We start from the raw sequence: 144,179 nt of genomic DNA on the forward strand, positions 1-144,179 counted from the left end.
AAAATTGCTTAGCACAGAGCCTAGGATATAGTAAGGACCCCCAACTGTTAGCTATTCTTATTTTATTATTCAAAGCTACAAGAAATTTTAGTTTCTCATGAATTGTCTCAGATATTCAATTCCAGCTGTTAAAAACATTCCAGGTGTGTGTCTGAAGATGTGCTGATATGGCCAGTCATGCTAACTTTCTGAAACTTTCATTCAGTTTTGCCAAGGGCTGGCAACCTAATCTGTAAGTCAAACTGCTCGTAAGAGTCCGTTAAATCCCCTTTCATCACACGCACATATAAACAAAAATTTTTAGATGTTTTATTTATTTCTGAGAGATAGAGAGAGAAACAGCATGGCAGGGGAGGGTCAGAGAGAGAGGGAGATACACAATCCGAAACAGGCTCCAGGCTCTGAGCTAGCTGTCAGCACAGACCCCGATGCCAGACCTGAGCCAAAGTTGGACGCTTAACCGACTGAGCCACCCCAGGCACCTGCCCATCACATGCACATTTCTGAGAGCCCCTGACTTCTCACTAGGTCAAGAAGTGCCTGACATAGGTTGTATGTCAGAATTCTACTAAAATGTATTGGTCATCTTAAATGATTGAATAATATCTAATTTTTCTATTTGGCCACAGCTAGATTCTTCTAATGTCTCCTGTCAATTCTGCTGCCTCTCAAATTCTAGACTGTTTTCGTAAAGCAACCCAATTCCTAACAGGATATGTATGTTTGTATTTGGAGGATGGGAGGTGGGGAAGAGAGAGGAAAATGATTTTTTTAAAAAATTTTTTTAATGTTTTTTATTTATTTCTAGGAGAGAGAGAGAGACAGCGTGAACAGGGGAGGGTCAGAGAGAGAGGGAGTCACAGACTGAAACAAGCTCCAGGCTCTGAGCTGGCAGTCAGCACAGAGCCTGACACGGGGCTCGAATCCACGAACCATGAGATCATGACCTAAGCGAAAGTCAGATGCTTAACCGACTAAGCCACCCAGGCGCCCCGGAAAATGATTTTTAATCTGATGTCAAGTTAAAAGCAAGAGTAGGAAGATGGGTTGGCAAGAGGGGATCCCTAATATTTACTGAATACTCACCATTTGCCAGATAAAATATTCTTCTTTTTTATGGACTTTCTTTTTTCTTTTTTTTTTTCATTTAAATTTTAATTCAAAGTACTACATGTATATAGTCAAAATGTAACTGTGTTTAAAGTACACAAGTTTGGGGGAGCCTGGGCAGCTCAGTTGGTTGAGCGGCCAACTTTGGCTCAGGTCATGATCTCACAGTTGGTGAGTTTGAGCCCCGCATCCAGCTCTGTGCTGACAGCTCAGAGCCCACTCGGATCCTTGATCCCCCTCTCTCCCTGTCCCTCCCCACCACCCTCTCAAAAATAAATAAAACATTAAAAAACATAAAAGAAATAAAGTGTACAAATTTTGAATGTAATTTCTTCCAAAACTGTGAATGGCAGCAAATGTTAAAAAAATTATTTTTCATATTTTAAAAAATGCTATCTTCTAAAATATTCTAAAAACTGAAAGGCAAAATGAAGTTATAATTACTGTCAAATTTCTAGTCAAAGGTATTAAAATAAGCTACAGGTTTTACTGGCTTTTTAGAAAGCTCAATCAAGTCTTAAATAATTTTATAACGCTGTTCACAGTGTATGCATTGAATGTTCATCTATTTGCCAATGAAAAAAAAATTGTCACTCTTCCCATATGGGATGTTGAGATCACATCCATTTGAGGGTAAAAACTTGTCTAATATTACAAAATGTTCCTCAGACAGTCAGCGTTAGTGAATACTGTGCTAATTGATGAGGAATTTCAGAAGCATGAATTGGAGCACAAAGAGAAGCAAGAAAGGGGCCGCTTGGCACTCTGGGAAACAATACTTTGTATGCAAGAGCCTTTTGCATTCACGCTAAGAAGGAGGATTTGACAAGTTAATTTGTCTTTCCTCTTACCTAAGCATTTCTGCCACTCAGATCCTTCTTGCACTTTCAGACTGTGTCTCTCTCACATGCAAAACTTCTCAGTATTCTGATGCAGGTGTCTTCTGTTTGAGGATCTAGGACAAGAAAGGCGAGGAAGCAGGTCTCCTTAGGGTTTGATAAGGTTAGGTTAGGTAAAAGGATGAATGTCTAGGTTTACAGGGTTGCCCTGCCCAAGAGCTCATAGCAAGTGACAAAAGGAAGAGATTCCCCTCCCCCACTCTGCTTTTGCGTGTTTATGACCCCACAGACTCTATATACTATGGGTCCCAGAGCAGAGACTCCTTTTGCCTGAGGCTAAGAGTGACGCTGCTTTAAAAACTAATTAGAGAGCACGCAGTCTTTAATGGGATACCAAACTCTTCTTCCAAACACTATAGTGAACTTTCAGTAAGGATGGGCCTACAAGGTCATGCTGTAAGGCACTCCTGCTCCAACCATTGAACAATGATAGTTTTAAAATTTTTCATAAGATGCTGGCCACTACCTCACATTATACTCAGCAATTGTTCAAGATGCAACAGGACTTAAACGTGAAAGGTAACAACAGTAAAACTCAAAGAACACGTAGGAGAATATCTTCACGAACTGGGTTAGGCAAAGGGTTTTTAAATGGAAGACAAAAGCACTAAACACAGAAGAAAATATTAATAAATCAGACCAATAAAAGTAAGAGTATCTATTCAACGAAGGATACTATGAAGAGAGTGGAAGGGCAAGCAAGCCTCAGACTAAGAGAGGATATTTGCAACATATAGATCCATTGAAGGAGTCAAATCCAAACCATACATTAAAACTCTACCAAGCCAATAAAAAAAGGCAAACTAATTTTAAAGTGGGTAAAAGACTTGAAAGGGTAGTTATTTCACAACAGAAGAAATCCAAAATGCCAATAAGCAAGTGAAAATACGGTCCACATTACTATGCATGTTGGAAATGCTAATTAAAACCACAAAGAGATACAACCACCAAAATGGTGGAAACAAGAGACTGATGATACCAAAATGTGATGGGCATGAAAAGTCTTTTTCATATAATGCATATAGGAGTTTAAATTGGTATAGCCACTGTGGAAAGTTGGCAGGATCAGTTAAAAACTCAATGTATGCTTTCCCTACGATCCAGCAACCATACTCCTAGGTATGAGAGAAAGGAGTGTATATGATACAAAAAAGTATTATAAGAATATTCATACTGGGGTGCCTGCGTGGCTTAGTCTGTTAAGTGCCCAACTCTTGATTTCAGCTCAGGCCATGATCTTACAGTTGGGAGACCAAGCCCCGCGTTGGGCTCTGCACTGAGCACAAAGCCTGCTTGAAATGCTCTCTCTTCCTCTCTCTCTCTGCCCTTCTCTCTCTCTTTTTCTCAAAAATAAATAAATAAAAGTAAATAAAATAAATGAAAAGAGAATATTCATAGCAACTTTATTCATAGTAGTAAAGAACTGGAAATGTTCATCAGTAGTAGAATGGATAAGCTGTGGTATAATCATCTGACGGAACACTACACAACAGTAAAAAGGAGTGACATATGGCTATGTGGAACAACATGACCGATGTCATAAATATAACTGTATTCAAAAAGGAGACTTACGACAAGAGTGCATGCTGTATGATTATAGTTCTATGAAGTTCAAGAATAGGCAAGACTAATCTAGGATGCTAAAGCCGGAATAATGATTGTCTTGGGGTACTGACTAGAAAGGGGCAAAAGGGAGACTTCTTGGGTGTTGGGAATGTTCTATAACTTAATCTGGATCATGAGTGGCCACGTATATGCATATATAAAAATTCATTGAGTGGGACCATTACAATTGGTACACTTAACCTAAAAGATATTATATCTTTAAAAAAAAAAAGTCTACTAAAAAAACAGAATAAATATCCCAGAACAATATCCCAGCATCTGTTTTCACCAACTGAAAGGAGTCTGAAGAGGATTTTGCTTTTACGAAAGAAGCTTATTACCATACGAATGTAGGGCTTTCATAAAAGTGAAGTGGCAGAACGTGAACTTTCCAAAAGTGGGGGAAACCTGTCTTCAGAATGTTACAGAAAATCTAGATTCTTTGAAAGTTTGATTTAAAAAAATGTGTATTCCCTGCTTACACTCTGTCTCTCTCAAAAATAAATACACATTAAAAATTAAAAAAAAAAAAAAAAAAAAAGGGCGCCTGGCTGGCTCAGTTGGTTAAGTGCCCGACTTCCACTCACGTCACAATCTCCCATTTTGTGAGTTCGAGTCCCGCATCGTGTTCTGTGCTGACACCTCAGAGCCTGGAGCCTGCTTCGGATTCTGTGTCTCCCTCTCTCTCTGCCCTTCCCCTGCTTGCACTCTGTCTGTCTGTCTGCCTGTCTATTTATTTTTGAGAGAGAGAGAGACAGAACATGAGAGAGAGGCCAAGAGAGGTGGAGAGAGAGAATCCCAAGCAGGTTCCCAGTTGCCAGTGCAGACCCTGACGTAGGCTTGATCCCATCAACCAGAGATTATGACCTGAGCTGAAACCAAGAGTCAGATGCTCAACCAACTGGGCCACCCAAGTTTGCCCAAGTGCCTCAAGTTTTATTTTGTTTTTAAGTAGGTCTAAGCACAACATGGGGCTTGAACTCACAATGCTGAGATCAAGAGTTGCATGCTCTAATGACTGAGCCAGTCATGTACCCTGAAAATTTGATTTTTGAATATAATATTCAAACTATTCAAAGAGATAGATACTCACATATGCAGCCATTTAGCCTGAATATAGGTCTTTCAGAAGAAAGAAGTCTTCATTTCTTTTGCTTACTTTGTAACTTTATTGTAAATGGTAGGTAGGCTGGTAAGCAAACATATGTGTTAGTATTTAAAACAGAAAATGATGGGGGGAAAAAACCTCTTTTTACAAGGGCAATGCTCAGCCAAATACATTTAGGAGTATTTATATTAAATATGGAAAATTGTTATTAAGAACAACTAAAAATATAAATGAATAAAATGGCACTAATAACGGATTATGGAGTTGAGATGTATTTGGGGCATGGCTAAGACTTCTTGTAGAAATGATGATTTAATTGCATAAATGAAAACTAGGGAAAAATAATTTATGTCTCTATACCTTAGGATTCATTTTATAATTGTTTCATAGTAATGCTTCGTTAGAAGGAAAAATTTTATCTTAGAGGTTATTAAAATAAATGTCCAGTAATCACAGTCACTTTCTCTAGTGGAAATTTGCTCCAAAGAGCTCCACGCTAAGGCTTTATTTTACAGTCATGTCAAGCTGCTATCTCTAAAAACAGGTGACCAGGCTGAAAAGGATGCCAGCCATTGACTACACACTGGGCTAAACTTCCTTCTCATACTTCCTAATCCAGACTCTGCCCTTGGAGTCTGGGCCCTCAGTGAGGACAGTTTCAATCTACCTGTGGCTTCAGGCTTGCTGGTGCTTTGCAGAAGCTGTATTGGCTTGGTAGGAAGGAATATGGCAAAAAGGTGCTGGGTACTGCAGTCACAATAGATGGTCACAAAACTTGCCTTTCTTAGATGAGAAGGCATGTTTGAGCAAGGGAGACTCCATGAATAGAGGCCCCAGCCATGCTGTTTGGGGGAGGGTGTCAGGCAATATAGCAAATGTGAAGGCCCCATGGCAGGAAAGGGCTTTCTGAGTCTGGCTGGAGTATACCATACACTGGGGAGAAAGGCTAGGAAAGACTGCACTTGCCGAACGGATTATGGCGTTGAGATTGTATTTTAAATGTTATGAGAAGCCATTAAAGGGTTTCAAGCAGGGAATTATGGGAACAGATTTGCACTTACAGTTTTAAAACTCTGTACTTTGCAGAGGGAACTGGTAGAGGAAGGGTAAAAGCAGAGACAAGTTAGGAAGTAGTTATTAGTAGTCTGGGCGAGAGATGATAGTTGTGGCGATACATACTAGAAGATGGAATATAGAGTTTAAAGGTAGAAATGACGGGGCACCTGGGGGGCTCAGTCAATTAAGAGTCCAACTTCAGCTCAGGTCATGATCTTGCAGTTCATGAGTTCCTGGGTTCATGGGTTTGAGCCCTGTGTGGGGCCCTAAGATGATAGCTCAGAGTCTGGAGTCTGCTTCAGATTCTCAGAGTCTCTGCTTCAGATTCTGTCTTCCTCTCTCTTTCTGCCCCCTCCCCTGCTTCTGCACATGCTCACACTCTCTTTCAAAAATAAATAAACATTAAGAAAAATAAAGGTAGAAATGACTACTAGTACTTACTAAGAAATTTGAGTGAGGAACTGGGGATATGTATGAGAAGATGAGAAAAATTAATTTTATTCTTTTTTTATAATTTTTTATAGTTTATTTTTGAGACATAGAGAGACAGAGCACGAGTGGGGGAGGGTCAGAGAGAGAGGGAGACACAGAATCTGAAACAGGCTCCAGGCTCTGAGCTGTCAGCACAGAGCCCGATGCAGGGCTCGAACCCACGAACTGTGACATCATGACCTGAGCCGAAGTCAGACACTTAACTGACTGAGCCACCCAGGCACCCCAAATTAGTTTTATTCTTAAGGATGCCCAGTGAAAGACAAGTATTTATCTGTTGCTTTTTCATTTTTACATGCACTCGGACCTATGCAGAATTGTGCTTATATGTCAGTGTGCCTGTTTTTAATATAAGTGGTATTATACTGTACAGGGTTCATTCAACAGTACTTGTTGGAGTTCTATCTTGCTATTACATTTGTATAAAAGTCATTGTAACAGCCACATGACGTTCTATAGTATTAATATGCCAGAAGTAAACTCTAGTGGTCAAACTGCCCCCTACAATTCCTATTCCCCAAGCCCTTTGTTTTCTAATTGTGGCTTCCTTACCTCAGTAAATTGTGTTAATCTAAATAAAGAGGTAAGCTGAGGTAAGCTCACATGACTACAAATTGAACTTATTTGGGATTTGCAGAGGAACTGCCATTCAGGAAACCTATGCTGTAGCAAGCTACAAGTGTGTCTTTTGAGGGCCTGGGTTGGGCAGAGTTTATGCGCAAGGAGGCTATCCAGCCAGAGTCCAAGCAGTTAAGTTTGTTGGCTTTGAAGATGGGTGAGAAGAGATTCTTTCTTTCTTTTTTGGGTTTATTTTTCTATTTTGAGAGAGAGCAGGAGAGAGAGAGCATTAGCAGCGGACGGGCAGAGTGAGAGGGAGAGAGAATCCGAAGCAGGGTCTGAGCTGTTAGCACAGAGCCCCATGTGGGGCTTGATGTGGGCTTGAACTTATGAACCGTGAGATCATGGCCTGAGCTGAAATTAGGAGTCAGACGTTTCACCCACTGAGACACCCAGGTGCCCCTGAGAACAGATTCTTATTGCATGTTCATTGGTCAGGAGATAAGTCTTGGTCTTCTATAAATCATGCATTTACAGAAAATCATTCTCAATTCTTAAGTTCTATTCTTCTGAGGATGCATGCATGAGATTCTCCATTTCATATCCTCTGGTTCCATTTAATTTAATTTTTTTTTTTTTGTATTAAGTAAACGCTGTCCCCAACGTGGGATTCAAACTCACAATCCCGAGATCAGGAGTGGCATGCTCTACCAACTGAGCCAGCCAGGCGCCCCACTCCAGTTTCATTTTAAAGTAAAATCCTTTCACAGTCGCAAACACTTCATAAACCAAAACTTTGCCTTTTGTTTTCTTGGTACTCCCTTTGTAAAAGGGCTCTGCACATAGGAACTTACTGAATGCTCACAACATGTTATGAAGAGGCAACAAGACTCCTGAATCCTTTGCCCTTGAAACGTCCCTGCCTGGTGTTCATAACACACTTTGAATAGGCCTTGAAACTGTGGGCCTTCAGCCTAAGGCAGTATGTCATCTGGGTGCTCTGAGCAGGGAAATAATGAAAAATAATGTTCAGTTGATGTCAGAAGCCATTCACCATTCAGACAGTGATGGTTTTCAGGCTGGATTGAAATGAATTTGTTTTCTTGTGCTTCAAAACATCCCAGAAATAGCCTGCCTCCTGAATTCTGGAGCTGGCTGGGGAGGGGGAGGGTGGCGGGGGGGTGGGGAGGGACAGGTGATGAGTGAGTTATAGTAAAGTTATATTAAAGCTAGGGTACTCCTCCAACCTCTCAAACATACAGAAAAGTTGAAAGAACTGCACTGTGATCGTTCCTATCTTCACTGACTAGATTCACTCATTAACATTTCACTGACTTGTTTCATTACCTAATCTGTTCATCTGCCTATTCATCCCTTCACAGATACATCAATTCATCTTAATTTTAATATTCTTATTAGAGAGAGATGGCATGAGCAGGGGAGAGGGGCAGAGGGAAAGAGAATCTTTTTTAAAAATGTTTTTACTTTTAAATTTATTATTTATTATTTTTTAAATGTTTGTTTATTTTTGAGACGGGGGTAGGGGTAGAGAGAGAGGGAGGGAGAAAGAGAATCCCAAGCAGGCTCTGCAGTGTCAGCGCAGAGCCCAACGCGGGGCTCCAACTTTGGAACTGTGAAATCATCACCTGAGCCAAAATCAAGTCAGACACTTAACCGATGAAGCCACCCAGGCACCCCTCATCTTACTTTTTGATGCATCTCAACTCAAGCTGCAGATATCATGACACTGCACCCCTAAACTTTCAGCATGAGCATCATTAACTAGAGTTTAATATTTATAACTTTAAAAAAATATTTGAGGGAAATCTTTGTCCGGGAAAATGCAAGTGGAGCATCCCAGAAGTTTGACAGGCGCTTACAAGCGGAACCCAAAGCTCCATCCATATCTGCCAACATCGTGATATTAAACTTCCATCAGAGGTTCGCAGCCTTTAAGATTCCTGTCCTGCTGTGGTGAGAACGGCAACTAATCGGTGAAACTTCAGTAGAGCAAGGAGGGAGAAGAGAGGTAAAAAGAAGCACACCGAGCATGCAAGGGACTGTCCTGATGGAACCTGGCTGGAGTCTGCCATATTCCCCCTAAGGCTGCACTCAAGTTGGAAGAGGCTATTTCCTTTTGTGTTGTCGAATGCCGCTGTTTAGATATACAAACTTTTTATTTTCCACTTTAACACGTCCCTTTAAAAGTCAAAAGAACACAGATAATCAGGGAAAAGAATAGAGAAAATTAACTGGGAAAAAACGGGATGGCAAGGGGAATGTTTCCAGAGAAAAGCACATTCCTTAAGGCATCTCTGGCTGTGAGCTACATGGTATGCAAAGAATTTAATAATACGCACATTATGACCCATATTACATAAAAATTATGACTCATATTACGAAAGCACCGCACTTGTGAAGGGTCCTGAGAAAACAGCGTTGGGTTTTCAAAACTGTTTCAGAAAGGCCGATTGAGGGTGCACAACTTTCAAATGAAAAACCGGAATGTGCACACCACCCTCATTGTCATCGGCAATGAAAACGAGAGTTTTCAACAATAGTTGAAAACGCTGAGTCGAGTTTTTTTTAATTATTGCTTTTAAGTGTAAGGCCAAAATCAACAGTCATTCTTTGGGATGCCACTTAAATTTTTTTCATGGCTAGTATGAATGCTAGTGACACCAATTTTGAAAACTATGAAACATTATACAAAGAAAATAAGGAGGTTATAATCCCATCGATGCAGAGTTGAGCCCTATTAACAAACTTTTTGTACTCAAACTTTTCCCACTGCGAATAGTTTTCATTTTGATAGTGCTTTTAGACAACCGTTCTTTTTAACAACCAGCGCTTTTTAAACAAAAATTGCAGAAAATACTGATTTTTTTTTTCCTCTGACAGATGGGATCCAGGGATTGCGGTAGGAAGAAAGCGTTCTTAATGTAAAAAAAAGTTGACAGAAAACTATTTAAGAAGAGAAAAAGAAAACATTACGCCTTTATTTTGGCGAATTAGTAACAAAGAAAAGGATTAGCTTGGACGGGTTCTTTTCAAAAATATTTTTTTTTCCCCTCTGGCTCCCGCTAGGGTGGAGGAAGTTGCCTCCGTTCCGAGAGTGTGGAAGAGATTGGAAAAACAAATGACCCTGAGGCTCTGCCTCGATGGGGAGAGAGGGGGTCGGCCGGGGCGGGGGGTCGAGGGGTGCTGCCGAGACGGAGGCGGCCAGCAGGTGCCTGGGCTCCAGCCCCCTACCCCCACCCTCTCCCTCATCCTCACCCCGAGCTTGGCCTCGCCCCCTGGCGGGCGAGCGCTGGGTGCCGAGGAGCCGGGGGCGGGGGGCGCAAACCCCGCGGGCAGCGGGGAAGAGGCCGCGGGGGGCGGCCGGGGCCCGACAGGCACCGAGAGGTTGGCACCCGTCGGCACGCACCCTCAGTCCGCAGCCCCAGGAACATGTCCGCGGCCGGCGCGCGGAGCGGAGCCCCGGGGAGGAGAACCGGGGGAGGGCGTGTGCGGCGGCGGCGGCGGCGGCGGCGGCGGAGCCGCTAGTCCCCTCCCTCCTGGGGGAGCAGCTGCCGCCGCCGCCGCCGCCGCCACCATCAGCGCGCGGGCCGCGGCCGGAGCAAGCCCGGCGAGCGGCGCGCGCGGGGGAGGGCGGGGGCGGGGAGGGGGGTGGGCGGAGGGGCGGGAGGGCGTGGGGGGAGGGTCTCGCTCTCCCGGCGACCAGAGCCCGAGAGGGAGACCCTGGCGGCGGCGGCGGCGGCGGCGCCTGACACTCGGCGCCTCCTGCCGTGCTCCGGGGCGGCATGTCCGAGGCTGGCGGGGCCGGGCCGGGCGGCGGCGGGGCAGGAGCCGGGGCAGGGGCCGGGCTCGGGGCGCTGCCCCTGCAGCCCCCCGCGCCGCCGCCCGCGCCGCCGCAGGGCTCCCCGTGCGCCGCCGCCGCCGGGGGCTCGGGCGCCTGCGGACCGGCGACGGCAGTGGCGGCGGCGGGCACGGCCGAAGGACCGGGAGGCGGCGGCTCGGCCCGTATCGCCGTGAAGAAGGCGCAACTGCGCTCGGCTCCGCGGGCCAAGAAACTGGAGAAACTCGGAGTGTACTCCGCCTGCAAGGTAAACTCTCTCGCCGCTCCCGGGCCGCCGAATGGGGGCTGGGGCCCAGCCCGCGGGACCCTCGCCCCCTCCCCCTCTCGCCCCCGTCTCCCGCCTCCCGCCTGGGGCCGCTGCACCGCGGAAGTGCTGCTGTCGCCCGCGCCCAATTAGCTTCTTCTCGGACAAGAGTCCTGTTGGCTTGGACGGAGGGGATCGCCGAGACCCGTAGCCTTTCATTCTTCCCCCTTGGAAGGAGTTGCCTCTGCGTCTGCGCTCCTGGGCTGCCCTGGGGCTTTGTTGCTCTGTAGGAGCCCGCCGGAGGCACCTTCCAGAGAGCGGAGCAGCGCTTACTAAGTGGCGAGCGCCCCAGGGCCAGGGAAACATCGACTGGAGGGCATGAGAGCCCCCTCTTTTCCCGTCCTCTCGCCGTGCCCCATTGGGAGGAGCTGGGTGGAAGGAGTGAGAGTGAATTAGGCTCCAGGACTCCGGCGCTTTGGGAGATGGAAGGGGCGGAACGCGCCGGATGGTAATGTGGGCACAGCCCGAGGCGAGGGTCCGGGAGCTCCCAGCGCCCTAGGCGGAGGGCGGAGGCGCTGCTGCGCGCCGTGACAGCCCCGTCATTATTGTATTATTACTTGTTTAGTTAGAACGCTGTCCCAGCTGCTCGAGGTGTAAACAGGATTTGGCAAGGTGACAGCCCAGAGCAGCGGGCACGACTGCTCAGTTTGAGGACTGCGTTTCTTGCCATCCCCTCTCCATCCCAGCTCTCGGCACCCCGTTGCCCCTCAGCGGCAGATCCAGATGTGGGCGCCGTGCTCCCGGGGTGGGAGGATTGCCCGAGGCCGCGGGGCAGGCTGGCCCTGCGCTGTCAGCAGCGGCTTTGTTTTGACAGGGTGACAGCTGAGGGGGGCGGGGACTTGGCCTTGTCAGCTCCTGCGGCCTGTGGCCGAGACGGGGAAGAGACACACACACCTCCCGTGTATATCTCCCGCCTACTGCAAACAGGGTCAAGTTCCCAGATTCCAGATTCCCACAACCAGGCTGCAGGGGCCACTTCTGAATTTCGGTGTAAAGATTATTAATCCTGCTGGAACCTCTCTGCGCTGCGGTGCTGTTCTTAGTATTTACTGGAGCTTCTCAACCGCAGTGGAATGTCTCTGCTTGCCCCTTTTGCCACACCATCTCACATCCTCATGTGTATGTTGAATGCCTACTGTGTACCCCGGGTTGGTTTAATAAATATTCGTTGAATGAATGTAGGATGTAGCCTAGTGCTTCTCAAACTTCGAGGTGCATAGGAATCACCTGGGGAGCGGTTATAATGCGAATTCTGAATCAGTAGATCTGGGGTAGGGTTGCGATTCTGCGATTCTAACAGACTTTCAGATGATGTGATGCTGGTCCAGTGACCACACTCCAAGTAGCAAGGCCCTAATTCAAACCTGGGCGATTTATTATGAATCACTTTTGGATTCAGTCAAGAAAGCAAACTGTTGTCCTCTGAGGTCAATACACGGTTGGTATTTTAGAAAGGACTGTAGAAAAGATAGAGGGGAGTGTGCTTCTAAGAAAGGTAGAGGGGCCAGGAGGTGGTTACAAAGGGCCTTGGACGAAGGGAGAACTGTGCCCGGAATGGAAAACAAGGTCAGTTACTTGGTGGACTTGACGTTCTGCAGCCAGTGTGGGTTCATGTGGTAATTGTCAGTTCAATGATTCTGTCCTGGCTTTTTACTGTGTTCCCTTCATGAACACCTTCTCTCCCTGCTGCCTGCTTTCCCCTTCATACCTGAGAACTTCCTAGAAGTTTTGGTCCCCAAAGCATGAGCATAGGTTATGTTCCCTGCATTGATCTTTTTGATCCTTTCAGACTTCTGAGAGTGAGATGTAGCACCTTTTCTAAAGTTTGTGATTTGAGTGTTTCATGTTCTCATTCACAACCAAACTTTTAGGAAGGGAAAGCTTCTCATCAGAGGCCTCTCTCTGCTCCTGCAAGACTCTGGAAGTGTCTGTTTTTATCTGCCCATTCATTCGATGAATATTTAGAGGGGTCCCAGCTAGGTGTCAGGCTTTGTGCTAGATGCTACGGTGCCCAGAATGTGTCCTTCTGGAGCTGCAGAGAGAGTGTGTGTGCGTGCACTTGCACGTGCATGCATGCGTTGGAGGCCTGGGGAGGTGTGCAGCGAACCATTCACAATGAAGTTAAAAAAAACCCGCTTTCTTAGTTTTTTTTGTTGGAACTCCGAGGAGGACAGTTCATGGGCTGGAGCACGGGTGGGGTAGGAATGGCTTCCTGGAGGAAGTGTCAGTGGGTGCTAAGGACTCTTGGCAGCGCAGGGTGGGGTGAAACTTCTTGAAGAGGAGAAACTGAAAGCGCTTGTGAAAGCTTGGAGCTGGGCCAACGGGAGCTAGCACTGCATTGGCTGAGGCCACCAGGTTGGGGGGCATTGTGTGTGGCCCCAGGAATCAGCAGTCCAGGAATCTTAACCTGGGGAGTGACATTCTTTCAGATTTACCTTTTTTTTTTTTTTCCTAAACTGTGTTTGGTTGGGTGTGAGGGGAGCGTGAGAGAGCAGATCTGTGGTTCTTTGTCAGCTTGTCTGTATCCTCATGTAAGAAAGCCCCAAAAGGATTCCTCTCTACCTTTTGTCACTGACAGGCCCCTTGGCAAGTGGGAGGGAGTAGAGAGGTGAGAGAAGGAGGAGGGACCTGGAAGGGCACGAGTAGTTTACTGGGGGCTGTTAAAAGCAAACCAGGTCCCAGACCTGATAAAAGATCTGGCCTTTAAACTTCACCAACGGAACAGGAGGAGGGAGCTAGTTCACAGCCCGGGTGGTATGCCACACCCTGGAGAGAAGAAAAAAGAAGAAACAAACAAACTTGTTTTGCAGGATCCAGGGTAGAGTTCTTTGAACCGGGTTCTGGCAAAGGTTGCTTCAGAGAATCTCTTTGCTCCTGTGTGATACAGGAGTGTGATCATTAAAAACGTAGATCTGACCACATTATTTATATCTCTTCTTGGGACCTTTAATGTCTGTTTGCTGGGATCCACAAAGCCCCCACAGGGCCTGACCACTGGCCTTGCGCCCATGGTTCCCTTCTACCCCGGGGCCTTTGTACACACTGTTTACTGGGACTGAAAGCCCTTCTGGACTCACTTTCAAATTAACTCCCAACTTTTCTTGCAAATCTCCCATTCCTTCCATTTCTTTTACCCCTTGGCCAGCCTTCCCATTATAAGTTGTTTGGAACCCCCTTGTGTGTACTTTTCCTTCCTAGTGCTTTTATCACAATATTTAATTGTGTGATTATTTGATATGTGTTTGTCTCTAAATAGATTCTAAGTGATGTGGTTCCTGATTGGATGAATGAATTAGGGAAGAGAAAACAGAGGAAACGATTAGCTCTTATGGATGGCAGTAGTGAAATTTTAGCCTTACTGCTTCTTGACAGTGGGTAGAGAGGATTCTTTTACATAGGACATTTCTAGGTATCTCACAGGTGTTCACAGGACTGAGTTTTTAGTGTTATAAAAGAAACTTAAGTAAATGTATGAGTAGCCCAAATGTAAATCTTAAGTTTAAGTATGATTTATCTACTAAAAAAAACAAAAACAAAAACAAAAAAACCCCACTGACTCTTCCTAATGAAATAGGCCACTTATACAGGAGAGGACGCAGTATAGTGGCCAAGAGCCTGTGCTTGTGAGCTCAGACAAATTGGAGTTCAGATTTCAGGGTATCCAGCTGTGTGACCTTGGACAAGCCTCTACTTCCTTGTCTGTAAAGTAGGAATAATAATACCACCTCCTCGCATCCTTTAGGATTTAAAGTGGGCTAATATGTCTGAGGCATTCAGATGGGTGTCTGGTCCTGGTAAGCCCCTCCTACAGCTCAGACTGGGGACACACTTAACGCAGACGTCAGTTAAGAACGTGGGACTTAGACAATTTCCAATCTCAGCACTACCTCATGTGTGATCCTGGCCATAAGCCATTTAGTTTTTCTCTGAGCCTTGATTACTTCAGAGTTCTAGAACCTGAAAGTGTCGGATTAATGCTGGCTAATAGGGAATGGCTGCGTTGTCTGTCAGAGCTAGTGGCCACAAAGCGTTTATGGAGAACCCAGTTACTGCTTTAATTTCTGGGCTGACTGTCATCCTTGGAGGGTGACACGGGCTATAAAATTAGGCTTCATTTTAAGAAATAATGGTTTTAATCTAAAAGAAACGCTGACTGTGGATTGTGCAGAGGGCAGAGGCAGAGAAAAATTGTCCTGTGTTGGCCAGGAGCTGGTGGATGGGGCTCTAGAACGAGCCCTGAAGTTGGAGGAGAGCCCCCGACGCTTTTGTGTCTGTCAGTCACTCCACCAGAGAGCAAATTTCTTTTTCAACTGCAACTTCTAGAGCAGTGGCTCTTAACCTAGGAGCTATTTTGCCCTCCCAGGGGATATTTGGCGATGCCTAGAGATGTTTTTGGTCACTGTTACTTTGAGGGAGGAAGTGCTACTGGTAACTAACTAGTGAGCAGAGGCCCGGGATGTTACTAAGCATCCCGCTCTGCACAGGACAGACCCGCGCTACAAGTATCTGGCCCCAAATGACAGTAGTGCCAAAGCTGAGAAGCTTCCGTTTTAGAGGAAAATTATGTTGACCCGTAACAAACAGCGTGAATACATTTGCAGCATAGGAGACAGTAATGCTTTTAAGGTTAATTTGGAAACCTGAAAAACCTCACTCTGTGAATCATGGGGCGTATTTCTAAGTGGCTTTATTGAACTATAATTTATAGATCACCAAACTCACGAGATGTAAGTGGGCAGCCAGATGCTTTGGAGTAAAGTTATATAGCTGTGTATCCATCACTATAGTTCAGTGTTACAAGTCTTCCATCTCCCTGAAAAGTTTCTTTCCCTGGGCACCTTTTTAAGGTGATATTTTGTGTTAATTCACAGTTGGCAAACAAGAACCAAATTAGAAATATCCTTTTGGAGATTCATCGGATAAGTAGAGTTATGATAGCATAATTGTAGATAAAAATGTCTTTAAAAGATCAGTCTTTGGCCACATTATAGCACACGATTATTTAATATGCGGTATCGTGGAGCTAGGCACACACATAGGAAAATATTTCAATTGGCAGACGTGATATAAAAGCTCTAGAGAAAGATGACCAAATTTAATTGTTTCCTCGTAAACTTTCAGGGAAGATGGAAATTCAAGCCTGCAAAGCCTTCAGATTGCAATTTGCAGTTTTATGTAACTCAGAAAGTGGTTGATGGGGCAAAAGAGAACGTTTTGTTTCAGGAAGCATGTGCTTACAAATAGCATTTTGTGATGCAGCGCTGGTGTATTGCTTTTCGTTTGTTTGTTTGCTTTTAAACTGCTGAGCAGATTTAAACTTGGCCACATTGCGGGGGGGATTTAATTCTGTTTCGGTCAGGTACATCCACAGGTCTAACCCATTGTCGGGAAAGTCCAGGGTGAAACACAACTTCATGTGCGGTACCACCTCGGGACACTCAGAACATCTGCTTCTCAGATGAAAGATTTGGATCCTCTGTGCAGGGCCAATAAAACTTGGATTTCCAAGGCTCAGTGACCTCTGATTTAGTTCGTTTGTCTCTCCGGGAGAGGAAGGTAGTTATTTAGGAACAGTTGTCAGTGGTTTCTTACTCCTAATGGGTTCCTGCTGCTAATCGGATTCAAACACAAAGGCACCTGTGGCAACGTGGTAGTAGGCCCGCTTGCTACTTTACGTGGCTGCGTGGATGTCTGCGAGGAGAAAACTCCGGAGAATCCTCTTCCCTCACCCTCCATGCTGGGCACGATTGGGCAGCCACTGAAGTGCCTTGTGGTGGTGTTGTTGTTTTTAATTTTTTTTTCATGTCTTTATTTTATTTTGAGAGACAGCGACAGAGAGCGAGCAGGGGAGGGGCAGAGGGAGACACAGAATCTGAAGCGGGCTCCAGGCTCTGAGCTGTCAGCACAGAGCCCGATGTGGGGCTCGAACCCATGGACTGCGAGATCATGACCTGAGCCAAAGTCGGACGCCCAAACCGACTGAGCCACCCAGGCGCCCCTGAAGTGCCTTGTGTTTTAGTTTCCTTATTGGCGAAGTGGGAGTCGAGATGGCACCTTATCAATGCACTATGAAATTGACATGGTTTAGCATATGTGAAAGTTATTGGAAGATAGGCATCCCACCTACGTCTATTTTATTTCATTTCTGGAAACTTGCCATTGGCATCAGCAGTTGTGTTGATAGTGTTTTGCCCAAGTGTTATGCCTCGTGTCATTTGATTCTTCTACCTGGGGCAAGAGGAAGGTAAGGAAGGTCATTTTACTAGTGGAGCACTGAGACCCAAAGAGGTTAAGCAACTTCCTAAAGCAGCAGCGGTTGCTCAGGGCAGAGCAGGCCCAGGTCGATTTTCTTTCCAGCGCGGGATTTTGCATCCTCTTTCCTGCCTTGACTTTCCCGTGGGGTGCAGGGGATGGTGTTCTGAATCTCAATGGTCTACAGAGAGGATTTTGTTTCAGGCGTTTGATTGCTCGATTGCTCTCGTTTGACATTTATTGTTACTCCTATTGAGAGGTGTGTTCAAAGGCTTTTCTAGTTCAATGAAACTGTGCAGGGCGTAAAACAAACAAAATAAGTGTTCTTTATTACTGGCCTAGGGCATGCCCTTGATTGTTTTAAAGCTGACAATCAAGAATGGTCACTGTGCTGGCCTATTACAATTCCTTGTTGAAGGAAGATGAAAGTGATACCTACTCAGGCTGTGGAAGGTGCCAGATGTGTCAGAGAGGTAAGGAATTGACTGTCCTGGACGTCTAGAAGTCCCCAAATAGCTCTACAGAAGACTGCACGCGCAGCAGTGTTTCAGTACAATTCAGAGCAAAGCCTTTTTTTGTTAACTTTTATTATGAGACAGTAAAGTGCTCATATCATGAGCATATAGCTTGATGAATTTGTAAGTAGGCACACAGCCATGCAGCTGCAGCCCAGATAAAGCCAGAGAGTGTTGCCAACACCTCTGAGGGCCCCCTGGTACCTCCTCCCCGCCTCTGGTAACCCTTATTCTGACTTCTGTTACTAGAGATTACTTTTGCTTTTCTTAAACTTGACATAAATGGAATCATGTGGTATGAATTCTTTTGCATCTGGCTTTTGTCACTCACATGATGTCTGGGGGCTGCATCCATGTTGTTGCATATGGGAGTAGTTTGTAAAGATGTTTTTATTATTATTATTATTTATGTTTACTTATTTATCTTGAGAGAGGGGAGGAGGGGCAGAGAGAGAATCCCAAGCAGGCTCTGCACCATCAGCTCAGAGCCTGATGTGAGGCTCAAACCCCCAAACCATGATATCATGACCTGAGCCAAAATCAGGAGTCGGACACTTACCTGAGCCATCCAGGTGCCCCAAGACACATGTTTTTAAGCTAAAAATAATTTTAAAAATTGTCAGCCATTTTCAGGATGGAAGTCGTTGGATATGCACAACTTCATAAAATGAATTTAAATTAAATCTCTGAAAGAAAAGATGGGAATTTGATATTCCAGAATTTAGCCTATGTGAAAGTTCTTGGAATATAGGGAAGAACACCTGTGGGCAGAAACGGAGACAAGAAACCAAGGAGGGGGCGCCTGGGTGGCTCAGGCAGTTAAGCATTGACTCTTGACTTCAGCTCAGGTCAGTCTCACGGCTTATGGGATCCAGGCCTGCATTAAGCTCTGTATTGACAGTGCCATCAGAGCCTGCTTGGGATTCTCTCTCTCTTCTCTCTTTGCCCCCCTCCCTCATGCACGCATGCTCTTTCTCTCTCTCTCTCAAAATGAATAAATAAAACTTAAAAAAAAAAAAACCTAGGAAGGCTGTAGATAAGCATTGGGGTGGAGGAGGAGCAGAATGCAGGGGGCCTGTGATGTCACAGCTGGTGGAATGGCCAGCCTGCATCGTTCCTTCTCCTCTGGAATCTGTAGTGGTGAGTCCTTACTGGTAAATATCCAGGGGCAGTCTTGCTGTCATCCATCCCTGGATCTGGAAGATGTCTAGAGTTATACATTGTATCCTGCAAGCCATGCAGAAGCATGTCCGGAGCTGTGGCAGGGCTTCTAGAAGGCTGGCCAGAACCCAGCACGTAAAGCTCCAGTAGGCAGTGACACCTCTGTTGTGTTATTGGCCAAGGGGATGGAACTGCAGGAAAGAGATCATTTTCCTTCATATGGGAAGTGTGTGCTAAGACCACTAAAGGCCGCCTTCTCTCCAGGAGTGTAGTAAGGAACACCGATTACTTGATATAGCACCTCATCCTTGAAAACTCGTATGAAACATGTAAGCTTCTTATTTCATGGAATCATATGGACTGTCCACTTATGAAGTAATGTTTTCTGTAACTGATGTATTTAACACAACAGGGTTTTTTAATATTTTGCTTGTGTGCACATGCACATGGGGGGTTTGTTTATTTTACATTTATTTCCAAGGGCTGCCTTAGATTTGTGCTTAGGTAGCTCCTATCTAAATTCCTTATGACAATTCATCACTTTTCATCACGATTGAAATAGAATTGAATATTTCTAATATTGAATTGCTTTCCTATCTGGCATTTAATTATGCATGCTGATTCCCCCTGCATTGCACACCTTTCTTCTCCAGGTATTGGTATGGCTTGTTGTCAAACCTCATTCTGGTCTGTTTTCAAATGCCAGCTTCTCAGAGAAGCCTTCCTGACTGACCCTCCCCCCCCCCCCCCCCCCCCCCCCCCCCCCGCCAAATATAGCAGCGCCCCATCACTCTATAAGGTTACCTGTTTTGCTTTCCTTTTCTGCAGTTTTCAACACTTGGATATATAATAGTATTGTTTCCTTTGTGACAATAGACGTTTCATGAAGCTGGGACTTTGGTTCACTTTGTATTCCCGGTCCACTGACTATGGCTTGCACATAGCAGGTACTTAATACATATTTGTCAGATACCTTGGTAATTTCTTATTCCCAGTGAATTTCATATTCACAGGCTTTGTGAGATTGGAGGAGGGGAGATTGTGTGTAGGGACAAGGCACTTGAGCTCAGATGTTTAGTGACTGGCCCAAAGCTGTATGGTTGCTGAGCTGTGGCTGGAACAGCATCTTCTGACTCTGTAGCTAAGTGTGGGTCCCGGTGAGCTCACAGCAGACCTGATGACTTGCAGTACTTGTCAGATGGTCTGATTTCGGAGACAAGCAAGGAGAGCATGAGCTCCTTCACAGTGGGTGTGAGTTAATCCTTCTCTGTTAATCCTTCTCTGCGAGAATGATGTGAACTTCTTTGACCACCGCTTCCTCTTCTGCAAATTGGAAGTAAATTCTCACAAGCATGTTATATTGTGAGACCAGCGAATTAAAACCTATGAAGTGAGGGGCGCCTCGGTGGCTCAGTTGGTTAAGCCTCTGACTTTGGCTCAGGTCACAATCTCACGGTTTGTGAGTTTGAGCCCTGCATCTGGCTCTGTGCTGACAGCTCAGAGCCTGGAGGCTGCTTCAGATTCTGTGTCTCCCTCTCTCTCTGCCCCTCCCCTGCTCATGCCCTGTCTTTCTCTATATCAAAAAAACAAAAAACAAACAAAAAAACCCTATGAAGTGAAGTGTTTTTAATTCTATCATATATTCAAAAAGTCTACATTGTGTTAGTGGACTAGAAAACAAAAATCACCTACAAAGGCATGTTTTCTTTCTTTCTTTTTAATGTTTATTTATTTTTGAGAAGGGGGAGGGGCAGAGAGAGAGGGAGACACAGAATCTAAAGCAAGCTCCAAGTGCTCAGCACAGAGCCCAACGCGGGACTTGATCCCCCAAACTGAGATCATGACCTGAACCGATGTTAGATGGTTAACTGACTGAGCCACTCAGGTGCCCCCAAAGGCGTTTTTTCTAACTACTGTTTATATTTTTTGTTGCTTTGCTGCCTACTTAAACTAAAGGCAACAGTAGGCTTTCTTTAATTTGTTCTTATGTTTGTAGCCAGAAACACAGACACAAGGTTTATTATTTTTTAAATCAGGAGGCACATACATTTATTTTGCATAAAGTGTGAATAACATCTCTCGTGATCCGTTTGGAGTGATACATCACCTAACCTTAGGAGGAGGCTTTGAGTAACCCCTTCAGTGACATCAGGGTAGGGCATACGGGGATGCCTCCATTAGTTCTACACCCTCCTAAAAAGTCCCCATCCGTTGCATGCTCTTGGTCTGTGCAGCCCTCCGTGAGGCCTATGTGGTATGCAGGAGATTCCAGAAGTACAGGGATGAGACCTAGTATCACAGTGACTGATGGTGGCAGCTCTAATTTGCATCAGCTCTAGCAAGCCAGTGTTGAAACTGGGTGGCAGAATGCCAAGGAAGTCAAGGTCAGCATACTTTGAAATAGCAAAGTGAGTCATGTAACCCAGGATTTGCACATACCCACAGGATAACCTGACTCACCCCACCTCCAAGGGGACCCGTCCATGGGTATTGTTAGGTGCCTGGGCCCAGGCTCTGTCCTGGTGGGTGGCAAGTGAGAAAAGGAAGTGAAAGCCACAAGGAGCCCCACATCTTGCTGGGGAGACAGATAGGGAGGGAGAGAAAAATTCAAGTGAATAATCAAGCATGAAGTCAGCGCAGAGAAAAACCATCAGCCGCTGGGGGCAGTTGGAAGTGTGAGGAGAGAGGCTCAGCCTCGGTGGAGGAATGGTATAAAACAGCAGAGACGCAAAAGTGAAGGGAGCAGGACATCAGAGTGTTTTGGAACGTGGACCTAGGCAAGACTGCCTGGGTTTGAATGCTGAAATGCTGCTGCTTTCTCGCCGCGTGAGCATGGGGAGCTTACTTACCCTTTACACGCCTCAGATTGCATAGCCGAATATGGAGAGTGTGATATTGTCAACTCTATCCATTCATTCAACAAACTGTTATATACTGTGCCAGGCATTGATTTAGATGCTGGGGATACAGTGACAGATGGGTTTTTATTCTTGCAGAGCTTGCTTTCTGGTAGCAGAAGCAGACAGTAAACAAGAAAATAACAGAAAGTGGTAAGTGCCACACAGAGAATGAAAACAGAGAAGTAAATGAGAGTGCCTGGGGAGTCCTTCGGATATGTGCCCATAAAGGTCTCTCTGTGGATGGGACAAGGACGGGGGCCTGAATGATAACAAGAAGCCAGCCATTGGGGGTGGGGAGTGTCTCTGTGTGTGTGTGTGTGTGTGTGTGTGTGTGTGTGTTGGGGGGTGAGGATGCCAGGTGGGCAGTGCATAGACTCTGTGGGGAGAAATGGTTTGGTATGCTCAAGGTTGGCCAGGTGACCTTCATGGGTAGATGGGGGCAAGGGGACAAGTGTAGGAGATGAAGTGGGAGAGGTGGATGGGGTCAATGGCCAAGTGCTTATAATTTTTCACAGTGAAATGATCTGATTGCCATTTCTTTTTAAAAAAAAAAATGATATAGCTCCACCCTCCCTCTCTCCCTCCCTTCTTCCTTCCTTCCTTCCTTCCTTCGTTCAGTCCTTCCTTCCTTCCTTCCTTCCTTCCTTCCTTCCTTCCTTCCTTCCTTCCTTCCTTCCTTCCTTCCTTCCTTCCTTCCGGCACAAGTGAGCAAGGGGCAGAGAGAGAGAAGTAGGCTCACCTGAAACAGGGCTCGAGCTCACCTGAAGCAGGACTGGAACTCACAAACCACGAGATCTTGACCTGAGCCCAAGTCAGATGCTTAACTGACTGAGCCACCCAGGTGCTTCTGATTTCCATTTCTGATAGTTTCAACAAATGCGTATCAAGACCAGAACATTTTAATCATCCTAGAACATCCCCTTCTGCTCCTCGCCATTCAAGTACCTCGCCCTCAGAAGCAACCACTGATCTACTTTGTACCATGATATACTAGTTTTGATGCTCTAGAATTTCATATGCCACATAGGACATAGTGTTCTTCTTTCCCTCAGTGTAGTATTTTTGAGATTCATCCATGTTGCATGCATCAGTGGTTAACATCTTTTTATTGCAGAGAGGCATTAATTGCCGTATGGATGAACCAATTTGTTTATTCATTTACCTGTTAATGGGCATCCGGGCTGTTTCAGATAGATTCAGATAAGATTTCCATTTGAAAGCATCTCCCTTGGCTGCTTTGAGAAAAAGAAAGTGTGCAAGAGGAAGAAAAGAGGGCCATTTGAAGTTGGTGCAGGGTAGGTGATAAGTGGGATGGTGTCTTGCACGTGGAGGGGGTAGGAGTAGATAGTTTGGGGGCAATATTATGAATGTATAGGCAGCAGAACATGGTTTGTTGGAGGATGGCGGTGAGGAAAAGACAGAAATGAACTTGACGCCTAGGTTTTTAGCCTGAGCACTGGAAAGGATGGTGGTTCCATTTACCAGGTGGGGCAAGACTATCAGAGGCAGGTTTGGCGTGGAGGAAAAGAGTCCTTTTTCTGGATGTGTCCAGTCAGGTATGTCTTTTCGTAGTCAAGTATTGTCTTGATAATAAAATGAGGCAATTCCCTTAGCAGTTTGGTTTAGTATCTGGAATATTTTAATTGCTCAAAAAACTAGTAGCTGCTATTACAGTTAAAAGCAGAGCTAATAATAACTACTGATCTTAAAAAGACCAGCCCAACTGGAGGAAAAGGAAAAACAGGTACACAGAAATAGTGGGAAATCGGATCCTCTCTTTGGGTGAAGAAGAAATCAGTTGATAGAAAGTCTTGAATTTCAGGTAGAAAATTTTGGACTGAATTCATTAAATATAAGTGAGTCTTTGCACTTTAAGAAGGAGGAGACCCGAGATATTTTAGAGTGCCAGCGAAAAGCTCTAGGTTTTGGTTTTGGCTCCCTGCTCCTTTGCCAGCCACACCCCCTCTGTAAGCATTGAATTACTTGTCCTGTGGGGTTATTGGGAGGGGAAAATAAGATGATGTAGGCACAAATTGCCTTGGAAAGTATCAGGCAGAAATGCTTGATGTTGTTAGATGGCGTTTTATGTTATGCCATGTTATGTTATTTTAAGAGAGCATGAGCAGGGAAGGGCAGAGGGAGAGGGAGAGAGAATCTTAAGCAGGCTACACACTCAGCATGGAGCCCAATGCCTGACTCCATCCCACGATTTTGAGATCATGACCTGAGTCTAAATCAAGTCTTGGACACTCAACCGACTGAACTACTCAGGTGCCCCAGTTAGATGGCATTTTATTTATTTTTGTAAGTTTTTATTTTGAGAGAGAGAATATGCGTGCTCAGTTGGGGGAGCGGCAGAGAGAGAATCCCAGGCAGGCTTCGAGTTGTCGTCATAGAGCCCGGCTTAGCGTTCTCTCTCACGAACCATGAGATCATGACCTGGGATGAAGCTGGATGCTTAACTGGCTGAGCCACCCAGGTGCCCCGAAAGCAGTTTCTTCCAATTGGCTATTAAAACCCTGACCCAGGGCCCTGCCCATGAGAATGGAGAAGGTGCAAATCTGGGAGCGACTTGGAAAGAAGAATCGGAAGGCCTTGGGTGAAGGCACTGAATACAGAGACCCTAAGGAAAGGCATCACCACTGGAGGGAATAGGCTAGTTGAAGAGGGGTGTTGGGGTTGAGGGGAAGCCTAATGGAAAGCTTACTGGGCAGAGATGCCAGGTGTGGGCAGTCGGGAAGGAGGCTGGATGTTCTGCTTTGCAGGTTCGGCTGGTTATGTGGATTTGGGAGTCCTCAGTCCAGATAATGACGGATACCATGGGAATGTGAGCTGTCCGAGGAAGCAGTGTTTATATATGGCACTGTTTATTTTGCTCACCCCAGCTGACTTGATGCCAGAACAGCAGGCTGAAGAATGAAAAATTCTGTCTGTCAGCTGGTTGTCTGGCCTGCTCCATGTCACCCAGGCAGTTTGATAAGTCTCTCCACTGTATTGAAGACTGAGTTGTCTGCTTTGGCACGTTCAGCGATGAAGTCTGAGATCGGTTCTGTGTGTAGTAAAAGAGGTTCCAGGGGTGCCTGGGTAGCTCAGTCGGTTAAGTGTCTGACTTTTAATCATGGCTCATGTCATGGTCTCATGGTGGTGAGATCAGGTTCCGCGCCGACAGCATAGAGCCTGCTTGGGATTCTTTTCCTCTCTTTCTCTCTCTGTCCCTCTCCTGCTTACACACACACTCTCTCTCTCTCTCTCTCTCTCTCTCTCTCAATAAACAAACCAACCAACAAAAAAAGATTCCAGTGATTGTCTGGGTTTTAGGGTTCTGGGGCACCAGATTCTTGGCCTTGGTGTCATTCAGGACCTCTTGAGGCCCTTCCATGGGTAATGTGTGTTTGGGTTGGACCTGGAGACATGACTCAGATGTGATGAAGAGTCTGGCTCCTCCCTAGGCGATTTGGTAGCACTAGAGTCATTTACTACCATTTGAGGTCATGGCTGAGGGTGAGCCTTTGATTCAGGCAGACCTGATGATGTAGCATAAAGAGGGCATGAAGTTCCTGACTGAGCTCCAGACCAGGCAGAGGACTTCTTCCAGATGGTGAGGTCATGGAGGTTTTCTGTTGATGTTGGAGTAATCTTGAGAACTTGGAAGAGAGCTTGGAAGAGGAGAGTTTGAATACGGTGTTTCTACCTGGGTCATTTCCTCATGGCATGATTTCCATTCTCCTTGTGTGTCCTTGACCACTCTTCAGTATTTGCTTTGAGTCCTTGTGACTTTCCAGACCAAAATGGCACTCTTCGTTAAGGTCTTTTGAGATATTTCTGCCTGGACCACCACACTGGGGAGCCTTCCACTCCTGTTTTTTACTTTGAATTGTAGGTCTCTCAGCCCCCACTCCCACTGTCTTCTTTTCACTTGTGCCAAAAGTACCCAGATTTGGGGGGCACCTGGCTGACCCCGTTGATGGAGCATGGGACTCTGGATCTCGGGGTTGTGAGTTCGAGCACCACATTGGGTGTAGAGATTACTTAAAAATAAAATTTTAAAGGAAGCACCCCGATTTTTAAAATCCCAGTTTTAAGTCCTAGCTTTATGGTGTGTGCTGGCCTTCCATGTACAACTGTGTGAGCCGGAAGGACTTTCACAGTGCAGAGAGAGCCTCTGTCCCCGAAAGGATTACCTAGCCATTTACAGTTTCCCTGGGGTTAAGCTGAAGTTAGCCCCAGGGAAAGAGGAAGGTATTAATACATCCATCAGACCACTTTCTCCTTTCAAGTCTTTTCTACTATTAAGGGTGGTCCTCACCTGGGACCTTTTTAGATATGCAGGGACCTTTTTGGAAATGCAACATCTTAGGGCCCACCCTAGGTTTACTGACTCTAAATCTGCATTTTAACAAGATTTCCTGGGTGATTCATGAGCAGATTAAAGTTTGAGAAGCACTGCTCAAATCACAAGAGCATTATGCAGATTGCCTCCAAAGCAGTTCACCTCTGGATTTATTGGTATCTCTACTGCTTACAGGAGACTCCAGGTGTTGTTTTCAAACGGGATTCAGAAGGGTTTTTTTTTTTTTCATAGTCACACATGCACACCGTTAAGAGGACAGTTCAGGCAGCTCGTGATGGAGGCACATGAAAATGTTAGCCCTCTCACCTGTCCTCCATCCCTGCGTTCAGTCTCTTTCCTTGTCTCCAGATCCAGAAGTGTCAGTCTCCCTTCCTCTACCAGCTGGAGGCTGCACCACATAGTTTATAGCACAGTTCCAGGAGGGGAACTCGACTCACTGTACAGAATCCATTTAGAATCCTGTTAGGCTCGAATGAAGCTGTGAATGCGCCGGAAAGTTGGATGTCAGCAAGTCAGAGTGTTGAATGAGGGTAACCCAAAAGAAGCACCAGCAATATGGCTTTATTATTAGCAAGTTTTAATTGTTTCAAAGTCTCTATGCATTTTAAAAACAGGACAACCTACTTAAAGACTTATGCCCATCATTTGCTGTTTCCTTTCTGCTGACAAATTCTGACAGCAGAGGTGTGGCACCAGAGACAATGAACTTCTTTTGCCTTTTTAGATCAGAGAAGGACAGAGATGGAGGCTCCCATTTGCTGTGTGTGTGTGTGTGTGTGTGTGTGTGTATTCCAAATGTAGCTTATTAAGCTTCTTTAATTTGTGAGTAGAAAATGTGCTTCAATTTTGGGATACATTTTGTTGAAACACGGCAGAAGACCTGTATTTGAAGTGATAATTGGCTATTAGTAGTTCTTGCCTTTTTAAAAAGTGTCAGTGAGATATAATCAGATGCCCCAAAGTCTCTGGTTTTAAGTGTATAATTCAATGATTTTTAGGAAATTGAGTTTTAGATTTCCATATCCCCAAAAAGATGTGTGTCTATTTGTAGACAATCCCATTTGCACTCCAGCCTCAGACTATATTTTCCTTCCTTCCTTCCTTCCTTCCTTCCTTCCTTCCTTCCTTCCTTCCTTCCTTCCTTCCTGTGCAGGAACAAGGGTGGGGCAGAGGGAAGGAGAGAATCTTAAACAGGCTTCCTGCTCAGCGCAGAGCCCAACATGGGGCTCAGTCTCATGACCTGAGCCGAAGTCAAGAGTCAGACTCTTAACCTACTGAGCCACGCAGGTGCCCCAAACTAATCAACTTTCTAGATCTGTAAAGTTACCTTTTATGGACATTCATATAAATAGAATTATATGGTATGTGGCTGGCTTCATATACTTAGCATAATGTTTTTGAGTTTCATTCATGTGGGGGGTGTGTGTGTGTGTGTGTGTGTATTGGCATCTCATTCTGTTTTTAATGCCAAATAATATTCCACTGTATGGATATCCCATATTTTGTTTGTGTACTCACCAGTTGATGGACATTTGGATTCTTTCTGCTTTGTGGCTAATTAATATGAATAATGTTGTTGTGGACATCTGTGTGCAAATCTTTGTGTGGATACATGTTTTCATTTCTCTTCAGCAGATACTTTGGAATAGGTTTGCTGGGCCATGTGGGAAATTTATGTTTAACTTAAAAATATCTTTTTTAAAAGTTGTGGTAAAATGTACATCACATAAAATTTACCATCTATAAAGAATGTTTTCGTGAACATGGGTGTACAAATATTTCTTATAAGTTCCTGCTTTCAATTCTTTAAAATTGCTAGGTCATATGGTAATTCTATTTTTAATATTTTGGGGAATTGTCGTACTGTTTTTCATAGTGGCTGCACCAATTTCCCTTTCTACCGACAACACACAAGGGCTCCCGTTTCTTTGCATTCTTACCGACACGTTCTGGTCAGCTTTTGATAATAGCCATCCTAGTGAGTATGAGGGGCTATCTTATTCCAGTTTTGATTTGGATTTCCCTGGTGACTAGTGATGTTGAGTATCTTTTCATGGGCTTATTGGCCATTTGTCTTTGGGGAAATGTCTGTTCAGGTCTTTTGCCCTTTTGGGCTGTTTCTTCTTTTGTTGTTGAGTTGTAGGAGTTCTTTATATATGCTGGATATTACCCCTTATCAAGTATTTGGGCGAATATTTTGTTTCATTCTGTGGGTTGCCTTTTCACTCTATTAACTGTGTTCTTTGATGCACAGAAGTTTTTACTTTTTTTTTTTTTTTTTAAATGTTTTATTTATTTCTAGGAGAGAGAGAGACAGCATGAGCAGGGGGAGGGTCAGAGAGAGAGGGAGTCACAGACTCCGAAACAGGCTCCAGGCTCTGAGCTGGCAGTCAGCACAGAGCCCGACGCGGGGCTAGAACCCACGAACCGCGAGATCACGACCCAAGCGAAAGTCGGACGCTTAACCGACTAAGCCACCCAGGCGCCCCCAGAAGTTTTTACTTTTGATTAAGTCCAATTTTTCTGTTTTTTAAAAATATTTATTTTGAGTGAGGGAACTGGTGAGCAAGTGGGATAGGGGAAGCGAGAGGGAGAGAGAGAATCCCAAGCAGGCTTTTCACTGCCAGCACAGAGCCCAACTTGGGGCTTGATCTCATGAATGATGAGATCATGACCTGAGCCAAAATCGAGTCAGACGCTTACTGACTGAGCCACCCAGATTTAAGGTAAGAGTCCAACATCTTCATTCGTTTCCAAGGTAGTCTCCAGTTTTCCCAGCATCACTTGTTGAAAAAACTACCCTTTCTCCATTGAATGGTCTTCGCAGAAATCATTTGATCATTTATGTGAGCATTTATTTTTGGCCTCTCTATTCTATTCCATTGGTTTATGTTTAACTTTTTAAGAAACTGCCAAACTCTTTCTATAGTGGCTACCATTTTGCACCCCCTCCAACAAGGAAGATTCCCATTTCTCTACATCCTTGTCGACATTTTGTATTATCTGCTCTTTTGTTTTTTAATTTTTAGAGAGACAGTGTGAGCAGGGAGAGGGACAGAGGAAGAGGGGCAGAGGGAGAGAAAGAGAGGTAGAATCTTAAACAGGCTCCATGCCCAGTGTGGAGTCTGATCTGGGGCTTGGATCATGACCTGAGTCAGAATCAAGAGTCGGATGCTCACTGACTGAGCCACTCAGGTGCCCCATTATTATTATCTGTTCTTTTTTTTTTTTTATTAAAAAAGATGTTTTTAATGTTTTATTTATTTCTGAGAGAGAGACAGAGAGAGAGAGACAGCGAGAGCAGGGGAGGGTCAGAGAGAGAGGGAGATACAGAATCTGAAACAGGCTCCAGGCTCTGAGCTAGCTGTCAGCACAGAGCCCGGCGCGGGGCTCAAACCCATGAACCGTGAGGTCATGACCTGAGCTGAAGCCGGATGCTTAACCAACTGAGCCACCCGGGTGCCCCAGTCTGCTCTTTTGACTATAGCCATCCTTGAGGGTACGAAATTGTGTCTCATATGGTTTTGGTGTTGACTTTTAAACATTCTACTTTTACCTGGAGTAAAGTGGAGCCAGGGCCACACACAACCACCGGACCAGTTACCAGCCTGAACGTACTCAGCGAGGGCTTCTGCAGGGTAGACTGAAAAAGTTCTGACAAATCTCTTAACATCTTAGAGCCTCAGCTTTTTCTTCTGACTAATGGGGATAATTAATACCTTCCTCATACAGGATAAGATAAGAACAAGTATACAGGTGCTTTTTCTCATTTTAGGTGCTTACTAAATGTTGGATTCACAGTTTTACTCCATAAATTTCCCTTCAGTGTGTTCTTGACATCCCTGCACTGATGTCAGTTTTCCAGCAAATAGGACTTCCCAGTATTGTAAGCATGACTGAATCCTCCTAGTCAGCTTGGCCCTCTTTCTCGTGTGCCCCTGGATGGCACCCAAACGTCTGCACGCCCATCTCACTCATTGACACCGAATGAGCTGTGAGCACCCCTGCTCCCTTATCTATCGGTCATCTGAGTCACGATTGCTTGTTTATCCAGCTTAGCTTCCTTCTTCTCCATCCCGGCCTCTGCATATTACAGTGAAGGCTGTGGCCCTCCCTTGCCGTCTAACCCGGGATTCCACTGGGGCAAAACCATCTACATCCTGGGCCCGTGGAAGCAATCCAGTGGCTTTTTCTTCTCTTGCGCTTCTGCCACGTCTGCAGAGATGTGCTCTGGGGGGAGATGAAGTCCCCTGGGGAGATCTGCCCTCCCTGTGCCTGGGTTGCTAGCTGCTGCAGTAATTGGCTTGGCAGCGTGCTCCCTGAAAGGTTGTCCTTCAGATGGTACTTTGTTAAAGCTGCGAGGCCAGTCCCCTCGGGACCTCCTGTAGCTAGCAGCTGTCTTGCTTAATTAAGGAGACATGTGGGAAAGGTATTTTGAAGGAAAACGTCTTATCTGGAAGAACGGTGGCTAGGCCTGCACATCTGGAAAAGAGATATGAAGGCCAAGCAGAGGGCATGGTAGCAGCAGCTTGGAACATGTGGTGGAGAGTGCGTTGCTGGCAGTCAAGGATAATGGCAGTGAGTGTTTTCTCTAGTATGTCCTCTTGAGCAACCTGGGCAAGAAGTCCCACGTGGTCTACACTGTTGTGCACTTAGGTCTCCAAACGTCCCATGGTGCACGTACATGTGTAGGAAGTACTTTGCATATCCTACCAAAAGAGAAAACAGAAAAAGTCCTGAAACAAGCGAGCCAAGTTCAAGGGATTTCCGGATACCTCAGGGGGGTAGAACTTCAACCCCTTAGAACCACGTAGGAAATGCTACGACTGTTCTGGGCGGAAGCTCTTAGGGTCTGTAGCAAAGACTTGGGTTTTGGGGGTTAGATCCCTTTGAAACTCGAGTGCAGCAGGCAGTGTCCTGTAGAAATGTAGTATGGGCCACACATGTCACTTGGCACATGTAATCTTCCAGTAGCCACATGTACTGGTTTCCTAGGACTGCCATAACAAATTGTCACCAACAAGGGGGGTTAAGTAACAGAAACTTTCCTTATTTACGGTTTTGGAGGCCAGAGGTCTGAAATCCAGGGGCCAGCAGGGCCATGCTCCCTCCAAAGGCTCTGGAAAGAATCCCTTCTTGCCTCCTGGCCATCCTTGGCGGTCCTTGGTGTGTAGGTGCGTCACTCTAGCCTCTGCCCCTGTCTTCCCCTGGCCCGTGTGTCTCCGTGTCTGTGACGCAGTGTCCAGATCTCCCTCTCCTTTCTTTTATAAATGCACCAGTTATTGATTTTAGGGCCCGGTCTACATCCAGGATAATTTCATCTCAACATCCTTAAGTAACCATATCTACAAAAAATCATACCTGTTTTCAGATACGGTCCCGTATGGGATTCTAAGTGGACTTGCACCCACTATGCCAAATTAAAAAAAAAAAAAAAAGAGCGAGAGAGAAACCAACTATTAAATTTTATTAATTTTAGTATATTATTTAACTTAATATTCTCCAATATCATTATAACATGTAATACCATAAAATAATTCTTCATGAGATATTTTAGTATTCTTCTTTTGAGTTTGACACTAAGTCTTTGAAATCTAGTATTTATTGAACTCTTAGAATGGATCTCATTATAACATGTAATCAATATAAAATAATTCTTCATGAGATATTTTAACATTCTCTGTGTTTAGCACGAAGTCTTTGAAACCTAGTGTTTATTTTACACTTAGGACACATCTCAACTTGGACCTACTACCTTTTGGAGACCAGATGCCCACCTGCGGCTGTGTGCACACACTGCCCAGCTCAGCTGCAGTGCCGTGGGGCTGAGAGAACTAAAATACTTCTCAGCGTTTTGCTGATGTTTTCTCCCTCCTTTGCTCTCTCTGTCCTTTGATCTTCCGATTCATTTTCAGGGAGTTTTCCATTTACTTGGAAAAAGTCTCAGTTGTTCTGAGCAAAAGAAATAAAAGTCTACTTTGTGAAAGCTGCTGGGATCCCAAGACTCAGTGGGGGAAGCACAGTGAGCCAGTTTTGAAAGAAAAGTCATTTATTCAGTTACATGTTGAAGTGTTTATTATTGCTACAGTTCATTGAGTACTTCTATCACAGGTAGCTTAAGGAAGTGCGGTTAATACTTGGGATGTAACATTTTTTTTTTTTTATTAGCAGGGAGAATATGAGACTTTATTATTCCAAATCTCTCTGCCCTGAAATCTTTGACCCATTTTCAGACCCCCATGAACACGGCCATTCCCTGTCATGTTAAGACAGGGAGTGGAACAAACTTTTTTTTCTGGGTTGATTCCTCTTAATCTGTTGCAGTAATGAAGTTAGAATTTCTATCTCTAAAAATCTGTATTGCCTTCTCCAAGAATTGCAGGCTTGTTATATTTTGGCTTCAACCTTAGGAAAAAGAAGGAGATTATGTAAGCAACCCCACAGGGAGAAAAGTTTTGGATCCTTGAATTCATAAATGTGGTTTGTGATAAGGATGTGGTTGCTACATTTCATCCCCCATGACCGATTTATACTGAGCCTTTGTTACGGTCCTTGGAATTTTTCTAGAATTATGTTTTCCCTTCAGATGAATTCATATTAAAGAAAATTAGCTAGCAACCCATGAATATGAATACCATAGAGGGAAATCTAAAGTACAGCGTGGGGGCTCCTGGGTGACTCAGTTGGTTAAGCATCTGACTCTTGATCTCACCTCAGGTCATGATCTCAGGGTTTGTGAGATTGAGCCTGACATTAGGCTCTGCACTGACAGCTGTAAGCCAGTTTGGGATTCTCTCTCTCTCTGCCCCTCCCCTGCTTGCTTGCTTTCTCTGTCTCTCTCTCTCAAAACAAATAAACTTTAACATAGAAAAAGAATGTTAAAGTACAATATGAATGTCCCTCTCCCTCTCCCACTTCTGTGCCCCCATAAGTATGTATCTGTCTAGTTTGTTTGTATATCTAAATACATATTACATGCTTAAATTGCATATCACTTATATTCTTAAAAGATATATTGGATTATGCCTAGTATTGTTCTGTAGTTTGCTTTTTCTCCCTTTTACTAGGACCTAGAGAGGTCCCAAGTCCACACAGTTTGTCATATTGATAAACATGGTATAATGGTCTGTGGTACCAATCTACATAATTTAACAAATTCTTTTCTTTTTGGTCAGGTTTTACCTGACATATATTTTTTCTTTTGCTCTAATAAATGGTGTGCAAATATCATTGAGCACATGTGTATGTTTCCATAGGAAAGCTTCTAAGTAGTGCACTTGGGCCAAAGGGCACCAACAGTCCGGTTTCGCTTCTGAAAAGCTGTACAAGTGTCTCTTCCCACACGTGGTATATGAAGGTGTGTGTTTCTTCACATCTTGGTCAACCTTATATATCAATGTCAACTTTTTCTTTCTTTCTTTTTGCTAATTTAATTAATATGAGGAAATCTCTCACTGGACTGTTAATTTTTCATTTCTATATTACTAATTATTTGGCCATTTTGTATAGGTTTATTTAACATTAGCATTCATTTTTCTTGGAATCATCTGACTTTACAAATTTTTCCCTGTCAGATGTGCTTTTTACTTATTGTTTTGTAGATGATCTTTATATATTCTGAATATTAATACTTTGTTATATATGTTATAATTGTTTAGTCTCTCAACTGATCTGGTTTATGGAACTTAAAAATTTGAGGAGGGGGAGCCTGGGTGCCTCAGTCGGTTAAGTGTCCGACTTTGGCTCAGGTCATGATCTCACGGTTCATGGGTTCGAGCCCCGCATCAGGCTCTGTGCTGACAGCTAGTTGAGAGCCTGGAGTCTGTTTCAGATTCTGTGTCTCCCTCTCTCTCTGACCCTCCCCTGCTCATGCTGTGTCTCTCTCTCTCTCTCAGAAATAAATAAAAACATTAAAAAAATTTTTTGAGGAGAATTGATATCTTCACAATATGGATTTACTGTATTATAAATTATAAAATTAATATCTTTACAATCCTCTCATGAGCAATGCATATTTCTTCATTTCAATGCAGAAATTTATCCAATCTTTAGTGGAAAGTTATAGTTTTCTGTATATAGACCTTACTCATCTCCTTGAAGATTTGTTTCTAGGTATTTGATGATTTTTGCTATTAGGATCTTTTTATTTTTTTCTATTACATTTTCTTAGTGGTTATTGCTGATATAGAGAAAAGATTCTGATTTTTATATAGTGATCTTATTCAGTCAATTTACTGATTTCTTTGTAAGTTTTGATAATTTCTAAGAATTACCTACCAATCTTTATAGCTTTTGTTTACTTCACGGCCAGTGTTGAACAGTGGATGTATTGAGGGCTTCCTTGTTATGATTACTTTAATAGGAATAATGTATCTCTTAATTTAGTATACTGTTTGTTTTTGAGTTAAGATAATTTTCTTCTGTGGCAAATTTGCTATTTTTTTAAAATCAGAAATTGAGATAGAATTTTATGAAAAGCTTCTGTGGCTTCAGTTGTAATTATTTTTCTTAGTTTGCTCATGTAATTAATTTGTTTGCAATGTTTATCTTTGCATTTTTGTAATAAACTTTGCTTAGTTCTTATTTGCCAGTCAAAATGCATGATTTTAATTGTGAACTGTTGGATTTAATTTACAAATATCTTATTTCCATTTCCTTTGTAAAATGCTTTTTGTGAGATTGGGCTAGTGACTTTATTAGTGTGTTTTGCTGTCTGTATTCTGTTTTTGTGTCAGGGTTATTTGGGCTCATAGAATGACATTGAGTGTACATCTTTTTCTAATGCTCTGAAACCCTTTATAATACAAAGGACTAATCTTCTCTTCTGAGCCCAGTATGGTAGCCACTAGCCACAAATGACTGTTGAACACCTGAAATGTGGCTAGTCTGAATTGAAATGCGCTGTCATATATCCCTTGCATTTTGAAGACTTAGCATAAAAAACTATGTAAAATGTCCTTTTAATAGTGTTTTCGTACTGATTACCTGTTAAAATGGTAATATTTTAGACATTATTTAAATTTATTTAAATCAAAAAAAAATTTTTTTTACTTTTTAAAATGTGACTACTAGAAAATTAAAACTTTCATGTGTGGTTTACATTATATTTACTTTGCATAGTTCTTGAGAATTAACTGGAACTTACCTATAAAACCATCTGATCCTGGGGCCTTTTTTAGATCTTTGACTACCTTTTTGTTTTCTTCTAGGGTTGTTAGAAAACTTCACTACTTATTAAATCAGGTTTGATAATTTATATTTTCCTAGGAAGGCATTTGTGGTATAAACTTCTACAGAGTACTTATTTATAAATGTGAAATAAATCGGGTAGTTTTATTTCCTTTCGCATTGTCCTTTTTTTCTGCCTTCATTAGAATTGTCAAGAGTTTGTTTATTTTAGGGGCGCCTGGGTGGCTTAGTCGGTTAAGCGTCCAACTTTCGCTTAGGTCGTGATCTCACGGTTAGTGGGTTCAAGCCCCGCGTCGGGCTCTGTGCTGACTGCCGGCTCAGAGCCTGGAGCCTGTTTCAGAGTCTGTGACTCCCTCTCTCTCTGACCCTCTCCTGCTCACGCTGTCTCTCTCTCTCTCCTAGAAATAAATAAAACATTAAAAAAAAAATTTTTTTTTAAAAAAAGAGTTTGTTTATTTTAATGCCTTTTTAAAAAAAATCAACCATTTTGGAGCATCTGGGTGGCTCAGTTGGTTAAGTGCCCGACTCAGGTCACGGTCTTACGGTTCATCAGTTTGAGCCCTGCATTGAACTCTGTGCTGACAGCTCAGAGCCTGGAGACTGCTTCAGATTCTTTTTCCCTCTCTCTCTCTGCTCCTCCCCCCACTCACGCTCTGTCTCTCTGTGTCTCTCAAAAATAAATAAACGTTAAAAAAAAATTAAAAAATCAACCATTTGTTAAACTGGTTAGGAATATGATTTTCTTTGTTATTGATTTCCTGAAAAAACTTTCATATAATATCCTTTTGTCAGTTTTTCTTGAGATTATTTTGTTACTCTTTTTCTAGATTATTGGGTTGAATGAATAGTTTTAATCTTTGTGTTTTTCCCATAAATGCATTTAAGGGTATATATTTTCTTTTAAATGTCGCCTTTACCATACCCCATAGATTTTGATATATTATGTACTTACTGGGTGATTGTGTATATATAATCTAGCCATCGTTTTCTCTTTATTTCTGCTTTTTATAAAAACATCCATCAAGATCACCCAGTGAGCCATTGAGTGACTTCCCACTGCTCTCCCCTATGGTGAAAATGGAGTTGATTTATTCTTTGAGGAGCATAATTTTTTACATAACTTGTAAGCTGTCCAGTCTTTTAATCAGTAAGAGCTGTAGCCTTTTTCATAGTGTTTGGGGCCAGTATCCTCAAACTAATTCCATTGTTGCATCCTCTTCAAGTCCCCTTGTTTTAAAGTATTAACTGTCATAGTTCATCAAGATTTATAGAGCCCTTGTTCCCTGCTCACCTTTCACCTAACAGAATACTCCTAGCTTATTATCATTTTCAGTGCCACCATAATCTTTGTTACTATTTCCATTTATTCAGCATCTACCCACATTAATTGTGAGCCTCCAACATTCTTGTGAGATAGGTACTTTATTTATTTATTTATTTAATGTTTTATTTATTTCTAGGAGAGAGAGAGAGACAGCGTGAGCAGGGGAGGGTCAGAGAGAGAGGGAGTCACAGACTGAAACAGGCTCCAGGCTCTGAGCTGGCAGTCAGCACAGAGCCCGACGCGGGGCTCGAACCCACAAACCGCGAGATCATGACCTAAGCGAAAGTCGGACGCTTAACCGACTAAGCCCCCCAGGCGCCCCGTGAGATAGGTACTTTAAACCCCACTTTATAGATTAGGAAGTTTGGAGAGATTAAGTGATTCACCCTAGGCTCACATAGTAAGTGTTGGAGTTAAATTTGAAATTGCATTTCTATAATTGTAAGTCCTTTCCTCTAGACCATGGCATTGATGCTGTATTCTGTCACTTGTGGTCTTTCTACCAACTTCAACCTAAGCTGAAACATTTTGCTGACCTTGACTTTGCCTCCATTCCTTCTCCTGTTGCTGCTGTGATTTGATTGAGGGTAAGGTGTTGAGGGGTAGTGAAGAAAGGGAGAAAGAGCCCGTGCAGGAGAGTTCAGAAAAGAACTCTTTTTTCCTACCAGTCTTTTTCATGATGGCAGATAGCCTCAAACTTCATGTCTTTCCCGTAACCTGGCCCGTTTTTTTTCTACCCGTGGCCTCTTTGCTTCTTCAGAGTCTGAGGAAGGCTACTGTTATATGCTGAAAGAATATTCTAGTTTTCTTAGGTTTGGCTGCAGGAAGATCTCGTCTCTTTCCACACAGCTATCTGGGAAAATTTTTCCAGGAATGTATGTCCTGAGCAGAACTTCAGGAGGAATAGGTATGCATCACCTATTTGATTTAGTCCCAAAGTCTTATCTATTCTAGGCTAATGATTCTCATCCTTTGGCTTTTAATTTACACTTAATTTTTATTTATTTATATTAAAAACTATTTTTAATGTTCATTTCTTTATTTATTTAGTTTATTTTTGAGAGAGAGAAGGGGACACAGAACCTGAAGCAGGCTTCAGGCTCTGAGCTGTCACACAGAGCCTAAACGTGGGGCTCAAACCCACAGACCACGAGATCATGACCTGAGCCGAAGCTGGACACCTAACTGAGCCACCCAGGTGCCCCTAGTCTGAATTTTTAAGATAAATATCATGACTAAAAAAAAAGCAAGGTTCAGGCAGAGGTCTATAAATGATAGACTCTAAAAAAACAAAAAGCAAAAAAACAAAAAAAAAGGAGTAATTTTGTGATATATTTGTTTATTGTGATAATTTATAGAATTTTAAACTATACATGTTCTTTTATCCCTTCATAAAATCCTAGAAAATTCTGACACAGAGATGTTAACCTCCAACCCCCCCCCCCCCCCCCCCCCCCCAGCTTCAGGAGAGTACCACTGGTCTCTAATTACATAAAAATGTTATGGAGGAAGCAGGTACCTACGTATTTAACTGTACATGAAGCAATGGGTAAGAAATATGTTCCGAAGCACACATATATTGTTTCCCCTTCTATTTTTTTAAAAAATGTTTTATTTTTCTGAGAGAGAGAGAGAACAAGCGTGAGCAGGGGAGGGTTGGAGAGAGAGGGAGATACAGAATCTGAAACAGGCTCCAGGCTCAGAGCTAGCTGTCAGCGCAGAGCCAGACTGTGGGGCTGGAACCCATGAACCGTGAGATCATGACCTTAGCTGAAGTCGGAGGCTTAACCGACTGAGCCACCCAGGCGCCCCTGCTGTTTCCACTTCTAAAATGAATTGTTGTTTCCTTCCTCTCTTCCCACTTGGAGGACTCCTTTTTTGTATGTTGTTTATTTTCGAGAGAGAGAGAGAGGCAGAGAGACAGAGAGAGAGACCGAACATGAGCAGGGGAGGGGCTGAGAGAGAGGGAGACACAGAATCTGAAGCAGGCTCCAGGCTCTGAGCTGTCAGCACAAAACCGGACATGGGGCTCGAACTCACTAAGCTATAAGATCATGACCTGAGCCGAAGCCAGATGCTTAACCAACTGAGCCATCCAGGCGCCCCTGCCTGTGTGTTATTAAATGTTTATTTTTGAGAGAGAGAACAAATGCCGGGGGGGAGGGGCAGAGAGAGAGGGGACAGAGGACTCAAAGCGGGCTCCACACTGACAGCAGAGAGCTCGATGTGGGGCTCCAACTCATGAACCGAATCATGAGATCATGACCTGAGCAGAAGTTGGACGCTTAACCGACAGCCATCCAGACATCCTAGTATGTGTGTTTTCTAACGGATCCATTACTAGTGACCCTTCCTTTTAGATCAGATGCTCAAGTTTGTCTACACATTGTAATCATTAGCTTAAAAGAATACTGATGTCTGGGATTTATCCCGAGATCCTGATTTCATCAATCTAGGGCTAGGTGTGGTATCAGGCTTACCAGAGCTCTCCCGGTAATCCCAGTGTGCCTCTAAGATTGAGGACTACTGGGTAGATTTTTATTTCTGCAGAAATTTCTTGTGTGTCTTTGGTATCCGGTCCTATGATTGACATGTAGTAGTGCTCAGTGTTTGAAGAATGAATGAATAGGCAGAGCCTGAGGCAGTAGGAAAGGTTCACATTCACTCTACTCTTTTCCCTCTGCATTTTTCCCACCCACCCTCCAAATACCAAGAAAACGTTCCCCAGTTAGCATTGTCTTCTGAGATAATCCATTCCTAACACTGTCTTCTGTGAAAAGCTATGGCATGGGGTGCCTGGGTGGCTCAGTTGGTTAACCGTCCAACTTCAGCTCAGGTCATGATCTCAAGGTTTGTGGGTTCAAGCCTTGCATCGGACTCTGTGCTGACAGCTAGTTCAGAGCCTGGAGCCTGCTTCAGATTCTGTGTCTCCCTCTCTCTCTGACCCTCCCCAGCTCATGCTGTCTCTCTCTCTCTCATTCAGGAATAAATAAAGCATTTTAAAAAAAAAAGAAAAAAGCTATGGCATGATCCCATGGATTTCAACCCCAAGCACAGAATGGAGTGATTTCTTACCTGTAGACTTAAACCTTTGAACCATAAAGTAGCGTTTTGTCAAGGCTGATGGCTCTTGTAGAGGTGAAGTAATACTAGCAATACTTTTAGATCAATTTGGAGCAAGTCGGCTTCTCAAGCTTCCTCATAATGAAGGCAGTTCATGTCTCGCTGGGTCACTGTGTCTCTGAGAATCTGGAGTTACAAATGCGGGCAGTGGTTAGTCTTATTCTGGCCATGTAGGGTTCCTCCTACTTTTCCTGCATGCCCGTACACAGCTTGCCAAAGAAGGAGATGTAGACTGTGGCTGCTCTTGTGCCCAGATGCAAAATCCATCATTCGTCAAAAGCTAAAGTGATTACCTAGGTGAATGAGGACAGACTCCCAGATTACATAATTCCTTGGGGTTTTGAACTTAAGTTATTAAGCCCTAGCCCTAACGTTAATCTTGGGCCTTAGTAAGTGATGAAACTCTTAGCTAGACAGTCTGGCATCTTTATGGTAGTTCCAGAAGAATCCTTTGTTGCTGAGCCTTGGTTAAGGTATTGGAGTTCCTTTCCATCTAGATATCAAAGAGATTTTTAAGTTCTGGAATGTATGAGTAGTTATAGTGTAATAGGATGCATACTTGATCCTGGGTTGGAAGTTACAAATGAAAGGAAATTGGATTATTTCCTCCTGTAAGCTAGTGACAGAAAAATGGATGCCTCTATGAGTATTGCTAAGGGAAAAGAGAAAGAGAGGAGGCTTTATACAAATGAGCAAAGGAAAAAATGAAAGAAAGAAATGAGTTTGGAGACATCTTGCCTCATGTCCTTGTGTTCTGTCCCTACCCCTGTTTTAAGGCCAGAGGACCCTGTTGGAGAGGGAGAGACGACAGGTCAAGTAAGTGAGCTGAAGTCCTTCCTACTGCCTGTGAGGCCTCGCAGGATTCCTCCTACTTGCAGCTCAGCTCTTTCCTTTGCTCACTGTGCTCTCGCCATGCTGGTCTTTGCTCATTGTCAAGCAAGCCAGCCACTCTTGACTTTGCTTTGACTGTTCCCTCCATCTCGGGTGTTCTTCTACCAGACACCTGCTCCTTCAAGCCTTTGCTATATTGTTGCTTTCTCAAAAAGGCCTACTTAAAATTGAGATTCTATCCTATCTTTCTCCCAACCCCCCTTTACCCATCTCTTTATTTTTCTTTCAATAGCACTGTTTGCACCATCCCTCATCATCATGAGGGCAGGATCTTTGTTTCTTCCCTTCCATACGTAGCAGAAGTACTTGACTCAGAATAGACCCTCAATACATACTGTCCAATGAATGACTCAATATGCATAGTAGTTCTTTGGCTTGGAATTTAGTTCTACAAATTGAAAGGGTTTGGGCCATTGCTACTTTTCCTTCTAGATTTGGCCTGCTGTATTTAGTCGATTTGGTGGGACTGCTATTGTCATCATTTGTCTTTCTCTAACAAAGAGCTTTTTTTTTGGAAAGGGCAGCTGCTCGGAAAAGCCAGAGGCTGTGGGAGTCCCTTGGGTAGCTCTTCCACTGCTAGGCGAGAAGCAGTCCACAATGGGGGTATTTACCTCCATCCCTACAAAGATTATAGTGATGCTTTCTTAGACGCAAGTTGAAATGAGAGTCCTCCTCAACAGCATGGCCCTTGAGACCTTTCTAGTCTCTGAAGAAGTAGATGGCTCATTGCAGGGAATTTCAAGGCCCAGTTCAGGTTAGTAACTGAGCAGTGGTGTTTAATAGATCCTGCCTGAAGCCTGGCCAAACAAAAGAGGGTCACTTGAGCTCCTACTCGTTGGGGGTTGTGCTGTTAAGTTGCTATTTTTGGTCTTGCCTTCTCCATCCTCATTATGATAAAATGTGAGAAGCAGTCAGGCTGGGCTTGCCAACATGCGCAGGGCCCACAGCGAAGGACTTATCTTCAAAAGCATAAGGTCTTATCTTTAGAAACATATTTTCCTTCTTTCATTCACCTTGGCCCTTCTTGCCTTGCCAATTATTTATTTTTTCTTTTCTTATTCTCCTATATGTGCACAGACTTCAGAAACTGTCCCTGTCTTGGAGAATTTTCTGTACGAGGTTAAGGTAGCAGCCATTCTTCAATTTCCTACAAATTAGACTTCTACTGACTTCAGTCATCTGCTATGGGGTTCGTGGGCTGGCGGGGTGGGAAGTGGTGGGAAGCAGGAAGAAAAAAACCCTCTGATCAAAGATGGAACACAAAGCCAAAGCACAAAATTTTATGTAATTTGTAGACCAGTGCTACCCAGTAGAAGTAGAATGTGAACCACATATGTAATTTTAAATATTCCAACAACCACATTAAAAAAGTAAAAAGAAACAGGTCAAATAAATTGTAATATCTTTAACTCCATGCCTCTAAAATATTACTGTTTCAACATGTAACCAGTGTGAACATTATTAATGTGATATCTTATTTTTGCATTAGTCTTTTAAATCTGGTATGTATTTTATATCTGCTGCACATTTCAGTTTGGACGAGCTACATTTCAAGTGCTCTACAGCCACATGTGGCTAGTGGTTACCATATTGGACAGTATACATAGAAGGCTCTCACTCGCAATTAGTCAGCTATGTTACATGCTATTTTTACAATCAAAAATAGTTGATATCTTTCTATCCCTATTTTTACAATTGAAAATAGTTGATATGTTTCTATCCCTCGTCCTACACTTTATAACCCAGGTCACTATAAAAAGGCTAAATTGTATTTACTGTTCTTAAGGAAGGTAGGGAAGTGTGGACAGTATGGAAGATATCTAGTAAGTATTGCTAAAACAATAAATAATAGTGTTCTCGTTGAGGAAACCTCAGAAATATCATAGCTAGAAATCCCAAACTACACGGTGAGACCCTCTCCATTTCTAAAGCTGAAGCCTACTGGGAAGGACCTGGAAGCCAGCAAATGGGCTTTAGCTAGGTGTGTCCCGCCTCAAGTCCTTAAGATTGCTAACTTCCTCAAGTTTCTCGGGTTTCCCTTCTGGTCTGTGGAGCGGAGTTGCAAAGGGAGCCTTCGAACCTGCAAGGCTCAGTGATGGCCGAGGCCCCGGCTGTGTTCCAGGCACCTCTGGAGTCTGGCAGGTTGCCTGGGAGAGCTTTCTGGATGGACTCCCTAGGAACTTGGGGCAGTGGTACCAGAGTGTATGGGTCCTCTCTCCGAGCCGCAGCACTCAGATGCCAGCCAGCACAAAAGAAACAAACAAACTATCAAAACACAGAATGCCTGGATCAAACACCCACTTTGCCTTTTTCTCTGTTTTTGTTTCTTGTGCATATGTAGAAAGTTATTACGTCAGGAGCCAGGAGGGTAGCTGTCCTATAACTAGTGTGTATTGATCTCACGTCAAATGTTGAGTCCATTGCTGCTTGTAACATAATTTTCTCTCTCTATTCCTTTTTTAGGCCGAGGAGTCTTGTAAATGTAATGGCTGGAAAAACCCCAACCCTTCTCCCACTCCCCCCAGAGCTGATCTGCAGCAAATAATTGTCAGTCTAACAGAATCCTGCCGGAGTTGTAGCCATGCTCTAGGTGAGTTCCTAAATCTTCAAGGGAACTTGAACGTAGATGTCATCCTTGCCTGAAAGTTCTGATTTACTGAATTCCATGGGTAAATGCTATTTACTTCTTATTGAGGCAATAACAAAAGAGTCTATTTAGACTGATGAATGTGCTTAATGTGAGACAAGCTTTGCACTGTTTGCACCGATTCCTTATCCATCTCTCCCCCATTCCGTAAGAGCTGGATTCCACTGGAGGATTGCTGGGTAAGATGGGCCATGACCACTGAGCGGCTTAGAATAAAGTGTAACATGTCCTCATTCGTTCTGGTGGGAGCCTAAAGGTCTTTGATCTCCAGGGTCTAAGCCTCAATCAACTGGTTCTTTGTCTAATTGCTGTTGTTGTTGTTGTTGTTGTTATTATTATTATTATTATTATTATTATATTTTCTGATTCCCTGAACTTGCTGCAAGTGGTTCATTTTATCTTTATATGGTTTATATTTTTGCACCTGGTAGCTCTTTCTTCATTGGGGTTGTGTTTGGTGAATGTTTACTTATGTTTTCCCTTTCAACTTTCTTATCTATCCCTGCAAGATAATCATTTCAGTTTGGAAAGATAGGTTCAGCCAGAGTTACTCAACTGGACTGTGCTAATATGTTCTTGTCCTGATACCGGTTTTAAGATAAAATTTTTAAAATTGTATTTGGTTCTGGTAGAGAAAAGTTAACAGGTAGTTTTCCCTACATATTAAAATCCTAGTTCATCAAGGATCATCTTGGAATCTTCTACTTACTTGTGCACCTTCCGTTATGCAGTCTCCCAAAGAATGTCTCCATGTCCTGTTTACTGTCCAGTGTTGTTCTGGGCAGGGCATTATCACTGAAGCGTTTTTTTCCCCTGACCATTTGTAAGTAGGTGGCTTCTTTCTGGCATCATCTTTCTTTCAAGCTTCCTGGTGATATGAAACGGTGCAGCAGGAGCCTTCAAGGTGGCAGTTGTCAGGCCGCATCTGAAGGTTTATTTTGTACTCAGCTGGAGAGTATTTCAATACTCACAGAGCAGAAAAGTGGATAATATGATCTTCCCAGGAAGTTAGTGCACTGAAGTAACCTTCTGAGAAAGGAAATAGAGAGCATTGATCTCACACAAGAAATAAACATACCATAAACACAACATTACATCATTGTATAACTGGTGTCTGGAATAATGGAAGTACTGAGTTTTGAAAAAGCCAGTGCAAAGGAAGGATTCCAAGAGTTACAGAAACACCTTTGCTTTATAATTTACCTTTTCCACAATTGATCCCTGAGCGAGTGCCCTTTAGAATTTGCCTCAGGAAATATGATGCAATAAAAAGCTGGCTCAGGAACTTCTTAAGCACTGGGCTTGCACTGTATTTGGTATTGATTGGGAAATCCAATTATCTTACATCAATTAACATTTAAAAACAGAGTCTTCTTTCTTAGCTGAGCAGATTGTCTCCATTCTGAGCATGTAAACACACATGAATGCCCAAAGGCAGAAATGGCCTTTTACAAAGAAAAGCTAACTTTTTTCCCTTTTATATTTCTCAACTAGCTTTGAAAACAAATACCCTTATTTGATACATAATCAAGAATAGGGAAAAAAGTACATAATCCTTTGACCTGGCAAATCCATGCCAGAAATTTAACCTACTTGTAGGTTAAGATGTGCCCTCAAATAAAACTAAAAGAACAGTCATTACAGCTTTAGTCATGATATTAAACGACTGGAAACAACCTAAGTATTCCAGTGTAGGAGATAATTGCTTGAATTATGACAATCTATATTATAAAATTCAATATGACTATTAAAAATGATGTATTTTCCAATATGGAAAGACATTCTTAACATATTATTAATGAAAAAAACAAGTCATAAAGTAGCTTAATTGGAGCTTTTATAATTTAGGACTAAATTAAGGCTCCATAAGCCCAAGATCAAATCTGGACTCTACAACCAGTAGTTGTGAGTTGGGGCATATTATTGAATCTACCTGGAGCTCCATTTTCTCAGCCCTGAAACTGAGTTAGTAATAGTATTTATATCATGGGACTGTTGTGAGGATTAAATAAGATAAAGCATAAAAATCTTAGAACAGTACCTGGCAAATTAATGCATTTCTCTTAGCTCTTCTTGTTGTTAGTAGTAGTATTACCATACTACCCATTCTTTAACTTCAGCCAGCAGGTATGAATTCTGCTGAGCTTAAATAAGAAAACAGTGTTTAGGGGCACCTGGGTGGCTCAGTCAGTTAAGCGTCCGACTTTGGCTCAGGTCATGAGCACATGGTTCGTGGGTTCGAGTCCCACGTTGGGCTCTGTGCTGACAGCTAGCTCAGAGCCTGCAGCCTGCTTCCGAATCTGTATCTACTTCTCTCTCTGACCCTCCCCTGATCACGCTGTCTCTGTCTCCCTGTCTGTCTCTCTCTCAGAAATAAATAAAACATGAAAAAAAAATTTTAAAGAAAACAATGTTTATAAGAAGGTGGCTTCCAGAAGCTGAAAACAAAGGGAAACCCAGTTTCAGTCTTGTTCAGGGATCTCAGCTGCAGAAATTTGTGGGCCTTCTGTCCAGGACACCCGCACTGGGTGACTGAGCTCCATCTGCCCTGTCCCTGTGAGTATTGGCTTAGGAGCATTTACATCCCAAGAGGATAGGATCTGATTGGCATAGCATGGGTCACGTGCCCAACCCTGAGTTGAACCCTTAGAGAACTGCATGGACGGTGGTCGTTCCCATGAAGGCATGCTGATTTAAGAAGAGCATGATGAGTATGATCTCATTTTGTCAGTTTAGAAAATATGACATTTTAAAAAATATATGCTAACAAGGAAAGGATCTGGAAGGATTGTGTTGAGTTGCAGATAGTGATTTTCTCGGGGTATTGAGGTTATTGGTGTTTGTCTCCATCCTTCCCCACCTTCCCCCCCACCCTACTTTACCTCTCTCTTCAGTCTACTTTCTTAAAATTGAAATGTCTGTACATTTTCAAGTGCTCTTGGAATTAGTGGCAGAATCTTAAAGTTTCTTTTTTGGTCTTAGTATCAGGGCTCCAGAAAACCTTTCTCTGAGGTTATGATTCCTCTCCCTTATTTATACTCCTCTACTTTTGAAACACTTTTTATTATGGAAAAGTTCGCAGTATGTAAAGGTAGAAAGAATAGTTTAGTAAGTGCCTCGTACTCATCACGGAGCTTTAATAATTATTAAAATTTGCCAATTTTCCTCCCCTCGCTTTTTTTTTTGCCAGAGTATTTAAATCAAGTTCCACACATATTTTCCTATTCGTGCAGATTAAATATTGCCAACAGTAGAGATTAGGGTATAAGGAATTCTGTTAGAAATCACGCAGGCCTGAATTCTCAAATATATTTAATTTGTATACACTGTTCTGATTCCACATTTAGTCCCCCGTGATCATACACATGTGGCAACGTGTAACATTCCGTGCTTATCAGCACATAACCTTCAGGCTTATCGATTGAGATGATGTCTGTTCTGTTGCTTTGCTGTCAGATACTGTTTGGTTCAGCCATACATTTTCTTCTGACAGTGAACTCTGGTTTTATGTGGTCTCCTGACAGTGACTTCCATCCCAGGTGTCCTTGGCCTGCCATCACTGGACACTCTTCTGTGTCTCCTGGGTACAAAACATAGGACTGACAGTCTGGTCAAGTGGAAAGAACATTCCGTTGTGAATTAGGAAACCAGAATTCTAGGCCTGGCACAGTACTTTTCCAAGCCATTTGTGATTCAGGGTCTTCGTCCACAGAATGAACTCATCTAGTCTAGACCCGTGCTGTCCAGTGTTATAGCACTGGCTACATGAACTAGTGAGCACTTGAAATATAGCTACTCCAAATTAAGATGAGCTGTAAGTATAAAATACATGCCAGATTTGAAAACTTGGTGTGAAAAAACATGAGCTGTCTCATTAATAGTGATTATATGTTGAAATGGTATTGTAGGTATATTGGATTAATAAAATATATTAAAATTAATTTCACCCATTTCTTTTTCCAGTGTTGCTCATGGAAGACTTAAAATTACACCTATGGTTATTTCCTTTGGGTAGCACTGGCCTAGACCATTCTAGTCCATTCTCTGAAATTGTTTGTTATTTGGGATTGGGACAGTCAAGTTCGGACTACAGAAATGTAACAAAGCACTTCATTGGCCCAAGCATTTCTCCTTATTTTAATATTAATAAAAATTCCTTATTTGGGGATTGCTTATTTGAATAGCAGTCTGCTTCTATGATCAGGAAAGAGGAAACGCACCATTGTGATCAAACACAATTGGGATTTTTGTTGTCATTTTCAAGTTCATTGTTCTGAGCTGTGCCAGGACATACTGAATATTAAATTTGACTAGTGATAGTTTTCTGCAGTTGTAAGTAGGAGGTTTTTGGTTACCTTTCCAATGCCATCACTTTTTCCTGTTAAACACAGACACACACATCACACAGACACACTCCTGTTTAAACATTATAGTGGTAGAAATTGATGATTCTTTTTCCCTATGGTTACCTCTGCTTACTCACTTATTTACAGTAGAAAATTTCTAAGGAAAGTAAACACTAGCATTAACCAAATACACTAGAGCTTTTTTTCTTGAATAGTATGAGGTACGAAGGTACTACCAGTGTTCTTCTCACGGACTAATTCAGACATTTAAATCATGGGTAAATCATTGACCCAATACATTTTCTTCGGCCTTACCACACTGCACAGACCTCCACCACTTAGTCACTTCTAGTTCCCATGTATGTGTGTCCTGTGCAGATGTCAAGGGATAGAAATATGGGGTCCAGCACACTGACATGGCCATCTGTGACACAGCATATTTCTTTGGCTATATGTCCTCCATTTTGTTTTGTTTTTAAAGATTTTCTTTTTAAGTAATATCCTCCACCCAACTTGGGGCTCAAACCTACAACCCCAAGATCAGGAGTTGTATACCCCAGTGACTGGCCATCCAGGCGCCCCTGTTTTTCTTCTAATGCCATCTTTTACACATAGACTTTAGAGTTGTCAGAAGCTGCGAGTTTGGTATACAGTAGAGTCAAGGGGATAAATCTGGTAGTTTTTTTTCCTGCTTACTTAATGTGAGTTACTTCTCCCTATCTTCCTTGGATCATGAAGTCCCGTTGATTTTCTCTCCTGTGCTTCCTTCCAGCTCTGCCTTGAATTCAGGTTTCTTCTCTGTGCTCTTTGTTTGTATCTGCGGCAGCAGCAGCATTGGAATCCCCGGCTCCATCCTTGTGCGGTTGGCTTCCCAAGAGAGTAGCCATCTAATTTGATCTAAGCGTTCTCCTGTTTAACCCCTCTGAGCCTCCTATCATTCTTAGAGTGAAGTTCAACTGTTGCTGAGCACGCGGGATTATCGGGCCTCTGAAGTCTAGCCTTCACCCTCCCATGCTGCCTGTGCTGCATTTTGGCTACAGGTCATGTTCTCTGGTGCATGTTCTCTGAAGGTTCTTTTTTTTTTTTTTTTTGTTTATTTTTGAGAGAGCATGTGAGCACACGTGCATGCATGAACTGGGTAGGGACAGGGCGAGGGGCAGGGGGTGAGGGGGCAACACAGAAGATCTGAAGCAGAGACAGCAGGGAGCCTGATGCAGGGCTCAAGCCCACAAACTGTGAGATCATGACCTGAGCCGAAGTTGGACTCTTAAGTGGCCGAGCCATCCAGGCACCCCTCTGAAGGTTCTTCATATTTTCTCCCACCTCTACAGTGGATGTGGAGGCCCACACTACCTGCAGTGTCCTTCCTTCATTCTCCTCCAGGGGAACCCTGCTCACCTCCAAGGTTTGACTTGTCTAGAACTTGGTGGAGAGAATCAAGGCCTCTTGGAGCTGTATTGCAAAGTTCCTTGCATAACTAGAACTACTTTTAATTATATATCTAAGATATATCATAAATGATTATATAATATATAATTATATAACTGCTTATTGTAGGCTTTCTGAAGTGGACTAAGGTTAAGGACTTTTTCTCTAGTTCCTAATATAGTCAGTTCCTTAGGAATAATTGGGCTTATTCTTCCATTGATAAACACTCACTGAGTTCAGTAATACTAAAAAATAGCTGGTAGCATTTAGGGGAGCTTTCATAGTTTAAAATCTGTCCAAAGCAGTAGCCACTAGTCACGCATGGCTAGCTTGGTTTGAAAAGCACAGCAGGTGTAAAATGCACACTGGTTTGAAGACTGAGTATTATAAAAGAATGCAAAATATTAGTAATTTTTTACATTGAGTACTTGTTGAAATGAATAATGTGGTATATATTCGGTTAAATAAAATGTATTATTAAATTAATTTCACCTTTTAAAAAGTGGCTGCTAGAATATATATATATGTACCTAGGTGGCTTATATTTTGCATCTATCTGACTGAACTCCTCTGGAGGGCTCTTAATCTTAAACGTCTCTTTTTCCCCATCCAGATCTGAGATTACAAAAGAGAAAAACACTTGTAAATTATCAACTTTTGCACGTTAGTCAATTCCGAAGGTTTCATTGAAGGAATTTGCTTTACCTCTTCTAGCTATGACCTCAGATTCCCATGAGCAAGGAAATCTATTTGAACGGCTGACAAATGCCACGGGTGCTGTGCCGTTTGCTCTCTTTCCGGTCCACAGGAGCGCAGACGCGCTAGCTGCCGCCCAGCTGCTGCCTGTTCACGCCGCAGAGCATGTGAGGACAGCCAGGCTGTCTTCAGAAGTGCAGGCCAGTGAGACATGGAGCCAGAGCTTAGAGAGGGTCACAGCTCATGGTGACAGTGTGCTTCCTGTTCCCGGCCAGGCAACAGCTGCACCGTGATCCTTGGCAGCAGGCCTCTGGCAGGTCTGTCTGTGGCACCCCGGGTGCTGCACTGAGAGGTGCCAAGGTACATCCTCCTGGAGAGAGATGAAGAGAGCAGAAAGCAGACCCCCTCCGCCCCAGTCTTCGGGCTCACACCTTCCCTCTGCGCCCCGCTGTCCTCTGCACATGATGGACACTGGGGGAAACGATGGCCTGCCAGAAAGAGCAAGCTTTTCCCACCACCAGTAAAGGGTTGGCCAATTTTGGGTAATTATATTGATGCTTTGTGCCATGTTCTTGGAAGACTATTTGACATGAAAACAGGGTCCTTTATATTTGATTATTAAATTCCAGGTGGATGAACCATGAGATCATGACCTGAGCTGAAATCAAGAGTTGAGCCTTCATCGATTGAGCCACCCAGGGGCCTCTGTGTGTATTTGTATATACTTATTTTTTTCTTCCTGGGTCATATGAAAATCAGTTGCATATACATCATGGCTTTTTCCTCCTAAATACTACAATGTGTATTTACTAAAAATAGGACAGTCTTTTACGTAACCTCAGTTCAGTTACTGTCCCTATATTTTGGCATTAATGTGATATTTTAATCTACTGTTTGTATTCTACTTTAATCAGTTGGCCCCGACTGATACTGTCCTTCACATTAAGCACCCCATCTAGAATCACATGTGCATTTAGTTGTCATGTGAAAGGAAAACAGTTTGTCTGCTCACAATCAACATTTTCCAGACACTTCTGGCACCGAATGAGTGCGGTATTACGCACAAGCAGTTCTCCGGCTCTCCAGTGGACAACTACAGGGTGTCTCGCAAGTTTTGACTCAGTTCTGACACTAATGGCCTGTAGTTAGTGCAGACCCCACAGGTTAAGGGCTTAGTTCCCCCTCCTTCCTCCCATTTCAGATGCCAGTGGCAAGTCCCAGTTTTACTAGTGTTTCCGACTGACGGGTTGTAAATTAGAGATTCCCACGCCCCCCTCCTGGGATTGGATACTTTTCTAGAGTAACTTAAAGAATTCAGGACAACAGTTTATCTGCTTGATGGTTTATCATAAAAGGACCTGTTTCCAGGGGCGGACAGGTGGCCCAGTTGGTTTAGCATCTGACTCTTGATTTCGGCACAGGTCATGATCTCACAGATCATGAGTTCGAGCTCTGTGTCAGGCTCTGCACTGAGTGTGGAGCCTGCTTGGGATTCTGTGTCCCTCTCTGACTACTCTTCTCCTCCTTGTGCAAGCACGCTCTCTCTCTCTCGCTCTTGCTCTCGCTCTTGTTCTCTCTCAAAATAAATAAAAACATAAAAAAAGGATGCAGTTCAGAGAGGCGAGAGGAAAGGAGCACGAAGCTCCAAGGACACTACTCTCCCTGCACCTTCCTGTGTTCGCCGGCCTGTAACCTCTCCAAACCCCTTCAGGCTGGGCTTTTGTGGGCACAATTGATTATATCTTTGTCTATGACTGGCCGATTCTGCCTCTAGACCGCTGACCGCTCCCCACTCCCACCATAGGTAGAGAAGGTGGGGCTGAAAATGCCAACCCTTAGTCACTAATTTGGTTCCCCTGGTAACCAGCCCGCATCCATAGGGACTTTCTAAAAGGTCAGTGACATAAATTCAGGTGTGGTTGCAGGGGACTTGTTATGAATAACAAAAGATACTCCTTTCACTTTAGTGCTCTCTTAGGAAATTCCAAGGGTTTTAGACGCACCAAGGGGGGGGGGGAGAAGCAGTGAGCCAGGACAGGGGACAAAGACTAGATATGAATTTCTTATTATAAGTTACAGTTTCACAGCAGGTCCCTTCAGTTTCCTTTAATCTGGAACAGCCCCTCAGCTCTTTTTTTCTGTACTTTTTTGCTTTTTATGACATTGGCATTTTGGTGGAAGAATGTTTTATACTTTAAAAACAAACTTGTTGGACCACTTGGTGGCTCAGTTGGTCAGTGTCCTAGTCTTGGTTTCTGGTCGTGATCCCAGAGTGGTGGGATCGGGCATGGGGCCTGCTTGAGTCAGTCTCTCCCTCTCTCTCTCTCTCTCTCTCTCTCCCCCCCCTTCCCTCTTACCTTCTCCTCTGCTTTTGCTTGCTCTCTCTTTCTAAAATAAAACATAAAATTAAAAAAAATTTTTGTAACCTGTTAAAGATCTAGGAGAAAATACATACATTTTTGTCATCTTCTGGTTATGTAGGGAAGAGCTTTGCAAGCAAGGCCTTAAAGAAAGGCCAAACAGAGATTTGACTTTATAAAAAAAATTTAAGATTCCTTTACAACCCACCCCAAACTACAACAAAATCCGGGAGCATTTATAATGAATAAGAAGGACATAAAGCTTTTTAAGGCTGGAAGAAAAAGACCAACATCCTAAAAAAAAAGCAGGCAGAGGACATGAATAGTACTCAAAAGAACAAATACAAATGACCGGTAACCTGAAAAACAAACACCTCCAAGGGCATTTCAGTGAATGCAAATCAAAGCAGTGGGGGACTCATTAATTTTCAAAAGACTAATTTAATTACTGAGAGTGATTCTTCACTGTAAGCAGGAGTGGGGGGAAGGCGCATTATGCTCTCACAGTTGATAGTCTACATTGATGCAAACTTTACTGGTGGAGAAAGGTAAAGTAGGGAGCATATATAACAGCTTTATTTATTTATTTGTTTATATTAAAGGTTTTATTTTTTTATTTTTTAATGTTTATTTTTGAGAGAAACAGCATTTAGTGGGGGAGGGGCAGAGAGAGAGAGGAGGACACAGAATCCGAAGCAGGCTCCAGGCTCTGAGCTGTCAGCACAGCACCTGGGGCTCGAACCCATAGACCGCGAGATCATGACCTGAGCTGAAGTCAGACACTTAACCACCTGAGCCACCCAGACGCCCCTAAAGATTTTATTTTTAAGTAATCTGTGCAATCAACATGGGGCTCAGACTGGCAACCCTGAGATGAAGAGTTGCATGTTCTACCAGCCGAGCCAGCCAGGGTTCTCTACAAATGCTTTAAATAGCAATGCTTCAGATTTCTGTGGCAGATTAACTGCTAGAGATTTGTGCAAGGTAGTTTACAGATTTTTATTTTTGTGTTTAATAATGTGCTTCCAAACTGAAACATAAACAACTTTCCAAATTGAAAGAAGGGTTTCTTTCAATTATGAGTGACCCTGTTTTAGTTAAATATGAGTTGATTATCGGTACAGTAAATAGTTTAGCTTTGCAGTGAGCATGACATGCACCTGGGTGTTTGCATGGGTTGGGGTTGATTGTGGGCTCCTAAGTCCTGTCGAGTTCTGGTCAGAAGCCCCAAAGAGTCCGTCTCTGGATTTGGTGGAGGTGGGGTTGTTTGTAGAAAGTGGTGTTTTAGGAAGAGTACCCTGGGATCAGAGGAAATAGTCTGGGGCTATTTTGTACTCTAGGCGTGAGATCCCAGTGACCAGCAGGGTAGGAACAGGGAAACGTGGTTACTCTGAGAGACAGTGAGGAAGCTCACCTGAATCTGGGGGCTGGTTTCAACCCAGACCCACCTTTCCTTTATTCCCAGAGGAGGAGATACCTACCTTCTGGTGCCGCAGACCTGAGCCCCAGTTGCCCAACACAGCCTTTCTCCTTTCCTTCCCTCCTTCTGGGAAATTGCTGTTCCATTTCACCCCCATGCCTCCCAGCCTCCACTCCTTAGTCCTTTGTGCTTTGGCTTACACACACAGCTTTGAGGAGAGATCATGGATTTCATTATGGCCAGAATCTGAAAGAAAGAAATTTCCTCAGCTCTTCCTCCTTATGCATTTTAATGTCTACTTTTCAGAATATGCTGGAAGATGGTTCTAAACAGTGGTTTTCAAACTGTAGAGCCCCAGCATGGGGAGGGGATGCCCCCCAACCTCGCCTTCTGAAAATAGATGCTTCCACCTCTGTTTCAATTGGAGCGACTTTTTCTAATTCTAATTAAGAATTCATTCGGGTTGGGGCTCCTGGGTGGTTCAGTCTGTTAAGTATCTGACTCTTGATCTCAGTTCAGGTCTTGATGTCAGGGCCATTAGTTCAAGAGTGGTATTGGGTTGGGCATGGAGTAAAAAAAAAATAAAATAAAAAACACTTCATTTAAGTTATGTGTTTTGTGGCTTAAAGAAAGTGAACCACGGGTTTTAAAAATAAATCATGACTTATATTTCCATGAGTTAAACCCACTTATGTTAGCACCTTAGGTTGTTTCATATTGTGGAGAATCTGGAGAAATTGATGTTATGTTATAAACTGATTGCTTTCATAGCTTTTCATTGGAAAGCAATTAAACATGACAAGCAAGGCAAAAGCAGTTTTCAGTAAAATTATTTCTGTAAATAACTGACGTAAAAATTTTGACCTACTTGTCTTCAGAATGAGGCCTGTGTCCCAAAGGCTCCAGACTGACCTCAAGGAAAATTTTGCACAGACTAAAAAAAAAAAGGTGACCTGGTAAACATTGTACCTAAAAAGAAATCTAATTTTGGGTATCTTTTAGGAAATGATGAAGTCACATGTCGTATAGCCAAGTAGAAAGTAGTAGATTTGAATATTAATGTTTTGTTTATACACACATACATATATTTGTAATTTTTCTATGATACAAGCTACTTACTTCTGAGAAATAGTTTAGTCAGTTACTCTTGTTCTAGTTGGTAATGTGATGATACAGTGTTGGCATGTTCTAGTTTAGATGTATCCACTAGATTTATTCCACAGTACCTAGCACAGACAGATAACCAAATTTCTTTCCTCTCCTCTTACCTTTAAAAGTGTTCTCTGGGGTGCACACATGCGTGCGTGCGCACACACAGCACATCACACTGATTTACCAGTGGTCTGTGGCCTTGGGCCCATCTCTCTGCCTTTCTGTTTTTTTTCCACATGATAAATGAATGTTGGGTGGCCTCTGCCCCTCTAATTCTGAGTTCTTTAATCTGGCTTCCTTATGGACCAGTTACAAGTCTCAACCACTTGGTATTTAATCCTCTTGAGTCTCTGAAAATGGTTTCGGTCGCATGTTTTAGTTTGAGCTCCTCAGAAGCAGATCCTAAGACCAGTTTATTTTGCATGAAGCTAGGGGAGTAGAAGGGTGAACTGAGGAAAAAGTGGCCAAGGAAGGATGAGTTACTGAGCCAGCTCCCACCTTGGGTAAGTGCTGCTTAATTTTGGGTCGGGAGTGGGAAATCTGGGAGCCAGTTATTCAGCCTGAGGGGTGAAGGATCTGGGATATTTATTTATAGGCTGATGTCTTGGTTTTGGGTTGAAGGCTGTTATTGAGGGGTAGGTGGATGGCAGAGCAGATAAAACGACAGGAAAAGCCATTACGTAGAGAAATAGAGTGTCAGTAGTTGGAGGACAGGTGTACCTGAAGTGGTAAGGGAAGGAGATAGGCCAGGGTACCAGCAGCATCCCCTCTGTCCCAGTCTGCTGATTGAGTTTCATGGTTTAATGACAAGAGTACAGGGTAGATTGACTCATGCCTGACACCTAACAAGTATTCCTCAATAATCTTGAGTTCCATCTCCTTTTAAGAAGGCAAGGGAAGTCTTCTACATGGTTTAGTCTTTCTTTAAAAGTAATCTCAAACACTTCTGTGTCTAAGCATTTTTAAGCCAGCATACCAAGAGCTGTACCCGAGAGGCTTCCCCTCGAAGTGCTGGTGCCTATTCTTGGACAAGCATAGTGATAAATGCTGGGGGTGCAGAGATGAAAGACAGGATCCCGACCCAGGAGAGCTCCTGGGGTAGGGGCTGATTATTGAGTGGCTTACCTAGAGAACCCTTTGCGAGTGAAAAAGGACTTGAAGTGAATCAGCTAGTCAACAAAAAGTATGCTTGTAGAGAATTTGGAATTTGGGTCAAGCACTCTTTACTTTTAGACCCTGCGTCTACCTGGTTGGCTAAGTGACATTAGATGAAACAGCATCCATTCTCTGTGAGCCTCAGTTTCTCCAGTTGTCAAGTGGGATTACTAGTACCTGTTCATGGGATGGTTTGAGGATTAAATGTAATAACCTTGCTAAATGGACTGGATTTGGGTAGAAGAGAGGATAGGGGCATGGGAGAGAAGGTGGATGGCTAGGTCACTAACTATAGACCTTCCAGAACAAAGGTAGGAAAACGAGGTTGGGGGCTTGATCACGGAAGGCATTGAATCCGAAGCTCAAATAGGTCTTGGGACTTGGCTGCAATGATAGTGAGATTTTATTGCATCTTAGAAAGTCTGAGGCAAAGGGCCATTATTCAGTTTTTTACACTAATATGATATTCTTGGCTCACTGAACTATTCACAGGCAGGGGGAGACCTGCCATATTCTTATGTGGAAACATAGGAATTTAACACTGTCAGAAAGCAGAAACAGACCCATAAATACAGAGAACAAACTGGTGGTTGCCAGAGGACAGGAGGTGAGTGGATAAGTGAAAGGGGGAGGAGGAAGTGCACGCTTCTAGTTATGGAATGAATAAATCATGGGAACAAAAGGTATAGCATACGGAATATAGCGGGAGATATTGTGATAGCTACACTGCTGGTGGGCATAGCATAACATATAGACTTGTCGAATCACCACATTGGACACCTGAAATTAATGTAATGTTGCACCTCAGCTATATTTCCATTAAAAAAATAATTTAACACTATGAGGACCAGACTTGGTGCCGACAAGTTCTGGATCTTAAAGTATACATTATTCGAACATGTTAGCTGCCGGCCCATTTTTGGTCGTGGAGGCAGAGGCTAGGACTCAGCGAGTGGACAGTCTTTTAATTATAAGTTGACACTGAGAGAAGACTTAGATCTTTCAGGAGTTCAGAAATTTCTTATCTGTTTACAATGCAACCTTATGGATTGGTGTCCCCGGAGGTTTTGAGAGAGACCCTTCTGTTTTAAAGTCGAGAACGTTTGCTGTTTCCAACTGACATGTCACATAATGTAACTTTGATCTTTGTCTTCAGCTGCTCATGTTTCCCACCTGGAAAATGTGTCAGAGGAAGAAATGAACAGACTCCTGGGAATCGTATTGGATGTGGAATATCTCTTTACCTGCGTCCACAGGGAAGAAGATGCAGATACCAAGCAAGTTTATTTCTATCTATTTAAGGTGAGATTTCACCCTTTTAAAAAGGCTTTTCTTCTATCTCTCATTGTTCAGATGTGCTCAGTTTCTATACCCCAGGTCATGGGAGGGAAGGCTCTCAGCTCATGATATGTTTTGCCCGCAGTTTGTGGAAGCATGCATTTCTCCATGAGAGAGTCTCTAAAGTGACCCACCATGTGCTGAACACATCACTCTCCTCGAGAGCCTTCATATTTGTATGCAGACTTGAATGTCTTGATTTGCTTATGCTCATGGATTTCTTTCCACCTGCCCATCCATTCATCCATCCAGATATGTTATTGCACACCTGGTCTGTGCATGGCACTCATGTAGGCATGAGGGATAGATCAGTGGGCAGAACAAAGTCCTTGCCCTCATGGAGTTTACATTTCAGTAGAAGAGGCAGACAATCAACCAGTAAATAATATATTTGCAGGTGGTGATAAGTGCTGTGAAGAGAAACAAAGTAGGGTAAGTGGAATCAGAATGGCAGGGATGGTGGTGGGTAGGGGGACATACTGATGAGGAAGGGCAGTTGAGAAAGCCTTCCTGAGGATACCAGAGTTGAGCAGGAACCTGAACTGGGGGACAGGAGTCATTGCTGAGAAGGGCCAGGGGGAAGGGCTTTCCAGGCAGCAGAAGGACCGCTGTCTCGGCTGGGCACTGAGTGAGTTTGATGTGATGTGGGAACAGTAAGGAGGCCTGTGTGGTGGAGCCCAGTGAACGAGGGGAGAGGGTGGGAGGAGATGTGGTTGGAGGGTGGCACCAGGGCTTTGACACTCACACTTGGAGCGGAGGAATCAAGAAGTTCCAAATTTGGGCATCTCAGCACTGTGCTCTGTGTCTCCTTGACACCAGTCACTGATTCCTGCTGCGATTCCTGCTGCGGCTCCCTGTAGCTGCTTCCTCACGACTCTGTCTAACCTGCACTTGGATCACACCCATCCGCTCTCCTCAGATCCTTGTCTCCCCAGTTTCTCTTTCTTTCTTTTTTTTTTTTTAAATGTTTTATTTATTTTTGAGAGAGAGAGATAGAGACAGCATGAGCAGAGGAGGGTCAGAGAGAGAGAGAGTCACAGAATCCGAAGACAGGCTCCAGGCTCTGAGCTGTCAGCACAGAGCCTGACGTGGGGCTTGAACCTATGAACCATGAGATCATGACCTGAGGCGAAGTCGGACGCTTAACCCACTGAGCCACCTAGGTGCCCCTCCCCAGTTTCTGATTGCTGTCACTATGGACAGGTGTGAGAGAGGAACTGGTGGTGGGAACAGACACAAAAAGTTCAGGTTGCCAAAAATAACATTTTTTAAAGGTGGCCGACAGAGGAAATAATGAAAAACAAAAACACCTTGCTGTTGAGGGACTGTTGATTATGTTGTACTATTTAATACTGACAAGGTTCTTTTAAAAGCAAAGACAGAAAACAAAACAATCCTTTCAGAGCTTATAGCCAGAAAAGGTTTAACTCTTTTTTTTTTTTTTTGATACTTGTTTATTTTGAGCGAGAGACAGAGAGAGGAGAGAGAGAATCCAAAGCAGGCTCTGCACTATCAGCATGGAGTCAGATGTGGGGGTTCGGTCTCAGGAACTGTGAGATCATGACCTAAGCCGAAGTCAAGAGTCAGGCTCCCCAAAGTTTGCCTCTTGTAATGAGCACCATGCTTCATTTCGTGTAACAAGGATAGAAAACTTTTCCATTGATTTCCCTCTTTTGCTTTGGCTGCTAGGAATCTCAGTGCAAATTTTGTGCCCAATTCCCATAGCTTTATTTTTTTTTTTTTAACATTTATTTATTTTTGAGAGAGACAGAGCATGAGAGGGGGAGGAGCAGAGAGAGAGGGAGACACAGAATCTGAAACAGGCTCCAGACTCCACGGTGTCAGCACAGAGCCCAATGTGGGGCCTGAACCCACTGACCTCAAGATCATGACTTGAGCTGAAGTCAGACGCCCAACAAACTGAGCCACCCCTGCACCCCCCTCTTTTTTTAAATGTGAATTTACTTGATACATAATTTTCCCTTCTCATTTTTGGGGGGAGTACTAATGGAGGCTTGGGGATAGATAAGAGACAGGTGTGGGAGTCAGAATTGTATTTTTAAGTTTTGGAGATATTCTTTTTTTCTAATTTTTTAAATGTTTATTTTTGAGAGAGAGAGCAAGCATGCCCACAAATGGTACAGGGGCAGAAAGAGAGGGAGACACAGAATCCGGAGCAGGCTCCAAGCTCCAAGCTGTCAGCACAGAGCCTGACATGGGGCTTGAACTCCCCAGCTGTGAGATCATGACCTGAGCCAAAGTAGGCTGCTTAACCGACTGAGCCACCCTGGTGCCCCTTGGGAATGTTAGTTCTAAAAATGTTAATGGGAGGGGAGGGAGAGGAGAAAGAGAGAGGAGGGGCATGGGCAGAAAGAGAATGAGCGGCCGAATACCCCACTGCCATCAGCAGGCACTAGGCTACTCCAGGTGACAATTTGTTGACATGGCTGTGAGGCCTGAGTCATCCAGACTGAACCCTGGCAGGTTCGTGCCATGTAGAGCTTCTTTGGAAAAAGATCTGAGTCAAAGAAAAACAAAGTCTGCATGATGGTAGCTCTTACTTGTCTTGGAACTAAGTGGCCCGGCAGCCCCCACCACCCTGCTGGAAGTACACGTTGCATCAAGTTTCCACCCTGCCAGCCTCCTCCTGATTCCGTTTCTAACCAACCAGACAGGCCAGGAAGCATTGCTCTGCTTTCAAGTGCATTTTCCCTCTCTCTCACCTCCCTCGCCTTTAACAGCGCAAATAATGTTTGCCCATGGGAACAAAATCTAACCTCTTCAGCCTTCTCCCCCTCCTCCCCCCGAGTCACTCTTTGGGCAAATAAATAATACATCATCTATCCCTTAGCTTTTGAAAGTCAGTTCCTGTGTCTTATATGTCTCATTAATTAAATTAAAATTAAATGTATTACACATTTAAGTAGCATTTTAAAAACTTCAGGCTTAGAGGTTGAAAATAAACCCAGGGGAAAGCTGTCTGTCTTGTAAAGCTGAGGGTGGCTCTGGAGCTCAACTACCTGGGTTTGACTCCTGGCTCCATCAGATACAAAGTGTGACTTTGGGCAAGTCATTCTCCCTCAGTTTCTGTGTCTGTAAAGTGCAGACAGTAACAGCACCTACCTCAGAAGGTTGTTATGAGTGTTTCAGGAGATGAGACATACAAAGAACCATGCAGACTGCCTGGCAAAGGGAAGGATGCTGATGCTTGCTGCTAGTGTTAAGTGTCTTTCATTTGCCCACTTATCCCAGCTCTGTCGATGAAGATGAAGAAACTGAGACTCTGCAACTCCCCAATCCATTAGTTTATCTCCATTTTGAAAGCCCCGGTGGACTGAGTTCCCAAGAGGTCTTATTTTAACTGGGTACAGAAAGTAGGCAGCCAGAATTTATTTGTATTTAAATTTTATGATCAAGCTTTCCATGTCCTTGGAAACAGATATAGTGACTTACCATTTTTGCTTACTTATTTTTGTAAAAATGGGCATAATTCCTTGAAAAGATCAAGAAATGTCCCATGCTAATAATGTATATGGCACCCCTAGAAGGAACTGAGGCCCTTGTAAAACATAGTCCAGGGGGAACACATGGGGATCCTCAATCTTGGCCATTTTTCCGTTTCCATTAACTCCCGGGAGAATGGTTGCCAGGCTTGTTTCCATTGAAGAGGCAGTAAGTGGAGAAAGGAGGGAAAGATGTAACTTAAATAAATGTGTGTTTATATCATGATTGGTCCCTATGTAAAGGTTATGGAAGATCAAGCAAAGGTTGAAGGTAAAGGATTTCAATACCAAAGTTATTTTCAAATTAGGTCTTGATTAGTGACTGTGTTCCCTCTTCTCTCTTGATATTTGCTCTTTGAGGGCTTTAAATTCCAGTGGCAAGGATTAAGAGCAGTGTTTTGTTTTGTGGGCATTGAGATGCCAGAACAGTTGGCCTGCATTCTGTGGATGGAAAGGAAATGAGAAAAGACCACAGCAGTGAAAGTTGGCAATTGAGAGCCTTACAGAATTCCTTCCCGAAGGGCCTGGGCTCTAGATGATGCGTATGGCATACGGCGCTAAAGACATCTTTCACCCCTGGCCTCACTGGTGCAGAATGCATCTCTGCCTTTCAGGGGTTTAGATAAAACCCTCCGGAGCATCAGCGCACCTGCTTTGGCCTAGATGGGCATGTGCAAAGTGTGCGTGTTGCACACCAGGCCCCTGGGTCACTGGGAATCTGGAAATAGTGGAGAGAAGGGAGATGAGTAGGAGAGAGGGTCCTGGTGGCTATTGCTGGTACGCTCAGCTGCACAGAACATGAAAGGGGTCTGGTTTCTCATCACTCTGGTCATGGGTGTGAAGGCAAATTTGGGTTACCTGATGGTCACCCATTTTTATTGATTTAAGGATTTATTTAAATGTAGTTAAGATAATTAGAATACGGTTACTTCCTTTCAGAGGCTGTGTGTGTGTCTATGTGTAAGAGAGGGACATTGATTTTCTTAATGATTTTTTTTTTTTGCAGCTCTTGAGAAAGTCTATTTTACAAAGAGGAAAACCTGTGGTTGAAGGCTCTTTGGAGAAGAAACCCCCTTTTGAAAAACCTAGTATTGAACAGGTAAAAAGGAAAAAAAAGAGAGATGCCCTTTTTTATTGCTCTAAGGCTGAGTGAACCTAATCTTCTTTCCATCTTTACACGTGTCTTCCTTCCATCTTCTATACCCAGCTTAGAGATGTTCACTGAGTGTGGAGAAATTGTCTGGGACCCTTTGCATCACAAGCGAACACTTAATTTAATAAATGATCTAGCTTTTGTCTTTTATGGTTGCTGTATACTCAGAATTCACTGTGTGTTTGGAGAAGGAAAAATTAAGAACATGTAGTTGGTAAAGAACAAGCGGAATGTGCTCTGTCTTGGTGTTAACGTTTTAAAATTAAGTCTTTGTCCTTTTGTTTGGCACTATCTGAAAAAGACTATTGAGGTGAGGGAATTCAGGAGCATTGACAGAAACATTGTAAGTCAAGCAGAAAACACAAATAGGAAATGAGATTTTGCATCCAGAAATTGACTTCCTGTTACATTATGATTCTTGGAAAGAAACCGGCTTACTTAGGGAATCTGTTGACATGGATAGACTTTCTCTGTGAGGTGTTACACCCCTCCTCAGAGTCCGTTTTTAGCCTACCATTATTTGGCTAAATAAATCTCCAATTCTCTTGACTGAATTTCTTGATGAGAATTATTATAGAAGATAGGACATCAGAGTCCCTAAAAATAAATGTATTTTTATCAGTCAGTTTTCAGTAGAAGAAATTTTATTTTGTCTCCAAACTCTATTAAACAAGAATTCATTGTTCTTTTATTTGAACTTAGATTAGACAGGAGTGTTCTGCTGAAAGATGAAATTAATCCAGATTCTTTTAAAAGCTGCTAATTCTGAATAAGAATTTTTTTTTCTTGGTAAGGTTGCCAAAAGAGTGATAGTAGAGCGTTTAAAATCTGATGGTTGAGTTCAATGGTAGACATGCTAGTAGTAGCTTTTTGATTGAAATTTTGGTAATCCTTTTTAACATAATGTTTATCCAGGAACCTCATCATAATATGGTCTATGTTGATAGTGCAGCAAGAATTAGTTTACAAAATAGTCCTATTCTGTTGTTTCAAAGGTTTTGACCTTTTCAGCCTGTGAGCTTGATTTTCTCTTTAACGTTTGAGGAACGCAGCAGGCATAGAATAGCAACTCACAGCTTCTCTGTCTTGTCGCTTTTCATCCACTGTGATCTATGGTACAGTTCCCTCTGGGCATTCCTGTTTTCTAATAGGGAAAAGGAAGAGCCTTTGTGAATAGAGAAATGTCTGCTCCTTTGCTAATAACCATCAATGGTGCCGTGTGGGTGTTCAGAAATCGTATGATTGCAAAGCTATATGAGTAAATTGCTTTCCCTCCTTTTAAGGGTGTGAATAACTTTGTGCAGTACAAATTTAGTCACCTGCCAGCCAAAGAAAGGCAAACAATAGTTGAGTTGGCAAAAATGTTCCTAAACCGCATCAACTATTGGCACTTGGAGGCACCGTCTCAGCGAAGACTGCGATCTCCCAATGATGACATTTCTGGATACAAAGAGAACTACACAAGGTAATCAGACCCTCAGTTCCTTTCCCTTGGCCCTTGTCCAGCCTGTCTCTGTGAGCAGAGGGCTGCCCGGTTATTGTGGTCACCCATCAATTCAGAGAGAATGTTTCGATAATTTAACTTTTTATTATCACGCTATTTTGGGTGGTGAGAGATCAGCCTAGTCCTATACTATCCAGTATGATAGTTGATAGGTACATGGGGCTACTGAGTGCTTGAAATGTGGCCAGTATGAATTGAGATTTCTAAGATTATACCAATAAATTAATTAATTAACTGATAAATAAATTAATTAAAAATGTAAAATAGCTCATGAGAACTTTTTTTAAAGTGTATTTTGAGAGAGAGATGGGGAGGGGGAGAGAGAGAGAGAGAGAGAGAGAGAGAGCAAGCATGGTTGAGAGGGAGAGAGAGAATTCCAAGCAGGCTCGTGCTGACAGCGCAGAACCCAGTGCGAGGCTCAAATCCACAGACCATGAGATCAGGACCTGAGCTGATACCAGGAGTCCAAAGCTTAACTGACTGAGCCACTCAGGCACCCCTCATGAGTACTTTTTTAAAAATAATGATTATTGAAATGATAATATTTTGGTTGTAATCAATTAAAGAGGACATTAAAGTTAATTTCATCTGTTTATTTTTACCTTTTCAGTCAGATTCCTGGAAAATTTAAAATAGTTATGTGGCTTGCATTGTATTTCTGTTGAACATCACTGATCTGGATAGCCATACTGTGACTCTGTAATTATTATATAGAAACCCTACTCATTTGAAAAAACAAACCAAAATCAAAAAAGAAAAAAACAAAACCCAATGACCGTGAGTATGATAGTGTTAAAGAATTTTTATAAAGAAGGAACGATCATCCTAGCCCCAGAACCATGATGGCACTTGATATTATTATACATGTTGTCTTCCAGTTTTTGCCCCTTAAATAATATTTTATATATTAGTTAGAATGAAAAAATATATAGAATATGCATCCTTTATGATCCCCCTACTTAACATCATATCAAACACTTTACTGGTTACATTATAGTCTGTTGAGTTGATGTACTATAATGTGCCCAACCATTTCCCTGTTGGCTTATGGCAGACTGTGCAAATATTCCTGGATTGCACATTTTCCCCCTAATGTGGGAATTTGTTTTTATTGTTTATGAATTGCAGAATAATAGAATTAACTTAAGAAAATCTTAAACATGGGCCACACAAAATAGGATGACTACATTTATTTTCTGTTAAGAGAGTGACTTGAATTATCCATTCTGTTTACCTTTTTATACTTTCACCCTTTTATTTTTTATATTTTATTTATTTATTTCAGTAATCTCTATACCTAGCATGGGGCTCAAACTTCTGACCTAGAGATCAAGGGCTGTATGCTCTATCAACTGAGGCTCCTGACTCCCTCTTATATTTTATAGCCACATCAAGCTTGCTTCAGGAGGTATTCCTGAGTTAGAGTAGGCAATGTTTTTTGATAACCAAAGAGCACTTGTACCCAGGGTATTTTCTATAATAGCAGATGACATGTAGGAATGAGCATCATTTAAGATAAGCTTCCTCTCTGATTCATTGACGTGATATTCATGAGTCATATTCCCCTTTTTCTCTTCCCTTCTTTTATAACAGATATAATTTGAGCTATAAAGTATTTCCTCTTAGTAATTGACTTTTGTAAGAATTACAGATTTCTTCAACACCAATTTTTTTGAGAGAGAGAGGGCACAAGTGAGTGAGGTAGGGCAGAGAGAGGAGGAGAGAGAGAGAATCCCATGAGAGGAGAGAGAGAGAGAGAGAGTGAGAGAGAGAGAGAGAGAGAAAGAGAGAGAGAAGCCGGGCTCACCTGACACGGGGTTCGAGCTGATCATGAGATCATGACCTGAGTCAAAATCAGATGCTTAACCAACCGAGCCACCTAGGTACCTCAAGTCAATATTTTTAAACATTATATCTTTATTTCTGTACATTCACTTCAGAATTTTACATGAACCAATAGTCCCTATATTATCTTAACTGTCATTTATAGTAAGAGTTGAGATAATAAATCCATCAAAAATATAGGGATGCCTGGCTGGCTCAGTCCAGTAGAACAGTGACTCTTTCTTGATCTTGGGTTTATGAGTTTGAGTCTCATGTTGGGTATAGAGATTACTTTATCTCTATCTATCTATCTACCTATCTATCTATCTATCTAATCTATCTTATCTATTTATCTATGTCTTAAACCCACCTGTGGACGATTGGAAAGCTAAATATTTGCCAAAGCCAGATGCCAAAAAGCATTTACCACTACTAACAGAGGAAAAAATGTTTCATCAAGAAGGAGAATTAAATGTGAAGCAGCAAGGAAGATATCTCTGTATTTTAGAAAATTGTAAAGATACTATGTAGCACTTGGGAATTAGCAGAAAATGGGTGGCACTTATGAATACTTAAGGAGTAGTAAAGTTAGAAATTGAGCTTTGAAATGAGCAGTGGGTATGAATCATAGCTCCATCCCTCCCTAATTCTGTGTGCTCTAGACCAGTCACTTCACCTCCTTGACCTTGAGTTTCTTCCTCTGCCCGAGCCTCATGAGTACTGAATGTTGTGCACAGTGTCTGGAACACAGAATGGGCAGTGGGAAGTTGCTAGTCATTATTTTCCTCCCACACATGTTGTTCTCTAAAACTCAGTCACTGCCAGTGTGGGACTCTTAAGCTGGAGCATGTACAACTGAATGAAAGTGTCATTATTTGAATACGACTATAGAAACTAACATAATAGGGAATAGAAAGATAGCAGCAGATTCCTTTCTAGCCCAGTATCTTGAGCCAACGGCTGAAGGCAGAAGAGTAGAGTCTGACAATGGTGAAAAGAAACCTGCTGAGAGTTTGGAATGAATACACCCTGATGAGTTCTGAAACCTGCTGATTTCTAGGTGAAATGTAGACCAAGAGCCTCTGTTAATAATAAATAAGGAAATGAAGGTAGACAACACTCACCTCCCCCACTTGCCCACTGTCACGCCATGTTGATGAAGAAAGGGAAGTAGAGAGAACCTGTGAAAATTTTGAGAATCAGTAACTGTTTCAGAGTAAAACCTTACTGTCATGACCACTTAGGATTTTAATAAACCACACGCCACTACAGCATAGTGTCTCGTTGATATAATCTTCTCAAAAATGGGTAATATTACAGGCTGCAGGCACCACCAGGCTTTATCTCGATGTGTAAGTGAGCCTCAGGACCTGAAATGCTGGTTCAGCATATAATTTACAGCAGTTGTAGCCATTAGAACGAAGAGGTTGAACACTTCTGGAGCTCATATGTCAGCCTGGAAATGGGGTGACAGGATTCTCTGTGGAAGACACTGGATCCAGAAAATGATTGTTTGCTGCAGAGCTAACTTGTGAAGATTTTCCAATAAAAAATTAAATGCAGACTGAAGAGTAGGACTGCTTAAATTACTTCTGTTCTGAAAAAAGGAAAAAGAAAACTTTTATATGTTGAAAATATCTGACATAGTAATGTTAACATGCTTAATATTAATAATAACAATATATTTCCCAGAAATCACTGGTTTTAGAAAAAAACTCTGAATAAATATTTTGAAGTTCCCTGAATTTCGTGATGGTACACTAATACGGTTTTATGAAAAAATAACCTGAAAATAAAGTGTTAGAGGAATGTGACTTCTTAAAATACATTTGACCAACAGAATCTGCTACTGGAAGCAGCACATATTTAGTCCTAGATTCTGAGTTGTGCACACTGTCTGAAAGGTGTTAATGGTCACCGCATATTGGGGAGATTTTTTTTTTTTTAATGTAAATTCAAGTTAGTTGACATATAGTATAGTCTTGGCTTCAGGAGTAGGGCCCAGTGATTCATCATGTGCATATAACACCCAGTGCTCATCCCATCAAGTGCCTCCTCAATGCCCACCCCCCATTTAGCCCATCCCCCCATGCACCTCCCCTCCAGTACCTCCCCTGTAGCAACCCTCAGTTCTGTGTATTTAAGAGTCTCTTACGGTTTGTCTCCCTCTCCATTTTTATCTTACTTTTCCTTCCCTTCCCTTCCCTTACGTTCATCTGTTATGTTTCTCAAATTCCACATATTGGGAGATGTTTTGTACAAATACAGAGCAAGTTTGATATAACTAAGTTGATTTTGATGAAGCAGTTTTATGTAACCATTGTTGTATGTTACTGAGTATTCATTAGGCATGTAAGTCTAGGACGGTATTTATTAGGAGGCAGGGAAAGAAAGTGGACTAGGGGATAGGAGACCCTAGCCTTTAGTTCAGGTGAACTAGGAGAGATCACGTAATTCCTACAAACCTTAGGATTTTCATTTCAGCAAGTAGGATGACATGGGCTTCTGTGCTCAAGTTCTCCAGTTCACATTTTAAAGAAAGCAAGGTGTTTGCAAAGCATCAGGATGCTGTCAAATATCTGAGAGTTATTTGAAGTGTCAGTAAATTGCATACACATGACATTCTTATAGGCGTGCAAAAATGAATGAACTATATCCCTTTCACTACTTCTTAGATGACCTGAAACCAGTCATTTAGGTAAAATCTTTCCTTACAGTTAAGTGTTTGGAGGAGTGTGTGCGCAGAGATGCACACAAATTCCTATTTCTTCTTTTCATCCCACTGTGTGCAGTGACTACGTCCTTTATTAAACCAGCACTAAAACACCGCACATTGACTCAGACTCTATCTTATCATACTGTGCACTTTACAGATTTATAAAATAATATCAATCTTGGAAGTAAAAGCAAAACAAAGCTGAAAAGCATAAACTATGGTCTATGAAATGCTTCTTAGAGTAAATGAATGGAAGCCCATTATTTGAAACATTTCACTAGACCATAACAGTCTGTGCTGCCTTCTCCTACCCTGGGAAGATTGCATGGCCTGTAAAACACTTCTTTATGACACTTGATGATTTTATGGTAATATTTATAACCTACCATTGCTGTAGCAGAAATAACATCCATTTTGAGTAGATTGTCAGACATCTGTGACCCTTCCACAGATGGAAATGCTTTTTCGATTGATTCAAAATCAGCACCTCCCATAGATACATAATGTGAGTCGCAAATGTAATTTAAAATGTTGTAGGAGTTAACATTCTAAAAACTAAATAGACACAGGATGTTAATTTCAATAGTGCTGTATTTTACCTAGTATATAAATATTATTTTGCTGTGTAATCAACATGAAAAAGTATTACTCATCTGTTGTTACCTTCTCTTGTGCTGGTTTAAAATCCACTGTGTAAGCTATGCCTGCGGCACATCTCAGTTCATTCACTCAATTTAAAATGGTTAAAGCTCAATGGAGTCCTACCAAAGCAACGAAGTTATGTTTAAGGGAAAAACATTTCACACTGTTTTCGTTTAAAAGTACATTTTAAATTGATTAAATGACATCACAGATCAAGCTCCTCGGTTGTACTGGCCACATACCAGGTGTTTGGTGCGTACATGTGGCCGTGGGGCTCCTGTGTCAGTGCAGTATCCATATAAACAGCTGTTTTAGACAATACTGGTCTTAATCCTAAATATTCAGTTTTTCAGATAGTCTTGTGATGGCCTCAGTCTCATGAAACCAAATTTTTGATTATTAAGGTCTGTAAACTTTAACTCTTAACATTTATTATGTTTTGTAATTAGTCACTTGTCAGCTGGCCTCCCTTCAGCCCTATCTATTACATCATTAAGTGGCCACAGACTAATATCCAGCAAAGACTAACCTTGAAGGTGATACAGTTCTCTGTGAGGTGCCTTAGGAAGAACAACATAAATGCCCTTCCTGGCCTTTTTTGCTACCAAGGTCACTGTTTCTGATTTGACAAGATCAACACTTAAAGAGTCCCATTTTGGAATTGTAACCATAAAAGTGACATTTGGGTATAAATTAAGACAGAAAAGCTGAGAGAAGAGTAGAATTGGTAGCAGGGTTTTAAGGTTAATTTTGAAGGAAGGCAGATGAACTGACACGAAAGTTTTCTTTCCCAACGATGAGCCACTACTACCACCACCACCACCACACACAGGGGAAGTATGAAGCAATGCAGAATAAGATAAAAAGCCAATAAACATTAGTTAATTACTATTATTCCAGTCTTTATTAAGGGCTTTAACATTCATCAGGAGCTTCACAGTACCAGTTTGGGCACATTAGAACCAGCCCTGCCTCCCACTTTAAAGGACATCAGGAGGCATCCAGAGAGGAGAGGTATTAATTTTTGGAAAGCAGGCCCTGCCCTGGAAAAAGATATTTGAATCTGCTACCAAGGAATGAAGATGTGCAATGAAGCTTCTGATCCCTGACCCCCATGGTACATTCATGTTGCTAGGTCCTGGGAGTTTGAGACCTTGCATCCGGGGAGACCATAAAGAAAGAGGGCTGATTTTGAATATACTTGCATTCTCTAGCTTCTCTTGGGTGAATGAGTTTCTACATTGTATGCCGTACATAGCCATCGTACCCCAGAACTGCGGTCAGATCTCAAGAAAGCCCCTGGTTTCTCTCTGGGCCTGGGCACATGTCCAGCTTTTGCAGTGCCACAGTGCATTTTTAAGTTTGAGACTGAGTCATTGAAAATGCACCTTAGCGACAGATGGTGGAAGCTCTTTATTTCCTGTGTTTTGACTGAGTTTTGAATAGTCTTGAAGATCTTTATCTTCCCACCAAGGCTTCGGGGGTATGTGAATGCTGTGTAGGCATTTTAAATTTTACTCAGAGCACTAGATGGTGGAATTCTGAGCTTTCAAAATGGGACTTCTTCACCTTCCCCTTCTTAAACTCTTCTTTTATTTAAATTACCATGTATGTACCAGAAACTCAAATTGCACTATGTACTTTCCATATGGTGTCTCCTGTAATGCTCATAATCAGCCAACAAAGTAGGTATTATTGCTGTCCCCATACTACAGGTAAGGAAATGGAGACTTAAGAACATAATTAAATTCCCCAAGTCATGCAGCCTGTTAAGTGGGAAAGCAAGGATTTGACCCCAGGTGTGTTTGACTGCCGGACTTACCGCACGATGGTGCAGAATGGAATGGTTGTCCTTGAACTGGACCCACCTGCTGGTATGGGGCAAGTGACTCTGATTTCCAAGTTTCATTAGCTGGCAGTGATACTGACCTAGTTCTTCTCCTGTGGTTAGTGGTGTGAGAGTCACCATACGTGGATATTTCAGACCATCTGGGATGTTGAAGGGATATTAATGGTGCTTGTCTCGTCTTGTCACAGGTGGCTGTGTTACTGCAACGTGCCCCAGTTCTGTGACAGTCTACCTCGGTATGAAACCACCCAGGTGTTTGGGAGAACACTGCTGCGCTCAGTCTTCACAGTCATGAGAAGACAACTCCTAGAACAAGCGAGGCAGGAAAAAGACAAACTGCCACTTGAGAAACGAACTCTAATCCTCACCCACTTCCCAAAGTAAGAGAGCACTCCTGCAGGTCTTTGATTCCACAGCCTGAGACTGAGAAGCACGTGCCAAAGCTTGTTATGAGTGGTGAGGTCATAGCCTCCCAGGGACCCAGGGACAAGGGAGAAGGGACCTTCTCCTTCTCCCCTCCCTTTGTGAGTCATCTTGCGAATTGCTGAGCACGTCTGCTATTGGCTGGAATATGTTGCCAGCAGTTGGCAGGCAGTCCTAGCTCCCTGAGCCCCCTCGTTCCATCTGTGGCACTGGGCCTGGGTCCTGGGATGGGGCGGTGCCAGGTCTGCTGTATTCAGCTGCCAGGAAGCTAGGCGACCATGGGGGGAGTGGTGAAAGCAGTTTCCATCGACTCAGAAGCGATGCAGGACAACTCCAGTGGCTGGTTTGTTTTTCCATCCCAGATCTCTGGCCCTTTCAAAGACCTGGTAAATCACTCCAGCCACAGTCGGCCTGCCCCCTCACTCTTTGTGAACTAGACCCCGCCAGCAGGGCTGGAAGGGAGTAGAGGCTTCTTCCTTCAGAATGATCTCTGTACCTCTCTACTCAGTTTCTTTTTCTATTTTTTATTAAAAAATTTTTAATGTTTATTTTTGAGGAGGGGGAGGGGCAGAGAGAGAGAGAGGGAGGGAGACACAGAATCTGAAGCACGCTCCAGGCTCTGTGCTGTAGGTACAGAGCCCGACATGGGGCTCAAACCCACAAACCACAAGTTCATGACCTGAGTCGAACTTGGACGCTTAACCGACTGCACCATCCAGATGCCCCTCTACTCAGTCTCTTATAGAATATACCTAACTCTTTCCTCTGCACCTTGCTTTTTCTACCTGCCACAGCTTCCAACATATAAATAATCACGTATTTTTCAAATGAAGGAAGTGTGTCAAAGGAATAGGAAGTTGCAGTGTGTGACATTGGCATTGAAAATGCATTTTCAGTGCGAAGAACCAAAAGTTCGAGCTAAAAGGCTGACTGCTCATGAGAGGGGCTGAAAGTGCAGTGGCTGGCTTGTCATGGAGCAGCGACAGCAAGACATGAGTGAGACAGCTCATTCTGGGGCGTCATTCTGCCCAGAGTGGAAGAGGTCAAAGGTATAATTTGAAAGGGCTCCCTAGGTATGATAGAGCCTGTCTTCCCCAAACCATTAAGAACTGCTGGTGCAGAGAAGAGAGTTTAAGAAAGGAGATATTATGGGGCGCCTGGGTGGCTTAGTCGGCTAAGCGTCCGACTTTCGCTTAGGTCATGATCTCGCGGTTCGTGGGTTCGAGCCCCGCGTCAGGCTCTGTGCTGACTGCCAGCTCAGAGCCTGGAGCCTGTTTCAGTCTGTGACTCCCTCTCTCTCTGACCCTCCCCTGCTCATGCTGTCTCTCTCTCTCTCCTAGAAATAAATAAAAACATTTAAAAAAAAAAAAAAAGAAAGAAAGGAGATATTATATTCTTTAACCAAAGACTGACAATACCCTGTTTTAGCAGAGAAACTAGATTTTTTTTTTTATTAAGTTACAATTATTGTATTATCCAGTTTGTTTCTCAGGAAAGATAGCTTTATTTTTTGAAAAAAAATTTTTAATGTTTCTTTTTGAAAGAGGAAGAGAGAAAGAGAAAGAGTGAGCGAGAAACAGAGCACAAGCGGGGAGGGGTGGAGAGAGAGGGAGAAACAGAATCCAAAGCAGGCTCCAGGCTCTGAGTTGTCAGCACAGAGCCTGAAGTGGGGCTCGAACTCATGAACCGTGAGATCATGACCTGAGCTGAAGTTGGATGCTCAAACGACTGAGCCACCCAGGCGCCCCAAGATAGCCTTAATTTTAAAGAATTAAAGTTAGGTCTACAACAACAAAAATGTTTTTTTGATAGAAATTGCCTGAAAATTCCTTTGCACTGTAATGCAAATCCTGAGCCGTGGGTAGAGGATGTCATGGATAATTCTTTTGTTGTTGTTTTTTTTTTAATTTTTTTTTCAATTTTTTATTTCTGAGGGAGAGAGAGACAGCGTGAGCAAGGGAGGGTCAGAGAGAGAGGGAGACACAGAATCCGAAACAGGCTCCAGGCTCTGAGCTGGCTGTCAGCACAGAGCCCAACGTGAGGCTCGAACCCACAAACCATGAGATCATAACCTGAGCTGAAGTCAGACGCTTGACCAGCTGAGCCACCCAGGCGCCCCAGTCATGGGTAATTCTGATGAGCTTTAGCAGAATGCCCAATGTTTGCACAGAAATCCTAGCATCCCGATTTTCAGTGTATTATTAAGGCAGCCGGTACCGGAGACAGGCATGCCACGAAGGCTTTGGCTTCTCCAGGGAAGAGGATTCAGCACTACCGAAGTTGGAGTTTGGTTGTTGGGCACGCTCGTATATTCAGTGGCTGCCTTTTAGCTTTCCTTAGAGATTTAAAAGCAATTTTCTTATTTCTCTATTACATTTGCCACATAAGCAGATTTTATGCTTTCAGATTATAGTTGTCGTTCTCTGTCTCCAAGCCACGGAACAAAGAGGACCCCCCACCCCACCTTTCACGGTACTTAAAGAGAAATTTTAATTACCTTACAGAGTAACAATTTTTCCCCCATCGCAAATTCATTTTGCTTCTTACAGATATTTGCTAATTATAGTGTGTTATGTTCCTTCATCCCATAGTTCTGGCATGCTTCTGCTGTGGAGTTAAAAAATCAGCGCTGCTTTTTTTTCCTTCTCTATTACTAATGGTAGGGTAAAACTACCACCCACTTCTCCTTTTAAATCCCTTGTCATTGAATATGACAACACTGGGCCCGGTCGGGATTTATCCCCACAGCCTTGGCAGCAGAATCACATATATTGAAGCTTGAGGTGCCGTGTGGGCCTTGGACACTGTCTCAGCTGAGATCTGTGACTGGCTTCACGCCACCGTGCGCGGCGGCTGTGAATTTCACGGCACGCGCGGGGCCTCCGTCCTTGTCCTCCTCATCATATGTGCGCCCTTTCTTCCACTTGGCTTTACCTCGTACCTGTCCTCCCATCCACCTACTTACAGGATTGTGTACAAACGGTTTAGTATCTGTATTTCATCTTACAAGTGATAAATGCACGTGCTGCTGAAAATTTGGTTACGAGAGAACAAAGAAGCAAAAGACACCCCCGTAGCCCTACCTCCCTGAGCTACTTTCAGTGTTTTTAGATATTTCTCTATTTCTCCATGTAGTGTGTTCTTTTATTCTACATACAGTTTTGTATGGTGTGCGTATGTATATGTGTAGAGAACACTTTCTCGTGCCGTTGCACAAGGCTGTTCTTTATTGTAATGAAATAACTGTATTTTGTATATACATGTAACACACATACGTGCATATAAAATTATTTTTCCTAAATTATCAACGGCATCATTCCTGCCTCATACACCCTCTTTCTCATCAGCAAGATCAGAATGTGATCCCAGTAAGAATCTCACCTCCTGTTCTGTCAGCCTTTCTGTAATTGGCAAGAAACGCACTAAAATGTTTTAAAATGGAAGATAATGGTGGCTTGCTTAGGAAGTAGAAGTGACTCATGCAGTTTCTAGAAACCATGAATTAAACTATCGAGTGCAGGCAGGTATTCATTCAAATGGTACCTTGTTTTCAAATCTTAGATTTAACCTGAGCAGCAAGTAAGAAGACCCCTTAGGACCTTTCCCCATCCATTTTCACTTCTGCAAAATAAGCCTCTCCCATTCCTGAAATCGTTTAAAACCTTGCAGTCATTGAGAAACGAGAATAGTGGTACTTTTAGTGATAAGTGATGATGATGATGATGATGATAATATAGATCCTTGATCAGTTATCCAAAACTCTGATACTAATGTTTCACAATTCAAAGTATAATACTTTGTAAAGGTAATTTATATCACATATATTGTCGGGGTACCTGGGTGGCTCAGTTGGTTAAGTGTCCAACTTTAGCTCAGGTCATGTTCTCATAGTTCATAAGTTAGAGCCTCCCATCAGGCCCCTCTACTTCTCCCCCCCTCAAAAATAAATGAACATTAAAAAAAAAAAAATAACACATATATCACGTCTCTAGGGATGGGGGTAGTCCCCCTAAATCAAGTCCACTTATAATTTTAAAAACTATAAATAGTTTTACGTTTGTTCAGGTCAGATAGTTGCCAAATGGCTTATGGAAGATCTTTTTTTTTTTTTTTTTAAGTTTTTAATATTAGTTTATTTTAAAGAAAGATAGAGACAGAATGTGAGCATGGGTGGGACAGAGAGAGAGGGAGACACAGAATCTGAAGCAGGCTCCAGGCTCTGAGCTGTCAGCACAGAGCCCAACATGGGGCTCAAACTCATGAACTGCAAGATCACAACCTGAACCAAAGTTGGATGCTTAATTGACTGAGCCACCTAGGCTCCCTGGTTCTGTTTAAACATTTTTTTTAAATTTATTATTTCTTTTTATTAAGTAATCTCTATACCTAACTTGGGGCTTGAACTTGCAACCCCTGGCCTAAGAATCACATGCTCTACTGACTGAGCCAACAAGGTGCCCCCCAATCTTTGGTTCTAATCCTAGTCCTGTAATTTACTAGTTGTGGAACTTTGTACCAGTTATTTAATCTCTTTGCTTTAACTTTTTCTTCTGTAAAATGACTATAATAATGGATTCCACTTCATAGGTTTGTTAGGAAGAGCACCTGAGTTAATAATACATCAACCACTTAGAACAATGTCTGTCATGTAGTAAGAGTTATGTATGTGTGTGATAAAAATGAAATACGTAACTCACTGGGTTGGTGTGAGGATTCAGTAAGAAGTTCATAGAACAGTGTAGGCACATGGCAAGCATTTGATAAATATTAGCTTTTGTGATGGATAATAATAGCAGTAGTGACAGCTACATGGATGGTGGAAATCGTGCTCTGAGGCTTACTGAGGAACACTGAGTGGAATAGATCCCTACCGATATAATGCTCTGTGCAGTCTGTGTTATGTCAATCTGTGCAGAATCAAAAAAGAATAAATTTGTCAAAATGCATTTCTTTATTTGACTATACCAGGGCCACCCACAGATCATCATTTGAGTCATAATTCACGAGCATATTTCTGAGTTGAAGGTGAGAGACGGATGTTGGGGTGCTTGCCATAGATGGTTAGGGTTGTCATCCTTCTAGTAATATATTAGTAATATATTTTGATCTTACTATTGCTTTGACTCCTGTGTCTAGGTTTCTGTCCATGTTAGAAGAAGAAGTTTATAGTCAAAACTCTCCTATCTGGGATCAGGATTTTCTCTCCGCCTCTTCCAGAACCAGCCAGCTAGGAATCCAAACAGGTAAATTTCTTTTCACATAAATCAGAGAACAACCAGAAAGTGTTAGCCACAGCTCACTCTGCATTTATTTGTGCTTTTTGTCAAAAAAATTGAAGAACAGAGCCAGCCAAAAAGTTAACACTTCGGCAAATCTTGCATCTGCATCTCTGTTAATAAGGAGAGCAGGTGCAAAGCAGTTAAAATAACCCCTCCTTGTGCTATTTAGTTTGCTTAGCTTGCACATTAGGAGGTGGATAATGCCATACAGCTCAGCTCTGTGGTCAAATGCTGGCTTCTTTTTAAAGACAAAGTCTTGGTCAATGGCCAGAGATGCCCAGGAATCAAGCCTTGGTCTGGTTTCGGAGTCTGTGATGTCTGTTCGTGCATCAAGTTCCTATCATGGATAAAGGTGATATCCATGAGAACAATCTTGAGTCTCAGGTCATGAAGTACTTCCTGGTGGGGCCAGAGCATTCTTGCCATTGCCTTGGGTGACAGCAGCTAGTATTTTGTGATGAAAGAAGGCATGTGACTTCTAGAATCACACTGATCCCAGAGAGAGGCTCTGAACTGCCTTTGACACTAGGAAGACTTGGAGAAGTTTGGCAAGAGATGCCAAAACAGTTATTCCTATGGGGCCATGGGGAAAGTGCAGAATTTCATAGAGTTTTTAGTACATCTAGCTCAGTGTGGAATAGTTTTGCCTCTAGCAAAACAACAACAACAACAACAACAACTTGCAAATGGTAAAAGTCACCTTCTTTAGTGTAGGGTTCTGTGAATTTTGACAAACACATGCAGTTAAATAACTACCAGTACCATCAAGATACAGAATAGTTGCTTCACCCCAGAAAATTCCCTTGCAACCCTCTGTAGTTCGTTCACTGCCCTACCCCCGGCCTTGACAACCACTGATTTGTTTTTTGTTCCTGGAGTTTGCCTTTTCTAGAATGTCATAGGAATGGAATCATATGGTACACCATTTTCTGAGTCTGACTTCTTTCGCTCAGCATAATGCATTTGAGAAGGTGATTAATAATTTTTTTCTCATCTAGAGCCCAAGTTTGGATGTAAATATAATTCAGTCCCTACAAAGCAGAGTACTTAGGGAATGAGGTGTTTTGGTTTGGATCAAATCCTTTTTGTTTGAATTCTTGTTTTTTGAGACCCGGGTTTTGAGCATTTACTGGACATATTCTCTGTGGTGACCGGGCATATCCTCTGTATTGCTCTCTCTGTCCCTGTGCTGTTCACTTTTTCTTTATCTCATCCGGTTTTCAAATAACATCTCTCCCACAAACCCTTTCCTTGTTCCTCCCATGCCTTCCAGCAAGGACTGGATCTCTTTTCTTCCAAACTTTCACAGAACCTTGAATATATCTTATCTTTCGTTCTCTAGCTTGGCTGCACTGTGGCCTTACTTGTGATTTAAAATAATATTGATTTCTGAGGCTTCTCCCGAGAGAGTTATATAATCGGTCTAGCCTGGACACTGAGACTTTTAAAAGCTCCCCAGGTGGTTCTGATGTGCAGCCGTATTTGAGAACTGCTGTGTGTCACAGCACTTACCTCGTGCTATCCTAACCCCATTTTTTCCTGTAAGTCTTCTGTCTCCAGTGAGTGTGACTTCTGGGTGGTCAGACACTGTTTTGCCACAATAATAATAACAGACTTCCATTAAGTACTTGCCTATGAAGTCTGCGTCATCATGAAGCCTTAGCACAAACCCTGAGAAGTTGGTGTTAGTTTCCACTTTATATAGATGAGATAGAAGCCCAGAGAGGAGCACCAAGTTGCCCACAATCGGAGCCCCTAAGTGTTGGAATTGGGTTTCATGCCCTGTCTGTAGAATTCCTTAACTACTACACTATATGAAGAGCCAGACCTCGAGCCGTGCTTTCTAGCATGTGCTGCAAATGTGCTGGCAGGTAGATGCTTGTGGGAGAAATGAGTACAGAGCTCAGTTTCCTCTTCCAGGCAGGAGGGAAGCAAAACAATTCAGCAGGGTCAACTAGTTCTTTGCCGGAGGGTCTTCCGGAGAGGATTCCTCTCTTTGTGAAAACTCCCCTTGATCCTTGCCCTCTCAGAATGCCTCGCTGGTCTGTTCAGCTTCCAGCACGTTTTATGTGTTAGCACAGGATGGAGAAGGCAGAGGTTGCCTCTGACTCTCTGGGAATCCCACATTTATTTCTGTGGCTAAAGTTGTACCCCATTTGAGCTGTATTGTCGTCTTTAGTATTACCCAAAGCTGTCATAGGCAGGCTGCTTTCTCCTGTTTTACTGTAATTGCAGTGTGTTCTCTGGGGGGAAAGAAGAGTGTAATCATCTACTTAATTGGCATGTCTGCACATCTATGCAGCTGTGATAAATGACATTCGTAATGATGGCTCTGAAGTTTTGCAAGATAGATGTCTTCAGAATAACCAGAACTTCGCCTTTGTGTGGAATCACTCCACTTTACTTTGAGATTCATAAGGCCTGTTTTCTGGAAGGAAAGCCGTAGAGCCTGGCACTTTGGTATATTCTGACTGCTATGGATTTGTGTCTCTCTTGCTCTGTTAACTTAGTCCATCACTTTCTTGGCTGTTCAGAACGTCCTCTGGGGACTGAACTGTGGCTGCGTTGAAACTTAGTTGAGTGTTCTCTCTGGGCGGTACTGCCATACTCTGTCCTGTATGTGACCAGTGCCACTGAAAATGTCTGTATCCATCATCTGCTGTCCCCACACTACCTACAAATCAGCAGCACACTGGCAAAGCAAAGCAATATCCTGTTTCTGACATCACTTCGATAAAACAATATAAAACAGAAGTTTTTAAATTGTAAATATTCTCAAACTTACAGAAAAGTTACAACAGCAGGACAAAGAAATCTTGTATATTGTATATTCTTTGCCCAGATTCACCACTTGTTGACATTCTGCCATACTTGGTTTAATCATCCTCCCCTCTTTTTTTCTCTAAACGACTTGAAAGTTGCAAACCTCTCACCCCTGTTTACAGAGCTCAGTGAGTATCTCCCAAGAACAACGACATTCTCTTACTTAACAGCAGTACAGTTATCAAAGTAAGGAATTTAAGCTTGATGCAATATTATTATCTAACCTATAGGCTATTTTCCATTTTTTTGCCTCTTATCACAATCCTGTGGTTTATAGCAATTTTTGTCTGACATCAGAAGGCACATGACGTTGACCTCCCTCAGTATTATTGGTATAAGCTTGATCGCTTGGTTACCATAGTGTTTACATGCTCTCTCCACTGTAGTGCTACCATTTTTCCTTTTGCAATAAAAAAGTATTTTTGTGGAGATAAGCTTTGAAACTAGCCTGTCTTCATCAGAACTGTATTCCCAAGGTTTAGCCTGTCTTCCCTGAATCAGTTATTATATGCTGGCCGTTAAATGTTTTTCCCCCCTGATGTCCATGATTCCTTCCTTTTTGTTTATTGGTATTCCCCTATAAGGAAGACCTTTCCCTTCTCCCCACTTACTTATTTATTTAATTATTCATTTATTATTATCATGTTCACCTTGGCCCCATGGCTCTCATTTTGTTTTATTTTAATTCATTCATTCATTTTTAAAAGATTTTATTTTTAAGTAATCTCTGCACCCAACGTGGGGCTTGAACTTATGACCCCAAGATCAAGAGTCACATGCTCCATCGACTGAGCCAGCCAGGTGCCCCTCCATGGCTTTTATTTTAAAGATGCTTTGGTTGTGGTGTTGGGCAGGAACGGGATGGTTGCATGTGCACGTGGTTCCTTATTGCTTAAGAAAGGAGTCACCTAATACCTGTTTTTCTTTTTGGGGCCAGTTATCAGTCCACCTCCTGTAGCTGGGACCATTTCATATAATTCAAACTCATCTTCCCTTGAGCAACCTAATGGAGGGAGCACCAGTCCTTCCTGCAAAGGCTCTTCTGGGCTTGAGGCAAACCCAGGTAAGCTTGTAAGGGGGCATAAGAGAGGACTATGATTGCCATAAAAGTCCTATTACCTCAGGAGTGCCAAAGGTAGATTTAGATGAACTACAGATTGTGTATGTCCGTGATTTTAATGGCTGGAAATCACTTTGAACTGTATTGGTTAGTTACAAAATGCAACCCAAATGCAGAATATTAAACAACAAAGCAACCCAAAATGTGGAGCCTTAAAGCATAATCATGTATTATCATAGCTCACTTATTCTCTGTGTTTCCTGTAAGGTTGTTGATCTCTGCCAACCTCATTCAGTCAGTCTTTGCTAGGCTTGCTCATGAGCCTACCTATTGACTGGGGACTCTGTTCTGGGCTAGAACACTTAAGCAGGAGCATCTCTGTTCCATATATTTCTCGTCCTCCTCCTGGGAACACTGGGCTGCTTTTCTTTTTCTTGGAGCAGAATATGTCCTTCTGACAATGGCAGAAATGCCAGAGAGTAAGTGGAAATACAGTTTCTAGAAGCCTAGACTCAGAACTGGTATACCATCACTCCTGCCTTATTTTGTCAACTAAAGCCATGGTCGAACTCAGATTCAAGGGGTGGAGAGAATGTACTCTACTTCTTTTGTAGGAAGAACCACAAAGTTACATGGCAGAGTGTGGATACCAGGAGGGTAAAGAATTCGGCTGCTAGTGTAATCTGCCATGTGGGCAAAACCATCTGTTAACCCTAAAGGCATTTCATAGTAACAGAATGTTTTGAAGGTTACACTTCTGTCCACGGGCTTAACACCAAACAAATTTTGGATATGACCAAAGCTTGACAATAAAGAAGTGTCAGACCAGACGGAAAGAGAATTGTAAATGCAACACTGCATATTTATCACGTGTGCCGCCATTTACTTTTTCTCACTTCCAAGGGAGATATCACTCATCAATCCAGAAACTCTTTGCCATTGAGCTTGGATGTAGCCTCGGACCTTTCTTACCATGAAGCTAATAGCAGTTTATCAAGTTTGGGGCATATTATGATAAGCCCTCAGTTACAAAGTAAATAGTTCATAGCATTACTTTTTGGAATGGAAAAATCATGGAGTTTGAAGGCTTGTTGGTCAAATGACTGAAAATATTCTCACTCACAACTAAAAAAGAGTTATGAAAACAATAAAAGCCATTTAATAAGTAACATAATGTTTATGGAAGCATCTCATATAGACAAGATACTTTACACTGTTCTGCTCTTTTAACTAAATATGACAAGAGTGTTGTATTGAAACATGCTGGGATTCACAAGTGAGGAATAATTAGATTTGAACATCTAAGCAAATTTTAAATTTAATTATAAAAATAAATTTATGACATTTTATGACAGGGAAAAATATAAAAGGAAAAACCAAGCATGAAAGTAGTAAGGACAAAAAGCCACTAAGTAATCTAAGGAGAAAAGTGGGGAAAAGTTCTTTTTGCCTTTGCCTGGCCTTTCCCAGCATGTGACATGTTGAGAATGGCCTACTCACTTTGTGAGGTATCATTTTATGGCAAAAAGGCATTGTGAGAGATGAAGGGGGATTTATTTATTTAAAGTTTATTTATTTTGAAAGAAACAGAGACAGCACAAGTTGGGGAGGGCCAGAGAGAGAGGGAGAGAGAGAATTCCCAACAGGCTCCACACTGTCAGCACAAGAGCCTGACATAGGGCTTGAACTCATGAAACCAGGAGATCATGATCTCAGCCAGAACCAAGAGTTGGAACCTTAACTGACTGAGCCACCTGAGTACCCCAAAACGGTTATTTTATAATGAAAAAATTAAATTCATTAGCAAAATACACATTTCATTAGTATGGTTCAAATATATATAGTCGTCTATCACGTATCTATACATCTGTACACTTGCACACATCACTGGTGAAAATTTACAGAACTGGAAAGAGAAACAACCTAATCAATCAATAGTTGAAGGCTTGAAGCAACATCTCTGAGTAATTCATCGTTCACACAAAGCTATCAACAGATACAGAAGTCCTAAAAACATAATCAGTAAGTTTAATCTAATGGATATACAGAGATCATTACTCCTAAAAGTTATAAAATACACACTACTTTCAAGAAGACAGTACACATTTACAATTAATTGGTCATATTTTATGTTCTAAAGTAAGTTTCAGAAATTTTTGATGTTTTGTTATATGGACCATGTACTTTGACCACAAAGGGACTAAATTTAGAGATTAATAACCAGTGGTAACTAAAATTACCCCTTGTGTTTGCAAATGAACACACAACTCATATAGCAAGTTAAAAAATTACCACAGAAAATAGAAAATATTCCAAATGTATCTGTGATTGGCGATTATTGTGACCTCCTCCTCCATTCTCCTTCCCATCCTCCACAGGCACCCTTTCCCTGGGTAAATGGAGAGTTGACTTCCAGGCCCATCAATGTTAATAGAAAATTACTTGGATTAGTTGGCATGTATATCTGCTTTGTATTTAAGATCACCCATTGTTTGCCCTTTTCTTTTGATCATCACAGGAGAAAAGAGGAAAATGAATGACTCTCATGCCTTGGAAGAGGCCAAGAAACCCCGAGTAATGGGGGATATTCCAATGGAATTAATTGACGAGGTCATGTCTACCATCACAGACCCTGCAGCAATGCTTGGACCAGAGGTCAGCAGGGTAAACCAGAGCAGACAGCTAGTAGACCCTTTCTGTCTCCAACTGTTGGAAATGGGGGTGGGATCACTGAGAGATACCATGTTATGCTACTCTGGTTTACATTTAACCAGGTGGTGAAGGTATGGAGGGCAAGAAAAGCTGGTGAAGAGGTGATTCCCCTTGATGAATATCACACTAGAGAAATATGCTAATTATCTCACAACTGAAGGCATTCTCACCTCCTTCTGCTCTTTAACTTGAAAAATTTAAATCCTGACCAATGTTATATAAAAATTTCATGATGGAGATTCATAGTGTTTTAAATTTAGTTGGCTTTTTTTTTAAGTTTATTTATTTATTTTGAGAGACAGAGAGAGCAAGCATGAGAGAGGAGGGGCAGAGAAAGAATCCCAAGCAGGCTCTGCACTGTCAGTGCAGGGTCTAATGCAGGTCTCAAACCCACAAATTATGAGATCATGACCTGAGCCAAAATCAAGAGTCAGGCACTTAACCAAGCGAGCCACCCAGGTGCCCCATAGTTTCTTTATTTAGATTCACCAGTTGTTAAGATGCCACATTTGCATTCCCTGTGTCTCCTGTGAACCATTTGGATCCATTTCAGAATTAAATACAGATGTCACAACATTTCACTCCTATTTTTACCTGTATTTCTTCTTTTATATTACCACACTGTAGTTACCACTCTCAGAAAATTGAGCTAGGTCACAATAATTTTTAATATATGGATTGGCAAACTACAGCCTACAGGCCAAATCTAGCCGACTGGCTGTTTTTGTAAATAAAGTATAATTTCAACATGTTGTCTATGTCTGCCTTGTACTACAAGGGCAGATTTGAATAATTAAGACAGTTGGTGTAGGACCTACAAAGCCTAAACTTGTTATCTGGCCCCTTTATAAGAAAGTCTGACCCTTGGCCTAATGTATAGAGAGCGCACATCTGAATTCCCCATATAACCATGTTATATCCTTCATAACATTTGTTACTGCTCTTCAAGGATCAGCCAGAGATCCTGAATTGCATTTAGTTCTTTCTCTTCAACTCTTCACTCTCCTTTAATCTAGAATAGTTCCCCAGGCCTTTTTTCTTCTCCTTCCCTCCCCTCTCCTCCCCTCCCCTCTCCTCCCCTCCCCTCCCCTCTCCTCCCCTCCCTTCCCCCCCTCCTCTCCCCTCCCCCCCTTCTTTAAATGGTAGTGCCATTGCTGAAGAATCCTCCTCCCTAGTTTTGCATAATGACCTCCTTTTGATTTGTCTATTTATTTATAATTGGATTCAAGTAAAGCATTTTTGGTAAAAGTCCTGCTATTATCTCAGTGCAATGCATCCAAGGGCAGGATGGTTTAAAACATTTCTGACAGCTTCCAGAAAATGAAGAGATGGCTTGGAGATGATCTGATAAAATATCTTGAAATTTTTTTTAGTGTTCCTCTGCTCCATCAATTTTTAATTTGTCATGTTTTCTTAGGTATTTATTTGATGGTATTGGGGATAATTCAGAGAACTGTTTTAAGAGAAAGATCCCATTGTAAGACTATTGTTCTCATTTCTTGTTAGATATTTCCAGGCCTGGGAATCTAAGACTGTAGTACCTTTTCTGTACTTGGCTTTCATGGAGTTAGTACCTTTGCAGATTAGTTTAGCTCAGTTTATTTCAGCTGTGAAGTGTGGATGTTATCACACATTTCAAGATTTGTTGGGTGGATTTGATATTGTACTGGAGTTGGCTTGTACAGGCATGCACAAGGCAGTTGTTAAATTTTCAGGAATTTTGTGAGCTTGTTGTTAAATATGATGGTAGCTTGAAATTGACCACGGTGGAACCTGGTCCCCTGGGCAGCCAGCTGTGGACCAGTGGGATGAGCAAGTGCTACCATCTGGGGCTTTCCTTCCCTGGAAACTCTTTGTTGAACATTTACCTGCACACCCCTTGGGTGGATTAAATAGGATGTGGACTGTGAAGTGCCGGCACAGGATCGTGCCGCCAGCTGTGGTTGAGAGTGGGTCAACAGATACCCTCTGGAAAGAAAACTATCTTCCAAAAAGAGGCACTAACGCTGTAAATGTGACTGCCACTATTGGGACTGTAATGACAATTTTGGGGAATCTGTCATCCTGAGGGTCCTACAGAGTTCAGCCGGATGGGATTCCTTCAGACCAAAGGTTAGCACGCATGCCAAATCTCTTCTGCTCTCCCTTTGCTTTTAAATAATGCTTTATTGGGGGCGCCTGGGTGACTCAGTCAGGTAAGCGTCCGACTTCAGCTCAGGTCATGATCTCACAGTTCATGGGTTCGAGCCCCGCGTCGGGCTCTGTGCTGACAGCTCAGAGCCTGGAGCCTGCTTTGGATTCTGTGTCTCCCTCTCTCTCTGACCCTCCCTTGCTCACACTGTCTGTCTCTCTCTCAGAAATAAATAAAACAATAAAAAAAAAATAAAATGGTTAATTGTGTGCAATGTGAATTTCACCTTAACGAGAGAAAAGTCACCTTGAAAATGGAGAGAAGCTGCTGTATTCTGAGAGGCTCCTGGTGGGGATGACCTGCGGGGTCGGATGCAGCTTCCGGCCAATAAACACCTCACCCCAGAAGCTGCCAGGAAGAGGCNCCCCGCGTCGGGCTCTGTGCTGACAGCTCAGAGCCTGGAGCCTGCTTTGGATTCTGTGTCTCCCTCTCTCTCTGACCCTCCCCTGCTCACACTGCTTCTCTTTCTCTCTCTCTCAGAAAAAAAAATAAAATGTTAAAAAAATAAATAAACAATGCTTTATTGGAACACTACTACATACATTCATCTGTGTATGTCTGTGTCTGCTTTCACATATCAGTAGTGTTGACTATTTGCCACAGAGAGCTCCTGTTTACTATCTGGCCTTTTGCAGGAAGGTTTGATGACTCCTAATCTACAATAAATATCCATGTACATACACAACACATTATCCAATCTCTCAAAATGTTTTGTCTCCCTTTTCTGTTTGTTTTTGTATTTCGTGTGTGTTGTTTGGGTCCCTGAAAATTCACAAATGAACATCTTATTAGAACAAATAAGAGAGACATTGAGAGATCCCATCCCCATTGTCTTAGGAGACGAGCTCTGCATAATTTCTCTTGTCTCCGCGTTGCAGACCAATTTACTGTCAGCACACTCAGCCAGGGACGAGGCAGCGAGGCTGGAGGAGCGCAGGGGTGTGATTGAATTTCACGTGGTCGGAAATTCCCTGAACCAGAAACCCAACAAGAAGATTCTGATGTGGCTAGTCGGTCTCCAGAACGTGTTCTCCCACCAGCTGCCCCGGATGCCAAAAGAATACATCACACGGCTTGTCTTTGACCCGTAAGTGGTGCTCGAGTGCCTGGCTCTTCTTTCTTTCTTATTTCCTTTTTAAATGAAGGAGGAACCACTCAGATTGTAGAAGTCAGCCAGAACCAGCCACCGAATCCTGCTGCCTCTTGTCATGCTGGGGGAATGCAGAGCGCCATCTAGATAAGTGCCATGCCTAAAAGCAGTAAGAGTAATTGTTCAACAATTCACACATTTTTTTGTTAATAATAACGAAGCTTTATACTTTTGAGTTGCTGGTGACTGTCTTGTGCTTCATTCGTTACAGCAGAGAAATATAAATACCAAGAAGATGTCCCACTTTTTCCATAGCCAGAACATTCTTGATTTTGGTATCTTAACTAGGTACCACCATTGCTTGGTCGTAACTATGGGAAAATTACTGGGATATTAGACAGGTACATTTGAAAATCCATTGCTTTAAGTAAAACCCCAACAACAGAAAACCTAAAGGTCTCTAATTGAATATATTTTAACATAGATAGCCCAACAGCCTATGTGGACTGTGACCTCTGCATGTGACCATTCAGTGTGACCTTTTAGAAGTTCTGAAAAAATTCTACAATGCAGGTTTTGACAAATAGTACATGCGGATTTTGTATTCTCTTTCATAATGTTTCTGTAATATTTTTGAGTAACTAAAAAGTCCACATTAAGAATGTTCTGTGCTCGCTTCAGCTGCTCATATACTAAAAGTGGAATGATAGAGAGAAGATTAGCATGGTCCCTGAGCAAGGACGACATGCAAATTCTTGAAACGTTCTGCATTAAAATAAATAAATAAATAAAAGTAAAAGAATGTTCCGCCAAGACAGTGGTTAGATAAAGGAGGCTTCCACAGAAATTCCAGGAAAACACTCTCCTCCTTTCCTGGTTGGTTAATAAGGAACACCCCAAAAAGTATTTTTATATAACCAAAATAGGTAAAATTTGACATAATCTTATTCTTTCAGGAAACACAAAACTCTTGCCCTAATTAAAGATGGCCGTGTTATTGGTGGTATCTGTTTCCGTATGTTCCCATCCCAAGGATTCACAGAGATTGTTTTCTGTGCTGTAACCTCAAATGAACAAGTCAAGGTAAGGGTAACCTAAGGTGCTAGAAGAAAAACAGAATGTGGTGCTTCTCACTGAAGTTGTGGAGCTCGAGAAGGTCTATCTCTGTGTACCGTGTCCACAGAAAGTCTAAAGTAGAGTTCAGGACTTTATGAGAAGACTTTTCTGGCTGTAAGTGTCTGTGTATGTGTGTGAAAGGAGTAAATGGTTCCATATCCCAGTAGGTCAGCCTCTCCCACTGCTTTGTTGGACCTGGGGCAAGGAACAAGGTCGCCACACAGCCCTAAGTGCAACTGAAGTTTAGTCTATAGCAAGTGAAGGGAGGTTTGAAAAGAAATCTCACTGTTCATTGTTAATTTCCACATGCACAGGCACACACGCACACAGTTGGTAATGCTGGACCACCAGAAAGGATATGGTGCGCACTACATGACTTAGGTGGCTTACACTCAAGGAAGATGTCTTATGACTTTGTCTCTAAAGCTAGTTAAGGGCTAAAGAAATTATATAAGTGAAGTCATGAAAAATTTGAAGAAATTTATGTTTTAGAAGTAATCATGCAGCGTTTGGAGAGTGTGTGTGTGTGTGTGTGTGTGTGTGTGTGTGAGAGAGAGAGAGAGAGAGAGAGAGAGAGCGATTGAGAGGCTCTATGCTGTCAGCAGAGAGCCCGATGCAGGGCTCCGTCTCACAAATCATGAGATCATGACCTGAGCCAAAATCAAGAGTGAGATGCTCAACTGACAAGGCCACCCAGGTGCCCCGGCAACATTTATTTTATTTTATTTTTTTATTTTATTTCATTATTTTTAAGTACTTATCTATTATTTATTCTGAGAGAGAGAGCGCACATGCAAGCATAAGAGGGGCAGAGAGAGAGGAGAGAAAGAATTCCGAGCTGACATTGCAGAGCCTGAGCGGCAAAATTAGTTTTAAAAACATATTTGATTTTATCCACCACCCATGGTGGTAGCACTGTAACAGCAGGTACTCAGTGTCACAGAGAGTTACTAATGAGACGTTTTATGTTCTTTGTTTTGTAGTCAGCCTCTGGGACGTAGGTGTATTTTACACGTAGGGCACACCTCCATTTGGACTAGCCGCATTTCAGGTGCTCACCGGGCACATGTGGCCTGTGGCTCCTGTATCAGGTCTAGGGACACTGTTGCCTCCTCTAGCTGCAAAGAAGCAATGCCGATTGTAAAAACCAACAGTAAGTCACCGGAAGGAATCCTTCTCTGACTGAGGACTACAGCCAGTGCTGTAGATGAGAACTTTGGTTTTCATCAGCAGCTTTACTCCGGTCACAGTGCCCATGATAGTTGCTGTGATTTCTTCTCACAGAGCACAAATGGGGCCTTTTGTCTTTGACTCATAGTACTAAGCAGCACAGGATAAACAAAATTCATCATTCATCCTCTGTCATTCTGACGGGGGAAGGTGAGAGCCCAGATTTGCTGGAAACTGCTGTCTGGCTCTTTTTCAAGGAATTCTGACGGCGTGTCTTTAGATGGTGCTGTTGCTGTACGGATCACTTTTTTAGTTTCCCCTTGCCAGAGTGAAAAGCAATTTCAAGTATCCAGAGTTTAGAAACGTACTTAAAAGCAAGATTTGTTTGGCTTTTCCTAGGGAGAGGGAACTGGCAAACATGTCCTTGGTTCATAATTTCAGAAAAAATTGCAAAGTTTTTGTTTTCAGAGAAAGCTTACACCCAGCACCTTGTTTGGAGAGGTTGATTGAGGTTGACCTGGATACTTTTAGGGAGACCAGAGGAAAACTAAAGGCATTTAATGTGAATCGGATGCTTTGTCTTACTACTTCCCAGAAGGGCAGTTTATTTTTTTCCCAAACCATGTAATTTTCTAAAGACTTGCAGGAAGGTGGCCAAATATTACAAATCTAGTAGGAGGAAATAGAAAAAGCCACTTTTTATAAATGGCTTGAAACTGTAGTTCTAGAAAATGAAGATTAACTGAATGGGTAAGTTTGATAAAAGCTGGTGCCAGTGGCACCGATGTGGAAAAAAACCTCAAGTTCATAAGCGGAGGTTTTAGAATTTTATTTAGTATGTTAAAAATCTTGGCGAAAGGATACTTTAAAATTTGCCTCCTCTCATTTTAGAGAATCGAACTTGCATATAAATTCCTGAGAATAAGGAAATAGGATTTGTATGTGAATTTATCTTACTCAGAGCACACACGAAATAACATTTGAGATTTTACTTGAAGCTCGTCACCTGGTTTTAGAATTATCTTGTCACTTAAGAACTATTTGGATTTGTTATCATGCACACTTAAAGTTACAGAGCTAATATTTATATATTAAGATAAACACTGAAGTTGCTAGATGGGTTTAGAAAAGAAAACCTTTGGTGATAGGTAAAAATAAAGGTGTACTAACAAAGGGAGATCGTTCTAGGTGAAAATCTAAACATTTGCATGTAGTAGTTTAATATTGCTAATTGCTTACCAAGGAGACTTTTAAGCTAATCAGGGAAATACTTTTACCACTACTGCCAGTCATATTACCAGACAGAGAATTCACATTAAAAGATACAGCCCTTACTCTTAAGAGATTGGAATCTGGAAAATTTCTTTGGCGAGTTGACAAATAAGTGGCCAGTGATGAAAAATAAATTCTGTGGGTTTTGAGAAGCTATTTACAAAAGAACCACAATTGTTCTCCTTGAGAAAAAAAATCATTGGATTGTGGGCAAAGGTTAGAAAGTTTATCGTCTATTAATACTTTATAACAGAAACCTCGCTGTCTTCCATCAGCCTTATCTACGTTAAAGTGCGTTTTGTCAGAAGGTGCATTTCTAATTCTTACACATCGCTATTCCTGCACACAGGCAGTTCCCTCCCAACCTTCTGTTTTTTCTAGTTTTAATTTTTCTTTAAAAATAACTTTTAATTACATAATCATACACAAATACACTTTCAGGTAAAGAAAAATCCCACCCCCCTACCCCTTGCCATCTCGCTATTGTCAACTTGGTGTGCAGCCTTCCAGGTGCTTCACTACTGATTTACATGCGAGGAAATGTACCTGTTTGTAAGAGTGGCTGTGTGGTTTGCTGTTATTGACATGGACACTTTCCATTATGTCTTAGGGCTCTTACAATTTTAGTGCATGTATGTGCTTATTTAAATTTATAGTTAGACCAATTAAAAGTAAATAAAATTTAAACTTCAGTTCCTCAGTCACACAAGTATCAATAGCCACATGTGACTGATGGCTACCACATTGGATAGCATAGATAAAGAACGTTTGCACCATTGCAGAAATTTCTATTAGTGCTGATTCTTTTCAGCCATATTTATAAATATGATAAATATTTATCATATTTATCATGATAAATAAATATAAAAAGAAACAGGTGACATTAATTTTGGTATTTTTAAATTTAACCTAATATGTCCAAAATACTGTCATTTCAACACATAATAGGGATAAAATGTTACTGAGGTGTTTTTTCCCCCCGTTGGTATGTATTTTACACACTTGAGTACATCTCCATTTGGGCTGATCTCATTTCAGTAGCTCAAAAGCCGCATGTGGCTGCAGGCTACCGTATTGAACAGCATAGCTCTATACTGTTATTTTGTATTTATGTGTGTTTATCTTCCCCATTTTACCATCTTTTCCTCAAGGAAAGAGACATTTTGTTCCTCTTTCTTATCCAAGTTTTATTGAAAGTCACAATGTGTCAGTATTTTGATATGTTTGTATAAACCTAAAGTATCCTTTGGGTAATATCAATGGAAGAATAATTTCCAGAAAAATCAGGTGATAATACTATTACCCCACTTACTAGGCAGACCATCTCTAATTATTATGCTTGGCCCTGGGATCCATGTTTTATTTTATTTTTTTAAATTTATTTTTAATGTTTTATTTATTTCTGAGAGAGAGAGAGACAGTGTGAGCAGGGGAGGATCAGAGAGAGAGAGAGAGAGAGAGACAGAATCAGAAGCAGGCTCCAGGTTCTGAGCTAGCTGTCAGCACAGAGCCCGACGTGGGACTCGAACCCACAAACCGTGAGATCATGACCTGAGCCGAAGTCGGATGCTTAGCCAACTGAGCCACCCAGGCGCCCCCTGGGATCTATGATTTAGTAGGGCGTTGATATACAGGAGAGAGCCCTGAATGGATGATTAGATTAATAAGGGGTCTTCCAATCATCCATTTTAAGGAACACCTAAAACCTCAATGGTATTTCATTTGGGATTTGGGATGTAGGGATGGGCATGCGAGAGTATAGCCTTGAAGGGCTCAAAGAGTTATTTAGAGCAGGAATGATCCTTTGTTACTCTAATAGTAGAACTAAGGTCAATAAGTAGAAATAAGAAGAGGTCATATCTCAGGTAAACTTTAAGAAGAACTTTCCAACCATAACAATACCTGAAAATGAACTGGTCTATCTAAGGACCAAGTGATCCCCCTCTACTGGAGAGGTACTAACAGCTCACATTTTCAGGATAGATGGCAGAAGACATCTAGTATCATATGGAATTACACCAAACGACTTCCAAAGATCCTTCTCCCTCTGTCGTACTACAGTTCCATTAGATCATTCCTGTAAGCACATTTGAGTTCTTTAGAAAAGTGTGTCACCAAATTCTAAAATATTTATGTGAGGATATTTGTGTCTGAATGCTTGGATTCACTTTCACCTCTTTTAATGAGGTTCTAAAACAGTCACTTTAAATTTATAGATTTTCTCTAAGTTTTATACATCACTGAAAAACCTGATACTTGCATTTTTTTCATATTTCAATCATTAATTTATTCAGCATTGTTCACTGTTTTTAGTTTACTTCCCTATGTCTTCTGGCTCTCTCAGAGACTCTGGGTTTCTTAGACCTTGCTTGTAAAGGCCTGATAAGACCAAGTTGAAAACCTTGTGTATGTAATATGGATTACATTTCTTTGGAAGGCTTGCTGATTTGTATACATACAGGAACCACTTGGGTTAGTTAGTATTCTAGTAAAGATTAGCACTTTTTTTTTTAAATGTTTATTTTTGAGAGAGTGAGAGAGAGCATGAGCAGTAGAGGAGCAGAGAGAGGAAGACGGGGGATCTGAAGGGGGGCTCTGAGCTGACACCACAGAGCCCGACACAGGGCTCGAACTCACAAACAATGAGCTCAGGACCTGAGCTGAAGTTGGAGGCTTAACCAAGTGATCCACTCTGGTGCCCCTAGCAGTTTTCATTTACATTGCTCTTTGCATCTCAGGTTCTCAAATACTTTAAAGATAAGCAGAAATCAGATTATTTACTCCCCAAACTTCTTTATTAATATTCAGCAAGCACTCTTTAGGGTTGAACTAGCAGCTTGTAGCCTTGGTGTGTTATTTTCAGAGAACCAGAAACTTGTATTTTTAAATGTTGATTGTATCTCAATTCAAGGATTTTGAATTTTTTGGTTTTGTAGGTGATTTTCAAAGTTCAGCAATGTGAGAAAGAATGTTAATATATATTGGTAAAGTGTATTAAAGTACCAGTTCCTAAATTTGCCAACATTTCTCAGTGAATTTGTAGGAATGTCCTCCCTCCAGAACCTAATACGTTTGTCTGTATACTAACTTTCACATAGGGCTATGGAACACACCTGATGAATCACTTGAAAGAATATCATATAAAACATGATATCCTGAACTTTCTCACATATGCAGATGAATATGCAATTGGTTATTTCAAGAAACAGGTAGGTTTTTCATGTGTAACTCTGTTCTGTCATTTCTTTTCCTAATATGTCCTCAGGTAGCCTTCATCCAAGCCTTTCCTTGGTTATTTTCTACTTACAAGAAGGACCTGCATTTATTTTTTAATCCTTATGTCAGTTGTAAGCTTCAGACTGTAGTAGAGGTATGACTAGCACATAGTAAGTACTACTAAATATTTGTTGAGTGAATGAATGAATGTCATCTATAAATGAAGTATTATATTATGTCCTGGAATTCGAATATATGGTATCCCCAGGCTAAGGGTTGGGTAAGTAGAGTTCCCCAGGATGAAAGAAATAGTTTCAGTCTCTGGAAAGCTACCATTTATGACAGCAGAAAGAAAATTCTGAAGTTTATGGAGGACTCCAGTCAGTCCTTCTTCAGCAGCACACATCAAGTTAGGAGCCTGGCTGTCACCCCGGTCCTTTCTTACCAGAAGTTTTCAGCTCAACTTTTGTTTGAGGGGGGCCTGTGGGGGGGGGGGTATTAAGGATAATGTTTGCTTATTTATTATTTTATTACTTATTTATTTTGGGGGGTTAAAGATAGTATTTAAAGAATTATGTGTAACTTTTACATTTTTTAAAATGTTTTATTTATGTTTGAGAAAGAGAGACAGCGTGAGCAGGGGAGGGTCAGAGAGAGAGGGAGACACAGAATCTGAAACAGGCTCTAGGCTCTGAGGTAGCTGTCAGCACAGAGCCCGATGTAGAGCTCAAACCTATGAACCGTGAGATCATGACCTGAGCCGAAGGCGGATGCTTACCCAACTGAGCCACCCAGGTGCCCTGAATTATGTCTAACTTTTAAAAAGTTGTGTATAATTTACCTGTAATAAGGCATCTTAAACATTTTCGATAAGCTTTGACCATTGTATACACCTGTGCACTCACGACTGCAAATAGAATAGTGGTGCTCAACCCTGTCAGCTCAACATTTTAAGGATTATTCTTCGGCTGCATATTTTTTTAAGAGTGCTTTACAATTCCTAAACATTTTCCTAACTACAAAAGTAATTCACAGTTATTGTAGAAATTTTGGAAGACCTAGTAAAGCAGAATGAAGAAAAATCACTCATCATTCTACCACCCCAAAGAGACTATTAGTGCTTTGATAGACACCCTTCTAATAATTGTTCTGTGTGTGTGTGTTCATGTGTATGTATGTATGTAAATAATTTAACTACTTGTCTTTTTCACTTAGTATATCTGATTATTTGTTAGATAATTTTTGATGGTTCTCTGAAATTTTATAGTATAAGTAGAAAATAATTCATTAAACCATTACCACATTTTTAGGACATTTAGGTATTTCTCATATACAGTGTACATTGATAAGTATGTGTGTATGTGTGTTGCCCTTGTGGTATGTTAAGTTTGCTTAGAATCAGTGTCTAGAAGTAGAGTTGTTTCCAGACATATTCAAGGCTTTTGTTATGCATTGACAGATACTGTAACAATTTCTCTTCCTGTCAGCAATGTGTAAGGGTTCAGGAATATATTTTTACTCCTTTCCTAGATAAATTGTGTTTGCAATTATTTGATCTTTGTGAAGTTTGACATGTTTTTTTCTTATGCACTGACCCTTTGTATTTCTTCTGTTTTTGAATCACCAGTTCATTGTATTTTGCCTCTTTTTCTACTAAATCTTTATTTTCACATTGACTTGTGAGAACTTCCTGTATCTAAGGATATTAGCCTTTTATTTTGTGATATTTTTTCTCGCTTTCATCAGCTGTCTCAACGTTGTTTATGGCATTGTTTTTGATGTACAGAACTTTGAAGATTTCATTACATAAAATCTGTTAACTTCTTTTTTTATGTAAGTCTTATGTGGCTAGAGCTTATTTTCCTCTGATGTCAGAGAGTTCATCTCCTGTTTATTTTCTTGTCATTCTTTTGGATGTGTTTGTGACTTTTTAAAATAAGACTCACTTGGGAGATCTTGGTGGGATTGTTTTACTGAGGGCTCAAGCATCACCCTTCTTAGGCTGTAAATACATCACAAAGCTTGAAATACCAGTCATGGTTCTTAAATGGCTAGTCTGTAGTCTTAGAGGATTACGGCAGTGATTGCTTGGAAAATAAGTATTTGCTGAAAGAGAGGCAGGAAACTGCTGGTGATGGTTCTGAATTTCAAGTAATTTACTGCAAAGAAGTGAAATAGGCACTGTTAGGAAAGTCGTTCATAATTGAAATTTATGAATATATATCCTAAAGCACTAGGTTATTGCAGATTAAAGTATGTAAAAGAATCTATTTTAAATAAGTGTCACTGAAACAGCTACACATGATGGTCTAGAAGTTTTTGCCTGTACAGTAGGGGTTTCTTTTCCTCAGCATCAAAGTTCTAATTGTTATATATGTAAGGGCGCCTGGGTGCCTCAGTCAGTTAAGCATCTGGCTCTTGACTTTGGCTCAGGTCATGATCTCATGGTTTGTGAGTTTGAGCCCTGCATTGGGCTCTGCACTGACAGCAAGGAGCCTGCTTGGGCTCCCAAGCAGGGATTCATTATCTCTGTCATTCTCATTCTCTCTCTTCCCCCTCCCTCCCTCCCTCAAAATAACCTTAAAAAAAGATTCTATTATATATATTTCAAGATTTTATATTTAAGTAATCTCTATACCCAACATGGGGTTTGAACTCTCTACCCTAAGATCAAGAGTCACATGCTCTATTGACTGAGCCAGCCAGGTGCCCCTAATTACTATATTTTTTGATAAGCCTTTCTTTCAGAATTTAGATCAGTTTTTGATTAGTTGGGAATCCTGGGGTCCCCTCCCCATGTTGGGAGAAATTGTGCAGTTGAGCCTTATTTTAATTTCTGTTAAAAACTTTTGTATAATTTGGTTTACTTGGATTATTGGGTTTTTTTAGTGTGTATTTAGTTTGAGAGAGAGAGAGAAGGACAGATAGAGCATGAGCAGGAGAGTGGCAGAGAGAGAGGGAGGGAGACACAGAATGCAGAAGCAGGCTCCAGGCTCTGAGCTATTAGCACAGAGCCCAACTGACTTGGGGCTCGAACCTACAAACTGGGAGATCATGACCCGAGCTGAAGTTGGACGCTTAACCAACTGACCTCTCCAGACACCCCAGATTATTCGTTTCTGTCATCTTGCTTCCTGTTTGCACAGTTTGATTTTTGATGTTTTTGAACTTCATGGAGGGGTTTCTCTCTAGTCCTTCCCTGAATAATGTGATGAGAACTTGAAAGAAGTGCATCTTGCTGCCTGCCACATGGTTCACAGTCAGTAAATACTTGACGCACGATGCCCGTATGAATGAATTTATTCTCATTTCAGGGTTTCTCCAAAGAAATTAAAATACCTAAAACCAAATATGTTGGCTACATCAAGGATTATGAAGGGGCTACTTTAATGGGATGTGAGCTAAATCCACGGATCCCATACACAGAATTTTCTGTCATCATTAAGAAGCAAAAGGAGGTAAGCACGTGACACACATTCCTTCCATCCAGGCTGGTCTTCGTTGGGCGGGCTGCATCCCACTGGGCTCCAGGTGTACGGCTCTAGCACGTATCATAGCTCTAGTGTGCTATGGTTTGTATAGATTTCTTCTTGGGGGGTATCCTTGATCTGTCTCCTCTCTCGGCACCGTTGCTAAGAGAGTCAACACCTGTTAAATTGGTGTAAAATACAAAACTTCAAAAATAACAGTGACATATCTTACTTTCACCTTCAAAGCCTTTGACATTCTGGCCTCATGCATCCTTCTCATATTTAGTTTACCTCTTCGGTTTCCTAAACTCTTCTCTAAAAGCCATTGCTGACGCTTTAAGCCTCTAGTTCGGTGTCTTTCTCCTTTACCCACCTCACTCTCCCAACACACATACAAACTGGACTACTCGGGCTGTGTTCAGTTTCTCCTTCGAACTTCTCTAGCGTTAGTTCGATCCACTCATTTGAATTTCTGTTACTCTTCATCTTACTTAGGTGTTTATCCTAGTGCGTGTATCCATCTCTCTTTTTAACGTTGCAACTTCTGAAGTCTTACACTTCTAGGAATTCAGTGATTTGTTACCTGATTATGGGTGAAGTCTTTTAAGCACATGAACTAAAAGAGAAACAGTAAGGGGAAAGGTTGATAGATTTGACTACATAGTAATTTTATGTTTATCCTAGGCAGAAAAAAATACCATAAAAAGAGCATAATGGGGGAGTGTGCAGAGGCCACTTATTAAATGAATGCGTTTTGTGTTAAGCCCAGGGTCACCTCCTTGCTCCCTGTAGTTCATTGGCGTTCAAAAACAGGCCTTGTGGCTGTATTATTCCACATCAATTCTGCTTCATACTTCTGTTATTCATTCTAGTGCACTTTTTTGCTAGCAAGTAGCTAAAAAAGACACGTGTTTTAAATCCATCTTTGTTTTCTGGTTTCCACTAATGTTCCTTAACCCTAGTTCTTAGTTATTTGTCAGACATCGTCGACATAGCAAACATAAAACTCCTTACATAGAATTTGGTGCATAGTAGGTGCTCAATAAATATCTTCCTTTTACTTAAAGTGGGTCAGTCTTGTTCTTATGAATATGAGCATGACTGTGAGTAAAAGCACCCCCCCCTTTTTTTTAAGTTAGAAAATAACAACCTTTGTTGTTTCTTGCTAAGAGATGTCAGCCTTAGAATTCCAAATAGGCTACTTGGAGAGTTAATAAAAGCACAGCAGGCCCCCCTTCTCTCTCTCTCTCTCTGAAGAGCTAGCTTTCTTCATTGTTCTCTTTGGAGTTTAATGAACAGGTCTGTATTCAGCGGCTCAGTGTTCGGCTTGAGGGGCTGCCGGCCAACCAGAGCCATCACGGGGCAGTCGGCTGCCCTTTGCTCCGTCCTCCTCTGAGCGGCACCCACGTGTCTCTGGGTGGAAGCTGAGAGCAGGATTCTCTGCAGGTTCGCCTAGTTGGGAGCTTTTGGCTCTTACTACATAGAGGGGAAAGGCATACACAAGGAGCGAGCGACAGCAGGCACTTATTTAGACGACAGTGCTCCCTCCCCCTCCTTCTTTCTCCCCTCCTCTTGGATCTCATCTCCCTCGCTCCTCACCTTCCCCGTTTCCCTCCAGCCTTCTCCACACACGCCTCTGAGTGAGTGGCTGATGCCGGCTGGGAGCTGTTAGCCTAGTTCCTTTCGGAGAGACCTGAAGTCACCATAATAAAATACTTGGATTCACGTAGTATCTTCTTCCACAGAATTCAAGTGATTTTCACAAGTATCTTTATTCTAACTTGTGAAAACCTCCTTGTGGAAAGCAGGGACTTAAGGTGATAGCAAACAAAGTTGTAAGCGTATAGAGGGCTTTCCTGGCTCCTAGAAGCATGCGACAGCCGAGTTCACTGTGGTTGTGGCTAGTTCAGGTGGAGACGTGTGCAGTTGGACAGGGGGTGGAGTGGGGGTTGAGGGCCACTTTGTGAGTGTTGGTTCCGGGGGGAAGGTGGGATCTGTGAGGGTCTAGCGTCATTGGAGGTGTCTTCATGTGATCCATTTCAAAACAGTTTTGAGCTGTTTTGAGTCTGCTCAGTCCCATCAGCATGGGCAAAGCTTCAGAGTCCAACATAAGTAGATTCAGCTAGGACCGTAGGTATGCCAGTGATGAAACGCACTATGTGAGAAAGCGTGACTAGGCCATGAGCAGGCAGAGTGGAGTGTATACGTGCATGTGCGTGTTGGGGCGAGCGGCCTGGGAGGCAGGCATACTTCTCAGATCTGTGTCCAGGTGTGAGACAGTGAAGGACTGGGCTTGGAGGATCCAAAGTAAGGGTGAGGCCAACCGGTGTGATTTCTTTGTAAGAAGATGTGCTAAGACTTGTTGTCATATTAAAGATGGGGGAGTCCCCCTAAGTCTTCGGTTTGGGGAGACTAAAACTAACAGTGATGGATGGGAGAAGGACTTGAGGAGAGAAGGATGATGACATGGTGGAAAATGGAGACATTTTGGGGGGAAGTGAAGATGAAACTGGGACAGAAGTAAAATGTCTCCTTTTACCAAAGCGATCCTTGGAGGCATAGAGGGCTTAAGAAGTCCTCTATTGCCATTACCGGTCACTCTCTAGGACCCCAAACCTTCAAGGTGCTACACAAGGGGCATAGAACCCACCTGGGTGGGATATCACATCAGAGAGCATCCCTGATAAAGAGAAAGACTTTTAAAATTATATTTGAAGTTATATTTCTGAAGGTGTTTGTTTAAGAGATTGCCATTTGGATTCTCTATTTAAAAAACTTAAACTGGGGGAGGGGAGCATCTGGGTGACTAAGTTGTTGGTTCAGTGTCCAACTTCGGCTCAGGTCATGATCTCTCGGTTCATGAGTTCGAGCCCCACATTGGACTCACTGCTGTCAGTGCAGAGCCTGCTTCAGATCCTCTGTCTCCGTCCTTCTCCGCCTCTTCTCTGCTTGTGCTCGCTCACGCGCACCCGGTCTCTCTCCCTCTCTCTTTCTCTCTCTCAAAAATAAACATTGAAAGGAAATTTTTAAAAAAGGCTTAGACTGGGGGAGGGTTGCTTGTTGTCTGGCTCAGTTGGAAGAGCATCTGACTCTTCATCTCAGGGTTGTGAGTTTAGCCCCACACTGGTTGTAGAGATTACTTAAAGATAAAATCTTAAAAAAAAAAAAAAAAAAAAAAAAACTAAATTCAAAAAAAAAAGGGGAGCATCCATTTAGATCTGTCAGAATGGTAGCCACTATGTACACATTGACTAATAAGCACTTGATATATAGACTGTTGAAATTGAGATGCACTACAAGTTTAAGGACCTGTTATGAATAAAAGAATGTAAAATATCTCATACATATCTTTTTTTTTTTTTTTTTTACTCATTATATTCAGCCATGATAATATTTTGGATATATTGGATTAAAGAAAAATATACTGTTAAATCCAATCTTACCTGTTTTTACTTTTAAAAATGTGGCTATTGAAACATTTAAAATTATGAGTGGTCTGCGTTATATTTCTTTTTTTTTTTTTTATGTTTGTTTATTTAGAGAGAGAGAGACAAAAAGCGTAACTGGGAGAGGGGCAGAGTGAGGAGAGAAAATCTCAAGCAGGTTCCACAGTCAGCAAAGAGCCCAACGTGGGGCTTGATCCAGTGACTGTGAGATCATGACCAGAGCCGAAATCAAGAGTCAGATGCTTAACTGACTGAGTCACCCAGGCGCCCCACATTGTATTTCTATTGGACAGCACTGAACTAGATTTACTAGGAATATACTTTTACTGGTCCCATTCACATTATGGAATTCTTCGCTTAATTGTTAGGATTAAAATGTATTCATGCTAGAAGATTGACCAACAGTATGTTTGAGATCAAGCTGTTAGGAACTGGAATTTTTTGTTTTCCTTTGTAAATTCAATTAATGACTGCTACTGTTTTGTTTTCTCTTTCTAAACTTCAGTTATGACATGGTTAATTTCTGGATAGTTATTTTTAGTTTATCTTTTTTTTTTTTAAATGGAAAACTGCACTGTTTTGGAAATAGTTAACCTCAGTACATTAGGAATTATTTTGCAAAATTCTCTTATTGGTCCTGGATGCTCACAACAGGGGTTGTGTCACCTCAACAATTTGGAGCTGCTTTTTTGGTACAAACAGCAGAGGTTAGGGCTCAAGCTTTGACATTAAAATTTTTATTTATTTATTTACTTATTCTGACAGAGAGTGAGCCTGAGCGAGGGAGGGGCAGAGAGAGAGGGAGAAGGAGAATCCCAAGAAGGCTCCTCACTGTCAGTATGAGCCTGACATGGAGCTTGAACTCACAAACTGTGAGATCACGATTTGAGCCGCAGTCAAGAGTCAGACGCCTAACAGACTGAGCCACCCAGGCACTCCAAGCCTTGACAATTTTGAATAATAGTAAGATCATCCTTCCTGGCACTGGTGACTTTTCTGAGGCCTGCTCATGTGCCCTCCAATCCGAAGGGAACAGTTCCTGGTCTGGGGACCTGAAGAGGTCCTGACCCGGGGCTCAGCTGGGTAGCTGATGCATTCGGGCAGTGGCCCCTCAGACAAGCAGGACAGAGTAACTGGCTCCTGTGCTAGAGAGGACAGTGGCCCCTGAGGGCACTGTGTTCTGTCAGTGGTGGCTCTTTTGGACGGCAGGGGACAAGGTTTCAAAGACGGTTGTGTGAATGCCACCGAAGGGGCACGGTGTGTAATAGAATGTTTTCATGGCCTCTCCGTAAAATAGCATCCCCCCTTCCTCCTTTTTTGTGTCCTGAAGGCATTATTCAGGGGCCCAACTTCCTAGGTTGAATAACTTAACCTGTAGCCACAGATTTCTGTCACTAAACACATTTTCTTCCTCTGCTTTACAGATCATTAAAAAGCTGATAGAAAGAAAACAAGCCCAGATTCGAAAAGTATACCCCGGACTTTCGTGTTTTAAAGATGGAGTTCGACAGATTCCCATAGAAAGCATTCCTGGAATTAGTATGTACAGATCTTCTTGTCAAAGCACAACCTTTTGGTCATGCCGTGAGATATGTTTGACAAAGTCGCCAGAATGCCATGATCGGAAAGCTTCTTGCTCTGCCTGTCCCCGCTGGTGGTGTTTGTAGTCTGAGGGAGGGAGCAGCTGCTTTCCCTTTATGTCTTTTCTTTATATCTCAGTGCAAACAAATCAAGGAGAATTCAGATGGCCCCTTCTTGTAGCTGATAATATCTGGCCATTCATTGAGAAGTTGCTAGTTATAACACAGGGGAATTCTACTTCTATCAGTGGGGAAATTGAGTCTCAGAATGATTAAGTCCTTTGAGCTCACATAGTACATGGCTAGTAACTGTCAGAATTAGCAGCCTGATTCTGATCCCCAGGCACCTTGCTGTTTGTACCCTGTGCTCATTGCCGTCACGATTGCAACCTGCCCAGATGTGTGCTTGGCCAAATCAGTCTCTCAGCATTTCTAAAAAAGATGATTGGAAAGCATACTATTTGTTTCCAGGTCCCTATTTGAGAGTAGTTGCCCCAAGGGTTCTTCTCTGTGAGTATGTTAGAGGTGACTCATCTTGGGCTGAAACATACAAAGTAGCTTGTTTTTGTAGATTGAAAGCTGTTGAATAGCTATGCTTTGATTCAGTTCAAATCCAGCATCATCTAGTATAGTGAAGATTTAATATACAGAACAAAGTGAAACAAACTACAGTTCTTCAGAAGAAAAAAATAAGACATTATTTGGGCAAGATATATTCCTTTATTACAATAGCTACCCCATAGCACATCTTACTTTGTACTTCTAGACCTAGAGATTTAACTTCCTTGTATTATCCCTGTTCATGGCACAAAAGCTACCATATTACAGGCATTCTTCTGTTTTTTGTTTTGTTTTGTTTTTACATACATCAACTAATCTCAAAAAGGATAATGTCACCTAATTTTAAGGGTTCTGGTTTTTTTTATCTTTTTTTTTTTAGTGTTTTATTTATTTCTGAGAGAGAGGGAGAGAGAGAGAGAGAGAATATGAGCGAGAGAGAGAGAATATGAGCAGGGGAGGGTCAGAGAGAGAGGAAGATACAGAACCTGAAACAGACTCCAGGCCCTGAGCTGGCTGTCAGCACAGAGCCCGATGCGGGGCTCGAACCAACGAGCCGTGAGATCATGACCTGAGCCAGAGTCGGACGCTTAACCAACTGAGCCACCCAGGCACCCCAAGGGGTTCTGTTTTATAGACTGATAAACTGTAGAGGCAAAAGTTTAAGTCATTTATCTAGGATAAGTTAGATTTTAAGGAGTGATCAAGTAATCAAATTCAGCTCTATTGGATTTGAGGCTGTGTTTTCTTTCTGCTGCGCTAAACCATCTTGCATTACAAGCAGGGTCTTTGCCGAAAAAAATAGAGACCGGGAGGGACAAGGTTTGTTCTAACCTAAAATAAAGTCTTAACTCTTTCATATGGTGATTAGCAAAAAAAAAAAGTGACTTAAAGTTTAAAATCTACACATGTCCCCAGTACTGGACATACTTGTTTTTTTATACTGAAAAGTTGGGAGTTCCTGCTTTAAAAAACACTAACATAAAGTAAAGTTGGCCAACTTTGAAATGTTGGAGATGTTTCAGGTTTTTAGCTGTATATGGAAGTAATTGCATTTGATTTCTGCCTCTTCCCAGAAATAGACTTTTTTTGAGGCATGCCTATAATTTATTGTATTTCAATAAGTATTAATTTTGTTATTCTCTTAACCAAAAGCAGTTCTCATTCAGTGTTTAATTTTGTTGACATATAGGAGAGACAGGCTGGAAGCCGAGTGGAAAAGAGAAAAGGTAAGTAAGATGGGCGAGAGGATATTAATGGAAGTGATTTTTTCTTTCCTCCCAGCAACTTAGAGGAAACGGGCAAACTGGCTGTAATCACCCATACAGCACTTGCTGCGTTTCGGTTTTCATAAACAATTCTGGGATGGTTCTAATTTTAGGTTTTTGTACAAATGAGCTGAATAGGAGTCCTCTGGCAAGAGGGCAAAAAGCTAATCATTGTTCCCTGTTGTTTACTCTTTTCCTTTCAAGTAAAGAGCCCAAAGACCCTGACCAGCTTTACAGCACTCTCAAGGGCATCCTCCAGCAGGTGAAGGTGGGTGTTTCTTTTCATTCGCCTCATGCTGATATTTTGAAATGATTTCCTACATGGAATTTCCATATTAGATACCTTACTTTTTTCTTTACTCAAGAGCCATCAAAGCGCTTGGCCCTTCATGGAACCTGTGAAGAGAACAGAAGCTCCGGGATATTATGAAGTTATAAGGTTCCCCATGGGTAATGCCATTAACATTTTCTAAGTATAGATTTAACACTCTCTGGATGGCGGTGTGGGGGACAAATGGTTGCTGATTTGATTCGTGATCTTCTGTTGTAGGGCAGGGTTTGTGTGACGAGGGGGGGCAGGATGCCCTTGGACCCGTGGAGGGCCAGTGACGTAGAGCGGCGTGATAAGGGACAAGTGGGTGGCTGTGTTCATGAGACGTGCTGGCAGCTTTCAGAGCTGCACCCCGACAGCACTCGATGCAGAAAGCCCAGGTGGGGAACTGCACGCAGCACTGGATGGGATGGCTGGCTGTGTGGACACGGCCTTGGTTATACTCCACCTGTTTGGTTGCAAGCGGAGAAGCTTCAGGTTGTCCTCTTGGTATCTTTTGAGCCTGTTGAGAATTTTTGAAAGCAATACAGAAGAAGTTGGATTAAGCTTCTCACCTGCTATCCTAGCAGAGGGAGAAATTCTTGGTTTTCCAAGCTCTCGGTGGCTACTATTAGTGTCCCTATTTATACTCCTTTTTAAAGCTTTATTACACATCCAATACCAAAGAAACAAGAAATGCCTTTCAAAATGTAGGAGTGTGGGATTTGCTGCTGTACCTGCACTGTGCTAAACGATTAATTGAACCAGTTGAGAATCCACTTAAACTAATTTGGCATTGTGCAGATGACAGAAAACTAGCTGAAATGTTTTAAGTCAGTTGTGTGGCCGTTGTTTGGGAGATAGCCTGTGTCTTCTGTCCGTTTTCTACCTGTAATCTATTCCTGGTACCAAGAAAGTATTAAAACATGAAAGGGAGAATGAAAGGGATCCATTAGCTCCCTGATAACAGAGCTATTTGTAGGTGTTTTCTGTAGCCTTAATTTTCCCATGAATGTCCTGTATACAGTCACCGTAATGGTTTTGGGAGTCTGTACTCCTTAAAGTGGACATACATCCATATGCTTTGCTTTCCCTTTACTTTCTGCCTTGCTTCTGTGAATTTCAGTATGAAAACCAAAGTGTGAGGGTTGACAGAGTCTAGAATTCTGTATGGAAGGCTGTTTGGGGAGTCCGTATTCTCTTTTCTTTTTAAAAAAAATTTTAAAAGGTTTTATTTTTAAGTAATGTCTAAACCCAACATGTGGCTCAAACTCGCAACCCTGAGATCAAGAATTACATGCTCTGCTGACTGAGCCAGTGATGTGTCCCTCAATCATTTCCATCATGTAAAAAATATGTTAATACCAGGGCATCTGGGAGGTTCAGTCGGTTGAGCATCCAACTTNGGGTTGCTTGTTGTCTGGCTCAGTTGGAAGAGCATCTGACTCTTCATCTCAGGGTTGTGAGTTTAGCCCCACACTGGTTGTAGAGATTACTTAAAAAAAAAATCTAAAAAAAAAAAAAAAAAAAAAAAGACTTAAGTTCATAAACAAAGGGAGAGCATCCATTTAGATCTGTCAGAATGGTAGCCACTATGTACACATTGACTAATAAGCACTTGATATATAGACTGTTGAAATTGAGATGCACTACAAGTTTAAGGACCTGTTATGAATAAAAGAATGTAAAATATCTCATACATATCTTTTTTTTTTTTTTTTTTACTCATTATATTCAGCCATGATAATATTTTGGATATATTGGATTAAAGAAAAATATACTGTTAAATCCAATCTTACCTGTTTTTACTTTTAAAAATGTGGCTATTGAAACATTTAAAATTATGAGTGGTCTGCGTTATATTTCTTTTTTTTTTTTTTATGTTTGTTTATTTAGAGAGAGAGAGACAAAAAGCGTAACTGGGAGAGGGGCAGAGTGAGGAGAGAAAATCTCAAGCAGGTTCCACAGTCAGCAAAGAGCCCAACGTGGGGCTTGATCCAGTGACTGTGAGATCATGACCAGAGCCGAAATCAAGAGTCAGATGCTTAACTGACTGAGTCACCCAGGCGCCCCACATTGTATTTCTATTGGACAGCACTGAACTAGATTTACTAGGAATATACTTTTACTGGTCCCATTCACATTATGGAATTCTTCGCTTAATTGTTAGGATTAAAATGTATTCATGCTAGAAGATTGACCAACAGTATGTTTGAGATCAAGCTGTTAGGAACTGGAATTTTTTGTTTTCCTTTGTAAATTCAATTAATGACTGCTACTGTTTTGTTTTCTCTTTCTAAACTTCAGTTATGACATGGTTAATTTCTGGATAGTTATTTTTAGTTTATCTTTTTTTTTTTTAAATGGAAAACTGCACTGTTTTGGAAATAGTTAACCTCAGTACATTAGGAATTATTTTGCAAAATTCTCTTATTGGTCCTGGATGCTCACAACAGGGGTTGTGTCACCTCAACAATTTGGAGCTGCTTTTTTGGTACAAACAGCAGAGGTTAGGGCTCAAGCTTTGACATTAAAATTTTTATTTATTTATTTACTTATTCTGACAGAGAGTGAGCCTGAGCGAGGGAGGGGCAGAGAGAGAGGGAGAAGGAGAATCCCAAGAAGGCTCCTCACTGTCAGTATGAGCCTGACATGGAGCTTGAACTCACAAACTGTGAGATCACGATTTGAGCCGCAGTCAAGAGTCAGACGCCTAACAGACTGAGCCACCCAGGCACTCCAAGCCTTGACAATTTTGAATAATAGTAAGATCATCCTTCCTGGCACTGGTGACTTTTCTGAGGCCTGCTCATGTGCCCTCCAATCCGAAGGGAACAGTTCCTGGTCTGGGGACCTGAAGAGGTCCTGACCCGGGGCTCAGCTGGGTAGCTGATGCATTCGGGCAGTGGCCCCTCAGACAAGCAGGACAGAGTAACTGGCTCCTGTGCTAGAGAGGACAGTGGCCCCTGAGGGCACTGTGTTCTGTCAGTGGTGGCTCTTTTGGACGGCAGGGGACAAGGTTTCAAAGACGGTTGTGTGAATGCCACCGAAGGGGCACGGTGTGTAATAGAATGTTTTCATGGCCTCTCCGTAAAATAGCATCCCCCCTTCCTCCTTTTTTGTGTCCTGAAGGCATTATTCAGGGGCCCAACTTCCTAGGTTGAATAACTTAACCTGTAGCCACAGATTTCTGTCACTAAACACATTTTCTTCCTCTGCTTTACAGATCATTAAAAAGCTGATAGAAAGAAAACAAGCCCAGATTCGAAAAGTATACCCCGGACTTTCGTGTTTTAAAGATGGAGTTCGACAGATTCCCATAGAAAGCATTCCTGGAATTAGTATGTACAGATCTTCTTGTCAAAGCACAACCTTTTGGTCATGCCGTGAGATATGTTTGACAAAGTCGCCAGAATGCCATGATCGGAAAGCTTCTTGCTCTGCCTGTCCCCGCTGGTGGTGTTTGTAGTCTGAGGGAGGGAGCAGCTGCTTTCCCTTTATGTCTTTTCTTTATATCTCAGTGCAAACAAATCAAGGAGAATTCAGATGGCCCCTTCTTGTAGCTGATAATATCTGGCCATTCATTGAGAAGTTGCTAGTTATAACACAGGGGAATTCTACTTCTATCAGTGGGGAAATTGAGTCTCAGAATGATTAAGTCCTTTGAGCTCACATAGTACATGGCTAGTAACTGTCAGAATTAGCAGCCTGATTCTGATCCCCAGGCACCTTGCTGTTTGTACCCTGTGCTCATTGCCGTCACGATTGCAACCTGCCCAGATGTGTGCTTGGCCAAATCAGTCTCTCAGCATTTCTAAAAAAGATGATTGGAAAGCATACTATTTGTTTCCAGGTCCCTATTTGAGAGTAGTTGCCCCAAGGGTTCTTCTCTGTGAGTATGTTAGAGGTGACTCATCTTGGGCTGAAACATACAAAGTAGCTTGTTTTTGTAGATTGAAAGCTGTTGAATAGCTATGCTTTGATTCAGTTCAAATCCAGCATCATCTAGTATAGTGAAGATTTAATATACAGAACAAAGTGAAACAAACTACAGTTCTTCAGAAGAAAAAAATAAGACATTATTTGGGCAAGATATATTCCTTTATTACAATAGCTACCCCATAGCACATCTTACTTTGTACTTCTAGACCTAGAGATTTAACTTCCTTGTATTATCCCTGTTCATGGCACAAAAGCTACCATATTACAGGCATTCTTCTGTTTTTTGTTTTGTTTTGTTTTTACATACATCAACTAATCTCAAAAAGGATAATGTCACCTAATTTTAAGGGTTCTGGTTTTTTTTATCTTTTTTTTTTTAGTGTTTTATTTATTTCTGAGAGAGAGGGAGAGAGAGAGAGAGAGAATATGAGCGAGAGAGAGAGAATATGAGCAGGGGAGGGTCAGAGAGAGAGGAAGATACAGAACCTGAAACAGACTCCAGGCCCTGAGCTGGCTGTCAGCACAGAGCCCGATGCGGGGCTCGAACCAACGAGCCGTGAGATCATGACCTGAGCCAGAGTCGGACGCTTAACCAACTGAGCCACCCAGGCACCCCAAGGGGTTCTGTTTTATAGACTGATAAACTGTAGAGGCAAAAGTTTAAGTCATTTATCTAGGATAAGTTAGATTTTAAGGAGTGATCAAGTAATCAAATTCAGCTCTATTGGATTTGAGGCTGTGTTTTCTTTCTGCTGCGCTAAACCATCTTGCATTACAAGCAGGGTCTTTGCCGAAAAAAATAGAGACCGGGAGGGACAAGGTTTGTTCTAACCTAAAATAAAGTCTTAACTCTTTCATATGGTGATTAGCAAAAAAAAAAAGTGACTTAAAGTTTAAAATCTACACATGTCCCCAGTACTGGACATACTTGTTTTTTTATACTGAAAAGTTGGGAGTTCCTGCTTTAAAAAACACTAACATAAAGTAAAGTTGGCCAACTTTGAAATGTTGGAGATGTTTCAGGTTTTTAGCTGTATATGGAAGTAATTGCATTTGATTTCTGCCTCTTCCCAGAAATAGACTTTTTTTGAGGCATGCCTATAATTTATTGTATTTCAATAAGTATTAATTTTGTTATTCTCTTAACCAAAAGCAGTTCTCATTCAGTGTTTAATTTTGTTGACATATAGGAGAGACAGGCTGGAAGCCGAGTGGAAAAGAGAAAAGGTAAGTAAGATGGGCGAGAGGATATTAATGGAAGTGATTTTTTCTTTCCTCCCAGCAACTTAGAGGAAACGGGCAAACTGGCTGTAATCACCCATACAGCACTTGCTGCGTTTCGGTTTTCATAAACAATTCTGGGATGGTTCTAATTTTAGGTTTTTGTACAAATGAGCTGAATAGGAGTCCTCTGGCAAGAGGGCAAAAAGCTAATCATTGTTCCCTGTTGTTTACTCTTTTCCTTTCAAGTAAAGAGCCCAAAGACCCTGACCAGCTTTACAGCACTCTCAAGGGCATCCTCCAGCAGGTGAAGGTGGGTGTTTCTTTTCATTCGCCTCATGCTGATATTTTGAAATGATTTCCTACATGGAATTTCCATATTAGATACCTTACTTTTTTCTTTACTCAAGAGCCATCAAAGCGCTTGGCCCTTCATGGAACCTGTGAAGAGAACAGAAGCTCCGGGATATTATGAAGTTATAAGGTTCCCCATGGGTAATGCCATTAACATTTTCTAAGTATAGATTTAACACTCTCTGGATGGCGGTGTGGGGGACAAATGGTTGCTGATTTGATTCGTGATCTTCTGTTGTAGGGCAGGGTTTGTGTGACGAGGGGGGGCAGGATGCCCTTGGACCCGTGGAGGGCCAGTGACGTAGAGCGGCGTGATAAGGGACAAGTGGGTGGCTGTGTTCATGAGACGTGCTGGCAGCTTTCAGAGCTGCACCCCGACAGCACTCGATGCAGAAAGCCCAGGTGGGGAACTGCACGCAGCACTGGATGGGATGGCTGGCTGTGTGGACACGGCCTTGGTTATACTCCACCTGTTTGGTTGCAAGCGGAGAAGCTTCAGGTTGTCCTCTTGGTATCTTTTGAGCCTGTTGAGAATTTTTGAAAGCAATACAGAAGAAGTTGGATTAAGCTTCTCACCTGCTATCCTAGCAGAGGGAGAAATTCTTGGTTTTCCAAGCTCTCGGTGGCTACTATTAGTGTCCCTATTTATACTCCTTTTTAAAGCTTTATTACACATCCAATACCAAAGAAACAAGAAATGCCTTTCAAAATGTAGGAGTGTGGGATTTGCTGCTGTACCTGCACTGTGCTAAACGATTAATTGAACCAGTTGAGAATCCACTTAAACTAATTTGGCATTGTGCAGATGACAGAAAACTAGCTGAAATGTTTTAAGTCAGTTGTGTGGCCGTTGTTTGGGAGATAGCCTGTGTCTTCTGTCCGTTTTCTACCTGTAATCTATTCCTGGTACCAAGAAAGTATTAAAACATGAAAGGGAGAATGAAAGGGATCCATTAGCTCCCTGATAACAGAGCTATTTGTAGGTGTTTTCTGTAGCCTTAATTTTCCCATGAATGTCCTGTATACAGTCACCGTAATGGTTTTGGGAGTCTGTACTCCTTAAAGTGGACATACATCCATATGCTTTGCTTTCCCTTTACTTTCTGCCTTGCTTCTGTGAATTTCAGTATGAAAACCAAAGTGTGAGGGTTGACAGAGTCTAGAATTCTGTATGGAAGGCTGTTTGGGGAGTCCGTATTCTCTTTTCTTTTTAAAAAAAATTTTAAAAGGTTTTATTTTTAAGTAATGTCTAAACCCAACATGTGGCTCAAACTCGCAACCCTGAGATCAAGAATTACATGCTCTGCTGACTGAGCCAGTGATGTGTCCCTCAATCATTTCCATCATGTAAAAAATATGTTAATACCAGGGCATCTGGGAGGTTCAGTCGGTTGAGCATCCAACTTCAGCTCAGGTCATAATCTCATGGTTTAGGAGTTCAAGCCCCGTGTCAGACTGCTCACTGTTGTCAGCGCAGAGCCTGCTTCGGATCCTCTGTCCCCCGGTGCCCCCATCCCCCACCCCGTCCCTTCCCTACTCATGTTCTCTCTCTCAAAAATAAATAAACATTTAAAAAGTATATATATGTTAAGACCATTTGTGCCCATTTTCAAATGTAAGTTAACTGACCTCTGGAGTTAACTCCAACTGACCCTGGACTGTCTCAGCTCCCTTGTGATACCCTCATGGGAGGTTATATGAGTTTGGGGAGAATTAGCCCTGCTCATGTATGCTCTGAAGACTTGCAATAGTAGTTTTAGAAGGTCCTGTATGTCATAGTCTCCTCTCAGCCTGCTTTCTGCTTTATGGAAGTGATGGCTTGGTCCGGCCCGAGAACGGGATGGCCTTTCCAGTTGGATACCACCTGTGTGCATAGCTGAATGAGCCTGAGGGCAATATTGGCCCCATTGAGCAAGGCCAGTGATGAAGTGAGGTGTGTTCTAGACAAAGTTAGTTAAAACAGTAAATGGTGCTCTTTAGGTGAGTAATAATATTTTTCTTGGTATTCCCTTTAAGTGCTGAGTAAAATGTGTAGTCTTGCCCTTAAAGTCATGTTTTTGAGGACAAGACTGACAGATCGATAACTTTACTTTCTCCCATTATTACTTTCTTGGCTTTTTCTGAAAGCATTTCTTCTCTTTCCCCTTTGCCTTCACAAACTCTTTTCTCCCATATGAATGAGATCTAACCTGTGTCATTTGGGGCATCTCACTCAACATCATCTGAGTAGCCAGGTTCAAGCATGGCTTCTTCCCACATGCGGATCACCAGGCACGGTTTTCCTGTTTACCCAGAACTCCCAAGTTGGTGGGGGTGGGGGATGAAAACGGAATAATTTTATGATTTCTTCATATGTGGTGTCATTGATATTTAATCACCTTCTTTTTTAACACATGCTCTTTGGTGAACTAAGACTCTAAGAAGGCTAGAAGAAGAAAGATGTTATTTATAACTTAATAGAAGCGTAGAAAGGAAATATGCAGAATTGGTTGTAATGTTTCTGAAAGATTCAAACACTTCTGTGACTCTTGTTTTGTTTCTACTGTATTTTAGCCTCTCCTCCATCCCTTCTTACCCACTCTTTTCCAAATAATAGTTTGAAAGCTTTTGGATACACTTCTTTGTGTCATGTTTCACTCCCTCCCCCGCCCCCCCCCCAACACTTTTTTGTTACGTGTCTTTTCCTTCTAAAATCTAAAATTATATCAGATAGCATATCTTAAGTGGTAGGCATTTAGGTGGCAGGAAGGTAAACATCTAACTTACCTGGAGAGGTACAATTAACTTCATTGCTATTTCTTCATTTAATGAGAGGACATCTTCATCTGTTCACTCACTCTCGGGTGAAACAGCTAGTGGGGTGTTTGCTGAACCTTCAGGTATCTTAACACTTAACTAGTTTTTCTTTCCTTCCAAACTGTTTTAGTTACAGAAGAAAGTTGAAAGTTGAACTCAAAGATAGGCAGCATAGCACTACCAAAGATAAGCTTTAGTCAGAGGAAATAGGCAAAAGTATATATTTCCCATTTTTCTTTGGTGTTTTTGATAAAGATTTTGATGCAAATGAACTCCTCTCCATTTTTGGATGTTGCACATAATTTTATATATCTTATTAACTGATAATCCCAGTGTATTCGGTTGTTAAGTTTCCTTCTCCCTGGAAAATTTGATCATATAGTGGGGTATTGGGTTACAGATAGAAGTATTTCTTTTAACAATTTTCAATTATTTTTCCGTGCACAGTTAATATAATTTTTAATGGTAGAACCAGACTTAGAGACAACTCCTATAAGTAGACAAATATTAACATCTTCTAATCTTCATGGAATCCTTTTTTTTTTTTTTTGATGTTTATTTATTTTTGAGAGAGACGGTGAGCTGGGGAGGGGCAGAGAGAGGGGGAGACAGTTTGAAGCAGGTTTCAGGCTCTGAGCTGTCAGCACAGAGCTCAATGCGGGGCTTGAACCCACGAACCGTGAAATCATGACCTGAACCAAAGTCAGATGCTTAACTCACCGAGCCACCTAGGCGCCCTGCATGGAATTCTTTAAATCAGTCCTAAAAGTATGGAGTAAACAAGCTATGGTATTCTTATAAGTTTAGATAAAGTACTGTTTTTATTTGTAAAATAATTTAAAGGAAGTAGATATATTGGGAAAATATTATTTTACAGTAGTCTCTCAAGGCTTAGTTGCTTTAGGAAATGAATTATTTTTTGTGATTTTTTTTTATTGTTTGATTCTTATTTCATGGATGGAGCATGAAACTAAATTCATTTGAATCATTTTATATGCAAGGACACTGATGTATCTGCAGACTTAATTTATGATCAGTTTCTCTGCTTTAGTTCTGTCTCTGCAACACCAAGACAACTGTGAATTTACTGAAACAAACTCAGTCTGATTGTTCTACTTAAGTAATGAAATGATTCAGTACAAACGTCCCACCTGCTCTACTCTGTGTAGATAGAGCCTCTTCTGTGTGATTCTGAATGAATAGCTAACAGTACTTAGTTTATCATACTTATCGCTGCTAATCTACTTAGCTTCCTTGTGCTGAATAGGGGATTGGGCCAGATGACTAATAATGGTCCCTTCAGTGTTAAAATGCTGTGATTATACACAGGGGCCCCTCACAACAGAAACAGCATAAGATTTAGGAACTATTTTCCTTGATCATATGAATTTTTCGTAAGCAAGGGCATTGGGATGGTAAAAATGTAGCCAAACCGATGACATATACTTCTCTCCCTGTCTCCCTTTTCTCAGCGAGTGTTTAAAATAGGAACCAAAGATTGCTAATATTTTTTTTTCCTGTGCAGATCTGAAAACCATGAGCGAACGCCTCAAGAATAGGTACTACGTGTCTAAGAAATTATTCATGGCAGACTTACAGCGAGTCTTTACCAATTGCAAAGAATACAACCCCCCTGAGAGTGAATACTACAAATGTGCCAATATCCTGGAGAAATTCTTCTTCAGTAAAATTAAGGAAGCTGGATTAATTGACAAGTGATTTTTCTCCCCTCTGCTTCTTAGAAACTCATCAAGCAGTGTGCCTAAAGCAAGGTGGTTTAGTTTTATAAAGAATTGGACATAATGTACTGAAGATACGTGTAAATGTATTAATTAGCACTTTTGAAAAACAAAAAAACCTCCTCTTAGCTTTTCAGATACATATTTAAATTGAAGTCATAGAACATTTTTATTTTATGGAATAGATTTTAATCTATTTACTACTATTAAATGTAAATTTTCTATGGCATGTCCATTAGCTGAATATTCAGTAATAGATGATCAGGGGTTTCCTCAAAACCCGTGTATGAGGAAATTGCACATAGTACCAAGATTTGGGGGAATGCAGAAATTTTTCAGACCATGAATGTTTCCATTTTTTTCTAATGGAATGTGAGAGTTTATTTTTATTTTATTCTGAAGGACTTTAAGGAAGGGATACATGATAAAAAGCCCATAAAAAGTGAAATATGTGATGTGTGAAGTCTCATTGTAGACTTTTTATATATATTTTTTAAAAACACTCATCTAGGTGAGGTGCTTTGAGCAGTTCTGAAAAAATGCAGTTCCAGAAAAGCAACTGCTTTGATTCCTAAGGAAGAAATTCTAAATAATGCAAAGTTTTTTATAAGCATCTGGGTTTTTGATAATTCTGTCTACCTACAATAAACTTGTGAGCGCATAACCACTATTTTAATAATTATTTTCTCTACACAAATGTGTAATATTATATTTGACTTTGCTTATGCAGGCCATAAGTTCAAAAAGGCAATCTCCTGATGCACACAGGCATACATTTGGAAACACTTGAGATTGAATCAATGTGCTTTAATAAGAAAAGATGCATAACCTACGTATGTATCAAATTTGGCGAATCCTTGTTCTAACAAATAAGGATCTTTTTCGTTTTCTACGATACACACAACCCCACTGATAATGTGCTATATGAACATTTTTCCTGTAGCATCTCCACATTATATTCATTGTCTGAGGTGAACTCAGTTACCAAGATTTGCTGTCAGTATTTTAACACCTACACTGGAATACAGACCCAGGGTGATATCCCACTAAAATCCATCGTGCGAACGGATTAACCTGTCTTGGGATTCTAGCTTAGTGCTTGGATTTATTTCCTGATTAACACTACATAGAAAAGTGGGGCATCTGCCATCCCAACTCTGGGAGAACCAGCTAATAGAAAACAAATGAAGGCCATTTTGATGGCCTTTGACACTAATTTTTATGATACAAATTTATAAACTGATTTTTGTAAAGGACTAGGTTTTAAAAGCGTATTTAACTTGATGGGTTTTTCTATCAGCATAAATGAATAAAGTGGTCATTTAATAGTTGCTAAAAACAGTTGCCAGAGATAATCTGCATGAAGGAAAAAACCCTGCAAATGGCTGTAAGTGGGAAGTATTGTTTTTAATATGTAAGAGATATTCAGAATGCTCACACTGAAAAATGCCTCAGCTTTTTTAAGTATAAGAAACCGCCTCGAGTGGCATCTAGATTTCTAATGAAGAATGATGATACAGTTTGGATTAAGTATCTTGGACTGGTTTTAAACAGTGCTTTGTACTAAATCTGCCGAAGTATCTGTCCAGCTTTGTATCCTGTGAAAGTTTGTTATTTTCTGGGTAGACATTCTTATAGAGTATTGTCTTTAAAATCAGATTGTCTCTTCTATATTGAAAGCATTTTTATGTTTTCTAATTTAAAAATTAATATTTTCTTATAGATATTGTGCAATAAAGCTGAAGTAGGATGTGTGGTTTTTGCCAATGCTTTAACATCGGATAAAATTTTACATTTGTAAAATTAATATATTGTACTGGTACAACATAGTTTTAAATTATATTTTAAAAAGCTTTTGGTTTGGTGTGTTTTCTTCTAGACCATTAAATTCAACAGGGCGATGGTTGGTGACCATCGACTAGATCCATAATTCTTGGCGTTTAGGCATTTTGTTGAAGATGTTTAGAATTGTTGCATTCGTTGGAAGTTTCATAAAAATTCACAAACCACCATTGAGATAATCCCATGAGAGACACTCGACCGTGTCTGTCTTTTGAGTGGGCCACTGCATTTTGCCTACTGTCACTCATTAAACAAAGGGGGGAAAACAGTGGAAGAGGAGTGTTACTGGCTTGGAAGTTAAGTTTCTCTCTCCTCCCAGTTTTTCTATCTGTAAAATAGATGAATGAAGAGATAAAAATATAGCTGATTCTTAGAACTCTCCTAATGAGCTTCTAAAGTCACTCAAAATCTCGACTGCTGGAAAGAATCCTGTATCCTGTTGGGGTATGAAAGAACCCACCCAAGAGTACCTTTTCTTTCTGAATCCTGAACCAATTGAGGTGTCAAAGGAATGCGGCATATGATGGCCAAAATATCTTCATTAATAATAAAATGGATATTGAAGAATGTGCCTTCTGTATCTATGGAAAATGGGCTAATACTGAACCCCAGAACGTGATTGACTCGCCAACAGCTCTGCAGACCCTGCCAGCTTCCCCTCCAAGGGCAGAGCCTTTACCATTGAGTTTAGTACATGGCCAAGAGCAATGGTGCTCTCGAAGGCAGGCCACCTCTGAAAGAGGCGCAGGTGACGGAGCAGCCAAACAGCGCAGCCCAGGGCCCTACTGTAACTTAACTCATCAATTAGGTAAGTCCCTCCCAGGGGAGGAATGAATGAGGGGCACAGGGAGGCCAGGGGGTGATGTCTGTCTTTCCACAGGGATGTAAACAACTGGATTAGAAGTCTCCTTCCCAGTCCACCCCATATATCCATATCAAAAATTGCTAGAAAGTTGTATTCAACATATTTAATAACTGGTTGTATTAGAAAAGTGAAAAGAAGACCGAGGCTTTCTAGTACAAAGAAGTAAAATTTTAAATTATAAAACTTAAGAAATAAAAAGATCAGACTGAGGTACTATGGAGAGGTTAACAACATGTCACCTCCTTTAGCTGATGTTCTTCAATCGTTAAAGAGATTCTAAGAGCAGTACAAGGAAGGATTACTGGTGGGAGCCTGTGGCCTTTTCCATATTGTTCTGAGCTGGTCTGTGGGGGCCCTCATTAACTAGCATTCTCCTCTTACCAAAGCAGAAACAGTACTTTGGAGGAAGACCTTCAACAAAGTACACAGAAGATGATGAAATAGGGTGAGAGAGCACCCATAAGTATCATGAAAAGTTCTCTAATGTAATTTATGTGTCATCTATGCCTTGATTTTTTTTTTTTTTTTTTTTAAACGGGAGCATCTTTTTTTGTGGAAAAAAAACAGACAAAGCTGTAGATTTTCTCTGGGTTTATTAAAAAGCGAAGCAGAGAAAAGTATGGAAAACAAAAGTCACTCTTCCTGCTCCCTCTTGTTATTGGGAAGTCCAACACAACCTTGGCAGGATTAGTGTAAAACGTGAGAAACAACATATCTAATTTGTGTATGTGTGTAATTTTGTGAGCTGAACCAAAGGTTGTCAGTTTTAATTTATTTGGATTTGAAGTTCTTTAAGAGCAATCTCTTGCGGGGGTGCCTGGGTCACTCAGTTGGTTAAGCGTCTGACTTGGGCTCAGGTCATGATCTTGTGGTTCCTGAGTTCGAGCCCTGCATAGGGGTTTGCACTGGTCGTTCGGAGCCTGCTTGGCCCTTTCCCATTTAGGCTCTTTCTTTCTCAAAAGAAATAATCTTTAAAGAAAAAAAAAAGAGCAGTCCCTTGGAGAATGTGCTGGAAGGTAAGGACCTCCTTGCACATGTTCATGCATATGCACTTACTGCAATACCAGTTCATTCGGTACTTGGGCCCTTTCTAAAATTCACTGGTCTCTGTTCTTTGATATTAACCACCCATTTTCTACAGTTAAAAGAAATGGGTATCCTATTTATGCTTAATAATAGCTAAGAACAAAAAAATCTGCTGTTTTGACCAATAAGGCAGTCCAACAACAGAACAGGCAAAGGGTTGTAAGAAAGTGCTTAATGTTGAACACACGTTTCATACAAATTTTATGATCAAGCTCTAATTAAAATATTTTTTAATTAGATAAAATAACAGTGCTATTAATTCAGTCTGCCAGCACTGCTTCTACTCCTCAACACACTCATATTTATAGAGTTGTAGGTTGTTTTGTGGACAACTCAATATTCCCTTCTATATTTAACATTAAAACAAAATCAAAGTGGGCCGCCTGGGTGGCTTAGTCAGTTAAGCGTCCAACTCTTTTTTTTTTTTTTTCTTTTTAATACTTATATATTTTTGAGAGAAAGAGGACAGTTGGGGAGGGGCAGAGAGGAAGGGAGTCACAGAGTTTGAAGCACGCTCCAGGCTCTGAGCTGTCAGCACAGAGCCAGATGGGGGTTTGAACTCATGAACTATGAGATCATGACATTGAACCCTATGTCCGGCTCTGCCCTGTCAGCACAAAGCCTGCTTGGGATTTTCTCCTCCTATCTCTGTCCGTCTGCCACTCACACTCTCTCTCTCAAAATAAATAAACTTTTAAAAATAAAGTATAATTAACAATATAAATGCAGTATATAAAACACACATAATACAATAAAATACACAGATCTTTAGTGTAAGGAGAAAGTATCAATCCTACACAAACTCTTCTAGAAAACATGTAGGAAGACTTTGGAAATCATTTTATGAGGCCAGTATTGTTATCCTTGATACCAAAGTCAGGATAAAATTTATAAGAAAACTATAGACCAACAACCCTCACAAACACAGATTCAAAGACCTTTAACAAAATATTAGCAAATGGAATTCAATATATAAAAATTATTATAGATCATGACCAAGTGGGGCATATCTGATTAAGTTAAGGCTGATGTAACACTGAAAATCCACTAATGTAATTAACTATATGGATAGCATAAAGGAAAAAAAAATGTTCATCTCAACAGATAAAGCATTTGACAAAGTTCAATACCCATTCCTAATAGAAAAAAACCTAGCAAACATAGGATAAAAGGAACCTTCCTCAATATGATAAAGGTAATCAATAAAAACTTACAGCCAACATCACAATAATGCTGAAAGACCAAATGCTTCCAAGATTGAGATAAAAGCAAAGTTGTCTGCTCTCATCACATCTATTCAACACTATAGCAGAGGTTCTAGTCAGTGCAGTACGGAGAAAAGGCATACAAGATAGAAAGAGTGAACTGTCTTTATGTGTGGACCATAAGGTCATGTACATAAAAAAATTCTAAAGAATCTTTGAAAATAGATCCTAGAACTGGTGAGTGAATTTAGCAAGGTCTATATATGAAAATCAGTTGCATGTCCACAAACTAATAGCAACTACATTTCTATAAACTAGCAGCAAACAAGTGAAAATGAATCTTAATCAATTTAGTTAAGAATTATGAAATGCTTAGGATAAACTAACAAAATATGAGCAAAAATCTGACATGACTTCGCAACAGCAAAATTATCTCCATAAGAAAATGAAATGTTGAGGCTGTTGTCAGCCTACAGTCAAAAAGTGTGAGGACAAAATTAAATTCATTTTTAGAAAAAAGAGTGAGAATTTGACCCTCATCAAAATGACTCTAAAAGATATACTTCGGAAACTTGGCTTTGGAAAGTCATGTATACAAATTAAGCCATTTCAGGATAATCACTTAATAAAAGTAGAAATAAAGAGAACTCCACCAATCTAATGGTAAACAGTTAATAGAGAAAGGAAAATAAGGCAGAGTAGATAGCATAAAAATATTTGCTAGAAATATATAAAATTATAGTAGTTATCACAATAAATGTAAATCGACAGAACTTGTTAAGTAAAAGAAGACAATTCAATTTGGACCAAAAACAACATCTAGCTATAGACGTCTTTAATGAGATACATCTAAAACATTAACATAGGAAGGCTTAAAAAAATGGAAAGAAAAGGATATAGTGAAAATGCTAATATTAACCATATACAAATATTAACCACGTATAAGTTGCCTTAGCTATATCAGACATTAAGACAGCATTATGATGGAAAAAGAGTGAACTATTCACTAGGAAAATCAAATTTTGTGGAAGGTGTTACATACGTATGTGTGTATATATGTATATGTGTGTGTGTATATATGTACATACATATACATAGCAATGATGAATCAGGCAAAATTGGTAAAGACAAAAAAGTTGAAAACGTTATACATTATATTCAACAGTTAGAGAATTTATATTCTTTTCAAGCATATACAGTTAAACTTATTTGCAAAATTTGACAACTTTTACTAGTCACAAAAGACTTAAACACAATAAGAACACCATATAAATAATTTTTTGATGTATTACAAAAAGAAGTATAACCCACTAACAACAACATTAATCTCCAATTTGGTATGAAAAAAGTTTCTTTTTTATATAATAGGTCAAAAAAGAAACCACAAAGTTAGGAAATACTTGAAATCAAACTTGAGGACAGAGATATACACAAATAACACTAAAGATGTCATGCAGTAAAAGAGGCAAAAATGAATGCCTTAAAAAACTTAGAAGAGTAGGGGTGCTTGGCTGGCTCAGGTGGTGGAGTATATGACTCTTGATCTCAGGGTCATGAGTTCGAGTACCATGTTGGGCATAGATATTACTTAAAAATAAAATCTTAAATAAAAGAAATATGTAATTTCTATGAAAAATGTCATTTAACTGAATAGAATCAAGAATTAGAGAACTTATAATTATTTTTAAAAAATCAAGACAAAAGTTTACCTACAAAAGCACAGGATAAAATAGTTTCAGTGGCAAAGTTTTACCAAATGTGAATAAGTACAATTTGTTCCAGAGAGCAGAAACGGTAGGTGCAACTAATTTTAAGAGTACTACCAAAAATCTACATGGGAAAAGATATAGGCAAATTTATGATCATAGTATAAAAAACTCCTAAAAATATTGAGCAACAATTTCATCCATGTCTTTTAAAAAAAATTGTCACTTATAAGAAAAAATATGGGGAAAAACTTCATGACGTTGGATTAGGCACTGACTTCTTAAATATAACAATCAAAAGCAAAGACAACCAAGGAAAAATTGATAAATTGGACTTAATCAGAATTAAAAACTGGTGCATCAAAGGACACGCCCAACAGTAAAAGGGCGACCCACATACTGGGGGAAAACATTTGCAAATCACAGAATGGATAAGGGGTTAGTTTCTAGAATGTTTTAGGAACTCCTCTAAGATTCAACAACAAAAACAACCCAATTCGAAAATGGGGATAGCACTTGAATAGACATTTTCCTGAAGAAGGTATATAAATGGACAATAAGCACATGAAAAGATGTTTAACATCATTAATCATTGGGGTAATGCAAGTCAATACCACAGTGAGATGTCACTTCATACCCATTAGGATAGGTATTATGAAAAAAATCCACAAGTATTAGCAAGGATATAAACCCTTGTGCATTGCTGGTGGGAATGTAAAATGGTTCAGCCACTCTGGAATTCAGTATATTGGTTCATCAAAATACAGTATTACCATATTATCAACAATTCCACTTCTGGGTATATATATCCCAAAGAATTAAAAGCAGGAACTCAAGTAGACTTTTGTATTTCTAATAGACAAAAGTGGAAACAACCCAAATGCCCATTGATAGATGAACAAAATGTGGTGCACATATCCAGTGGAATACTAGTCAGACTTAAAAAGAAATGAAATTCTGCTATGTGTGGACATGGATGAAACATGCCACGACATGGATAAAACATTATGTTAAGTGAAAATAAGCCAGATAAAAAAGGACAAATACTGTATGATTCCATTTATGAGGTACTTGGAAGAGTCAATTTCATAGAGACAGAAAGTAGAATAATGGTTACTAGGAGACGGGGTGGGGTGGAGTAAATGAGTAGTTACTATTTAATGACTACAGAGTTTTAGTTTGGGATGATGAAAAAGTTTTGGAGACAGATAATGGTGATGATTGCACAACAATGTGTACATAATGCTACTAAACTATACACTTAAAAATGATCAAAATGATAGTTTTTATATTTTACCGCTAAACTAAAAAACAACAAAAAAGAAAGTGTATAGTATCCAGGACATAGCTAGACAAATAAACCAATAGAAAGAAACTTTGCTGTGTGACAAAGAGAGTGGTATTTATCAGTGGGGAAAAGACAGATTAGTCAATGAATAGTGCTGGAGCAATGGGCTATTCTCATGGAAAATAAAATAAAATCAGATCCCCATTCCACAAAATGCTATACAGTTTAAAGACCTAAGTGAAAAAGCAAAACAACAAATTTTAGAGAAAAACTTTAAGCAAAAAGGTGACAGGACATTAATATTTAAAATTCTTGAACATCAAAAAACATAAAGTAAAAACAGAAAGCTACAACCCATGTAAAAAAAGACAAGTACTATCAAGTAAAAAAGACAATACTATCAAGAATATATAAAGAGCCCTATTCTATTAAGAAAAAGACACTAGTTGAAAAGTGGGAAAAATATATAGTAATTCATAGAAGTAATGAGTGACCAATAAATATTTGAATTCTCACAAGTAATTAACTCAGTGAGATAATATCTCATACATAATTAAAGAAGAGCCATTTCACATTCATTGTCTTAGGTAATTTTATGTCCAATAATACCAAGTGATAGAACTTATAAATTGCTGTTAGGAGAGTGATGACACTCCTTGTGTCCAGAGAATTGGTACAACCACTTTAGAGAGCTGCTCCCCTTCTAGGTATCCACTCCGTGGAAACTTAATCTCATGTGTGCAAGAATGTAGAATATTCACCACAGCACTAATTTGTAATGAAAATAGTGGAAGCAAATTATCTCTCAAAATAATAAGTCTAATTTATTTATATAACTGTACGATGAAAATAATCTACATCTGCCAACATGGATAATAAATCTCAAAAACAATGGTGAGTTAAAAGTTGCAAAAAGATATAGACAATATAACATTCATGTAAAATGTTAAAATATGAAACAATTCTTAACATTCTAGGGATAAACAGTAAGAACACAGAAATACTAAAATTATAAAAACACTGAATTTAGAACTGCCCACTAGAACTTTCTATGGTGATGGAAATGTTCTATATCTGCATTGACCCTAATGTGGTAACAAATATTAAGGAACTATCCTGAAAGTCCACGACATTATAATTTGCTGAGGTATCACAGAACAGTGTACACCTAGAGCTTGGTACTCAGAGCTAATCACTTGCCTAGTCCCAGAAGCTAAGCAACATCAATTCTCTAATCATTATCTCACATTTTACTTGAAATTTTAATGGTATAAAGGATCCCCAAACAACTTAAGGTATACCCTACTGTGTATGTCAAGGATTTATTTTATTCAAATCTATAAAGAGTTTCAAAGGATCCTTAGCTCATCTTCAAAAATCATTCATTCCCACTTTAAGGGAAAAATAAAGATGCCAGAAGCTTATAATTAAAACCCCTTAATTTGAATGATTATTCATTTCCAAAGTTTTCTCAGAAGATATATTTTGAGTAAAATGAAAAGTTTTAGGCCGTTTAAGATATAGGGCGTATGTCCAGTTATTTATATTTAAAAGAAAAAATAAACCAAATTTATTAGTGGTATAAGAAAAAAGCATCACATCTGAAATATAGTTTTGAAGAAATTTTCACGATCGAGAGTTCAGTCAAAGAATATTCCATGGCAACAGTTCAACCCTTTTGTGTACTATCTTACAGATTGTCTCTTGGAGAGACAGGAGGTGTAGAGGATGAATATAAACAGCATACAAAAAACACTTCACTGCATTTGCTTCATACTTTTTTTTTAGAATGGCGTCTGGAATCTTTTTTCTGTTTGAAAATAGGAGAATTCAAGAAACACAAATCTGTAAAAGGGTCTCCTCTTCTCAGTTTCCTGTAAGGGTAGGAAGAATTCTTAGGCATAATTCTAAGCACCCCAGTACCATCTTACTCCTCAATACAAAGTTATTGTAAAATATGCCAGTGTTAATATTCCCACTTCAGTTTTTAATCAAAATTTTATATTTCAAAAAGACTCACTCTTGAACAAAGCTCCAAACCTCTTCCCCCCCTCCCCTACATTTATCACTAAAAGTGGGTTCCCACAAATCAGATACTTACGAAATGAGTGTGGGTTCCTTATAGTTCATACTGGCTGTGCACCTACGCTTAGGCAGAGACACTGCTGGGCTTTCTTTATTCTTTTTTGGAGAAAGAGAGAGTTTTCTGACTTTCAGTACAGGATACAAGGGGGCATTGGTGATATCCTTCAGGCTAAAATGAGGTGAGCGATGAGTTTTAGGTAGTGCACCTACAAAAACAACTTTTACTGAATATGGTTCCAAATTTTAAAAAAACACAGGACTTAAGTCATATGCAAGTACATATCCTAAACATATACAAATCCAGCATTTTATAATATAGATTTTTTAACCTATTCATCATTTTTCCATCCCAGATAACACTGAAATATTAATCACTATAGATGTGAAGAGTTAATACAATAGGCTACTAAGACTTAAAATTCTTAAAAAAAATTTTTTTTCTAAGATAACAGGTGTAATGAATTTAAATTACAGAATTTCATTTTAGTTCTACCTTGCTCTGTAGAATCATCAAGGCCTCCATCTTTTTCAGTACTGTGATTTATCAAGTGGCTTCCTATAGTCTTAAAAAACCACCTTAACTCACTTTATTAAATAAATGAGAATTCTACATCATAGTCTCTGTGTAAACCAGCAGGAAAGGGATTCCCTCTGGTAAAACTAGTATGTTAAAAAGTTATCAATGTATTTCCTATCATAAGCATTCACGTTACTCTATTTTGGAGCTCTATCTACATTGGGTGTCAAGTACTCAGCACACAAAGAACACTGCAAGACAATCTCTTCAAATAGCTTTAAAAAGCTAGTTGTTTTTCCAAGACATACTAAATTATAACTGTAAAATTACTATATTTAGCAACCATGTTCTCCAGACTTATCTAGGTTTCACATGCTGTCTTTTTTTCTCCACTTAAGCATTTTGTACTATACTAATTATTCCAACTTTTAGTTTGGAAAATATGGTTAAGCAACATCCAATCAGCTGGTATATTCTAGAATACTGCTTCTCAAAAGTAATGTATATACAAATCCCCCAGGGAACCTGTGAAAAAGATGCAGATTCTGATTCAAGGGTATGGCCTGAGATTCTGCATTTTTAACATGTTTCAAGGTAATGGTGATGCGGATGATCTGGGGATTAAATTCTGAGTAATACTATCTTAGAGTGTAATTTTTTTCTTTTAAAAAGTATGTAAAATTTCAAGTATACACAAATATGGAGACAACAATATAATGAACCCCCAGTTACCCAGCTTCAGTAATTATCAATATTTTGCCAATCTGGTTTGATTTATATTATTTGAGTCACATTAACATTATTATAGCATATTAAAAAAAAAAATTGTTGCAAACTACCACTGCCTAACTGGTTGACTATGGAAAGTCATTTAAATTTTTTAGGCCTTAAGTTTTCTTATAAACAATATAAGCACGATGATACCTGCATTTTATAAAGTTCTTCTGAGGATCAAATGAAATAGCATGTTTTGAGAATGCTACAACATGACCACGTATATTATAGTTTTATCACAATAACAATTTCCCAGATGAGAATCTTTGTGGGCAGATGCAGGCTATATCAACGTCTGAACCATGCCTACTTTTGATCTAATAAGAGCAAGATTTTTAAGCGACAGCTTTTAGATGTCTTACAAATGTCTACCAAAAAATACTAAGCCCATCAACTGAGGAAAAAAGTTTGGTCTAGTGTTTGGCCACCTTCCACTAACTAGAATGAATCAATTTAAAATCATGGTTCCTGTCAAACTGAATATAAAGCAAAGCCACTAAAATGATAGGTCACTGGATTCAAATTTGATTTCATTTTCAAAGGGCTGTTGTTCAGGTGAGTGTATAAAAGATATTTTAATTCAACCTAACTCCACCAAAAAGTTTTTCTTACCTTGGAAGTCTTCATTTACTGAAATTAAAAATGCTTTCTCCCTAACAAGCAGTATTTGTTCTTAAAGATTTAAAGTAGTTTAAAGCAGGTCATAGCCATACAATTGTGATTTCCACCCCCAACCTGCCATTGTTTAATCAGACTGTAACTTCCCCCAAAGAGACAGATGGCAAGTCTCTAACCTCCCCCAGAGAAACAGATGGGAAGTATAGCATATAAGCATCAGGAGTGATCATTTACTATAAACATTAAAAATGCAGGCAAACAAGTAGATCACTTACTGATAGGAGTTTTTATAAGCTTAGAATCCTCCATCTCTTTCTCGTCCCTACATTTTAGTGCTCTTTTAGGTCGAGGCCTGGCGACTGGGCTCCTTTCTGATTCGCTGGAGAGACCTTGACTGTACTTGCAAGTGGGCAAATAGAGGTCATCAGAGTCATCTCCTGAACCACTTGATTCACAGATGCTCACTTCAGATTCATTGTTGTTTTCTCCTCTGTTAGAATCATTGTTAAATTTTGGTCGGAATGGAGTGAGATGAATTCTCTCTTCCAAATTAAAATTGTAAGCATCACTGGAAGTGACAGATTCATCCAACTTTTTTTTGGAAACAGTTTTTTTATTTTCACTTTTGCTCGCTTTATACTTCGATAGAGGTTTTGATTTTTTCCTTCTGTTAGCTTTTCTTTTGTCTTCTTTTGCACCTCCATGCTTGCTTTTAGTTTGTTCAGGTTTATACTCCAAAATGTCTTCTTTTGTTTTAGTGGATATTTCTGGGTCAATCAGGTTTGGTGATAAGTTAATTTGATCCTTATTCCATTGACAAACATCTTGTTCTACATTTTCAGGTATGTGCGTATTTTCTAGTGGGTCTACACATCTAATTCTTTCCAATTCAAAGGACTGCTCTGAGAAATGACTGATTTCAAAATCATCCAAGGTACCGAACTGACCTATATTATTAAAATGTGTCTTTAAACTGCGACGGACAGATACAGTTCTAGGTAAGACATTATCAGTAGATTTATCTTCATCTGAATTCAAATCAAATTCCAGTCTGTCTTGAGAAACAGGTACTTGCTCTGAGAATTTAAAAGATAAATGAGAAAAATAATAGTTTAACTTTATGGAAACTTTAAAGTCAGTAATGCTAAAACTCAAAATTAAAAATGAAATAAATGAAGTCATCCTGTAGTTTCCCCACATTTGCTAGAAGTAAATATAAATGTGGGGAAATTAATACCACCACCTAATTTATTTGGCAGTGATCAACTGATGGATTCTATCTAACTTGTGAGAGAATCTTACATAACCTCCGAACATATTCTAACTGGGAGTTTTCTGTGTCCCTAGTTGAAAGGTTTAAAGAAAAACTAGTTGGCTACACGTATCTACGGGTATAGGATTCAGTGCGAGAGAACCTCATATTCTAAAGTAGGACAAGTACACTGAGAAAATGGGAGCTAAGGTGTTTTTTGAAAGCTGAGTAAAACTGGGATAATTACAAAGCTTTTCAGGGAAGAAATATTATAAGTATTTTTAGGAAAAGGTTCTGTTTATTCATAGCTATCCCTTCTTCAAAGTTTTGAGAACAGGGACACGTCAATTTAGAAGTGGAAAGAATAGCATGGCTTTGGAGGTCGGCTTTGAGTTTAAGCGCTAGCTCTTGCCATTTGGGCTACTTCTTGTGGAATACTTTACCTCTCTGAGTCTATATAAAATGGGACCAACTGTACCTATATTCTAGGGTTGTTATGAGGGTTAAGTGAGATAATGTAACATGGCTGACACATAGCTTGGCACATAGTAGTTCTCAGTAAACTGCAGACAGTTATAGCTGATTATAGATTTAGCAAAATAAATGGATATATTTTAAAACTGTTATACTCTAAAAAGAATAAACAGATTTGCACAGAAGAATGCCAGATGAGCAAACTTAAAATGTTAAAAAAAAAAAAATTTTTAATTATGTTACTTTTGTTCTCAAAGATCTCATCTTACCCGTAAGAATAGTTTTAGATTTTCACTTGAATTACCTTCTATTTGGGACGATTCTCCTTGTCCTGGAACGTGAGCTTCCAGAAGAAGAACTTGTCTAGCCAATAAAAAACAGAAATTTATTTAATAATTATGTAATAAAAACATTTTTTTTACTTTCATAATTCTATTCTAAATCTACTCAGTATCAAAGAAAACAAAAAACATTTATGCTGATTATATGGAACCTGGTTTGTTATGAATGACATTCAGCTCCACTGGAAGAACTGCCTTATCTATTTGGACAGTTCCTCCTGTTGACATGCCATAACTCATCATTTCATTTACCTGGAGAAACAGCCAATGGAAATTGACTTCTGTATTACAGAAATGCAATTTGATCACTCAACTCTTTAGCAGCCTACTTCGTCATTAGCCAAGCTGTAATTTTTTTTATTTTTGGTAGCATGTTTTTATGGTGCCTAACTACTGACCCCTGTGAAGTTAATACTATTTATTTTCTTTAAAAGTTTTGTCCCCCTGTGGCTCATGAAATAATTTTCTTTTTGCTTTAATACTATTACTGGCTGTTTCATTCTAATTATAATTTTATTCTTTATTTCCTATAAAGAATTTTTTCCTCTAGACATCAAAAATTAAATATAGATTTAGGTAATAGAGTTATGGTAACTAATTAACAACAATTTCAGGAATCTTATAAAAATTCAATGACCCCATCTTCCTTTTTAACATTACATAAATATTTTGTCAGGTCTTACAGTTCAACAGTTTCTTAACTATTCATGATTAAAAATATGGGGGTAGAATTTGTCTTAGTGATTATTTTTATAAAGAGAAGGGCACAGACTTGAAAGGGATATGAGGAGATGGTTTATAGCAGTTCTTAACTGGGGATAATCATACCCCTCACCGGATGTGCGGCACTGTCAGGACACATATTTGGTTGTCTTAACTGGGGGAAGGCAGTGGCATTGGCATTTAGTGGTAGAGGGCAAGGATGCTGCTAAATATCCCAAAATGCTTAGGATAGTCCTCCACAACAAAGAATGATCTGGCCTAAAATGTCAATAATGCTGAAACAGATGAAGCCCAGCTAGAGTGACAGCAGTTCTCTCTATCATAATTGAGATTTTCATTCCACAGGTGTATACATTAGGCAAACTCACTGAACTGTGTAATTAAGATCTGCGCATTTTACTGTATGGAATTATATCTCAATAATTCATAAACAAAGTATACTTGATCCAAGAGAAGGGGAAGAGGGTTTAATGGGGTCTGACTGTATTTAGGAATGAACTGGATTAGCAAGACAGGGTGACAGCTGTGTTAAACGTGATGTTTCATTATATTTCATTTCTAAACCAGACTGTAGCACTGGCAAAATATACTGTCATTTGAATAAACAATCCTTCTTAGAATAAAAACATGATATCAGAGAAATACAACTGAAGGAATTCAATTATATTTAAATAGTTAGCTTATTCCTAACATCAAAAAAGTAAATATAAGAAAGTTTTGGCTTAGCTATATGTAACAGAATATCAACATATCAAAATTTCTAAAATGCATTTTTTGTAGAGAAAACATCAGACTCCAAACACAAGAATCAATACAATGCAAATTTTCTTTCATAAATGTGTCACAGAATTACATCTTTTTTGACATTAGTAATTGTAATAATGAATTTGATACCAACGGTAAATCCTTCACAAATAAATCCCTGGAGTTGTTGTCACTGCTGGGGGCCATTCCAGAGGGACATGCTTCCTGGTTCTGTTAATATAGTAAAACAAAGAAAACACTGGTACAATTGATATATTCATAACAAAGCATTCATTTTTTCAACAATAAAAATGTACCAACAGTCTACTATGGTGCCAGGCCCTGTTCTAGGAACCAAGTCTACAGCAGCTAAAACATATATTTAAGTCCAACTCTCTTAAAGCTTACATTCTAGTGTAGGGAAAGAAAAATTTTTAATGAAAGGAAAAAGATACATAAATAATTTCAGAGAGTGATAAAGTGCTATGAAGGAAATACTCAGAGTTGAAGTGACCAAGACTGACTGAGGTTGGAGGTTCCCTTAGACAGATAGGGTGACTTTCATCTGAAATCTAAAGAATGCAAAGAAGCCCACCATTGAAAGGGGAGGGAAAGAAAAAGTGGTGGAAACAGCAAATACAAAAGTCGTGATGTAGGAAAAGCCTTGCTGTGTTTAGAAAAGAAAGGCCATTTTGCCTGGAATCATATATGACCTCTCTCATAATGAGAACAACAGGAGGGGTTGTATATTCAGAGACCAGAGAACGTGGGGCCTTGGGAGTCTTGAGTTTGGATTTTAGTCCCAGTGTTATGGTTACTTAATTATTAAGCAGGGAAGTGAATCGTAAGTTTTAAAAAGATCAGTCTGACCACTGTATGAAACATGGATTGAAAGGGGCCAAGAGCAGAAGAAGTTAGGTAGTTACTGTAGTAAATCTAGCAAGACAGCTATCTGCTAGGACTTGAGTCCTACAGCTACAGAGGTGAAGCCCAGTGGAAGGTGTTGAGAGAACACAGTATGCTGAGACTGAATAGGTGTGGAGGTGAGGAGAGTGGGGAAAGAGGGAGAGGGAAGCCTCTTTGGTTCGGACCTGAGCAAATGGACAGGTTGTTTTATGAGATGAATAAGACGGACAGACAAAGGCAGAAGTACACAGTATCTTTGGGAGAGGGAAAATAAAGAGTTGTACTTTGTACAAAATGTTTGAGATCCTTGTGGCGCCTGGATCCCTCAGTCAGTTAAGCATCCAACTTCACCTAAGGTCATGATCTCATAGTTCATGAGTTCAAGCCCTGCGTCAGGCTCTCTGCTGACTGCTTGGAGCCTGGAGCTTGTTTCAGATTCTGTGTCTCCTGCTCTCTGTGCCCCTTCCTTGCTCGTGCACTGTCTCTCAAAAATAAATAAACATTAAAAAAATGTTTAAGATCCTTTATTAATATTTAAGTGGATAGCTCAAGTAGTAGTCGTGTGTGTGTGTGTGTGTGTGTGTGTGTGTGTGTGTGTGTGTGTGTGTGTTGAGCCATAAATTTGGAAGTTGCCAGCAGACAGTGAGTGTTTAAAGGCATGGGAGGGGGGTAAGACAAGATGGGTCTAGGACAATTGACATTTGAAACTAAAGAAGAAGTGAGCAAAGGAGACAGATGTGTAACAGAAAGGACTAGGAAAGTATGGTAGTAAGAAAGCTAGGAGATTGAAGTATGTTATTATTTTAAGGTCAAGAAGAAAGAGAGGTGACCACTAAATTTGGTAACATGGGGGTTGTGGGGACCTTGGCACAGTGACCATAGAATGATGGGGATAAAAGCCAGGTAAGAGGGAGTTCAAATGTAAATGGAAGCTGAGGAAGTGAGGACAGTAAGTGCACTGTTGTCTCTGCTAAAGTTTGGCTGTGAAGGGAAGCAGAGAAATGAGGAGGTAGAGGGATATGAAATCAGCAGAGGTTTCATTTATTTTCTTTTTCTCTTAAGGCAAAAGATATTAAAGCACATCTGTATGACAGCTAGAATGATTCAGTCAAGGGGCAGATCCAGGTTGAAAGAGTGCAAACTTTCAGGACCAAAGTGCTTGAGGGGATGAGAAAAAGGGAATCTGATGCACAGGGAAAGGCTTGGCCTTTGACATGTGCAGAGACACTTCTGCCCCTGTGACAGGAGGGAAGACAGAGAACAGTGCAGATACAGGCAGGTTTGTAGATTTGTAGATACAGGCAGGTGAGAGTTCCAGACTGATTGCTTAGAAGTCACTCTAATTCAGTGCAGTTGTTTTTTGAAATTTGACACACATATAATATGCTGATGTTATGAGAGGTTAAAACTGTTCAAGAGAAACAAAATAATTAGAAATTTAATCCTATTACAAATTTTAAATTTAGTTTCAATTTAGCTCATGTTCTAAATTTAAGTAGTAGCATTATTGAAGGTAAATAAAGGAGAATATTTAACTGTAGAATAATGTAATTTAGTCACAAATTACTAAAAAGATCTATTATAAAATTTAGGAAACAAAAGCTATTAGAAAATACTTTATGATTAATCTTATAAACTAAGTTAACTATTGGTAGGCAAGAAAAACCTTCTTCTTATCAAAGCATTTTAAGTTTTTAAGCATGTTAAGTCCATTACTGTTTAATTGACTTGATAAACATGGAAGCACGCGAGTATAGAATGATGGCTGAAGAGTGATGCATATGGCAAATGCATGGCAGAAAACAATCTTGATGTTAAATGCTAAGAACACTTTTTCCCAGCAACTAATTTTTTAAGTTTATTTATTTTGAGAGTGAGAGAGAGAGAGAGAGAGAGAAAGAGAGAATCCCATGCTGACTCCCCACTGTCAGCACAGAGCCCAACATGGAGCTCAATCCCACGAACTGTGAGATCATGACCTGAGCTGAGATCAAGAGTCAGATGCGTAACTGATTGAGCCACTCAGGAGCCTCAGCTAATAACATTTTAATAAATACTCAAAAAGCAATGATAAATGTCAAAAAGCCTGCAATAACAGTTCCCATCCCCCCATTGTTTTTGTGATCGTCTCACTGGGTATTCATTTCTCACTATTCTCTATATGATTTCACCAAAAACTTTGGAAAGGGAAAAGGAACATTCAAATGTCTTTGGAGTAATTTTCTTTCCTTACTAGTTGACCAAACAAGGAAAAGAAAAAAAATTAGGAAAGATTTTATTCTGAAGGGGGGAAAAACAAACAACCAAAAAAACCCCCTACCTTTTAAAATAATTTAATCCTCACAATACAGGAAAATATCAAATCTTTTATAGATAATTCTCTGCTACACCATATATGCATATATTGCATATATGTATATGTATGTACATTCTCTATGTCATACGTAGGAAAAATATGGAGTCACCTTTCATCACTGACTCCTGCTGTCAGAGGAGAGACAATTTTAATTCCCTTCCTGAGTCTTTACTCTTCCCTGATTCACGATGCTCTGGCTTTCTTCTCTGGTTTCCTGGCCTACCTGCCAACACAACTGTCTTCACTGGCACAGCAAACAGACGGCCACCCACAAGAAAAGTAAACTTGTTTCTGTGACTACCTGACATGCACCACTGCTTTCTGTCTGCCCCCAGTAGTTTTCCTAGGAAAAGGAAAGGAGATCCTGGCTCATCATTATCTCTTCTTGGGATACTTGTGCAGGGGGACGCAAAGAATATCAAGCTTTTTCCACATCTGTTATATTTTGGCTGACCCTTCCATATAACCTTGAATACAACAGAATAATATTAAACAGCAAACAGCAAAATGTTTAAGATATTTCTTGTCTGGGAATTAATGTATACCTTTCCTTATTTGACCAACTAGTAGGTAAAAAATGACTCTCCAAAACACACTTAAATACTGCCCCCTCCTTCCCAAATTAAGGTAGTTCTTATAAGACCTCACTAGGTATAACAAAACTACATAGAAAAGCTAAGATTTATAGCGCCGATTGAAACTTTTGGACTAGTCTGCTTCAGGTACCACTATTAGATCTTTAGCTGAGTTGCCCTATATTTGGCTCACTTAGCTGAAGAGTCAAAAAGGACCAGCAGTGCAAAATGCTGAACTATTTCTTCTGTACCTTGTCTTGCTACCTGCTTTCAGAAGCAGGTTATACAAGCACAAGCCTCAATCATGTATACGCCTGGAGTTTTCCTAACTGGCTGTGCTAGAGCACTGATGAAAGACGTTTTGATCAATTCACTACTAACAGAGCTATCAGTCAGTAATGAATTTAAATAATATAATTGATCTAAACTACCAAGTGACCGATTTCACATTTTTTCCTAAGAAAGTCAGCTTTTGTAATGAAAATACCTGAGCAGTCTCTCCCATTTGTTGTGAAGTCAGTTTTCCTTTCAGTGCGTAGAGCTGACATGTGAGGTAGTAACATTCTCTTCTCAGCTGTAGGATGATATCTTGGGCTTCTCTCACTTTGGATTTTTCGTTTTCCAAAGCTACAGCTAACATTCTGTTGTTGTCTTGGTAGTTTTTTAACAGTGTAGAAGTATTGGCTGAAAGAGGATACATTTTTTTATTATGTATTAAATGTAAACTTAAACTTAAAAAAAAAACTTAAAAGGTAAACTTAAATGAAATCACATCATTTCATGATGCAAATGGACAACACGAAAATCTCTTACTGATTATTTGGCATGGTGCAGCTATAAAAGACTTTCGTTTGCCAATCTCTGCCAAATTTTTACTCCTTTTCTCTTTCATTCGTTTCTTTATGTCTTCAAGACTATCTTGAAAGGACTTTTTAAGGCACCTTTCCTTGGCCATCTTCTGCCTAGGGATTTAAAACAATAAAAAGTATTTAATTTTTCTAAGAGATAACATCAAATATAAAACAAGACTGAAGACACAGGTTGTTCATAAAGAATGGCTTGAGTAGACTTAGTAAGTGTAGAATTAGCTTGAAGAAGCTGGCTAACCTGGTAATAACTTAGATTCTGCAGTTTTTAAATCTCACTAACATTTTAGCATACTCTTATCCTCCTCAGGTACTTTATAGGGAAAATTAAGAAATATGTATTTCAACCCAAAGACTCTGTAATATGTCACTTATTTATCTTTAACAAATAGCCACTGGGGGGTAGTGTATACAAGGCATTATGGGATATACTTAATATTATATTTTGATGTTACTATTATTTATGTTTCCTACAGACAACGTTTATGACCAGCATTTAGCATTTACTAGACATACGGCATTAGTTCAGAGGTAATCCTGTATGTGGGCTTTGTTTTCCACTTCTGCTCTACATTATTAACTTATCAGATCAGGTCACTTGATGGAATTAATCAAGAGTTATTCTTCCACACTCTTTTAGCCCAATACTTTAGATCTGCACACACTCTCATGAAAGTCAAGGTCCTCCTCAGAGTTTTATAAACTATGTAGCACTATATACAATCTTAATCGGCTATTTTAACAGTCATAGAACTAGAAAGAGCAGAACTGAGGCAGAGGAACATGCCAGTTTTCTCAGTTATTTTTAAAACTCAGTTGTTAGCTCCTAGTAAGTCATGAGTATAGCAAACAAGACATTAAATAACTATTGTTCTACAAACAGTTGTTTTACATACAGTTAAAAGTAGTAAATAAAACAAGCAGTGATAGTGAAATACGCTGAGTATATTAATACATAAATATACTTAAATCCTTCAATGCTGCAAATCAGATTTGCTTAAATATTTTGCTACTAAGCACATCAAACTACTATTCATGAACATCTTTTACCCTGGATTGCACTTTGCAGATCACAAAATTGCAAAAAATAATTCCTGTTTCCTACAACTATATTTACATTTTTCACTACAAAAGATACCTTCATTTCCTCTATGCTGGCCAAATATTTTACTGAACCTCACATTTTCTTGAGTATTTTCTCCAGCGCACATTTATCTTCCTTTATGCACTGTCTGGGGGTGTTAACTATAGACCTCAGATGTTATTTTCTCTTTAACAACAGATAGGACATATACTGGGATGTTTCCAGTACAGCTAACACAACTCTTTTTTTTAAAGCACTAGTGTTAAGTGGGTTGTACAAAACAGCGTCTCACAATGGAGCTTTTAAAGTTTGAACAGGAGATGTTTGAAAGTGACACAGATTAAGTAACTGATCAAGTTAGTTTAGTAAAGTACCTAAAATAGTTTCGTTATCACCTTTTACTTAAAATCACCAGAGAAAACTGCCGTATGAGAAGTCCCCTACGTAGGCCGAAGGGGGTGTGGTGGAGAGAACGAATGAAAACGGGTCGCGGCGCGGGAGGGGTCGGTCAACAGCTTATTCGAGCAAAGGGTCCGGATTCGGAAGAGCCTAGAATATCCGATCTCCGTCATAATCCTTCCCTCACTGCCGCTGCGGGGGCGGCCAGGCAGGGCCCAGCCCGGCGCGAGCTTCTCCCGGCAGACCCAGGAAGCACAACAGAAGCGCGCCCAGCGTACCGCGCTGCACGAGAACAGCCGCCAGTCTGTGCGCCCGCGCGTCGAGCCTGGCTTTTAACTGCGGTAAATGCCCTTCCAGATCACTTCGTCCACAAAACTCTGCAAGGCAGGAGGCTCGTGTCTCCGTGTATTGAACAAGAGGAGACTGGAGCGTCGGAAAGCGCAAGTCGAGTGGGTGGACAGAGACAGGCGGCCAAACCGACTCCACGATCGAGCTTCTGGCCACCGAATTTAGAACCCCAGAGAGACCTCCGAGGAAAGACCAACAAGGACCACGACCACCCTGTTCCACACCTGAAAAACCTGGGCTTTCTCTTTCTCGGAGGGGCACGGGTAAAGTCGAGGGGGTGGGGTGTTGCCGGAAGAAGGTCCGGAGATCCTCCTCCCACAGGTACGTCCCAAACAGTACCTTGGCCACCACTTCTGGCGCAGCTGCCGCTCTCCTTACATTCCAAGGCTCCGCGGGGCTGCCCGGCCGGCGTACCCGCGCTTCGGACCCTCCAGGTCTAGGCTGTCTCCAGCCGCCCGCCGGCTAACGCCACCACATTCGAAATTCTCCGCCGCGCTCACCCATTGGCTGCCTGGCAGGCGGTCACGTGAGGCGACCGCGCCGCCAGGAGTCCCGCCTCCCGGGGCTGTCTCACGTGACTCACTCCGAGACACCACATCCGGGCATCTACCGCTCCTCCCGCCCCCCGCCTCCCGAGGGGGCGGAGTCATTAGTGAGCGCTTTGAGCTGTCGACTTTTTTCTTCTCGGAGTCTTTGACTTTTCGGGGTGGATCCGCCGCGAGATCTTTAAGGGTGGGTATTTTAGGGCGATCAAAAGCTTCCTGTTTCTTTAGTCGTACAGCTTCCCGTCTTTGGGATTGCACTCGAGGGCTCCCTCTTGTGAGAAGAATCTTGTTTGCCCGCCGAAGCAGTCCGCCGGCTGCCCACAGGCGTCTCGTAGGGAATATTAAAAACCAAAATAGGAAACAAATTTTGGATTAACAGGATATTAGGGAAGTTGCAGATATCTGGAATATTCAGCCCCAGGTTCTTTGGCTGCCTCTGGCTCTTTAACCCTCTGGAAATGGCACAAGCATCGGACAGCTACTGACCCAGAAGTCTGGGAAATTTTCCTTATTGATATTTTATTCTCCCTTAGCCTTTCACCCAGTCCTGTCAATTCTACCTTTTACGTATTTTTCACGTCCAAACCCCACTATTTCCCATACTTAAATCCAGCCAAATACCTACTCTTACTATGAACTGGACCAGTACCTACTCTGACCGCAGACTCCAATCCCTTATGTTCTTCATAGAATGATGTTTTGACAAAGCAAATATGATTCAATATGAAGCTCTTGAATGGCTTCTCACTGCATTTAAGACAGAGTTCAAACACCTAAAGGTGTTTCGTCGGTAATGAACCCCATGGTTCCGAGTTCTGCCTCTTCTGAATTTTCTTTCATTTCCTTGTAATTCATCTTGCTGCTTTTGCCCATGCTGTTTTGTCTGTCAAGAACAGTCTTTCCTCCTCTTGAGCCCAGTTAGTCTTACTCATGCTGCAGGTCTCACTCTGTAGAGGTGAATTCTTCCAGAAAGACTTATCTGTTCTCAACGCCCCCTTAATAGTCCGAATGTACATCCTTAGTGCTAAGCATGCACTTTCCCTTTAATACCCCTGTAGCATTGACTTGTCATTTATTGCCTATATATTCAACTTGGAGACGGGTAGAACTGTATTTGCCTGTTTATTGTTGAATAGTCACCCTCTATTTAGCAACTTGAGGTTAGTAAATATTCACTGGGACAATAAAAGAATGAGTAAATGAAACCTAAGCAATTATTTTCAATTTAGATATTCAATTCATCATAAAGATTTTTTTTTATTTCTAGGAGAGAGAGAGAGAGAGACAGCGTGAGCAGGGGAGGGTCAGAGAGAGAGGGAGTCACAGACTGAAACAGGCTCCAGGCTCTGAGCGGGCAGTCAGCACAGAGCCCGACGCGGGGCTCGAACCCACGAACCGCGAGATCATGACCTAAGCGAAAGTCGGACGCTCAACCGACTAAGCCACCCAGGCGCCCCAGATTTTTTTTTTTTTTTTTTTAAAGATAACCAACATTTACATCCTTACCCTTGTCTAGTCCTCACCTCACACCTTCCTGGCTTGAGTGGAAAAGATTAGAATGTTTGTCTTTAGCCAACAACTTCCCCTCCAGGTGTTAGGAGCCACATCTCCTCCACTAGTAGAGGTTTTCTAGAGTAGTTTTCTACTCTGGGCGCTGTGGCGCATAGGTCAGAGGCATCAAGAAGAAAGGGTCAGCCCAGACGTGTTGCTGGTTTTGGTGGTAGGTGGCTGTACTGCAGCTCAGGGTCAGAGGCCCGCCTCTTGCACCAGCCTCCACAGTGGCATTAATCACGCCGCTCTGCGGGTGTGGGTGGTGGTGGCAGTCTTGGCAGTTGGCTTCGGCAGCGGCAGCAATCCTGGAAGCTGGGACAGGGACCTGGCCACGTTGGCATTGGTACAGGTGCATAGCAGGTGCGACTTCGCGTGCACACTGCCACAGGTCTGCCCTGGTGGGCCTGCGTGGTCCTCACCAGCGTCGTCCTGCTGGGCGTGGTCTAGTGCCTCCCAGGCGCTTCCCAGCACTACATCCTGGCCAAGGCAGAAAATTTGCAGCCAGAAATAAAAGCATTGCAAGGCATCTTAACCAAGAAGTTGCAGTTAGTGCAGAGCAGCTGGGTGGTCCAGAAGAGATGCCAGGCCAACTTACCTAGAGAATATGTGGAGGCTTGTTTCAGAGCTGTTTGGTCGGGACAGCTGCCACCCTCTCAAAGCCACCGTGTTCATCCGGATTCAGTTTCCAATGTGGATCTTCATGTCTGTTCCTCTTAAGAATTTTAGCACAGGGGCAAAACATTCAGATGTAGGTTTTTCTGTTCATGAACAGTTAGCTGCTGATGGGGTCCTGTGGTTTCCTGACCTCACTGCACTGGATTGCACTTGGATTCGGCCCATCTCCGTTGGTGTCATCAGTTTATTAATAGTGGAGATTTTTGCTCTGCAAAAAATTGGAATGGCTCATTTTCAGATGTATATTACCTACTTTGTGTGGTATCCGTGTTGATGATTCCAACTGCTGCAACGGTGCCTTCATCAATTGTCCTCTACTGCTTATGCTCCAGATTCATGGCCCTTTCACAGAATTTGTTGCTGCGTTCTCTTATGTTTTGCCAACTTTGCCCAATACTGTTGACCAAGTCAGATTCAGACACTCCTAGTAAGGACCACTTTGCTGCTTTTTATGCTAAGTTCATTTCAAGAGATAGACATGCTTTCCAGGAATTTTAAAACAATTACAAGGGTCACTATCATCATATATTTAGGTTTAGAAATTCAGATGTGATTTAATTTACTTTATTTAAAATCATGAATTGTGTGAAGTACTGTGAGTTAAGATATAATCCAAATATATTTGACAATACTTAAAATCTTTTAAATGCTAGAAATGTATGTTTAATTGTATTGTAAAAGTACAAATGTGAATCAAAGTGTCTGGTTCTGCTTATAAAATTATAATTTCCTAGAGGTGCCAGAACTGTGGAAAACAGGATTAGATGCTGAATGATGTCAAATTATACTGACCAACCTCATAAAGTTTTATAAAGTAGGGGAATCCAGTAAGGTGATTCTTAAAATTTTGGAGGTGTAAAGGATCATAGACCCATTTGTATACCTACTAAAGCTATGGTTTTCTTTTCAGAAAAATCCTGGGACTCACAACATGGGGTCCTTATTAGATGACCCCCTTCATCTTTTCTGGTAATTCCTGGTTGAGAAATGGAACACACAATGATTATGAGTTAATATGTGACTTTTAAAGAATGGACTTGAGATACATGCAGTAATCTGTGTAAGAAAGTACCTAATATGGTAGGTGATTTCAACCATCCTCTAAAAGAATACAAAATGGGTACATTCTAGGCTGAAGAAGTCTAGAATAGAATATAGCACTAAGTACTGTTACAGCCCAAAGTGGAAAATCTTGAGCATTGTTTGTTTAGTCAAAGGAAGGAAGGTGGAAGGGCAACTGCCTATTACAGAAGTGATTTTATAAACTTCTTTATTTGGTAGGATTAAGTACCCTAATGGGTGTAAACTATGGTCGATGTTTAATATAGAAAACAATAACAGGTAATATATATTGTGGATCTAGTTGTTTGCTTGTTTGATTTGAAAAGATGATAAAGCTAACTGCAGCTGGGATATTTATGAATACATTTGATAGTCATTAGAGAAGATTAAAAATACAAAGAAAAAAGAATCAGAGATTTTTAAAAAAATGTTTTGTTGCTTGAGGCCAGACGGTATGCATTGGAAAGTGAGAGCAGGGCTACTTCACAAGCATGTGACCTATGCTCAGAAAGGCCTTGCACTTGGTTTAATGCTCTGCCTTTGCCATCTTGAAATGCTTACTATTTTATCTTTGAGTTTGTGATTTGTAAGTGAAGTCTGATGAAACAATGGAACATGCCCATGAATAAACAAGATAACGTGCACTATGTGTGTCCATCTGTCTCTTGACCCAATTGCTGTATTGTGTTCAGGATGTCCACTAAATGGCTTCTGTGACACACTTACTTTATGCTTGGGGCTCCGTGCTCAGAAGGGCTTCATACTTGGTAGAGCGCTCAGCTGTCATCTTGGAATTCTTTATTTATTTTTTAATAGTTTATTGTCAAGTTGGTTTACATATAACACTCAGTGCTCATCCCCACAAGTGCCCTCCTCCATGCCCAGTGGGTGAGGGGCAGAGAGAATCCAAAGCAGGCTGCACACTGTCAGCATAGAGCCCAATGTGGAACTCGAACTCACTAACTCAGATCATGACCTGAGCTGAAATCAAGAGTAGGACATTCAACCAACTGAGCCACCCAGGTTCCTCTGTTGCTCTGGCTCATGTCAGAGAAATTACTGCCTGTATTCTCTTTTAGGTTTTTTATGGTTTCAGGTCTCATGTTTAAGTCATTAATCTATTTTAGTTTATATTTGTGTATGGTGTAAGAAAGTGATCCAGTTTCATTCTTTTGCATATAGCTGTCCAGTTTTCCTAATATCATTTGTTGAAGAGACTTTTTTTCCCCCATTGCATATTCCTTCCTTCTTTGTTAAAGATTAATTAACCATATTATCATGGGGTTATTTCTTGGCTCTTTCTTCTGTTTGAAATTCTTAACAATTTTATCTTTGAACTTGTATATTCACTTTGTGTCTCACTGAACTTTCATGCTTCTTAGCCTACAGAGACTTTTAAAAACCTAATCTGAGATTGCTTATTATCAGACCATTTTAAGAAATGAAAGTTAGGGGCCCCTGGGTGGCTCAGTCGTTAAGCATCCAACTTTGGCTCAGGTCATGATCTTGCGGTTCATGGGTTCGAGCCCTCTGTCGGGCTCTGTGCTGACAGCTCAGAGCCTAGAGCCTGCTTCAGATTCTGTGTCTCCCTCTCTCTGCCCCTCCCCCTTCTCATGCTGTCTCTCTCTCTCTCTGTCTCTCAGAAATAAATAAAAACATTAAAAAAAAAAAAGAAACGAAAGTTAATTTTATGGAGCCAATGTGGCCCCATGGATATTAGCAAAACTAACTGAAATATATTTTAAAACATGCATAAAATCACTATTCTTGCTGCCCTTGTGTAAATAACTAGGTCGAATTTAATGAGATGACTTATTTCACAAAGAAATCAATGCTACTGTAATTATCTTGGTAAAAATGGAGTGAACTATAGAGAGAAAAAATGTATTTCAGTAGAAAACTGTGGTGTGCCCATTACAGATTCTAGTACTGTTCATTGTCTTTGAGGTTTTGTTATTAACAAACAAAACCCTGTATTGGACCCTGAGTTCTTCTGCTCCTTCTGGCTTGAGTCCTTTTATATCTGGCTATAACTCTTCAAACACATATTTCCAATTTTCTCTTATACTTGTGACTTAGAATCACTAAAAACTAAAACTTCTCTTTTTCCCATGCCCAAACTAGTTAAAGGAGGGCAACTACATGTGGGCTGAAACAGCATATTTTAGCTACTTGAATGAACAAATCCTATGTCTGTCTTCATGTGAAAATGTTACTTATTCTTTCACTTATATGGACAGAGAGGTTTTTCTGAATATTTGAATTAAGTCACTTTTGCTTTATGTTTATTACTGCTTGAAGTTGAGTCTTTTTGAGTTTAAAAAAATATACCAACAAAAAATATTGCCACCGTTTGTAGGCCATGTAACCTTCAGGTATGTCCTATTTTTATCCCTGTATCTAACTCAGGTCAGAACTATATTTTAAAAAAAACCAACAATTTGCTTTTGAAACTTGAAGTTTTTAAAATAGTGTGATATGATTGCTGCTTTTCTAGTCCCCAAAAAGTTTTCCGTGTGAAATCTTAAAATCAATAAAGATGGAAGGGAGAACTTGGAGTGTTAAACAAAACAAACAAAATAAAAAACAAAGGAAAATGTGCAAAACTTCAGAAGTGTTACCACAGCAGATGATATATGCACAGTCTTCATACCTTTCTCTATGTAGGCCACTTTGAGAGTTCACAGCACACCCTGACATCATCAGACATTAAAGCTGCAAACCATGAAAATCCATCAGATTGAAACTGCCATCTTTATTCCACTATCTAAAGATGCTCCCATCTCAGATATAAAAATGTTCTTCCCTGACTGTTCATTAGACTCAGAGACTAAGTTTTTAATTTGCTCCAACTATTAACCTTTGTTTTTCTTTTGTTTCCACAGAAATACATCTTATAAAATACCTTATTGCACACTCTATATAGAGGCCCAACTTAGATGGAAGCTTCTAGCTGCAATACTGCCTCTTGAAATAAGGCATCATATTATTTATCCTGTCCTAAATAATCATGACTTGATTCCTTATTGTAAGACATGAATGCATTATTCAAACATTTATTTCCACTAGTCCAAAAAGTTTTCTGTGATCCACTTCCAAAAGCAGACAATGGTTTCCATGTATCAATACCTAGAGACTTGGTTTATTGGAAAAGACACTAATGAAAGATTGCAGTTGAACTTTATTAGAAGAGGCCTTATCTACTACAAAATCTCTATGGCCACAATAAAAATCTATAAAATCTTTAGCCAGAGTTATATTAGATAACCACATAGCCTTAGATTATTTACTAACTGAGCAAGAAAGAATTCGTGTTATTACTAATATATCATGTTATGACTATGCAAATAACTCAGGGGAAATTGAAACCCAATTACATTTTATGCCCCCAAAAATGCAGATTGGCTTGGAAAAGTAAAATTTGAATCTGATTATAACTCATTTGGTCTTTTTAGTTGGTTAAGTTTGGGTGAATGGGCACCTTTGGCATTACTTTTGGTCACCGTGTTGTTTGTTTTCACGGTCCTTTGAAGATCACAAACTAGGATTTCAGTAGATTTTTCTGACCATTCAAGTTCATGTAATTATTGTTCTCATAAAGATCACCTGATGAGTCAGTGGCTGCTGACAAGCATTTAAGCTTTGGGGGGTATTTTTTCAAATAGTACTTGGTATTATCCTGCTGTTAGTCAGGATATTGTTAATAGCCCTTATGCATTGTATTCTCTCCAGAGTCTTTAATGCTTGTCCTGATTCCCCCAAAATGCTTAAATAAAACTTAAGCTTTCTTCATGCTAGTGTTACCTTTCAGCTTCCTGGACAATCAGCTACAAACAAGTAAGCTTAACAGTTCAATTTTTGTAAGTTTCTAGTAACCAGTGACACACACACACACACACACACACACACACAGTACCACCTCATTCATGCTTTATGAACTGAGCTGTAACTGTTAAAAGTTGAGCTTCAAAACACTTTTGATTTGAAGTCTGCTGATTCACAGTTTGTCTCTTGCTCAGTAAAATATTCATATCAGGTAAAGTTCTCTGAATTTTAACAATGCATTCTGAGTCCTCTGAAATGCTGCACTCAGGTTCTATATAAGGACCTCTTTAACTAGGAGTACAAGGGCCTGACAGCCCTGAGAAGCCATGCCTTACATTTGAATCACATCTTGCTTTGAACACAGAATGGCCATTGTCAATGAGACGTGACTGAAGAACATTATTATTTTCTAACAACTTACACTAAAAATGATGATATAGAGGGAAAAAGTTAGGACAACCCATAATTCTTTTTCTTTTCAGTCCATCTCATTAGTAAGGGGAAGGTGGAAAATGTTGGTAGAATGTGCACATATAAAAAACTAAAAACAGACCACTGAGTCTTGTGCAGCTTTTCTACTGTTCTGGTAAGAATGAAATACATATGCATGCAAGAGCTCTGAGATATGAATGATGTGATTTTGGTGATTGTGCACATTCAAGTTAAATGCAGTTGTGTTTGCATTTAAAACTAGCATTGTATGGTATAAAGATGAATGGTACAATTCATGCTAATGTTTGAAATTTAAAATTTGCTTTTACTCAGAATGATTTTAAATGTCAGATGAATAAAACACAGTGATGAATTGAGAGGGATACTATGGAAAAGAGGGAAAAAGGTTTATATTTTAGTACCTTTAATGGCCCATTTGTCTTGCATTTTGAAGGAGTCTCGCACATTTTTATTTTGCATTGGCCCACATATGTTATGTAGCTGGCCTTGAGCAAGGTCTTGAAGGTTCTAACTTTGGAAGGTACCTTGCCCCTTCTCATTCTGAGAAT

General features: G+C 40.9%; 2 protein-coding genes, 1 non-coding gene and 1 pseudogene across 8 annotated transcripts; 3 read left to right on the forward strand and 1 right to left on the reverse strand.

Annotated features, from left to right (window-relative positions):
• Nucleotides 1–10,536: 10,536 nt before the first annotated feature.
• On the forward strand, nucleotides 10,537–115,322 carry KAT2B (lysine acetyltransferase 2B). Of its 4 annotated transcripts, XM_039219706.1 has the most exons (18): nucleotides 10,538–10,934; nucleotides 43,161–43,287; nucleotides 57,058–57,203; nucleotides 61,749–61,841; nucleotides 63,179–63,360; nucleotides 70,619–70,810; nucleotides 75,990–76,096; nucleotides 79,893–80,018; nucleotides 82,534–82,670; nucleotides 85,797–86,005; nucleotides 86,965–87,091; nucleotides 92,665–92,775; nucleotides 96,097–96,240; nucleotides 101,123–101,237; nucleotides 103,029–103,065; nucleotides 103,309–103,372; nucleotides 103,470–103,554; nucleotides 113,253–115,322. In XM_039219706.1, exons 1-18 carry the CDS (start codon nucleotides 10,632–10,634, stop codon nucleotides 113,444–113,446), a joined length of 2,499 nt encoding a protein of 832 aa, XP_039075637.1. In that variant the 5' UTR covers nucleotides 10,538–10,631; the 3' UTR covers nucleotides 113,447–115,322. The 4 variants fall into 4 exon arrangements, with proteins under 4 accessions (XP_039075634.1, XP_039075635.1, XP_039075637.1 ...); XM_039219705.1 differs by lacking the exons at nucleotides 10,538–10,934; nucleotides 113,253–115,322 and adding an exon at nucleotides 19,225–19,248 and having other exon boundaries at nucleotides 103,470–104,799; XM_039219703.1 differs by lacking the exons at nucleotides 79,893–80,018; nucleotides 113,253–115,322 and having other exon boundaries at nucleotides 10,537–10,934; nucleotides 103,470–104,801.
• Nucleotides 86,677–86,783, forward strand: LOC120222032. The gene has a single exon (XR_005525949.1). It is a non-coding gene; the product is annotated as a U6 spliceosomal RNA (small nuclear RNA).
• Nucleotides 115,323–120,100: 4,778 nt separating the features above from the next.
• On the reverse strand, nucleotides 120,101–135,975 carry SGO1 (shugoshin 1). Of its 3 annotated transcripts, none has more exons than XM_039219709.1 (8): nucleotides 135,860–135,975; nucleotides 133,637–133,785; nucleotides 133,311–133,507; nucleotides 129,141–129,217; nucleotides 127,483–127,541; nucleotides 125,728–126,528; nucleotides 123,560–123,749; nucleotides 120,101–123,332 (listed from the first exon to the last, which is right to left on the reverse strand). In XM_039219709.1, exons 2-8 carry the CDS (start codon nucleotides 133,776–133,778, stop codon nucleotides 123,230–123,232), a joined length of 1,569 nt encoding a protein of 522 aa, XP_039075640.1. In that variant the 5' UTR covers nucleotides 133,779–133,785; nucleotides 135,860–135,975; the 3' UTR covers nucleotides 120,101–123,229. The 3 variants fall into 3 exon arrangements, with proteins under 3 accessions (XP_039075640.1, XP_039075642.1, XP_039075643.1); XM_039219711.1 differs by lacking the exon at nucleotides 135,860–135,975 and adding an exon at nucleotides 135,169–135,501; XM_039219712.1 differs by lacking the exon at nucleotides 133,637–133,785.
• On the forward strand, nucleotides 135,250–138,789 carry LOC120222023 (annotated as a pseudogene).
• The last annotated feature ends 5,390 nt before the right edge of the window (nucleotides 138,790–144,179 follow it).

The sequence above is a fragment of the Hyaena hyaena genome, unplaced genomic scaffold (genome assembly GCF_003009895.1).
Source record: "Hyaena hyaena isolate Hyena2069 unplaced genomic scaffold, ASM300989v1 scaffold_839, whole genome shotgun sequence".
In the NCBI taxonomy this organism is placed as follows: Eukaryota; Metazoa; Chordata; class Mammalia; order Carnivora; family Hyaenidae; genus Hyaena; species Hyaena hyaena.

What these genes read in the sequence shown, in the direction of transcription:
- KAT2B (XM_039219706.1), top strand. Translation starts at nt 10,632, where the DNA reads ATGTCCGAGGCTGGCGGGGCCGGGCCGGGCGGCGGCGGGGCAGGAGCC. An exon ending in CAGCAATGCTTGGACCAGAG is followed by an intron (nt 82,671 to 85,796) that starts GTCAGCAGGGTA and finishes TCCGCGTTGCAG; the next exon opens with ACCAATTTACTGTCAGCACA. An exon ending in TTGGTTATTTCAAGAAACAG is followed by an intron (nt 92,776 to 96,096) that starts GTAGGTTTTTCA and finishes TTCTCATTTCAG; the next exon opens with GGTTTCTCCAAAGAAATTAA.
- SGO1 (XM_039219709.1), bottom strand. Translation starts at nt 133,778, where the DNA reads ATGGCCAAGGAAAGGTGCCTTAAAAAGTCCTTTCAAGATAGTCTTGAA. An exon ending in TGCACCATGCCAAATAATCA is followed by an intron (nt 133,508 to 133,636) that starts GTAAGAGATTTT and finishes ATCCTCTTTCAG; the next exon opens with CCAATACTTCTACACTGTTA. An exon ending in AAATGGGAGAGACTGCTCAG is followed by an intron (nt 129,218 to 133,310) that starts GTATTTTCATTA and finishes CTATATTAACAG; the next exon opens with AACCAGGAAGCATGTCCCTC.